At 47.7% G+C, this 135,027-nt stretch overlaps 3 protein-coding genes across 5 annotated transcripts; 2 read left to right on the forward strand and 1 right to left on the reverse strand.

Moving 5' to 3' along the window:
- Window positions 1-34,848: 34,848 nt before the first annotated feature.
- LOC144479624 (SURP and G-patch domain-containing protein 2-like) lies at window positions 34,849-64,212 on the reverse strand. Of its 3 annotated transcripts, none has more exons than XM_078198555.1 (9): window positions 56,700-64,157; window positions 55,910-56,195; window positions 52,296-52,507; window positions 49,605-49,728; window positions 45,028-45,245; window positions 43,325-43,383; window positions 40,696-40,832; window positions 39,005-39,131; window positions 34,849-36,501 (listed from the first exon to the last, which is right to left on the reverse strand). In XM_078198555.1, exons 1-8 carry the CDS (start codon window positions 58,693-58,695, stop codon window positions 39,005-39,007), a joined length of 3,159 nt encoding a protein of 1,052 aa, XP_078054681.1. In that variant the 5' UTR covers window positions 58,696-64,157; the 3' UTR covers window positions 34,849-36,501. The 3 variants fall into 3 exon arrangements, with proteins under 3 accessions (XP_078054681.1, XP_078054683.1, XP_078054682.1); XM_078198557.1 differs by lacking the exon at window positions 39,005-39,131 and adding an exon at window positions 64,164-64,212 and having other exon boundaries at window positions 34,857-36,501; window positions 56,700-58,595; XM_078198556.1 differs by lacking the exon at window positions 39,005-39,131 and having other exon boundaries at window positions 34,857-36,501.
- A 291-nt stretch (window positions 64,213-64,503) lies between these two features.
- Window positions 64,504-100,408, forward strand: sugp1 (SURP and G patch domain containing 1). Its single transcript, XM_078198589.1, has 14 exons — window positions 64,504-64,551; window positions 70,467-70,668; window positions 71,814-71,908; window positions 74,208-74,450; window positions 78,285-78,408; window positions 78,963-79,105; window positions 82,282-82,405; window positions 86,215-86,537; window positions 87,719-87,825; window positions 89,159-89,336; window positions 92,859-92,965; window positions 94,719-94,864; window positions 96,978-97,107; window positions 99,719-100,408. The coding sequence occupies exons 1-14, from the start codon at window positions 64,530-64,532 to the stop codon at window positions 99,743-99,745; spliced, it is 1,971 nt and encodes a 656-aa protein (XP_078054715.1). The 5' UTR covers window positions 64,504-64,529; the 3' UTR covers window positions 99,746-100,408.
- A 1,941-nt stretch (window positions 100,409-102,349) lies between these two features.
- On the forward strand, window positions 102,350-121,635 carry LOC144479763 (transmembrane 6 superfamily member 2-like). Its single transcript, XM_078198799.1, has 10 exons — window positions 102,350-102,447; window positions 105,728-105,831; window positions 106,228-106,325; window positions 107,842-107,945; window positions 108,184-108,266; window positions 109,211-109,335; window positions 111,338-111,439; window positions 115,611-115,703; window positions 119,335-119,454; window positions 121,426-121,635. Exons 1-10 carry the CDS (start codon window positions 102,356-102,358, stop codon window positions 121,633-121,635), a joined length of 1,131 nt encoding a protein of 376 aa, XP_078054925.1. The 5' UTR covers window positions 102,350-102,355.
- The last annotated feature ends 13,392 nt before the right edge of the window (window positions 121,636-135,027 follow it).

The following is a 135,027-nucleotide window of genomic DNA, read 5'->3' on the forward strand; positions in this document are numbered from 1 at the left end:
TGCGGCACTCCCTCAGCACTGACCCTCTGACAGTGCGGCACTCCCTCAGCACTGACCCTCTGACAGTGCGGCACTCCCTCAGCACTGACCCTCTGACAGTGCGGCACTCCCTCAGCACTGACCCTCTGACAGTGCGGCACTCCCTCAGTACTGACCCTCTGACAGTGCGGCACTCCCTCAGCACTGACCCTCTGACAGTGCGGCACTCCCTCAGTGCTGAGATGACTTGGAGTCTAGACGAAGACTGGATTTGTATTTTTCTTAATCCATTCATGGGACGTGGGCGTCGCTGGCCAGCATTTATTGCCGAACACTAGTTGCCCTTGAGAAGGTGATGGTGAGCTGCCTTCTTGAGACACTGCAGTCCATGTGCTGTGGATTGACCCATAATGCTGTTCGGGAGGGAATTCCTTTAAGTTTAAGTTTATTTATTAGTCACAAGTAGGCTTACATAAACACTGCAATGAAGTCACTGTAAAAATCCCCTAGTCACCACAGTCCGACGCATGTTCGGGTTACACTGAGGGCCAATTTAGCATGGCCAATGCACCTAACCAGCACGTCTTTCAGACTGTGGGAGGAAACGGAGCACCCGGAGGAAACCCACGCAGACACAGGGAGAACGTGCAGACTCCACACAGAGTCACCCAAGCCAGGAATTGAACCCAGGTCCCTGGTGCTATGAAGCAGCAATGCTAACCACTGTGCCACCATAACAGGATTTTGGCCTGGTGACGGTGAAGGAACGTTGATAGGTTTCCAAGTAAAGATGGTGAGTGACTTGAAGGGAAACTTGCAGGTGGTGGTGTTCCCCATGTTTCTACTGCCCTTGTCTTCCTAGATGGAAGTGGGTGTGTGTTTGAAAGGTGCTGTCTAAGGATCTGTGGTGAATTTCTGCAGTGCATCTTGCAGGTAGTGCATTCTGAAGGAATGGAGCACAGAACCTCCTGATTCTGCACAGACACACTGCTGATACTCAGAGGAAATGAAACAACTATTGCTCTTGCAACTCCATGGTTTCAACAAGAGAATCACTCATTCTTCTCTCATTGGGTTGAAGACACCCCACCATGCAATCTAGAAGTCCAGTTAAGAGAACAGGCAGCTCGAAGGGACATCCTGGTCAGACAGCTCCTGAGCCTGGTCAAGGTAGCCATCAGCAGGTCCAGCCGTGGACAGCCAATGGGGTGGTTCAGCCTGACTGGCTGCCTCTTGTCCACATGGATTAGGAGACAGAATAGCATCATACCAATAGACCAAAAGACTCTCACCAACTGCCACATCACAAACATTTCAAAATGGCTACCAACATTTCAAGTTTTTAGCTGTCCAGATCACCAACAACCTGTCCTAGTCCCCCCATGCCAACACTATAGTTAAGAAAGCCCACTAACTCCTCTACTTTCTCAGAAGACTAAGGAAATTTGGCATGTCAGCTACGACTCTCACCAACTTTTACAAATGCACCATAGAAAGCATTCTTTCTGAGTGTATCACAGCTTGATATGGTTCCTGCTCTGCCCAAGACTGCAAGAAACTACAAAATGTCGTGAATGTAGCCCAATCCATCGCGCAAACCAGCCTCCCATCCATTGACTCTGTCTACACTTCCCACTGCCTCGGCAAAGCAGCCAGCATAATTAAGGATCCCACGCACCCCGGACATTCTCTCTTCCACCTTCTTCCTTCGGGAAAAAGATACAAAAGTCTGAGGTCACGTACCAGCCGACTCAAGAACAGCTTCTTCCCTGCTGCTGTCAGACTTTTGAATAGACCTACCTCGCATTAAGTTGATTGTTCTCTACACCCTAGTTTTGACTGTAGCACTACATTCTGCACTCTCTCCTTTCCTTCTCTATGAACAGTATGCTTTATCTGTACAGCATGCAAGAAACAATACTTTTCACTGTATACTAATACATGTGACAATAATAAATCAAATAATAATAGAATCATAGAATCTACAGTGCAGAAGGAGGCCATTTGGCCCATCAAGCCTGCACCGGCAATAATCCTACCCAGGTCCTATCCCTGTAATCCCACATATTTACCCTCCTAGTCCTCTTGACACTGAGGGGCAATTTAGCATGGCCAATCAACCTAACCCTCATATTTTCGGACTGTGGAAGGAAACTGGAGCACTCGGAGGAAACCCACATATACACGGGGAGAACATGCAAACTCCACACCGACAGTGACCCAAGACCAGAGTCGAACCCGGATCCTGTGAGGCAGCAGTGCTAACTGCAGCATAGGGACCATAAGACGTAAGAGCAGAAGTAGGCCATTCAGCCCATCAAGTCTGCTCCGCCATTCATGACAGATCTGATATAATCCTCAACTCCACTTTCTGCCTTATCCCCATAACCCTCGATTCCCTTACTGATTAAAAATCTGTCTATCTCAGCCTTGAACATACTGAGTGACCCAGCCTCTACAGCCTTCTGCGGTAAAGAATTCCACAGACTCCCTGAGAGAAGAAATTCCTCCTCATTTCTGTCTTAAATCGATGACCTCCTTACTCTGCGATTATGCCCTCTGGTCCAAGACTGTCTCAGAAGGGGAAACAACCTCTCAGCATCTACCCTATCAAGCCCCCGAAAATCAGATATGTCTTAATAAGGTCACCTCTCATTCTTCTAAACTCCAATGAGTACAGGCCCAACCTACTCAACCTCTCCTCATAAGAACATCCCTCCCTACCTGGGATCGGCCCAGTGAACCTTCTCTGGGCTGCCTCCAATGCCAGTATATCTTTCCATAGATAAAGGCCAACATCAGCTGGTCCTGATCTTTCAGACATGCTCAGAACCACAGAAACATAGAAGGGTTACAGCACAGAAGAAGGCCATTTGGCCCACTTGCCTATGCCAGCCCGAGGACACCCAGGTGCCCTCTTTAATCCCACCTTCCTGCACCTAGGGTGCTTATTATCTCTTTCAATTGATAAAGAGCAGCAATTGGTTGAATACAAAGCGATCAAAGTTACAATCTTTTCTGTCCAGGGCAGTTGCCAAGGTTGAGAAACGGGAACAAACAGAGAAAAATCTGACAAAGAGTCACCCAGACTGGATTTTCCACCATTTTCTGTTTTTGAGACAGATATGTCTCTTGGGCCTGTGCGCTCACTGACATACACTGGCTCCCAGTCCAACAACACCTCAATTATAACATTCCCATTCTTCTTTTCAAACCACTCCATGACCTAGTCCCTTTTCCACCTGTGCTGCCACTTTGAAGGATCTGTGGACCTGTACTCCCAGCTCTCTCTGTGTGTCTGCGCTCCTGATGGTTCTGCCATTTATTTTATAGCTCCCACCTGAATTGGATCGACCAAAATGCATCACCTCGCATTCGTCTGGATTAAATTCCATCTGCCATTTCTCCGCCCAATTTTCTAGCCTAACTCTATCCTGCTGTATTCTCTGACAATCTTCATCACTATCCGCAACTCCACCAATCTTAGTATCATCCACAAACTTACTAATCAGACCAGCTACGTTTTCTTCCAAGTTATTTATATATATTACGAACAGCAGAGGTCCCAGCACTGATCCCTGCGGAATGGCACTAGTTACTTTTTACAATGTCACTGCTGCATTAAGAATGCAGGTTCGTGTTGGGTCCAGAAATATGGCATCAAGTGTACAATTTAAAAAATATTCTTAATTACCAGAAATTAGAACCAACATTATTCCCGAAGTTTGGAATTTGACCCGTTGTCAGAAAGCAGCTGTCCAGACAGATGTTTCCTGGTTCTAACAGGTTATTACAGAATAATCCTGTACGAGACAAACATTCCAAAGTGGGAAGTTTCAGTTTGAAGCGCAAAGTAAATATTATCCCTAAGCGGAGCTCCCAGAGTAGTGTCTGAGGTTATTGCAATAAAATGAAAGGTGTTTTTAGAATGTCTGTAGATATTCATCTGAATATTGTTCCAGTGTTATTTACCATACCGTAGGGCGGCACAGTGGTTAGCGCTGCTGCCTCACAGCGCCAGGGACCCGGGATCAATTCCTGCCTTGGATCACTGTCGGTGTGGAGTTTGCACGTTCTCCCCGTGTCTGCGTGGGTTTCCTCCGGGTGTTTCCGGTTTCTTCCCACACTCCAATGATGTTCAGGTTAGGTGGATTTGCCATGGGAAATGCATGGGATCATGGGGATAGGGTGAGGGAGAGGACCTGGGTAAGATGCTCTCTTGGGGAGTTGGTGCAATGGGCTGAATGGCCTCTTTCTGGACTGTCGGGATTCTATGGAAGACATATTAAACATTTACTGGGGGAGGATTGGGTTATAGGTTTGACAAATTCGGAGAAAACAGATTAGAACGGTTGGTTTAGTTTGTTAAACATTTGTGGTGTTGAATCTTAGACTGTTCAGTTAGGGCAGGTTAACAGCAATGTGGCTGGAAATCTGTGCCATTCAGTCAGAAGAGTAAGAGTTAATCATTGTAGTTTAAACAAATATTCTCCGGGTGTGAGCTCACTAACGAAACTGTCATCAATTACTGCCACTGACCAGCCCTGCGGAGCTGGGAGAGAAACAATGCAGAATGAATGGGGCAGAAGATTCACTGCCACACCCCAACAGAGATTAACCCATTCACTGCCCCACCCCACAGAGATTAACCCATTCACTGCCCCACCCCAACAGAGATTAACCCATTCACTGCCCCACCCCAACAGAGATTAACCCATTCACTGCCCCACCCCAACAGAGATTAACCCATTCACTGCCCCACCCCACAGAGATTAACCCATTCACTGCTCCACCCCAACAGAGATTAACCCATTCACTGCCCCACCCCAACAGAGATTAACCCATTCACTGCCCCACCCCAACAGAGATTAACCCATTCACTGCCCCACCCCAACAGAGATTAACCCATTCACTGCCCCACCCCAACAGAGATTAACCCATTCACTGCCCCTCCCCACAGAGATTAACCCATTCACTGCCCCGCCCCACAGAGATTAACCCATTCACTGCCCCACCCCAACAGAGATTAACCCATTCACTGCCCCACCCCAACAGAGATTAACCCATTCACTGCCCCTCCCCACAGAGATTAACCCATTCACTGCCCCGCCCCACAGAGATTAACCCATTCACTGCCTCACCCCAACAGAGATTAACCCATTCACTGCTCCTCCCCATCAGAGATTAACCCATTCACTGCCCCACCCCTACAGTGCTTAACCCATTCACTGCCCCCAACAGAGATTAACTCATTCACTGCCCCACCCATCAGAGATTAACCCATTCACTGCCCCCTACAGACATTAACCCATTCACTGCTCCACCCCACCAGGGCAGGTCATGTTTGACTAATTGGGTGGAGTTCTTTGAGAACATTACATGCGTAGTGGACAATGGGGAACCAGTGGATGTGGTGTATCTGGATTTCCAGAAGGCATTTGACAAGATGCCACACCAAAGACTGCTACATAAGATAAAGGTGCACGGTGTTACGGGTAATGTATTAACATGGATAGAGGATTGGTTAATTAACAGAAAGCAAAGAGTGGGGGTAAATGGGTGTTTTACTGGTTGGCGATCAGTGACTAGTGGTGTGCCTCAGGGATCAGTGTTGGGACCGCAATTGTTTATGATTTACATAGATGATTTGGAGTTGGGGACCAAGTGCAGTGTGTCAAAATTCGCAGATGACACTAAGATGGGTGGAAGAGCAAAGTGTGCAGACGCTCAAAGTCTGCAAAGGGATATAGATAATCTAAGTGAGTGGGCGAGGGTCTGGCAGATGGAGTACAATATTGGTAAATGTGTGATCATCCATTTTGGTAGGAATAACAGCAAAATGGATTATTATTTAAATGATAAAAAATTGCAGCATGCTGCTGTGCAGAGGGACCTGGATGTCCTTGTGCAGGAATCTCAAGGAGTTGGTTTGCAGGTGCAGCAGGTAATTAAGAAGGCAAATGGAATTTTCTCCTTCATTGCTAGAGGGATGGAGTTTAAAAACAGCGAGATTATGTTGCAGCTGTATAAGGTGCTGGTGAGGCCACACCTGGAGTACTGTGTACAGTTTTGGTCTCCTTACTTGAGAAAGGATATACTGGCACTGGAGGGGGTGCAGAGGAGATTCACTAGGTTGATTCCGGAGTTGAGAGGATTGGCTTATGAGGAGAGGCTGAGTAGACTGGGGCTATACTCATTGGAATTCAGAAGAATGAGGGGAGATCTTATAGAAACATATAAGATTATGAAGGGAATAGATAAGATAGAAGCAGGGAAGTTGTTTCCACTGGCGGGTGAAACTAGAACTAGGGGGTATGGCCTCAAAATAAGGGGAAGCAGATTTAGGACTGAGTTGAGGAGGAACTTCTTCACACAAAGGGTTGTGAATCTGTGGAATTCCCTGCCCAGTGAAGCAGTTAAGGCTACCTCATTGAATGTTTTTAAGGCAAGGATAGATACATTTTTGAACAGTGAAGGAATTAAGGGTTATGGTGAGCGGGCGGGTAAGTGGAGCTGAGTCCACAAAAAGATCAGCCATGATCTTATTGAATGGCGGAGTAGGTTCGAGGGGCCAGATGGCCTACTCCTGCTCCTAGTTCTTATATCGCTTTGTTCTCACCACAACAGAGATTAACCCATTCACTGCCCCTCCCCCACAGAGATTAACCCATTCACCGCCTCACTGAAGCAGATATCAACCCATTCAGTGACCCTCTTGAGCAGAGATTAACCCGTTCACTGCCCCGTACCATCAGGGATGAATTCATCGACTGCCCATGTCAGCAGAATTTAACTCATTCATGACCACATCCTGGTACATATTATGCTGCTTACTGGCAAGTTCCAGTTTTTAATCCCCAGAACCTAGCAATCAAACAACAGTTTTATACTCTCCGCTGATGTTTAGCCTTTTGAATATATACTGAGCTGCTTTGTTCAACAGTTGCTTCACATTCTGTATTTCTATCGGATAATCTAAATACATTTTCAAACACATCTGTCACTGACTCCCTGACACTGACCTCCAGCCCATGTATCCCCTGTTCCTTTCTCACCCTGAGCATTGCTGGTGTTCGGAACATAGTATCAGAGGAAGGTCAGTTAGGGGAAGGCCCCTCAAGCTTGTTCCTGCATTCAGCAAGATCCTGGACGATCTGTACCTCAACCCCATTTACCTGCCTTTGCCATGCATCCCTCATCCAACAAAAACCTATCAGCCCCTGAGCTGAAATTCCACCTATTCCGGCATCCACAGCTTTTTCGGGATATGTCCCACATTTCCTGTTCTAATTTTAAAATTCGCCCCCCACCCCCTCAGCCCCCCCCCCCACACCCCCATCCACCCCTACCCCCCATCCCCCCCATGCCCCACCCCACCCAACCACCTCCTACCCCACACCCCCCAAGCCCTCCAAGACCTAAGACCAGTTTGTCCAGGGTGATTCCAGGGTAAGTATGAGGAGAGATTGACGAGGTTGGGATTGTTTTTGCTGGAGTTCAGACAAATGAGGGGGGATCTCATAGAGACTTATAAAATTCTAACAGGACTAGACAGGTTAGCTGCAGGGAGGATGTTCCTGATGGTGGGGGAGTCCAGAACCAGGGGTCACAGTCTGAGGATTCAGGGTAGACCACTTAGGACGGAGGTGAGGAGACATTTCTTCACCCAAAGAGTGATGAGCCTATGGAATTCATTACCACAGGATGTAGTTGATGCCAAAACATTGAATGTATTCAAGAGGCGGCTGGATATAGCACTTGGGGCGAATGGGATCAAAGGTTATGGGGAGAAAGCAGGAATAAATGGGTGCTTTTCTGGTTGGCAGATGGTGACTAGTGGCGTGCCGCAGGGATCGGTACTGGGGCCTCAACTGTTTACTATTTACATAGATGATTTGGAGGAGGGGACTGAGTGTAGGGTAACAAAGTTTGCTGACGACATGAAGATAAGTGGGAAAGTGAATTGCGTGGAGGACGCGGAAAGTCTGCAGAGAGATTTGAATAGGCTGAGTGAGTGGGCGAGGATCTGGCAGATGGAGTATAACGTTGGCAAATGCGAGGTTATTCACTTTGGAAGAAATAATAGCAAATTGGATTATTATTTAAATGGAAAAAAATTACAACATGCTACTGTGCAAAGGGACCTGGGGGTTCTTGTGCATGAGTCGCAAAAACTCAGTCTGCAAGTACAACAGGTGGTCAAGAAGGCAAATGGGATGTTGGCATTTATCGCGAGGGGGATAGAATATAAAAGCAGAAAAGTTTTGCTGCATCTGTACAAGGCATTGGTGAGGCCGCAGCTGGAATACTGTGTGCAGTTTTGGTCCCCTTACTTGCAAAAGGATATATTGACCTTGGAGGGAGTGCAGAGAAGGTTCACCAGGTTGATACCGGAGATGAGGGATGTAGATTATGAGGAGAGATTGAGAAGATTAGGTTTGTACTCGTTGGAGTTTAGAAGGCTGAGGGATGATTTTATAGAGGCATATAAGATAATGAAGGGGCTGGATAGGGTAGAAGTGGAGAGATTCTTTCCACTTAGAAAGGAAACCAGAACTCGAGGGCACAGCCTCAAAATAAAGGGGGGTCAGTTTAGGACAGAGTTGAGCAGGAACTTCTTCTCTCAGAGGGTGGTGAATCTCTGGAATTCTCTGCCCACTGAAGTGGTGGAGGCTACCTCGTTGAATATGTTTAAATCACGGATAGATGGATTCCTGATCGGTAAGGGAATTAAGGGTTATGGGGAGCAGGCGGGTAAGTGGAACTGATTCACTTCAGATCAGCCATGATCTTATTGAATGATGGGGCAGGCTCGAGGGGCTAGATGGCCTACTCCTGCTCCTATTTCTTATGTTCTTTTGTTCTTATGTTCTTATGATTAGGCTATTGAGTTGGACGATCAGCCATGATCGTGATGAATGGCGGAGCAGGTTCGAAGGGCCAAATGGCCTCTTCCTGCTCCTATCTTCTATGTTTCTATGTCCCTCCCCTTCTCTCTCAGAGGACAGGAAACCAATTACCGGGGTCAGGGGTTGAGAAAAAGGGGATGAATGGGTAGAGGTCAGTAACCGGAATGTTCTCAGGGAAAGGGAAGAAGAGTGGCTGTAGCCACAGGGGTAAGTTGGAGAGGCTGGGAGTCAGCAGAGGGGATTGAGGGGAGATTTGGTCGAGAGTTGTACAAGATGATGTCAGGTCCAGGTAAGGTGGAGAAAGAAAAGCTTTTTCCATTGGCTGATGACATAAGGACTGGAGACACAGGGTTAAGATTTTGAGTAATAGATATGGGAATGGGGGGAGGGAGAGGGGAATGTGAGGAAGAACCTTTTCCTGCAGTGAGTGGTACTGGCCTGGAACTCGCTGTATGGGAGGGTGACTGGGGCAAGGGTGGTCCATGATTCTTAAGGAAATTGAAAAGACAATTTAAGGGGAAAATATCCCCTTTGCTGCGGCTTTCAAAATGCTCAGGGATAGAGCAAGAGAATGGGGTTAACTGGATTGATCTAGGGAAGCTGGAATGGACTCAATGGGCTGAATGGCCTCCTTATGTGCTCCAAGTGATTCTGTGACCCTGATTCAGAGCATTTTGAAAGCCGCAGTTGTGATTGGCTGTGGGATATAGTGTGTGTAGCTGTGTTCTGTCTCCACAAGCCCTCAGCGGTTAAACCAGCCGGCTCCTTACAGCAACCGCCAGAGCTTGTTGTCAGAATGATAAATTTAAGGATTTTTAAAAAAACTTACTTTATTGTGGAATCCATATTGAGAGTGAGTTCTCCACCTGACTCCACATTAACCCAGTGGGTCAGTGCAGTGCTCACCCTGCCCCTCTGCTGTTGCCTCTCCCCTGAACCCCTTCATACCGATTGGACAAGCTCCAATTGGAAAGGACATGCGGAGAGGTGATGCAGTTACAGTTTCTGAGATTCTGAAGTCAGTGGGTAACATTGACCATTTCCAGCTCTCTCAGCATGTCCAGGACTGAAATACCACAGGGCGCAGCCTGTGATCGAAGGGGCAAATTCAAAACTAATTTACAAATGGGCAAAAATTAATATTGATTCATGAACTACATAATTTGGATACAGTATCTGTAACTTGAGACAAGGCAGGTGGCCACTGTGGTGAGCTTGGGAGGAACAGATGACTCTGAACATATGGTTCCCAAAACTCTTCATCATTGATTTGATTTGATTTGATTTATTATTGTCACATGTATTTACAGGGAAAAGTATTGTTTCTTGCGCGCTATACAGACAAAACATACCGTTCATAGAGAAGGAAACAAGAGAGTGCAGAATGCAGTGTTACAGTCATAGCTAGGGTGTAGAGAAAGATCAACTTAATGCAAGGAAGTCCATTCAAAAGTCTGACGGCAGCAGGGAAGAAGCTGTTCTTGAGTTGGTTGGGTACGTGACCTCAGACCTTTGTATCTTTCTCCCGAAGGAAGAAGGTGGAAGAGAGAATGTCCGGGGTGCGTGGGGTCCTTAATTATGCTGGCTGCTTTACCGAGGCAGCGGGAAGTGTAGACAGAGTCAATGGATGGGAGGCTGGTTTGCGTGATGGATTGGGCTACATTCACGACCTTTTGTAGTTCCTTGTGGTCTTGGGCAGAGCAGGAGCCCATACCAAGCTGTGAAACAACCAGAAAGAATGCTTTCTATGGTGCATCTGTAAAAATTGGTGAGAGTCGTAGCTGACATTTCCTTAAGTCTTCTGAGAAAGTAGAGGCGTTGATGGGCTTTCTTAACTATAGTGTCGGCGTGGGGGGACCAGGAGAGGTTGTTGGTGATCTGGACACCTAAAAACATGAAGCTCTCGACCATTTCTACTTCATCCCCGTTGATGTAGACAGGGGCATGTTCTCCTTAACACTTCCTGAAGTTGATGACAATCTCCTTAGTTTTGTTGACATTGAGGGAGAGATTATTGTTGCCGCACCAGTTCACCAGATTCTCTATCTCTATCATTGGGGCATTTTCACATAGAAACTAGAAGCAGGAGGAGGCCATTCGGCCCTTCGACCCTGCTCCGCCATTCATTTTGATCATGGCGGATCATCAAATTCAATGTCCTGATCCCCCTTCCTCCAATATCCCTTGACCCCTTTAGCCCCAAGAGCTATATCTAATTTCTTCTTTGGACGTTGGCCAAAATCAGACAGCGTTTTGGCCTCAATTACTTTCTGTGGGAGTGAATTCCACACATTCCCCACCCTCTGGGTGAAGAAATTTCTCCTCACCTCAGTTCTAAAAGGTTTATCCCTTATCCTCAAACTCTGACCCCTAGTTCTGGATTCCCCCCACCGTTGGGAACATTCTTTCTGAATCTACCCTGTCTAACCCTGTCAGAATTTTATAGGTTTCTATGAGATCCCCTCTCATTCTTCTGAACTCCAGTGAATACACCATCTGGTGTCTGTGTCTGTTGTAGATTCACTGATCAGGATAGATCACTACGATTAATCAATAACTTCATTATCATTGGATCAGGCAAATACCAGGATGATTTCCATCAGTGGCTACATTTCAAAAGCACCAGAATGTTGTCACACCCCAGGTTTGTGAAAGGTGATGGTTAAATATAATCTTTCCTCCCCCTCAATCTGTAATTTATTCAAATTAAAGTTACACAATTTACTCCATCTTATTCCCTCTTGTCAGTGCTGAGTGGCGAATTGTGTTAGTAACTTGTCAGGAATGCAGCTTATAGACAGATGCAAAGCGTTAACACACAGGATTGAAATGCTTCTTAACTTTAGCCAGAACCCTGTAGCAGAATGACAGCTTGGCTCAGTGAGTGAAACTCCAGGAGTTACAGGCCCGCTTGGGAGATCTCAATCCATAATTGATGTGTGGACTTTGGTGCGGTGCTGAGGGACTGCTGCATGGTCAAATGTGTCACTCAACAGTTGAAACTGAGCTACCGTCTGCCCATTATGGACCCTGGAGCTCAATGTGAAATTCTCCTGGTGTCAAAGAACAAAGGAAATTACAGCACAGGAACAGGCCCTTCGGCCCTCCAAGCCTGCACTGACCATGCTGCCCCGACTGAACCAAAACCCCCCTACTCTTCCTGGGACCATATCGCTCTATTCCCATCCTATTCATGTATTTGTCAAGACACCCCTTAAAACTCACTACCATATCCGCTTCCACTACCTCCCCCGGCAGCGAGTTCCAGGCACCCACCACCCTCTGTGTAAAAAATCTGCCTCGTACATCTCCTTTAAACCTTGCCCCTCGCACCTTAAACCTATAAGGTGTCCTGGGACTAGCATTCTTCCAGCACAGCAAGTGGTCTACTTCTGTACTATAATTACTCCATGAATCAGAAACAAAAAACCCCGAATCGTCACCCCAATTGAACATAGAACATAGAACATTACAGCGCAGTACAGGCCCTTCGGCCCTCGATGTTGCGCCGACCAGTGGAACCAATCTAAAGCCCCTCTAATCTACACTATTCCAATATCATCCATATGTTTATCCAATAACCATTTGAATGCTCTTAATGTTGACGAGTCCACCACTGCTGCAGGCAGGGCATTCCACGCCCTTACTACTCTCTGAGTAAAGAACCTACCTCTAACATCTGTCCTATATCTCTCACCCCTCAATTTAAAGCTATGTCCCCTCGTGCTAGCCATCATCATCCGAGGAAAAAGGCTCTCACTATCCACCCTATCTAATCCTCTGATCATCTTGTATGCCTCTATTAAGTCACCTCTTAACCTTCTTCTCTCTAACGAAAACAACCTCAAGCCCCTCAGCCTTTCCTCATACGATTTTCCCACCATACCAGGCAACATCCTGGTAAATCTCCTCTGCACCCTTTCCAACACTTCCACATCTTTCCTATAATGCGGCGACCAGAACTGTACGCAATACTCCAAATGCGGCCGCACCAGAGGTTTGTACAGTTGCAGCATGACCTCCTGGCTCCGAAACGCAATCCCTCTCCCAATAAAAGCTAACACACCGTACGTCTTCTTAACAACCCTATCAACCTGGGTGCCAACTTTCAGGGATCTATGCACATATTGGATCTATCCCACAATTGAGGGATTCTTTAATGTTTCCATTTGCTTTCAAAGATGTGTGGGTTGGGTTGATTGGCCATGCTAAAGTGCCCCTTAGTATCAGGGGGTTAGCAGGGTAAATACATGGAATTACAGGGATAGGGCCTGGGTGAGAGTGTTGTCAGTGCAGACTCAATGGGCTGAATGGCCTCCTTCTGCACTGTAGGGATTTGATGACTCGGGTGACTATATTTAAATAATTCATCAGCTGCCAACATAAATGCAAATTTTAAATAAAACGTCCAGCTGTGAAATGTGCTTTATTAGCGAGGGAAAATTATGCAAAGTATTAAACAATTCTATGAATAACCTGAGGCCTGATGCCAGAAAAACTGTGGGATATCAAAGTGTTTATTGCCAGCTCAATGTGGCTGCAGTACCAGCCGCCTCCTGCAGATAGTGCCATCGAGCAGTACCCATTACTGTTACAACAGCCCCATCTTCTGGGGAACTGGATGCATCTGTGAAGAAAATTAGTCTTAATATTTCTTGTTTTAAAATAAAAAGAAAAGTAAAGTTTATTTATTAGTCACAAGTAAGGCTTACATTAACACTGCAATGAAGTTACTATGAAATTACCCTAGTCGCCACACTCCGGCGCCTGTTCAGGTCAATAAACCTAAACCAGCACGTCTTTCAGACTGTGGGAGGAAACCGGAGCACCCGGAGGAAACCCACGCAGACACGAGGAGAATGTGCAAACTCCGCACAGACAGTGACCCAAGCCAGGAATCGAACCCGGGTCCCTGGCACTGTGAAGCAGCAGTGCTAACCACTGTGCTACTTTTGTAATATCATTATCATTTACTAGGAAACAAGCCTGAATGGGTGAGTTTGGGTGTGACTAATTTCGTCAGAGATGGTATACTGTAAGGGTCTAAATGTCGACAAAGGGGCCATGATGTGGAGATGCCGGCGTTGGACTGGGGTGGGCACAATAAGAAGTCTCACAACACCAGGTTAAAGTCCAACGAGTTTATTTGATATCATGAGCTTTCGGAGCGCTGCTCCTTCATCAGGTGAGTCAATAAAGGAGATGTAAAAGTAAGTAGTTTAAAGTGGATATGAGCAGAACTGAGATGGAGTGTCAGAGAAGCAGCAGCAATGGACATTTGTATTAAGAAAAGGGGAGTGACTTGGAACTAATGATTGTATTTCAAAAGGAACTTATACAATTGGTGAAGTGTTGCTGCTTCTGTACAAAGCACTAGTGAGACCGCACTGAGAATACTGTGGACAGTTTTAGTCTCCTTACTTGAGGAGAGATGGAGTTGCATCGGAGGCGGTTCAGAGGAGGTTCCATAGATTGATTCCAGAGATGAGGGGTTTGTCTTACGAAGAGAGATTGGGCAGTTTAGGCCGATACTCCCTGGAGTTTAGAAGAATGAGCGGAGACCTAATTGAGGTGTACGGAATGAGAAGGGGGATTGACAAAGTAGACGTGGAGAGGATGTTTCCTCTTGTGGGACAATCTCGAACAAGAGGTCAATGTTTTAGGATAAGGGGGGGCAGATTTAAAACCGAGATGAGGAGAAATTACTTCCCTCAAAGTGGCACCAGTCTGTGGCATTCACTCCCTCAGAGCGCGGTGGAAGCCGGGACTTTGAGTAAATTTAGGGAAGAGGTGGACAGATTTTTAATGACTAATGGGGTTGAAGGGCGATGGTGAACGGGCAGGAAAGTGGAGTTGAGGCTGAGATGAGATCAGCTGTGATTGTATTAAATGGCGGAGCAGCTCGAGGGGCTGAATGGCCTCCTCCTGCTCCTAGCTCTTATGATAAAATTAGTACAATAAAGTTTAATGCAGAAAAAGGAATGAGCGAGTTTTTTACACAGAGGGTGGTGGGGGCGCCTGGAATTCACTGCCGGGGGAGGTAGTGGAAGCAGATACGATAGTGAGATTTAAGGGGCGTCTGGACAAATACATGAATAGGAAGGGAATAGAGGGATATGGTCCCCGGAAGGGTAGGGGGTTTTAGTTCAGTCGGGCAGCATGGTCGGTGCAGGTTTGGTGGGCCGAAGGGCCTGTTCCTGTGCTGTAATTTTCTTTGTTCTTTCTGCTTTTTAAAAGTGTGAAATTATTCATTTTCTTGGATAGAATATGGAAACGTTTTACAAAATAAAGCTTACAACTCTAAAGCAGGTGCAGGAGCAGGGGGTATAAGTGCACAAGTCATTGCAGGAGGTCGGACAGGTTGAGAAAGTGGTTAGTAAGTTAGGATCCTGGGCTTTATAAACAGAGTGACTGAATACAGAAGGAAAGGGGATTTGATGAACCGTTATCAAACGCTGCTTTAGCTTTAGTGAGCATTGTGGCCTTTTCTGGACACCACATTTTAGGAAGCATCTGATGACATTGGAAAGAGTGCAGGAAATATTTCTGAGAATGTTGCGGGGATAAGTGGCTTCAGTTACATGGAGAGATTGGAGAAACTGGGCGTGTTCTCCTTACAGAAGATTGAGAGGAGATTTGATAAAGATATTCAAAATCAGAAGCGGCCGAGTCACAAGAGACTGAGAGAAACTGTTCCCACTGGTTAAAGGGTGCAGATGTGGAGATGCCAGCGTTGGACTGGGGTGAACACAGTAAGAAGTTTAACAACACCAGGTTAAAGTCCAACAGGTTCATTTGGTAGCTTTTGCTGGTTTGTGTGATGGATTGGGCTACATTCACAACCCTTTGTAGTTCCTTGCAGTCTTGGGCAGAGCAGGAGCCGTACCAAGCAGTGATACAACCAGAAGGAATGCTTTCTATGGTGCATCTGTAAAAGTTGGTGAGAGTCGTAGCTGACATGCCGAATTTCCTTAGTCTTCTGAGAAAGTAGAGGCGTTGGTGGACTTTCTTAACTATAGTGTCAGCATGGGGGGGGACCAGGACAGGTTGTTGGTGATCTGGACACCTAAAAACTTGAAGCTCTCGACCATTCCTACTTCGTCCCCGTTGATGTAGACAGGGGCATGTTCTCCTTTACGCTTCCTGAAGTCGATGACAATCTCCTTCGTTTTGTTGACATTGAGGGAGAGATTATTGTTGCCGCACCAGTTCACCAGATTCTCTATCTCATTCCTGTACTCTGTCTCATCATTGTTTGAGATCTGACCCACTACGGTGATGTCGTCAGCAAACTTGAAAATTGAGTTGGAGTGGAATTTGGTCACACAGTAGGAGAGGTTGAATAAACTAGGATTGTTTTCACTGGAAAGACGGAGGCTGAGGGGAGACCTGATAGAGGTCTACAAAATGATCAGAGGCACAGACAGGGTGGATAGTCAGAGGCTTTTTCCCCAGGGTGGAAGTGTTAATTACAAGGGGGGTCACAGGTTCAAGGTTAGAGGGGGAACGTTTAAGGGAGATGTGGCGGGGGAGGTTTTTCACGCAGAGAGTGGTGGGTGCCTGGAACCCGCTGCCAGAGGAGGTGGTGGAAGCAGGCACATTAGCAACATTTAAGAGGCATCTGGGTGGGTCCATGAATAGGGAGGGAATAGAGGGATACGGACCGTATTAGGGCAGAAGGTTTTTGTTTAGTTTAGTTAGGGCATCATGATCGGCACAGGTTTAGAGGGCCGAAGGGCCTGTTCCTGTGCTGTACTTTTCTTTGTTCTTTGTTCACGGGCCTTGCCCCTCCCTATCTCTATAATCTCCTCCAGCCCTACAATCCTCAGATCTCTGCACTCCTCTGATTCTGGTCTCCGACATATCCCGATTTTAATCACTCCACCATTGGTGGCCGTGCTTTCAGCTGCCAGGGCTCTGAACTCCAGAATTCCTCTCCATCTCTCTCCCCTCTTTCAAGACGCTCCTTAAAATCTACCTTTTTGACTAAGCTTTTAGCTGCCGGCCTTAATATCTTCTTCTGTGGCTCAATGTCAAATTTAATTTGATAATGCCTCGATGAAACACTTTGGGATGTTACCTGATTACAAACCAGTGTTGTTGCCAATATACCTGAAGGTCCCTTTGTCTCAATGTTGCACAGAACAAACCCCTGGCTTCGCTACACGTCAGAGACACAAACTCTGAGCCACAGCTTCCATGTTCTGTACCAAGCACACATTCTCCCAGTCCACAGACAATCTCAACAACATCAGAAAACTATTAATTACAGCTTGTAAAATTGATCGTTTTGTTAAATGTTTATGTTTGAAGTTCAAGAACCGCAGAGTGAGGCTGGGAGACAGACAGCAGACAGTTACTGCAACTGCAGAGTGAGGCTGGGAGACAGACAGCAGACAGTTACTGCAACTGCAGAGTGAGGCTGGGAGACAGACAGCAGACAGTTACTGGAACAGCAGAGTGAGGCTGGCAGACAGACAGCAGACAGTTACTGTACCGCAGACTGAGGCTGGCAGACAGACAGCAGACAGTTACTGCAACAGCAGAGCGAGGCTGGGAGGCAGACAGCAGACAGTTACTGTACCGCAGACTGAGGCTGGGGACGCAGACAGCAGACAGTTACTGGAACAGCAGAGTGAGGCTGGCAGACAGACAGCAGACAGTTACTGTACCGCAGAGTGAGGCTGGGAGACAGGCAGCAGACAGTTACTGTAACAGCAGACTGAGGCTGGGAGACAGACAGCAGACAGTTACTGTAACAGCAGACTGAGGCTGGGGACGCAGACAGCAGACAGTTACTGTACCGCAGAGTGAGGCTGGGGACGCAGACAGCAGACAGTTACTGTATGATGCGCGACAATTAAGCACGTGGAACCAAGGCTTCGATATTGAAGGCTTTTATTGTGTAACAATGGAACTACTAACACGAATACACCAGTTCAGACTGAAGGGGTCCTGCCGGAGCAGGGGGTCTTATACCTCGCCACCGGAGGCGGGACCCCACTGGAATGTGCCATGATAACACTTATAACAGGTAAACACCCTAACCCAACAACATTGTACAACCCCCACAGTAACAACACCCTAGCCCAACAGTAACATAATAACAACCCCCAGTGGTGAACCAACGATGGTTCACCACATTCACCCCTCCTTTAAGAACAAAAGGTGGCGGGGTGCAAGAAAAAAACAGGTCATATAAACAGAATTCACAAGTCCAGACGGTCTGGAGGACCGCACCGACGCTGTGATCTCCTCAACACCGGTTGCGAAACCGGAGCAGGTGCTTGCGGTGGCGTTCTTTCCAAAACAACGTCCGGCTGTCCCCTCAAGGACTCCCGGGCCGGCTGGCCCTGGTGAGGCGATGGTGCAGGGGATCCTGGAACCTTTGGTGGTGGTGGTGGTGGTGATGATGGTGGCGCCGATCTCCGAGTCTCAGGCAAGCTGTACATGGGAGTAAAAGTGTTATGCACTGGTCCCGGTGCTGACCGCGCCACGTCTGGGGAAGCAATGAGGAGTAGTGGATTCGTGACTGGGGGAATAGGAGCGACAGGAGTTGCTACGTCCCCTGCGGGCGCCAGGTCTCTAATGGAGACAGTGTCCTCTCGCCCGTCAGGATATGCCACATAGGCATACTGAGGGTTGGCGTGGAGGAGTTGGACCGGTTCGACCAAGGGGTCGGACCTGCGAGCCCTCACATGTCGCCGCAGAAGGACGGGTCCTGGGTACGTCAACCAGGCTGGCAATGAGGTTCCCGAGGACGACTTCCGAGGGAATGAGAACATCCTCTCGTGGGGAGTAGCATTGGTTGCCGTATACAGGAGGGAGCGGATAGAATGGAGCGCATTTGGAAGGACCTCCTGCCAACGGGAGACTGGAAGGCCCCTGGATTTCAGTGCCAGTAGGACAGCCTTCCAGACTGTAGCATTCTCCCTTTCCACCTGTCCGTTACCCCTAGGGTTGTAGCTCGTGGTTCTACTAGAGGCAATCCCGAATGAGAGCAGGAATTGCCTCAAGTCGTTGCTCATGAACGACGAGCCCCTGTCGCTATGAATGTAGCAGGGGTACCCGAACAGGGTAAAAAGCTCACTGAATGCCTTGATGACGGTGGCAGTCGACGTGTCCGCACAGGGGACAACAAACGGAAACCGGGAATACTCGTCTATTATGTTGGGGAAATAGACATTCCGGTCCGTTGAGGGAAGGGGGCCCTTAAAATCCACACTCAGCCTCTCAAAAGGGCGAGTGGCCTTGACCAATTGTGCCCGGTCTGGTCGATAAAAGTGTGGTTTGCATTCTGCGCAAATCCGACAGCTTCTCGTCACTGACCTGACATCCTCCACCGAGTAGGGCAGGTTGCGGGCTTTGACGAAGTGGTAGAGTCTGGTGACTCCAGGATGACACAGATCATTGTGGAGAGCCTTCAAGCGGTCCTCCTGCATGATGGCGCATGTTCCGCGCGAGAGGGCATCCGAGGGCTCATTGAGCTTCCCTGGACGATACATAATATCGTAATTATAGGTGGAGAGCTCAATTCTCCACCGCAAGATCTTATCGTTCTTGATCTTGCCCCTCTGCGTGTTGCTGAACATAAACGCCACGGATCATTGATCCGTGATCAGGGTGAACCGCTTCCCTGCCAAGTAATGGCGCCAGTGTCTGACTGCCTCCACAATGGCCTAAGCCTCCTTCTCCACCGCTGAGTGCCGAATTTCGGGGCCTTGAAGGGTGCGGGAAAAGAACGCGACGGGCCTGCCTGCCTGGTTTAGTGTGGCGGCTAGGGCGAAATCAGATGCATCACTCTCCACCTGGAAAGGGATGGATTCATCCACCGCGTGCATCGTGGCTTTCGAGATGTCACTTTTCAAAACCTTGAAGGCCAATTGGGCCTCCGGCGTAAGTGGGAAGGTCGTGGACTTAATGAGCGGACGAGCTTTGTCCGCGTAGTTGGGGACCCACTGTGCATAATACGAAAAGAACCCGAGGCATCTCCTCAGTGCTTTCGTGCTAGCGGGCAAGGGAAGTTCAGTGAGTGGGCGCATACGGTCTGGATCAGGGCCAATGACCCCGTTTTCCACCACGTATCCGAGGATGGCTAACCTGCGCATACGGAATATGCACTTCTCCCTGTTATAGGTCAGATTCAGGCGAGATGCAGTGCGCAGAAAGTGTTGGAGATTCGTGTCGTGGTCCTGCTGGTCATGGCCGCAGATGGTGACGTTATCCAGGTACGGGAAGGTAGCCCGCAACCCGTTCTGGTCCACCATTCGGTCCATAGCACGCTGGAAGACCGAGACCCCATTGGTGACACCAAATGGAACCCTGAGGAATTGGTATAGACGACCATCCGCCTCAAAAGCCGTATATTGTCGGTCCTCTGGGCGGATGGGGAGTTGATGGTAGGCGGACTTAAGGTCTATGGTAGAAAACACTCGGTACTGCGCAATCTGATTGACCATATCAGAAATGCGCGGGAGAGGATACGCATCCAGCTGCGTATAACGATTAATGGTCTGACTATAGTCAATGACCATCCGAGGTTTGTTCCCGCTTTTGACTACCACGACCTGCGCTCTCCACGGACTAGCACTGGCCTGTATGATCCCTTCCTTGAGGAGCCGCTGAACCTCAGATCTAATAAAGATCCGGTCCTCAGCGCTGTAACGCCTACTTTTAGTAGCGATGGGCTTGCAGCCAGGTACCAGATTTTAAAAAAGGGATGGTGTAGTGATTTTCAGGGTGGATAGATTGCATGCGGGGCGCTTTGGGCAATTTGGAGGCTGCGGCTGATTCCCTACTGCCAGTGAAGGGAGTGGCCCACCGTACCGTAGGATCACACTCTTCATGTGGACCATAAAGTTTAGTCCGAGGAGAATTGGCGCACAAAGGTGAGGTAACACAAGGAGCCTGTATTGCTCGTAAATTGTGCCCTGTACCTCAAGAGTTACCATACATCGTCCTTGGATCGGTACAGACCGGGACCGTGATGCCATGGAAATTGTCTGCTTGGCAGGGAGAACCCGGAGTCCACACCTTTTAGCAGTTTCAGGGTGTATGAAACTTTCGGTGCTCCCACTGTCAAACAGACAATTCACAGTTCGACCACTAACCTTTATATCCATCATGGAATTTTCAAGTCTGTAGTGCCTGGTCTGGTCCAGGGAGATCGACGCCACCGTTGGCCCCTGGGCGTCACTGCATGCTGCCGATGTTGATGCTGAGGACCCCTGCTGGTCGCTCCTAGTCGTCGTGGACCATGATGGCCACCCCCATGAATCGCACGTGGGCGAGGGCGCCAAACGCAGCGACTCCTGGTGGTCTTCCTCCTCCTCCGTCAGCCACGATGGCGCCGTCCTGGGATCGCACGTGGTCGGACCTCGTGGGTACTGCGACGCTGAAGGAGATTGTCTCCGTTCTGGAGGGTTACAAGCTGCACTGCCGTTTTTAGGCTTGGACCTGCAGACTTTGCCGTAGTGGCCTTTTTTACCGCACTGGCTGCAGATTGCCGTTCTTGCCGGACACTGTTGCCGTGGATGCTTGGCCCCACCACAAAAATAGCATCGCTGGCCACCTGGAGCTGCCGCCATCGTCGGATCGATCTGGGAGCGCGGGTTAGCGGGGCGAGGAGGGAGCTGAGCTTGCTCCAGCCACGTTGACTGCACGTGGTCCTCGGGATACAGCGCCAAGCTCTTCGACGCCGCTTCCAGCATCACAGCCATCTCCCTTGCTTGGGTCAAGTCGAGTTTCCCCTTTTCCAGCAATTTAAGCCTGATGTACGAGGACCCTACCCCTGCTACGAACGCGTCTCGGGCGAGGTCGTACATATATTGTTCGGCTGATACGTCTTTACAATCGCAACCCCTGGCAAGCTGCAGGAGCTCATTGGCGTAGTCCTCCATGGTTTCGCCCGACTGCCGACGTCGTGTAGCGAGGAGGTAATGAGCATGTATCTCGTTGGGTGGCTTCGTGTATCGTTTTTTTAGGAGCTCGACGGCACCTGGGTAAGTGGGAGCTGCACGAATGGCGAGATAAATCGTGTCGCTTACCCTTGCGTGGAGGACCTGGAGTTTATCACTGTCTGTAGTGATAGCTACCGAGGCTGCCAGGTAGTCCTCGAAACACTTCCACCAATGGTCGAATGTGTTAGCGGCACCGACCGCACGTGGGTCCAGTGTCAGACGATCCGGTTTTAAGATCTGTTCCATACTCTTTTTTTTTGTACAGCTGTGAGTTTTCTGTTACACAATAAAATTGAGGCGCGACAATTAAGCACGTGGAACCAAGGCTTCGATATTGAAGGCTTTTATTGTGTAACAATGGAACTACTAACACGAATACACCCGTTCAGACTGAAGGGGTCCTGCCGGAGCAGGGGGTCTTATACCTCGCCACCGGAGGCGGGACCCCACTGGAATGTGCCATGATAACACTTATAACAGGTAAACACCCTAACCCAACAACATTGTACAACCCCCACAGTAACAACACCCTAGCCCAACAGTAACATAATAACAACCCCCAGTGGTAACCAACGATGGTTCACCACACTGTAACAGCAGAGTGAGGCTGGGAGACAGACAGCAGACAGTTACTGTACCACAGAGTGAGGCTGGGGACGCAGACAGCAGACAGTTACTGTACCGCAGACTGAGGCTGGGGACGCAGACAGCAGACAGTTACTGCAACAGCAGACTGAGGCTGGGGACGCAGACAGCAGACAGTTACTGTACCGCAGACTGAGGCTGGCAGACAGACAGCAGACAGTTACTGTAACAGCAGACTGAGGCTGGGGACGCAGACAGCAGACAGTTACTGTAACAGCAGACTGAGGCTGGGGACGCAGACAGCAGACAGTTACTGTACCGCAGACTGAGGCTGGCAGACAGACAGCAGACAGTTACTGTACCGCAGACTGAGGCTGGCAGACAGACAGCAGACAGTTACTGCAACAGCAGAGCGAGGCTGGGGTGCAGACAGCAGACAGTTACTGGAACAGCAGACTGAGGCTGGGAGGCAGACAGCAGACAGTTACTGTAACAGCAGAGTGAGGCTGGGGACGCAGACAGCAGACAGTTACTGTACCGCAGACTGAGGCTGGCAGACAGACAGCAGACAGTTACTGTAACAGCAGAGTGAGGCTGGGGACGCAGACAGCAGACAGTTACTGTACCGCAGAGTGAGGCTGGGGACGCAGACAGCAGACAGTTACTGTACCGCAGAGTGAGGCTGGCAGACAGACAGCAGACAGTTGCTGTAACAGCAGAGTGAGGCTGGGGATGCAGACAGCAGACAGTTACTGTACCGCAGAGTGAGGCTGGGGACGCAGACAGCAGACAGTTACTGTACCGCAGACTGAGGCTGGCAGACAGACAGCAGACAGTTACGGCAACAGCAGACTGAGGCTGGGGACGCAGACAGCAGACAGTTACTGTACCGCAGAGTGAGGCTGGCAGACAGACAGCAGACAGTTACTGTAACAGCAGACTGAGGCTGGCAGACAGACAGCAGACAGTTACTGTACCGCAGAGTGAGGCTGGGGACGCAGACAGCAGACAGTTACTGTACCGCAGACTGAGGCTGGCAGACAGACAGCAGACAGTTGCTGTAACAGCAGACTGAGGCTGGGGATGCAGACAGCAGACAGTTACTGTACCGCAGACTGAGGCTGGCAGACAGACAGCAGACAGTTACTGTACCGCAGAGTGAGGCTGGGGACGCAGACAGCAGACAGTTACTGTACCGCAGACTGAGGCTGGCAGACAGACAGCAGACAGTTGCTGTAACAGCAGACTGAGGCTGGGGATGCAGACAGCAGACAGTTACTGTACCGCAGACTGAGGCTGGGGCCGCAGACAGCAGACAGTGAGTAAATGCACCATCTGTGTTGCTGCCGCTGTTGCTCTCTGAAGCTGTCTCACTCTCGATGAAACGAGTAAAGCTCCAAGTCAAAAATTTGCTTCCTCTTCCCAAGATGCAGCTGCTGCCGGGGACTGGGTTCCGGCTGCACTCAGTCTGTTCCTCAATCTCACCCACATCTCCAATCCTCTTTTGCTATTTCAATGTTCACCTGGCTAATCTGGGCGGCACGATGGCACAGTGGTTAGCACGGCTGCTTCACAGCGGCACGGGTCCCCAAGGGACCCGGGTTCAATTCCCGGCTTGGGTCACTGTCTGTGTGGAGTTTGCACGTTCTCCCCGTGTCTGCGTGGGTTTCCTCCGGGTGCTCCGGTTTCCTCCCACACTCCAAAGATATGCGGGTTAGGTTGATTGGCCGTGCTAAATTGCCCCTTAGTGCCCCGGGTGCATAGATTAGAGGGATTAGTGGGGTAAATGTGTGGGGTTACAGGGTTAGGGCCTGGGTGGGATTGTGGTCAGTGCAGACTCAATGGGCTGAATGGCCTCCTTCTGAACTGTAGGGTTTCTATGATTCATATTTCACTGTGTTAGGGACAGTAATGGGTCCCTTTGGATCAGAGAGGGGAAGGGCAGTCACATGTTTGCGAGTGAATATGCGTGTGCAGTGTGAGAAGATAGCAGGATCCCCCCCACACACACACACACACACACACACACACACATGGGCTCAGCACAGACTTGTGTGGAATGACACTGGGGTGGTGGGGGTGGATTGGTTTTTGGAGGGGAAGGGGAAGGGGGAGGGGGATTTTTCCAACCAATTCCTTTCCCAGGCCTTAAACATTCTCAAATATTCAGCAGATCCGCCCCCACCCCCCGCCCCCGCCCCCCCCCACCACCCCCCTCCCCCCCAGGCTCCTGTGTCCTACACACATCTGGGAATAAGTGAGACCAAAATTATTTAGTTGCATCAAGTGGAAGATTGAGAGAGCCGCAGAGACTCAGTGCGTCCTGTCTAACAGTACGTCCAGCCAGTGAGGAGGTAGATCTCTCCATCTCCTGAGGAAGGGCAGGCAGATTATTGAAGCCACTCAAACACCAAAAAAAACCCCCCTCACATAGCAGGCAGCAGCCTGTGTGATATCCGTTGATATTCCAGGATATCAGCGTCACTGGAGCCTGTGGCAGAGAAAAAATTAGCTCATAACTCCGAGTCTGACTTTCCGTGCTGTCACTTAGTTTTGAATTTGGTAACTGGACAATCTCTTAGACGCTGCACTCATGCACATTACAGCACACGGACAAACCTGCATTTCGGGCAAGAGATTCCCAACTGGTTAATAAAGTTCATTCTTTCTGGTATTTGGCATCATGTTTTAAATTAATATGTTTTATCGGAACACAGGACTGAGGAACAGGAGTTGCTTATTCAGCCCTTCGAACCTGCCCCCTATTCAATACGGTTATGGTCTTAGAACATAGAACATAGAAAGCCACAGCACAAACAGGCCCTTCGGCCCACAAGTTGCGCCGATCATATCCCTACCTCTAGGCCTATCTATAGCCCTCAATCCCATTAAATCCCATGTACTCATCCAGAAGTCTCTTAAAAGACCCCAACGAGTTTGCCTCCACCACCACCGACGTCAGCCGATTCCACTCACCCACCACCCTCTGAGTGAAAAACTTACCCCTGACATCTCCTCTGTACCTACCCCCCAGCACCTTAAACCTGTGTCCTCTCGTAGCAACCATTTCAGCCCTTGGAAATAGCCTCTGAGAGTCTACCCTATCCAGACCTCTCAACATCTTGTAAACCTCTATCAGGTCACCTCTCATCCTTCGTCTCTCCAGGGAGAAGAGACCAAGCTCCCTCAACCTATCCTCATAAGGCATGCCCCCCAATCCAGGCAACATCCTTGTAAATCTCCTCTGCACCCTTTCAATGGCTTCAACATCTTTCCTGTAATGAGGTGACCAGAACTGCGCGCAGTACTCCAAGTGGGGTCTAACCAGGGTCCTATAAAGCTGCAGCATTATCTCCCGACTCCTAAACTCAATCCCTCGATTAATGAAGGCTAGTACGCCGTACGCCTTCTTGACCGCATCCTCCACCTGCGAGGCCGATTTAAGAGTCCTATGGACCCGGACCCCAAGGTCCTTCTGATCCTCTACACTGCTAAGAATGGTACCCTTCATATTATACTGCTGCTTCATCCCATTGGATCTGCCAAAATGGATCACTACACACTTATCCGGGTTGAAGTCCATCTGCCACTTCTCCGCCCAGTCTTGCATTCTATCTATGTCTCGCTGCAACTTCTGACATCCCTCCAAACTATCCACAACACCACCTACCTTGGTGTCGTCAGCAAACTTACCAACCCATCCCTCCACTTCCTCATCCAGGTCATTTATGAAAATGACAAACAGCAAGGGTCCCAGAACAGATCCCTGGGGCACTCCACTGGTCACTGACCTCCATGCAGAGAAAGACCCCTCCACAGCCACTCTCTGCCTTCTGCAGGCAAGCCAGTTCTGGATCCACAAGGCAACAGCCCCTTGGATCCCATGCCCTCTCACTTTCTCAAGAAGTCTTGCATGGGGGACCTTATCGAACGCCTTGCTGAAGTCCATATAGACCACATCCACCGCTCTTCCTTCGTCAATGTGTTTGGTCACATTTTCAAAGAACTCAACCAGGCTCGTAAGGCACGACCTGCCCTTGACAAAGCCGTGCTGACTACTTTTGATCATACTAAACTTCTCTAGATGATCATAAATCCTGTCTCTCAGGATCCTCTCCATCAACTTACCAACCACTGAGGTTAGACTCACCGGTCGGTAATTTCCCGGGCTGTCCCTGTTCCCTTTCTTGAATATAGGGACCACATCTGCAATCCTCCAATCCTCCGGAACCTCTCCCGTCTCCATCGACGATGCAAAGATCATCGCCAAAGGCTCCGCAATCTCCTCCCTCGCCTCCCACAGTAACCTGGGGTACATCCCATCCGGTCCCGGCGACTTACCAACCTTGATGCCATTCAATAGTTCCAACACATCCTCTTTCTTTATGTCCACATGCTCGATCCTTTCTGTCCACCGCAAACCAGCAGTACAACCACCCAGATCCCTTTCCACCGTGAATACTGAGGTAAAGTATTCATTAAGCACCTCCGCCATTTCTAACGGTTCCGCACAAACTTTTCCCCCTTCACCTTTTAAGGGTCCTATGCCTTCACATCTCATCCTTTTACTCTTGACATATTTGTAGAAAGCCTTGGGATTCTCCTTAATCTTACCCGCCAAGGTCTTCTCATGACCCCTTCTCGCTCTCCTAATTTCCTTCTTAAGCTCCTTCCTACATCCCGTATACTCCTCTAAATCCTTAACACCTCCTAGCTCTCTGAACCTTCTGTACGCCTCTCTTTTCTTATTCACCAGGTTCATCACAACCTTTGTGCACCACGGTTCCCGTACCCTACCAACACCCCCCTGTCTCATCGGAACGTTGTCTTGTTGTGGTCTCCATTTCACTTTGCTATCTGTGCAGGTAAGCTGTCTGTACAGGTCACATATATCTCTCTACATCTCCCACGAATAACATATCCTTCTATCCCTTTCTCTCTTGTGTGATTATCCAGCTTCTCCTGCTGTTTACCTCAACCATTCCAAGTGACAGTGAGTTCCACATTCTCCCCAATACCTGATGTGACACCACTGTGCCTTTAAGAAAGGTATTTTAAGCATGTTCTCTGCAGTTATAAACAGCCCTGTTTATTTCCATTGTGGCATCGAGATGTCTGAAAAGATGTCCTTTTTGTATTACTAAAATCATGTGATGAGCCTTTTGTTTATTTTAATCTGGGCCTAATGCAATGTCCTGGAGTTTTACAACCCTTTTGAATTGTCTGGTTTGTGATGGATTGAAAGGTCAAAGTCAGGTGGTTCCTTCATGGGAAAATCCAGAGTTACTTTCAGTTTGGTTCGTTAGAAATTGTTTGGAATCCAGACTGAGAACAGTGTTTGTGTCTCTCTCTCCCTGGAATAGGAGGTTTGACTCTTGGTGGCTGGCTAGCTGGTAACTAGAGGCAAGGATTGTCTCTGGAAGAGTGCTGAAAGTCCCAGAGTCAGAAGGCCTCAGTGTTTTCAACTCAACATCTAAAGGAGTAAACCAAAGAACCACAAAGGAGTAAGCCAGAGAAAGCATTCTTTCTGGGTGTATCACAGCTTGGTCTGGGCTCCTGCTCTGCCCAAGACCGCAAGAAACTACAAAGGGTCGTGAATGTAGCCCAATCCATCACGCAAAGCAGCCTCCCATCCATTGACTCTGTCTACACTTCCTGCTGCCTCGGCAAAACAGCCAGCATAATTAAGGACTCCACGCACCCCGGACATTCTCTTTTCCACCTTCTTCAGTCGGGAAAAGGATGCAAAAGTTTGAGGTCGCGTACCAACCGACTCAAGAACAGCTTCTTCCCTGCTGCCGTCAGACTTTTGAATGGACTTGCCTTGCATTGAGTTGATCTTTCACTACACCCTAGCTATGACTGTAACAGTACATTCTGCACTCTCTCGTTTCCTTCTCTATGAACGGTATGTTTTGTCTATATAGCGCGCAAGAAACAATACTTTTCACTGTTTGTTAATACATGTGACAATAATAAATCAAATCAAATCAAATCAAAAGGGGGGTTGGAAAGCTGCAAGATCCAGCATCATGAGAGCATATCTAATTTCTGTGCTAAACCTAGGACAGGGGATGTGCTTGTAGCGGTTTGTTTGGTTGGAACAGTACATTAAGATTTATACAATATCATGGTTGTTTTCTTCTTGTTTGTAATTGGTAAAAGTTATTGCTAATTGTCTTATTATATGTTAACTGTATTCTTAAATAAACTTTGTTTGATAAAAGCTCCCTAGTGGGTCATTGAATCATACCTGGAGTGAAAAATCTCATGCCTACCCATGCCAAAGTTCAAAACCTATGGTCTAGGCTGACTGCAGAAAACACCTTGGAGTTTCTGAATTCCTTATTATATTTATTGGTGACTATCTTGTACTTACGGCCCTAGCTCTGGTATCACTGCCATGCACTGACCCTGAACTAGACTTCCTTACCTGCTCTTCCAGACTCTCATTCGATACCTCCCACTGGAGTTCCCAGTTTCTTCTCTTCCTCGTTCCCATAACCCACAGAGTGGACAACAGATGTCCCTTTGACTGTGTCTATTGAATGTACAACAGCTGGGTAGCAGATACTGTTAGGGACCAGATCAGAAACTCCAAGGTATGTTATGGAGTTAGCTTAGACCCCAACTTTTCTTGACTTTGGCATTATGGCAAGCAGAAGGTGTTTTGCTCCAGGTATGATTCAAGTGAGCCACGACGAAGTTTTTATTAAAACCAACTTTATTTAAGAACATGGTTAGAATGTAACAAAAAGAATTAACATAACTTTTACCAATTAAAATACTTAAACATGTCAAAGTATAATTCTTAACAGCTAGCTATCTCTATTGTTCCAATTTAAAGCAATATCCTCATAGACATACGTCCTGCTTCAGAATTAGTTAACACAAAATATAGATATACTCACATGAATGCTTTTTAAACCCTCTGGAGAGATACAGAAAGACACCTGCCTTCTGTCTCCCATACAGCAATTTCCAGAGAAGGATATATCTTCAAACAGTAGAACTTCAGAGAAAGAAACCTAGTTTCTGGCAGATTCCAATCTCCTGGCTTGAGAGAGATGCAGAGCTATTTTTGCTCTTTTCATTCCCAAACAAACTCCAGAGAGAAATCTGTTTCCAAGCAGCAGAACCCCAGAGAAAGTGAAAGAGTTACTGCTCTGTCCATACTCAGTCACCAACTGTGAGCTTATTTTCTTTCCGTAACCCTAGGCCCTCCCAGTCAAATGACCTTACCTGTCAATCAATCAAATCGAGGCGCACTCTGAAAAACCCCAGAGGAAAACACTAAAATAACAACGCTGCATTAGTCCGGATCAAAATAAACATTTCAGCAATTAAGATCAATTATGCTGCTGCAGTTACAGCAGGAGATGCCAGATCCAAACAAAATGGCACCAATCATAAAACAAACTGCTAAAGAAAAATGCTGCACAAAAAACATGACCCAAGTACATTTCTTAAAGGCACAGTATTGTCACAATACCATCTGCTGACCACACAGACTTGCACCGAGTCCCAAGTCTCTTCTTCAGTGTATAGAGAAATAGCCACACAGTGTTAGCAAGATCCAAGATAAACCCATAAACCCCTAATCCCCCTTCACAGGGGGACCCATCCTCGAACTACAACAATTTCCCTCACATTACAGATGGTTTTCGTTCTCTTCTTTTACCATTTCGACGTTTATCTGGCTAATCTTCCATAATCCACCGCCTGTAAACTTCACTCATCCACAACTAACACTCTTTGCTGTTTTATTCAACATGGACTGGGCTTCTGACTCTGTGACCTTTCTTTAGCTTGTAACTCTAAACAAATATTCAACGTACAATCATCATTTTTGGGGAAAATAAATAATGGTGAGCGGTTATTTAATGCAAATTAAACATCTGGGTTGGGTTGTAATTATTTACCAGCTCACAACCTTGTTCCCAAAGTGTTCCCAAATTGTTGTGCTGTAGTGAGTTCTTCCAACTACATATATAGGAGCAGGTGTAGCGATTGTTCATTTAAGGGCAACACAGCGGAGTAAGGGTTGCCTGGTTGGCCGGTTGGGACTAACGAGTGTGGAATCACCCCATCCTCCACCCCCATCCTCCAGGGTGAGAGAGGCTCCAAGTCAGAGACATTTTGGGAGCTAGGTACAGCCATGAGGCTGCTGTACAGTTCTTATTAATAAATACCTTTTGTGTTCACCAATGAAGTCTGTGAAAGTCCATTTTTATATCTGGCGACAAGGATAAATTACCCTGATATTGCCTCTGGCCCAACACCTGTGAGTATCCTGATTTAATCAAAGTCTGAAAAAAAAATACTCACCAGAATGCCTCCCTTTGCATGAATAGATCCATTTGACATCTCAATAAAGAACTGGACACAATACGCTGAGTGCCTTGGATATTATTTCCAAGCAAACGAGATAGTGGAGGAAGTGAAACACAAAGCAATTCTCCTATGTTTGTGTAACTCAGAGCCATGACCTTATTTACAATCCAACTGGAGCCGACTCCAAACGATTGAGTGAGCTCATGGATTTAGTGAAGGCTTAATTGCAACCGTAACTATCGGTCATACTTCAGAGATTCAGATTTAATTCAATGGTGAGAGCCCCAGGGAAATCAATCATGAATTACATGGCTAAACTGAAGCAATTGTCAGAGTATTGTGATTTTGGAGTCACCTTAAAGACATGTTATGGGATAGATACTGTTGACCATCGAAAGGTGTAGAAGAACTGCAAAGCGCACTAACTGGTGCCTTTCACCACTTAGGGCAGAAACTTGCAGCCAGCTGTAATGCCAAAACCACCAAAACCGCCACAAAGCAGGAAACAATTTCAGCCACCCACAAAACAAAAAGGTACAGAATAGAAAAGGTCGAATGTCTCTGGAACCTTCTTCCTCAAAAGGCACGGGAAGCAGAGTCTTCAAATATGTTTACGGCAGAGCTAGATAGATTCTTGATGAACAAGAGTGTGAAAGGTTATCAGGGGTCAGCAGGAAAGTGGGGTTGAGATTGCAGTCAGATCAGCCATGACCTTATTGAATGGTGGAACAAGCTCAATGGGCTGAGTGGCCTACTATAATGATGCACTTTCACAGACTTTATTAGTCAACACAAAAGGTATTTATTAATAAGAATTGTATAGCAACCACATGGCTGTAGCTAACTCTCAAAATATCTCTGTCTAGGTGCCTTTCCCCCCCATGGGGTGATTTCACACTGAGTCTCGATTTCTCACCCTGGCCAAGTAACACTTATTCTGCTGTGTTTCCCTTAAAGGGACAATCACCACATCCCTCCCCCTTTAACTCCTTGACACAATCTTCAATAACAATTCACTGAGTCTTAAATATTAATTAAACATGATGTGCAGGAGTTGGACAATTATAAATGGAGTCTTTGAGGGGGTTTTCTGTTTCTTGTCGAGCGGTGTATTTCTGTAGTCTGAGATGCTTCCACAGGATTGATAGTAACAGGAACTGCAGTAACGGGCACCTCTTCTGGCATTGGTGATTCATCACTATTTGCTTCCTGGAGTCATCAGTTACATAGAAAACCAGGTCAACCAGATACTTCGGTGCTTACGGGTTCGAAAATGTGCCTTGATGGTGACAATGCTGGAGGGTTTCTCTACTCCTCAAGTGGTCTATATGTCCAGGAATGATCCATCCCTCCATGTCTACTAGATGGACAGAATTAATGCCCATTGTTGAATTCTTGCCAAGGTGATCGGCTAGACAGCCTTGCCCTCTTTGAAGAGATCCAAGAGTGATTTGTGGTCAGAAATGATGGTAAAGTGTCCACCGGGTAAGTACTGGTGGAATCTCTTGATGCCAAAGATTATTGCAAGTCCTTATTTCTCAATTTGTGAGTAACCTTCTTCGACCTCTAGATTTTTGACACAAACCCTAAAAGTCTTTCAGAGCCATTGTCCATCTCGTGGGACTACACCGTATCAACACCATCTGGAGAGGCACCACAGGGTCAACATCAGTACTTCACATAGGTCAAATTGTACTAACAGATTTGAGGAATGCAGCAATTGTCTCACTCTGTTGAAAACTTTTTCCTGGGAAGACTCCAGGTTGCAGGTAGAGTGTGGGTGCCTGCACCCCCCTCCATTTGTTTTAAATGGGCGCCACCTTAATTTTAAACTGCGCCCTCCCCCCACCTTTTAGATTCTCCCACAAGAGGAAACATCCTCTCCACGTCCACCCTGTCAATACCTCACCAAATCTTATATGTTTCAATCAACTTGCCTTACTCTTCTAAACCCCAGTGGATACAAGCTTAGCCTGTCCAACGTTCCCTCAAAAGACAACATACCCATTCCTGGTATTAGTCCAGTAAACCTTCTCCAAACTTTTTCCAATGCATTTAGATCTTTCCTTATACAAGGAGACCAATACTGTACAGAATACTATGGATGCAGTGTCTGGAATAAAAACACTAAGATGCTGCCACTAGCAATAGTAGATCGGGCAATTCTGGTGTCTGGTGCATCCCTGGGGTGCCGAAGCTGGATGGATGCACTCCTATTTCATCATCTACCCTGACCAACCAAACAGTCTTGGTAATCAACGCTTAGGTCATTAATATTCATACTTGCTGGAATAACAAGGAAACAAAAGTGTTCATTGAGAATGAAAAAAAATACGCCATGATGATATTTCTTTCCAGTTTTCACACAGCAATCTTCAGAATAATCTAGAATACCTGAGAAGTCCAAAACAATCGCGGAGGGTTGAGAATTTCACTGTCGGAAGCTGCATCTTCAGCTGTCTTGTCCTAAACCTCTCTGCCTCCTCCTTTCAGATAATTTTCAAAAACCTATGTTTGATCAAACGTTTAGTCACTGCTGTATTATTTCCTTCTGTACCCTTTTCTGTCAATTTTTGTCCAGTTAGACTTTGTCAAGCACTTGTTACGTTTTGCTGCAGTGCTTCCCAAACCATTCCTGGTGTGACATTTTAATGCCTCAGACTTTGTGTGACAAGAATGATCCCTGGAATTAAGAGCTTGTCGTATGAGGAATGGTTGAGGACTCTGGGTCTGTACTCGTTGGAGTTTAGAAGGATGAGGGGGGGGGGATCTAATTGAAACTTACAGGATACTGCGAGGCCTGGATAGAGTGGACGTGGAGAGGATGTTTCCACTAGTAGGAAAAACTAGTACCAGAGGGCACAACCTCAGGCTAAAGGGACAATCCTTTAAAACAGAGATGAGGAGGAATTTCTTCAGCCAGAGAGTGGTGAATCTGTGGAACTCTTTGCCACAGAAGGCTGTGGAGGCCACGTCATTGAGTGTCTTTAAGACAGAGATAGATAGGTTCTTGATTAATAAGGGGATCAGGGGTTATGGGGAAAAGCAGGAGAATGTGGATGAGAAAAATATCAGGCATGATTGAATGGCAGAGCAGACTCGATGGGCCGAGTGGCCTAATTCTGCTTCTGTGTCTTATGGTGACCTGAGTGAAAGTTTGTGGGGAATGAGATGTTGAAGGCATGGGAAGGGTGGGGTGGTTGGCCTTCAGTTACTGACTGTAACCTCAGTCACCAAAATAAAACAGCAGCGTGACCTTCAATATTTAATTATTAATGTTCACACATTAAGCTTTCAACTCTCAGTCTGTTCAGCTCTACATTATGAAGTACTCTCACTTTCTGCGCACAAACATGACTTCCTGACTCAATCTCCTCACTCCAAACTCCTAATTGCAAAGTGACCCACATTCTCCACTTTGATTTTGGTTAGCACTGCTGCCTCACAGCGCCAGGGATCCGAGATCAATTCTGGCCTTGGGTCACTGTCTGTGTGGAGTTTGCACATTCTCCCCCGTGTCTGCGTGGGTTTCCTCCGGGTGCGCCTGTTTCCTCCCACACTCCAAAGATGTGCAGGTTAGGTTGATTGGTCATGCTAAATTGCCCCTCAGTGTCAGGGGATGAGCAGGGTTAAAACATGGGGTTTTGGGGATAGGTTGCATTCAATGGGCTGAATAGCCTCTTTCTGCAAAGTAGGGATTCTATGATGAGAAAAGAGTTAGCTAAATCAGAACATCAAACCCCTCAGCTGCCTTCCCCCAACCCTTCAACTGGAGCTTCTTCCCTGGTCTGTGTTGAAGCTCCACTCCAGAGATGGCAAACAACTTAATCCAGTGCTTTACTGAGGGGCTGTTGCACTGTGAAGGATCGTCGAGCTCATGGTACGTCACACTGAGGTCCCATCTGCATGTTCCAGGGGTTCAGATGGATTATAAAGATCACAGTTAGAAGAGGAGCAGTGAGCACTCCCAATGGCTAGATCAACAATCTACAACATCAATAATAGAGTGACTGCTCCTTCGTCTCACTGCTGTTTGTTTTTGCACAGAACACCTGTAGAATGAATTCATGAGATTACAAAGTGCGTCAGTGAGACAGGTTGATGCACACACGCTTTATTTTATTTCAGTATATCCAGATTATAAATTCTCATCTGTAAGAAACCATCACTCTCTTTAACTCATTGACTACCAAAAGTGACAGTGTTCAGCTGGCATCTTTAGTACGGTTGTGGAGGGTAGGCGAGGCCAGTGGTGAATGGTGCCACCACGCTGTGTACTGCATGCACGGTGACCAAGTTAAGTAAAAGCAAGGGTAAAGAATTCAGCAAAATCTCACAATGTTTGACTATTGATATAAATAACATGACAAACACGGTAGCTAAGTAAGGAGAACGGCACAGAACACAGGAATCTGAACAAGCACTTTCGCTACAATACTTTTTACAACTCATAGCTCTATAAGAATTTTTCATTAGGGCCACTTGTCTCCCTACCAGGTTCTTGATGCATATTCAGTCTAGGACTCTCACCTCTTGTCCACTCCTATCTGACCAAGACCATAAAGCTACGCTCATGGTTAAACAAGAAATCCCTCTCTATCCCCACCGTACACCCTCGGTGCTTGATGCACCCTCATGTCTGTGCCAATGGGATGTGGGCGCACTTTGTGCAATGGGGCCAGTGCAATTTGAAGGTCAACGCTATCTTGGGGAATTGTTGGCATTGTGAAGGGACTATAACCTGCGGCTAGCCTCTAAATGTATGTTCTATAAATGTGTTTACAGTTTCACCACAAATCTGTCCCTGTAGTGTGAATATCAACAGTCTGTTATCCTAGGAGATCCTGCACTTGATACTGCTTCTTCTGGCTATTTAAACAACGGAATAATTTCCTTTCTGTGTGCTCCATTCTGCATTTTGCCTGCGGTGCTGCGAGAATCTGCCCACAAATAAAAATAAGTGATGTAGACTGTCACTATGTTAATACTTGGTTTGGTTGTGGCTGGTTGCAGTGTACCGACCATCAAGGAGCAAGGAAGAGTCTCCACTTGCAGTCTGAAAGCATGCTGTGCTACTACCTGGGTGTTTGGGTAGACGCCCACACTCCACCTGCAACTCACTGAAAATGCAACCGTCAACTTCCGTGTGGTCGAGACAAATACTTACCTAAGACCAGGGCGTGCGACAGCAAAATATACCTGAAACTGGATCATACAGAGCGAGAAAACACTGGGTAATGGGGACAGAGGCAGCCTAACTAGTCTATAAAAAAACAATAACATCTAAAATGGAGAATATGTTAAGACACATTGTAAAAAAAAAGAAAATAAAGCAAGTGCATTATACATTTCCTATGACGATTCATCCTCTGACATTAAAAGGGCAAAGTGTATACACCTGGGTTAGCCAACCAGATACACCAACATTTGCTTCCAGCTGAATGATTGGATAATTTGGAATATCCAATTGGAGCACTGGATGTTGTTGTGTTTGTGGCGAGGATACCACGTACAGTGAGTTACCAAGTAGAGTGAATTACTAGGTTACTAGGTACAGCAAGTTGCTTGGTATAATGGGCTCCATCATACATTCAGCCCTCTGGATAGATTCCATTTTAAATATTTTGCATTTTCAGGTCACTTCACTTCCTGTGGCCTCAAATTCTCTCAGCTTGTGCCGTGAAGACCATCCTCCATTTTCCAGCAACTCCCAGCATCATCAGCCCAACATTAACCTGAAACAAAAATAATCAAATGGGATTATTGCCTGTGAGTTTATCAATTCCACATCCCACCCCACCCCAGTTTGTTGTCCTCTTGCCCTGAAGCTGCTGACTCTCAGTGAGGTGCAGATCCCTACCTCTCCTGAAGGAGCTCTCACTAGGGTAACAGGTCCCTCTGGGAAGAATTACCTGCCCCCAGTGTCTCACTCAGTGACTAGTTGGCAGGCTACACAAACACACAGAACATTGCAGCTCAGCCTGATCCTGTGCTCACCAGACATCCACACACAAATGTACCTTCATGCAGTGAATTGCTGGGAAAGTGGTCGGGAATGGGAACTCTGTTATGGTTTTCCTCTTCTCAGTCCAAGGGACAAACACTGGGTTAGGCTAACCTCTTCACAGTAGTCACTATAACTACTAATCAATCGAATAGGGAATCCACAAGAAAGCTCTTTACCCAGAGAGTGAATGTGGAACTCACTCTCACAGAGAGTAGCTGAAGCAAACAGACATATTTAAAAGGAAAATGTGAGGGCGAAATGAATAAAAGGTTCTGTTGATAGGACTAGATGACAAGGGTTGAGAGCAGACCCATGTGGAGCATTTGATGTGATTTATTGTCACATGTGTTGGTATACAATGAAAGTATTGTCTCTGGCGCACTATACAGACAAAGAATACCATTATAGAGAAGGAAAGGAGAGGTAGCTACGGTGTAGAGAAAGATCAACTTAATGTGAGGTAGGTCCATTCAAAAGTCTGATGGCAGCAGGGAAGAAGCTGTTCTTGAGTTGGTTGGTACGTGACCTCAGACTTTTGTATCTTTTTCCCAATGGAAGAAGGTGGAAGAGAGAATGTCTGGTGTGCGTGGGGTCCTTGATTATGCTGGCTGCTTTTCCAAGACAGCAGAAAGTGTAGAATGGATTGGGCTTCGTTCACGACCCTTTGAAGTTTATTGCGGTCTTGGGCAGAGCAGGGGCCATACCAAGCTGTGATACAACCAGAAAGAATGCTTTCTATGGTGTATCTGTAAAAATTGGAGAGAGTCATAGCTGACATGGCAAATTTCCTTAGCCTCCTGATAAAGTAAGGGTGGTGGTGGCCTTTCTTAACTATAACATCGGCAGGGAGGGACCAAGATAGGTTGCTGGTGATCTGGATATCTAGAAACTCGAAGTTCTCAACCATTTTCACTTCATCCCCGTTGATGTAGACAGGGCCCGTCCTCCACTGCGTTTCCTGAGGTCGATAACTATCTCCTCAGGTCGATAACTATCTCCTCCTTATTGTTGCCACTAGATTCTCTATCTCTTTCCTGTACTCCGTCTCATCATTGTTTGAGATCCGACCCACTACAGTGGTGTCATCAGCAAACTTGAAAATCGAGTTGGTGGGGAATTTGGCCACACAGTCATAGGTGTATAAGGAGTATAGTAGGGGGCTGAGGACAAAGCCTTGTGGGGCACCGGTGTTGAGGATGATCGTGGAGGTGGTGTTGTTGCCTATCCTTACCGATTGCGGTCTGTGGGTTAGGAAGTCCAGGATTCAGTCACAGAGGGAGGAGCTGAGCCCTAGGCCATGGAGTTTGGAGATGGGTTTTGTAGGAATAATGGTGTTGAAGGCTGAGTTGTAGTTTATGAACAGGAGTCTGGCGTAAGTGTCTTTGTTATCCAGGTGTTCGGAGTGGTGTGTATAGCCAGGGAGATGCCATCTACAGTGGACCTGTTGTGGCGACAGGTGAATTGTAGTGGATCCAGCAATCTGGGAGGGCAGAATTGATTCGTGCCATGAATAACCATGAGGGATGTCAGAGCCACCGGGTGATAGTCATTAAGGCACGCTGCCTGGCTTTTCTTCAGTACAGGGATGATGGTTGTCCTCTTGAAGCAGGTAGGGACATCAGATTGGTGTAAAGAGCGGTTAAAGATGTCTGTGAATACCCCCGCCAGCTGATCTGCGCAGGATCTGAGTGCTCGTCCGAGTACCCCCTTCAGGCCAGTCGCATTCAGGAGTTGACTTCCGAGAAGGCTGATCTGCGGTGAAACCTGTTTCTTTCCATTTTTGCTGAGAGTCTGGAGTCACACGGGAGACCAAAGCAGATTTCCTCCCCAAAAGGATATTCGTGAACCAGGTGGGTTTTTATAACAATCGATGATAGTTGTCATGGTCATCATTACTGAGACTAGCTTTATATTCCAGATTTATTGAATTCAAATTCTACCAGCTGCTGTGGTGGGAATTGAACCCATGTCTGCAGAGCATTAACCTGGGTCTCTGGATTACTAATCCAGTAACATTACCACTACACCACCATCTGTGTGTGTGTGCTGTGCTATACATTTAATGAAAATGATCGCATATCAAGCACAGGGAACTTTCTGAAGAACTGTGATCAGTTTGATAAATACAAATCATTCTGAACCTCTCAAGTTCCCACGAACAAACCTCAGATGTTTTTCAGCACTTAAACAAGTTACAGGAGGTCAGCTCTGCGAGTGTATGACATATCTACCTAGGATTTAGACAGCAGCTTGGTTCTGAACGCCACCATCATCCGTTTACGGAAAGTTGCAAACTCATTATCCGTCTCTTCCATTTCTGCAACTCCTAGCCCAGACCTGTCTGTCGATGTAACACCCCTATGGAGGAGAGAGTTTTACTCTGTGAGATGTGCAGGTATATTACACGGTTTAATTAGTATATTGATACCAATGCACCAAGAAAAAAAACATTGGAGCTAATGTAGATTAAGGTTGTGTGTGATGCTGAATATATTCTTTTATGTTGCTTCCGCTGATACCATCCAGAGACAGAGCTATGCCAACCAGTACTGTACCCCAGTGTTATACAGTGACAGACCCGTCCCCACCAGTACTGTACCCCAGTGTTATACAGTGACAGACCCGTCCCCATCAGTACTGAACCCCAGTGTTATACAGTGAAAGACCCGTCTCCATCCGTACTGTACCCCAGTGTTATACAGTGACAGACCCGTCCCCACCAGTACTGTACCCCAGTGTTATACAACCAGACCTGTCCCCACTGGTACTGTATCCCAGTGTTACAGTGACAGAACCGTCCCCACCACTGCTGTACCCCAGTGTTATAGTGACAGGCCCGTCCCCACCAGTACTCCACCCCAGTGTATACAATGATTGACCCATCCCCACCAGTACTGTACCCCAGTATTATAGTGACAGACCTGTCCCCACCAGTACTGAACCCGTGTTATACAGTGACAAACCCGTCCCCACCAGTACTGTACCCAGTGTTATATAGTGACAGACCCATCCCCACCAATATGTACCTCAGTGTTATACAGTGACAGACCCATCCCCACCAGTACTGTACCCCAATGTTATAGTGACAGACCCATCCCCACCAGTACTGTACCCAGTGTTACACAGTGACAGACCCATCCCCACCAATATGTACCTCAGTGTTATACAGTGACAGACCCGTCCCCATCAGTACTGTACCCGTGTTAAACAATGACAGACCTGTCTCCACCAGTACTGTACCCCAGTGTTATACACTGACAGACCCATCCCCACCAGTACTGTACCCCAGTGTAATACAGTGACAGACCCATCCACACCTGTACTGTATCCCAGTGTTATAGTGACAGACCACCCCCACCAGCACTGTACTCCAGTGTTATACAGTGACAGACCCGTCCCCGCCAGTACTGTACCCCAGTGTTATAGTGACTGACCCATCCCCACCAGTACCGTACCCCAGTGTTACACAGTGACAGACCCATCCCCACCAGTACTGTACTCCAGTGTTATACAGTGACAAACCTGTCCCCGCCAGTACTGTACCCCAGTGTTATACAGTGACTGACCCATCCCCACCAGTACTGTACCCCAGTGTTATACAGTGACAGATATTTAACCCAGTATTGCACCCAGTGTTATACAGTTTAAATTGCAGAGTGATTTCACAGCTCCAGTGTTTGTTGTTGTTTTCCATCATGCATTACTGAAGTGCAAGATACTAGGCTCCTATTTCACAGAGAGGCACTGAATGACAACAAATACTTTGATCTCATTAACAAGAGTGCTGATTGTGCTGGGTTCCTTCGGGCTGACAGAGAGACGACGCTGCCTGCCAGGAGTTTTGACTGGGTTTGAAACTTGGACCAACCATGAAAGAGCTGTTATCCAATCCAGCCCAATCCCTCTCCGAGCTGTTTCGTACCTGTTGATAGGGTCTCTGATGCCCTGTTTCTCCAAGCCCAGCCCCTCTCCATCCTTCCAGCCCATCCTCTGCAGCATCTTGTACCCAACATTGTCCACCGCCAGCCTGTTCTTGGTGTAATTTATATCCTCACTTTTCTGAAAGAGAAACATTTAATCAGAATAAACCTTTTATATTCTCAAGAGTGGATCGATTTAACCAGTGTCGGTGGCGTAAAGAAACTATTTGACTCAAACCGGAGTCTTTCAAGAGAGATGTGAGGAAGCACTGCTACACACACAGGGAGAGAGGGGTTTGGAACCCTCTTCCACAATTGGCAGGTGATTTGGAGATCAGTTGCTATTTTTAAATCTGAGGTAGATAAATTTTTGTTAAGCAAAGGTATTAAGGGATATGGGCCAAAAGCAGATATATGGAGTTAGGCCACAGATCAGCCATGATCTCATTGAATGGAACAGGCTCGAGGGGCTGAATGGCCTACTCCTGTTCATATGTTCGTGGTTTGGTCTCCGGGCTGTGCCGAGTTAGCTGATATCTTAGTTCTTTCATGGGATGTAGACTTGGCCGGCAAGGGCAGCATTTGTTGCCCATCATTAAGTGCCCTTCAATTGAATGGCTGGCCAGGCCATTTCAGAGTGCAGTTAAGAGCTAACCAGATTGCTGTGGGTCTGAAGTTACATGCAGGCCAGAACAAGTAAAGATGGCAGATTTCCTCCCCAAAGGACTTTAGAGAACCAGGCGAGTTTTTACAATAATCAAGGCCACCATCACTAAGACTAGTTTTTATATTTTGGATTTTATGAATTGAATTTAAAGTGAAATAGTGGCTGTGGTGGGATTTGAACCCATGTCCCCAGAGTATTATGCTGGGCCTCTGGATTACTGATTCAGTGATATTATCACTACGCCACTGACCCGCCCACAATCTTTGTGGACTGGTATGTTCTCTCAGTTTTCCTCATCTGGGAGGGTCAAATCCAGTGACTCATGGGCAAGGGCAGGATCAGGCTTGGTCCTGATGCTCAAGTACGAAGGACGGTCAGTGGGTGATCTATTGGAGGATGCCTGACTCCAGAGAAAATGCACCCATAAGACCGAGCACCTTTCAAAGGAGGAAAGACTTGGATTTTTATATGGCCTTTTGACATCCTAGGATATCACAAAGCACTTCCCAGTCACTGAAGTGCTTTTTAAAGTGTAGTCACTGTTGAAACATAGGGAAAGATGGCAACAAATCAAGACACAGCAAGGTCCTACAAACAGCAATACGATGACCAGATTATCTCTTTTTTTTATTAATTCGTGGGACATGGGTGTCGCTGGCTGGCCAGCATTTATTGCCCATCCCTAGTTGCCCTTGGAGGGCAGTTGAGAGTCACCCACATTGCTGTGACTCTGGAGTCACATGTAGGCCAGACCAAGTAAGGACGGCAGAATTCTTTCCCCAAAGCACATTAGTGAACGAGATGGGTTTTTCCGACAATGATATCATGATCATCAGTAGATTCTTAATTCCAGATATTTTTTATTGAATTGAAATTCCACCAGCTGCCATGGCGGGATTCGAACCTGGGGTCCCCAGAACGTTAGCTGAGTTTCTGGATTAATAGTCTCGCGATAATACCACTAGGCCATTGTCTTCCCTTCTGTTATTGGTTATGTTGGTTGAGGGATACATATGGACCAGGATACTTAGAATTCCGAGTACAGTACTCCGAGTGTCAGCTTGGACTATGGGCTCAAGCCTCTGGCGTGGAATTGTTGACTCAGACCCGCCAATAGATCAATGGCCAGTTTTTGTGATGCTGATTGAGGATTAATATTAAAATACTACGGAGAACTCCTCTGTTCTTCTCTTTAAAAATTGGCTGTGGGATTTTTTGCAGCACGAGAGGGCAGACGAGGTCTTGGTTTAATGTCTCAGCTGAAGATCAGCACCTCCAAATGTGCAGCACTGTGATTGTCGACCTGAATTACGGGGCTCAAATCTCTGGAATGGGGCTAGAACGTGTGGTCTTCAGGGGCAAGAGCATGCTGCCTACTCAGACATGGCTGAATTTTGGAGAAAAATGGGAATTTAAAAAAAACTATTTGCCTGCATTTAACCAGCAGGAATGTAAATATCCACACTAACAGTGACGCATGGAATGGACTCCCAGAGAAAACAACTATTAATATATGAAATGATGTTGTAAAATAAAGCAGCAGATTGAATATTGGGAACAGGACTGATGATTAGAAGAGTAAGTAGCAGTTGAGATGACCCCAGTGCTGTGTTGTATGGTACGGTGGCACAGTGGTTAGCACTGCTGCCTCACAGCGCCAGGGACCCGGGTTCAATTCCCGGCTTGGGTCACTGTCTGTGTGGAGTCTGCACGTTCTCCCCGTGTCTGCGTGGGTTTCCTCCGGGTGCTCTGGTTTCCTCCCACAGTCCGAAAGACGTGCTGGTTAGGTGCATTGGCGGTGCTAAATTCTCCTTCAATGTACCCGAACAGGTGCCGGAGTGTGCTAACTAGGGGAATTTCACAGTAACTTCATTGCAGTGTAAGCCTTACTTGTGACACTAATAAATAAATTAACTTAACTTTAAACTAATAACTTTAAACTACATGATGGTTCCTAATCTTACCGTCTTTTTCTTCGGTTTGTAAGTTGGCTTGTCATAGCCGATTCTCTTCAGCTCTCGCACTGAAACAACAGCATACATTTATTAGTGATTTCGGTCTGTGATTTTATAAGCCACTGAAAAATCAACAACAGCAATGCAGCCATAATGACAAGTCGTGTTTCTGGATTATTATTTTATTTTTTGGATAATTTTTCAGAAGTTGAAGATACGAGTTATTTTTTAAAATGCTTTTAAGTTTGGGCTCAATTCAAAAGGGATAATTTTCTCAGGACAGTCGTATTAAAGGAATGCGGATTAGACTGGTTAAACATACTAATCACAAGTTGTTTGCCATAAAGATGCCACAATGACTATTAAGTTATCAGTAAACATCTCTCGCCAATGTGTTGGAAACCTTTTAATCTGTCTGTCTGTGAGAGGGGACTGGAAGATCCAATCTTTTGAGGCAGACAGAGAAAGATCCTTTAAATAAGACATCGCACAAGGAGCAGGACAGCAAAAGGTTGCAAAGGACAAGAGCAGGTTCTTAAATGTAGGACAGAATGCACAGAGGCCATACTGTCAAAAACAATGAATCCACTGCAGGGCAAGTAGCATAATGCATTCATTACTTTGATAACATTCCATGAAATGAAGTTTTGTAAACTATTTTAAGTGAATCTGGTTGTACACGTTCCTCTATACGGTCACCAAACTGTTATGAAGCTTTTTAATGATTCACACCAAGCGTCACTTTGTTTAATGCAAAACTGGAGTCTTTGGGGAGATTGAGAAAACAAACATTCAAAAGACATGAGATGTGGTCCAGATCACAGAGGTTTCATTAGTAAATCTCTGTGTTTCACACTTGCCAAGCAGATATAACTGTTGGTGAGTCAACTTCAATAAGAGTCAGGGATTGTTGCTGCTTGCAAAGGATCTGTGACAGACCTAAATGGGGAGCAAGCACATTGAAGTGCCAACACTAACATAGAAACCCTACAGTGCAGAAGGAGGCCATTCGGCCCATCGAGTCTGCACCGACCACAATCCCACCCAGGCCCTACCCCCACATATTTTACCCGCTAATCCCTCTAACCTACGCATGTCAGGGGCAATTTTAACCTGGCCAATCAACCTAACCCGCACATCTTTGGACTATTTGGTGAATAAGCGTTTGAGGGGCCTCCATTCTTTGGGGTTTTAGTTCAGTCGGACAGCATGGACGGTGCAGGCTTGGAGGGCTGAAGGGCCTGTTCCTGTGCTGTCATTTTCTTTGTTCATTCAAACCCCGAATACATTTGGATCAGCTTTAGGTGTGACGGTTTGACTTGGGTAATATTAATGTGTCTGGGCCAGAGGTGGTTGTTTCAAACTTCTACCCCAGGATTTGCCTACATAACTTAGGCTAACACTTCAGTGCAGCCATGTGGAGATGTGGAGTCTAAGACTGAGCAATTGTCAGCAACTTTCCCAGAATTTTTCATTCTTTATATGAAGGGCTGTGGGTCTGAACTGGGAACTTGCAAAAAAACTAAAGAGATCAACTGTGAGATAAAAGCCAATATGTCAGAGTAAAGCTTGATTTCATAATTTTCTAATTAATATCCACCTGTGATGGACGGAGCCTCTCTATTAAGGAAGATAGTAAGAGGCAGGTGGAGTAACCATCTGTACATCGCTAGTGAAATGGAACAGTTTAGCTTCACTTTGTCAGTGCATACCTGGTGATGAGGTTGACTTTGGGCGGAGTTTTTTGGTGGGCAGCATGCCCACTTTCAGTGTCAGCCCTCTCCGTTTTCTGGGAAGAACGGAACGTGCCGAGGATGCCGACTCCGGTGCAGGATCTGTGGCAGTAGTGGATTTCTCTGCCGTTCCAATGTACTCCTTCACCTTCTCCTTGTAATATTTGTAGTAGGAACTGGTTTCATCATAGAGAAACCTGCAGAGATGCAAAAAAAAAAGGGAATCACTGTGATTAACCATCCTCACAGATACAGATCTGTTCAGGAGCAGGTGGTGGTGAAAAGCTGCAGTCATTGTGCACTCAAATGCCCATTGTGGGAGGACAGCAATGCATCATACCTATCTGAACCTCAGGATGTGCCAAAGTGCTTTACAACCAATGAAATTGTCACCTGTTGTGATATTGGAGACTCAGCAGCCACTTTGCACACAGCAAGATCCCACAATCAACAATGAGATAATGTCCAGTTCATTTGCTTTAGCGATATTGGTTGAGGGATAAATGTTGCTCACGATACTGGGGAGAACCCCTATGCTCTTCTTCTGAAGATTGGCCATAGAACCTTTAATGGTCACATGAAGGCAAAAGGGGCCTCGGTTTAACGCTTCACCTGAAAGATGGCATCTATAACGATGGGGAGGCAATGGCTTAGTGGTATTATTGCGAGACTATTAATCCAGAAACTCAGCTGATGCTCTGGGGACCCGGGTTCGAATCCCGCCACGGCACCTGGTGGAATTTGAATTCAATGAAAAATATCTGGAATTAAGAATTTACTGATGACCATGAAACCCTTGTCGGAAAACCCACCTGGTTCACTAATGTCCTTTAGGGTAGGAAATCTGCCGTCCTTATCTGGTCTGGCCTACATGTGACTCCAGAGCCACAGCAATGTGGTTGACTCTAAAATGCCCCCTGAAATGGCTTAGCAAGCCCCTCAGCCATATCAGCGATTCAAGAAGGCAGCTCACCAGCACCTTCTCAAGGGCAATAAATGCTGGCCAGCCAGCGACGCCCATGTCCCACGAATGAATAAAAACAATAGCTTAAAAATGGATCATCTGATTTGCTTTCTTATTGTCACATGTATTAGGATACAGTGAAAAGTATTGTTTCTTGCGCACTATACAGAAAAAGCATCCCATTCAGAGAAGGAAAGGAGAGAGTGCAGAATGTAGTGTTACAGTCATAGCTAGGGTGCAGAGAAAGACCAACTTAATGCAAGGTAGGTCCATTCAAAAGTCTGACAGCAGCAGGGAAGAAGCTGTTCTTGTGTTGGTTGGTACGTGTCCTCAGATTTTGTATCTTTTTCCCGACAGAAGAAGGTGGAAGAGAGAATGTCCGGGGTGCGTGGGGCCCTTAATCATGCTGGCTGCTTTGCCAAACAGCGGGAAGTGTAGACAGAGTCAATGGATGGGAGGCTGGCTTGCTTGATAGATTGGGATATATTCACAACCTTTTGTAGTTCCTTAGACTTCCGAGAAAGTAGAGGCGTTGGCGAGCTTTCTTAACTATAGCGTCGGCATGGCGGGGGCCAGGACAGTTTGTTGGTGATCTGGACACTGAAAAATTTGAAGCTTTCAACCATTTCTACTTCATCCCCGTTGATGTAGACAGGAGCATGTTCTCCACTACGCTTCCTGAAGTCGATGATAATCTCCCTTGTTAGCAAAGTAAAGTTTATTTATTAGTCACAAATAAGGCTTGTATTAACACTGCAATGAAGTTATTGTGAAATTCCCCTAGTCGCCACACTCCACTGCCTGTTCGGGTCAATGCACCTAACCAGCATGTCTTTCAGACTGTGGGAGAAACCGGAGCATCCGGAGGAAACCCACATAGACACGGGAGAATGTGCAAACTCCACACAGTGACCCAAGCCGGGAATCGAACCCGTTCCTTGGCGCTGTGAGGCAGCAGTGCTAACCACTGTGCCACCGTGCCACAACGTGTTTTGCTGACATTGAAGGAGTGATAATTCTTTTGCCACACCAGTTCACCAATTTTCTATCTCATTCCTGTACTCTGTCTCGTCATTGCTTGAGATCTGATCCACTACGGTGGTGTCATCAGCAAACTTGAAAATCGAGTTGGAGGGGAATTTAGCCGCACAGTCATAGATGTATAAGGAATATAGTAGGGGGCTGAGAACACAACCTTGTGTGGAACCAGTGTTGACGATGATCGTGGAGAAGGTGTTGTTGCTTATCCTTACTGATTGTGGTCTGTGGGTTAGGAAATTCCAGTCGCAGAGGGGGGAGCCGAGGCCCAGGACATGGAGCTTAGAGATAGGTTTTGTAGGAATAATGTTGTTGAAGGCTGAGCTGTAGTCAATAAATAGGAGTTTGACATAGTTATCTAGATGTTCCAGGGTTGAGTGCAGGGCCAGGGAGATGGCATCTGCTGTGGACCTGTTGTGGTGGTAGACAAACTGTAGTGGATCCAGGTAGTCCGGGAGGCTGGAATTGATTCGTGCCATGGCTAACCTTTCGAAGCACTTCATAATGATGGATGTCAGAGCCACTGGACAATAGTCATTGAGGCACGTTGCCTGGCTTTTCTTTGGTACCCAGATGATGGTCGTCTTCTTGAAATGAATAGAGACCTCACATTGTTGTAAAGAGAGGTTGAAGATGTCTACGAATACCCCCGCCAGCTGGTCTGCGCAGGACCCGAGTGATCATCCGGGCCAGTCGCTTTCCGTGGGTTGTCCTTCGAGAAGGCCGCTCTAACATCTGCAATGGTGACCTCAGATACAGGCTCATCCAAGGCTTCCGGGGTGGAGGGCGTGCACACGCAGTTCTCTTGCTCAAAAAGGACGTAGAATGCATTGAGCTCATCAGGGAGGGCTGCGTTGGAGCTGGCGATTTTACATGCCTTCATCTTGTAGCCTGTTATGTCTTGCAGACCTTGCCAATCGTATCTGGGTTTCTTGTCCAGGTCAGGGTCACCTGACTTGAACGCTCAGACCTGGACTTCAGCAAGCAGTGGATATCCCTGTTCATCCATGGTTTCCGGTTGGGGAACATGCAGATTTGCTTCTTTGACACACAGTCTTCTACACACTTACTAATGAAGTCAGTTACTGTAGTGGCGTACTCGTTCAGGTTGGTCGCAGAGTTTTTAAATACGGATCGGTCCAATGACTCTAAGCAGTCCCGTAGGAGATCATCTGATTCCTCAGGCCAACATTGCATGACTTTCTTTGATGGATTCTCCCGCTTCAGTTTTTGTTTGTAAACCAGGAGCAGGAGCACAGCCTTGTGGTCTGATTTACCAAAGTGTGGGCGGGTGACAGAGCGGTAGGCATGTTTGATATTTGTGTAGTAAGAAGTTTAATAACACCAGGTTAAAGTCCAACAGGTTTATTTGGTAGCAAAAGCCACACAAGCTTTCGGAGCTCCAAGCCCCTTCTTCAGGTGAGTGGGAATTCTGTTCACAAACAGAGCTTATAAAGACACAGACTCAATTTACATGAATAATGGTTGGAATGCGAATACTTACAACTAATCAAGTCTTTAAGAAACAAAACAATGGGAGTGGAGAGAGCATCAAGACAGGCTAAAAAGATGTGTATTGTCTCCAGACAAGACAGCCAGTGAAACTCTGCAGGTCCACGCAACTGTGGGAGTTACAAATAGTGTGACATGAACCCAATATCCCGGTTGAGGCCGTCCGCGTGTGTGCGGAACTTGGCTATCAGATATTTGTGTAGCAGTGGTCTAGGATGTTTGGGCCTCTGGTGGAACAGGAGACGTGTTGGTGGTAACTTGGTAGTACGCTCTAGAGCTTGGTCTGATTGAAGTCCCCAGCCACGATGAATAAGGCCTGAGGATGTTTCATCTCAAGGCTATTTGGAGCAGTGCATATTTTGTCCAGCGCGATCTTCACGTCTGCATGGGGTGGGATGTAAACTTAGTCAGGATAACGGAGATGAACTCCCGCGAAGGTAGTAGGGTGGCATTTTAGTGTCAGGTATTCTAGGTCCGGGGAGCAGAAACGTGTTGCTACGCCTAGGCACCACTTTGCTGTTTTTGGGACCTTGCCGTGCCAATAGCTGCTACATCATTTCGTACATTACAGCAGTAATTACATTATGAGAATGGTTTGTTAGCCGTAAAGTGCTTTGGAACTTCCCACGGTTGTGAATGCAAGTCTTTTACATATATATATATAGTTTTTAAACAGAGTGCCTCTCTCTGATCTATTTTGGGGAGTCACATTACAATCATTCACTCTGATCCAAATCCAAAATGAATCTAACATTTGTAAACCATTTTTCACAACTTCAGAATGTCCCAAAGGGATTCCAGATAAAAAACAGAACAAACCCCGCTTTGAAGAATTAATTGGCCGGTCGTTTGATCTGCTGAATGATAGGAGCACACAAAATACAGTGCCCTTTGCCACCATCTCCTCTTCCCAAATAGTGTATCTGATCCAGGAAAGGGTAAACATTAACTGTGGGATCTGCAGTGCAAAGTACCCCTTACTGCGAGGAAAGAACCCTGGGACCCTGATATGCTAGCAAGCAGTCAGTCTCTGTGCTCTTACCAGAAGGTTGGATTATCCCGATTGTTTTCAATGGCAATCTCTTCCAGCTCTGGGCCACATTCAGCCACAAACTTGGCCAGTTTCTCTACAGTGGTTCTTGTCTTTGCGTCACTGAGAGGATCAACTGCAAGAAAAACAAGTTCCAGAAAGGACAAATCACTCAGAGACAGCAACCTGCTGTTGATTCTCACTGCAGCTCCTCACCTAACTCATCATGGATCCCCCCCTCGCACTCTCAGCTTTCACTAAGGAAAGCCAACCGACTCCCAGGCCTTCGCCGATTTTACCCCAAATCAGAAATAGGCAAGCAGACACAAGCGTTCTGGAACATTAATCCAAACTCTGCAAATATGGACAGAAGGCAGAGAGTGGACCAATCTCGGTCATGAAATGCCTTTCAGTTTATCACCCTGTTGGCATTCACCGTTTAAGCTAATACACAAAGAATGGCCACAGAGTAAGGTCACAGATATCATATAACTTTACAGGAACCGTACCCCAGCACCTTCTGGAGAGTGTAGAGAATGGTAAACAAAGACTACAGCCGACAGTTCTGTAAAGGTCAGCATTAGAGGACAGGGTTCTTATCTATAATTTATTTCTCAGAACAATATGATTACTAAACATGGATATTAAAGATTTATTAAGCATACAGCATATGTAGCAGTGCTTATGCCTACACTTAACAGTCGCTACTTGCAACATCCCCCTTGCTGGTTAAGTTCAGGGATTTAAAAGCTGCCACAATTCTCAGCTTAATCTCTTGGAAAATTACAAATCCAAAGACTATTGCAAACAGTCTCTTTACTGCCGCTACGTAACAATCCGCACCATTCTGTCATTGTTAAAATACAACTGCAATAATGAGAATTGAATTGACTCATTCCTAATCAATAACTTTGGTTTTCTTACTAAATGAGCTCTTTTACCGATGCAGCAGAATGATGTTTCTACTTTATCTTTGTAGATAGTTTCACTCCCACCAGGTAGCAATTATAATTTTGTTTTTATTTGGTACCAATATCCTGCCTTTACAGAAAACGTGTTCTCCCTTGTTTTGTTCTGCAATTATAATCAACTGATTAAATAGATGAATCAGTGTGCAATAATCAACCTCTTAATTAGGTGATTAAGCCTAGCCTTGCTGTCGGTCAACACGGGCTCAATAGGCCAGTGGAGTTTAAATTGATTTGTTGACCTGGCAGGGGTGAAACCATGATCAGGCAGGGAATGAGGCTAGCCCATTGCACTGGGGGGGGTGCTGAATCCTGCACTGGGGGGGGGGTGCTGAATCCTGCACTGGGGGGGTGCTGAATCCTGCACTGGGGGGGGGGTGCTGAATCCTGCAGTGGGGGGGGGTGCTGAATCCTGCACTGGGGGGGGGTGCTGAATCCTGCACTGGGGGGGGGGTGCTGAATCCTGCAGTGGGGGGGTGTGCTGAATCCTGCACTGGGGGGGGTGCTGAATCCTGCACTGGGGGGGGTGCTGAATCCTGCACTGGGGGGGGGGGTGCTGAATCCTGCACTGGGGGGGGGGTGCTGAATCCTGCACTGGGGGGGGTGCTGAATCCTGCACTGGGGGGGGTGCTGAATCCTGCACTGGGGGGGGTGCTGAATCCTGCACTGGGGGGGGGGTGCTGAATCCTGCACTGGGGGGGGTGCTGAATCCTGCACTGGGGGGGGGGGTGCTGAATCCTGCACTGGGGGGGGTGCTGAATCCTGCACTGGGGGGGGTGCTGAATCCTGCACTGGGGGGGGGGTGCTGAATCCTGCACTGGGGGGGGTGCTGAATCCTGCACTGGGGGGGGTGCTGAATCCTGCACTGGGGGGGGGGTGCTGAATCCTGCACTGGGGGGGGTGCTGAATCCTGCACTGGGGGGGGTGCTGAATCCTGCACTGGGGGGGTGCCGAAGCTGGGGTAAAGGATCAGGGTAGCCAATGAGGCTTTACCTGATGAAATTTTTCAAAGCTGTCTCAGTCTTTTAGCTCCGATGAAGCGTTAGAATGAGCCCGGGATGGGATGCAATGTCTTGTCAGCTTGGATCGGGTTTGTCCCTCATGTGGGGACCGTGATTGGACTCAATTTGAATTGGCTTTTTTGACTAGAAATAAAGTATCAAAAGATACCAAAAATAACAGGCAAAAACTAATGGCCAACAGCAATAACTTGAATTTGTACAATGCTTTTAACATTGTAAAACATCTCATGGCCGTTCAAGGGATCTATCATCAAACATTACTACAATGTAAAGACAAATCAATAGTAGTATAACACAATGTTGTGTCAGCTGTGGCTTCAGTGATTAGTATTCTCGCCTTTGATTCAGAAGGTCGTGGGTTCAAAAGATTGAGAGCACAAAGTGCAAGGCTGATATTTCAGTTCAGTACTGGGAGAGATGAGACATTAAACTGAGGCTCTGTCTCCTCTTGGGTGGAATGCAAAAGATCCCAGGGTACTATTTGGAAAAGAGGAGGGCGTTCCCTGTGGTGTCCTAACGATATTCATCACTAAAAAAAACAGATTATCTGGTCATTATCATGTTGCTCTTTGTGGGAGTTTACTCTGCACAATTAGCTGCCACCTTTCCCACATTACAACAGAGACTGTGCTTGCTAAATAAAAGTCTTTTTTTTCACAGATTCAACGAACGTCTGATTAACACTTTTCTTACAACAGTCATGTTTTCCCTACCTTCTGTAGTTGGACAAGTTTTTGAACTCTCAACTTTCATCAGGAACTCTTTTTGGAGTGCACTTGGTGTTTCATCCGTGGATGTTTTGCTCCCTGACTCTTGGGTTTTAGCATCACCGGGTTTACTTGACTGGCAGATGACTTCTCTAGAGAACTGTGCCACTTTATGCTTGTAATACCTGTATTCGTCACTTTTCGTGTTAAGCAAAAACCTTTAAAATAAACATGTTTTAACAAACGTTAGTTAACAGGTCACCCTTTTCTAGTATCCTCACTATCTCCTGGGCCAGGCATTGTCTAGAATTGAGAGCAGTTTGACATAGGAAGTGGGGAGGTATTGGAGGCTTTGACAGGTTTAAAAATGGACAAATCCTCAGGCCTGGACGAATTGCATCAGAAGCAAGGCAGGAAGTTGCAGAGGCTCTGACGCAAATTTTTAATTCCTCTCTGCCCACAGGGGAAATGCCAGAGAACTGGAGGATGGCTAATGTAGTTCCACTTTTCAAGAAGGGTGTTAAAGATAAACCAGGGAATTACAGATTGGAGAGTCTCACGTCAGTGGTAGGGAAACTATTGGAGAAAATTCTGAAAGAGAGAATTAATCCCCACTTGGAAAGGAATGGGTTTATCAGAGGGAAGTTATGCCTAACGAATTTGATAGCATTTTTCAAAAAAGTGAGTGTGTGTGTAGATGAGGGAGGTGCAGTTGATGTAGTTTATATGGAGTTTAGCAAAGATTTTGACAATGTCCCACATGGGAGACTGATTGAAAAGATTAAAGCACATGGAATTCAGAGAAACTTGACGAGATGGATCGGCAACTAGCTTAGTAATAGGACACAAAAGGTGGTGGCAGAAGGCCGCTTGAATGACTGGAGGCTGGTCTCCAGTGGCATACCACAAGCTTCAGTGTCGGTCTCTTATTATTTGTTATATAGTTAAATGATATTGATGATAATGTGGGGGGAATGATAAGCAAGTTTGCAGATGACACCAAGGTTGATAGTGAAGAAGAAGGTCGTAAGTTACAGGAAGATATAGATGGGTTGGTCAGATGGGCAGAGCAGTGGCAGATGATAAGTGTGAAGTGATAAACGTTGGAAGTAGTAACAAGACAAGGGAGTATTTAATGAATGGTTGGACACTAGAAAGCTCAAAGGAACAGATGGATCTTGGGGTACTTATTCACAGATCCCTGAAGGCAGCAGAGCAGGTGAATAGGGTAGTTAGGAGGCATATGGGACACGTGCTTTTATTAGTCATAGCATAGAGTACAAGAGGAAGTTATATTGGAGCTGTACAGAACGTTGGTTAGGCCATACAGCTGGAGTACTGTGTTCGGTTCTGGTCACCTCACTATAGAAAGGATGTGATTGCACTAGAGGAGGTGCAGAGGAGATTCACCAGGTTGTTGCCTGGGATGGTGCATTTGAGCGATAAGGAGAGACTGGATAGACTTGGATTGCTTTCTTTAGAGCAGAGCAGGCTGAGGGGGGACATGATTGAGGTGTATACGATTATGAGGGGTGTGGACAGAGTGAATAGGAAGAAGCTGTTTCCCTTGGTTGAGGGGTCAATCACGAGGGGACATAGTTTTAGGGTGAGGGACAGGAGATTCAGAGGGGATTTGAGAAAAAAAAATCACTGAGGGTGTTGAGAATTTTGAATGCACTTCCCTCGGAAGGTTGTGGAGGCCAGAAAACTTGCGTTTGGATGAGCACTTGAAATATTATAATATTCAAGGATATGGAACAAGTGCTGGAAAATGGGATTAGCGCGACTTTAGTGTAGTTATTGTTTGGTGCAGACTTGATGGGCCAAAGGACCTTTTCTGCGCTGTATGACTCGATGAGAAGGCCGGCATTAATCAATGCCACATCCAGGGCACAGCTACCATCATTAATTCAATCTTCCCCTTCTGAAACTGCTAATAATTCTCATTGTGGCAGATCTCCTGAGCACCCACAGGCCTCCAGTACTTTGCCCAAGCGGCTGTTATATTTCTCGAATGTGGGTGTCATTCAGCTATTCAGTCATGACGATGGGCTATAAGAATGTATTTTCAATGCATGATTTCTATTTGTGAGCGGTCATGGGCATTCGGCCTCTGATCTTCAGGTAAGCGTTCTCCAAGGCAGCCTTCATGACACACGACAGTGCAGAGTTGCTGAGCAGAGACTGATGGCCAAGTTCTGCACACATGAGGACGGCCTCAACCGGGATCTTGGGTTCATGTCACATTATCTGTAACCCCCCACAGCTTGCCTGGACTTGCAAAATCTCACTACTTTCCTGTCTGGAAACAATACACATCTCTTTAACCTGTGCTTAATGCTCTCTCCACTCACATTGTCTGTACCTTTAAGACTTGAATAGCTGTGAAGACTCACATTCCAATCATTATTCATGTAAATTGAGTTTGTGTCTTTGTGCCCTGTTTGTGATCAGAACTCCCACCCACCTGACGAAAGAACAGCCTGTTCCGAAAGCTAGTGGCGTTTGCTACAAATAAAACTGTTGGACTTTAACCTTGTGTTGTTAGACTTCTTACTGTGATTTCTATTTGACAGAGTAGAGTAACCTGGCTTGGAGAGACTTAAATGAGCAAGACAGTTTCTTTTAAGAGTGTTCTGATTTTTTTCATTTTAAAAGTGGGCAATGCTTTGGACAAATTAGCCCATCTAACCTAGTCAGCTTCTTTATGTGATTCCCTTGTCTCAGAGGGTTTTGAATCTTTGAAATTCGGCACCACGGGCTCCGTGGATGCTTGGTTGCATTTCGTCAATAAGAAGTCTCGCAACATCTGGTTAAAGTCCAACAGGTCTATTTGGAATCACGAGCTTTCGGGGCACTGGTCCTTCATCAGGTGAGTGGAGGTAAATTCGCAAACACGACGTATATAGGCAAAGACACAATTGCAAGATAATTACAGATTGGGATGTGAAGAATGGTTGGAATGCGAGTCTTTACAGGTACAAACAGTGTGCATGGAGAGAGGAATAATCACAGGTTATCTCTTTAATTCCAACCATTCTTCACATCCCAATCCATAATTATCTGGCAATTGTGTCTTTGCCTATATACGTCGTGTTTGCGAATCTACCTCCAGTGATGAAGGACCAGTGCCCCGAAAATTCATGATTCCAAATAAACCTGTTGGACTTTAACCTGTGAGATTTCTTGCTGTGCCCACCCCAGTCCAACACCGGCATCTCCACTCATGGCATTTCTTCAAGATTCAGATCAGTAGATCTTTGGGCACTAAGAGAATCAATGCGTACAAGAGTAGGGCAGGAAAGTGAAGTCGATGTCAAAGTTCAGCCATGATCTTACTGAATGAAGTAGATGCAAGGGACCATGTAGCTTACACCTGCTGCTATTTCCTGCATTCAATAATCAATCAAAACAAAATGCTAGAAATACCCAGCGTCTGTGGAGAAAGAGTTAACATTCAACATTTGAATTGTTCCGATAATAGGTCCCAATCTGAAATGTTAATTCTGTTTTTCTCTCCACAGCTGGTGCTTCACCTGCTGAGTATTTCCAGCATTATTTGTGGATTTCCAATGTCTGTGGTATTTTGCTTTTGTCTTACATTCTGTAGTTGTCCTTACCGATATTTGGAGTCCTCTTTCTTGAACTGGATGACTGCTTTCTCTGCTGCTTCACCCTTCTCCGCTACAAACATAGCCAGTTTATCAATAATGGTCTTGACCTCGGTGTCTTCTGGGGGGTGGATGCTCTCACCAGCTGCTGATGGTGGATCTATCTCTGCCATGCTCTTGCCACTGCCATCAGTGGGTGTTGAGCCTTTGTCCGTCTTCGATCTATTGCTGCTGTCTGGTGTCGAGGAACCTTTCTCGGTCTGCTTGCTGACTTTGGCATCTGCCAAAGGGGAAACTTAAAAAAACACAACAGTTCAAGCCATCTCTGTGGAAGGCGATGAGCTAACAGGAAACCACAATGGAATCTCAAAACAGCAAAATCAAGGCAATAGAAATTGGGAGGGAAATGTCCAAGCTTCTTGTGGTTGGAGGCAAACCTTGCTCCTTGCCAAGGCACTCAGGCTTCTGCTCCCAAGACAGCAGGTGCAAGGCCCACTCCCGGACAGGTGAAAAAGCATCGATGTAGCCAACTGCTAGAGGCACCAGGTACCAGCCGGGCTAGCAACTGGGCTAAAGACGGATGAAGCCTCAATTCATTGTCATCAATGGCTTCATTGTGTTGTCTGATCAATGAAGTTTTAATAAAGTCATACTTAACCTTCCAATTATGGCACAATCAAAATATTACCGATTGAGACTTTTAATAATAGTTGCAATATATTATAATCACAAATTTAATTCAAACAATGCATTTGTTCTAAAATATTACAAACTATCAGAGATTAATTTAAGTGCTTACTTTTTGAGGGCTTGATTGTTGCATCATTCTTTGATTGTTCCTCCGCTTTTGTTATGAACTTACTGGAACAGGAAACCTGGCTATGTAACGGGGGAAGGTAGATTTGCTCCACTCGGTTCTTCAGCTCATTTATGTATTTGTTCCCAAACAGCTGATTGCTTTCCAGATTCATGAAATAATCGTACTTTGGAGCCACTGACATCAGCCCGGTGTTCTGCAACAAATTTTTCCTTCTTTCTTCACTGACAAAAGCAAAGATTTGCCCAATGAACACCATAGATTGGCGGCAAGCTCTGATCGCCTGCTCTAGCACACTGGCATGCTTGTCAGAGGCCTGTGAGCTTTGTGACTTAGAGCTCAGCTCATGGTTACTGCTTACTGCAAGAAGTGGACCTATGCATTCCAGCAGCTTGCTCTGTATCTCTTGCAAAAGAGATTCTTCTTTATGCATAATATCATCCAACTCTAACCTACTCGTAATGACATTCTTCCTTATCAACAGAGACACAAAAGAGTTATCGATTACAGGGTACGTGAGGCCTAAATGTGCTGTTACTGTGGTATCACAGATATCCTGATGCTGCTTTGCCATCAAGCACTGGAAGGCTGTTGCTACCTTAGAATAGGTATCTGTGTTGGGATCAAAATTCTGTTCTATGGAATGGTCAGCAGCAACACTATGAAAACCAGCCCATTTTATTATCTGCTGTCCCAGTTCCATTTGACTACCTAGAGCAGATATATTCCCCAATGAATGCAAATGAGCAGAAGAGTCTGTGGAAACATTTTTGTAGGTGGTTACTGGCATGTTGGACACAGAAGACCCCACTAAACCAGCAGGGGCTGTTCCTAGGAGGCCAGGTGCTGCCCCTAGGAGACCAGGTGCTGCCCCGAGGAGGCCAGGCGCTGCCCCGAGGAGGCCAGGTGCAGTCCCCAGAAGGCCTGGAGCTCTGCCTAAAAGGCCATGTCGCCCTTGAACCTTTGGGCGCTTGAGCAAAGGCCCTCGTGCATTTTTAGGAGGCACTTTAGGGTGACCTCTTCTGGAAGCTTCGGTGTTTTTATGAATGGAACTATGCTGGTTCAAGCGAGGGTTATAATCCTCAGCTGAATGGAACTCTTCTGTGGGTGTAGTGGTCTGGTAAATGGATGAATCCATTTGAGAGCAGTCCCTTGAGGGGTCTCTCCAGGATGTGTGAGAGGGATCATTCTTACTAGCTGCCAAACGCCGAGCATTATCAATAACATTACTTAATAACTTGTATAACTCTGCATCAGGTGCCTTAACAGGACTCCTAGATCTTGAATTAGATCCTTGATCCCTAGGCTCATGACCAGGACTCCAGCATCGCCTGTGAGATTCTGAACGTCCTGCATTATCAACAGGATTTTGGGATCTATTGTATAAACTTTGACCATCTCTATCATTGGGACTTTGGGATCTCCTATAGAATTGGTAACCTCTTGAGTCATTAGCTGAACTCCGAGACTGCCAATTATTTGGGCTTGTTTGTCTTCTGTACGATCCTGACCGATCTCTAGACTCAATAGGGCTCACTGATCTTCTGTACATTCCGGATCCTCTCCTGGTAGGACTGCCATTGGAGTTTGCTTGCCTTCCAAACAACCCTCGATCCCCGCTAGGTTCGTTATACTGTGAATGACGACCATCTCTCTCGTGATGCTCTAAGAAATTCTCTCTTGCTGAAGCAGAATAGGAAGAATCGTCATAATATCTTCTGTTATCTCCGGAAGACATTTCTGCCTGACTGGACATATTCCTCCATCTCTCCGATCTGTGAGATGGAGATTCATAATCATCATAGGGTAGGCCATCGTATTGTGTATTTTCTTCATAAGATTCCCTGGGGTATCGCCTGGGTGCATAGTTGAGCATTTCTTCAATGGTAGAGGGGGAAAAAGGAAGAAAAAAAGTGTTTAGCTTTTCTTTTATTAAAATTAAAACAATGCTTTTAAAAAGTTGTAATCTATATTTCATGTAAAAGCTAATGTATTAGAGATCACTTGGGCATGCTGATAACGCCACAAAGATCGGAAAGACATGATGGGTTTTAAACCACAAAATGGACCTGACCAACTGCTGTTGGGAAATCCAACATAATCCAAGAGATGCAAGTAAGAAAAACAGGAAACATTTGTCCTATCAATGGGGACATGCATTGTCCTCCTCAAGATACTAAACAATGAGAGCCTCACATTTTTTGTCCACTAGGCTTGAGGATGTATGGTGAATGGAGGTATGAAATGCCCTGACATGAACCCATTTGCTCAAGTAGAGGAAAGCAGCTTGAAAAAAGCCAATTTTAGACAAAGGTACACTGGATCATATTGGCCAAGATATGCTGGCCATTTGTGGTCCACTCACCTAGAACCAAATTCAGCAGCACAAATTCCATAGCTAATTATTTTCTCCTTTGTTACTCACAAAAGATAGCACCGTGCAGGTTTATATGCAGAGGTGCAAGTTCATGTGGCTTCACGTTCAACACATCGATGTGGCTTAATTTATCCTTTGGCTAAAAGCTGAATGTGTAGCTGATGATAAAGAGTTACCATCCACACCAGCCCTTACAGGTAAGCCAATGATAAGAATTTCAGAATGGTTCATGATCTTGCGAAATATTCCAAAACTTGTTATCCCCAATGATGTCTCTGGTCTTCTTGAAGTTTCTGCTGACTCCACAAGAAAATTCAGATAATGCTTTCAATACGACATGGAAATATAAACAAAATGTGCACTGTGCAAGACAAGTTCAAAACATAAAATTCCAGTAGGAAATGTCCTACGTGGACTGGTACCAACGAAGGTGCATTTACTTTATGCCTTTCACCACTTCAGCAACACATTCTGGTTGGCACCAAGACAAAAAGGTGAATCGAATTTTTCACCATTTGTAAATCTCATTTTCAAAATGGCAGCTCCAAATGGATGCTAGTGAGTCTGTGTTGATAATCTCCAATGTAGCCCTTTGAAAAAATATACTGGTGGTGTGCAGGTAGAACGTTCAGTGAGAATATGTGGATAAGTGGATTTATTCTGCTCAGAGATGACTATGAGAGATGAATTGTTTTGCATATATCATTGGTAATTAAAGAAAAGACTCATTTCTATAACACCTATTTAGGACTTCAGGGCATCCCATAGCATTTTGCAGCAAGTGAAGTATTTTTGATGAGCAGTCATTATAATCTGGGTAACGTGGCATTCAATCTGTGTACAGTATCAATGGTACAAACAGACATCCATAATAACGTGAGTGTAACTACATGGAGACTTCTATTGTAACAACTGCTTACCTCCCTTATTTATGTGTAATCCCAATCGTTGCTCTCATAATTGCAAAATGTTCCTTGGTATTTTTCCAAGGAAGTCATGTGTATGCTTTGAAACATTTCTGGAGTGTCCCCTTGTAACCCCACCAGCTTTACATGGAGTCACGGATTCAGAGGCTGCCAGTTCTCTTGCTAAAGCAGCTGGGGAACCTTCTTAGATATGGAGTAGTTGGGCACAGCAGAATCAGAGCAGCCAAGTTCAGCCTCCCAATGGAAGAAAAGCAGAGGCCTGAAGAATAGTGCATAGTGCAGGAGCAGGAAAATAATAGAGGAATGATTCCTCGAAGGGGTTAAAACTTGGTACCACAAAGGAGAAGCTGTGACCATTTGATAAGTGTCACTGACCTCAAGGACAAAGGAAGTCCAATTTATAAATGTAGTCTGTTTGAATCAGAATTGAAAGAATAAAATTGTACAGTATGAAGAAAAGTGCACTATTTTGCAAAGAGGACTGACTGAAAACGACTGCTGCACCCGTAAAGATGTCTGAGAAAGAAAGTGGGGAGACACAAGAATGTGCAAAAAAATGAATGTGAAATAAAATCAAACAAAGCTGCCACATGACCACCTCCACAGCTGAAGAAAGGAAGGGAGCTTTGGCTAAAACCTCGGCTAAACAGGAGAGGAACAATACCAGTACCAGGACTGGAAGTGATGACAAAGATTTGCAAATTCAAAATGAGCATCTTAACATGCAATTTATGAAAAAGCATCATGGTCATCTCGGATGTGGGAGCATCTCGGTTCCCTGCGATCCATTAAGAGTGGGCTCCATTCCAACATCCCTCCTCACAAAGCCCCTGAAGGGTATGAGAATAGAATGTCCCATGTTTGGGTTTGGCCTCCTAAAGCCAAGCAGAGAGTCAGTGAGGTTCTCTTCCCCACCAGCCTCCCACGCCTCACTGCTCCACTTTATACTTACTCACCTGATAAGATCAAAGAGCAGTTTAGTCAAGTTCCGTGGTGAACAGATGCACCAGAAAAGTGAGCAGCAGTGAGTATTTGTACTTCGCTTTCAAGACAAATTCTATTATCACTTTTCTACTCAAGATTTAATAAGAATAAACCATACTATAGATGCATTCCAACAGCCTGGAACATTCTTAAACTAGGAATGGAAAAGGGAAGGAACAACAGCATTCAAGACATAAAACTTCAAATTTGCCCTCGTACGAGTATGATTTTTTTGGATGATCATTTAGTACATATCTTCTTTTAGTGACTGGCGACTAAAGGTAGTGTGGTCAACCAAATATCATAGAATAGTACAACACAGAAATAGGCCATTCAGCCCATTGAGTGTGTGTCAGTTCCTTTAAAGAGTAATCTCATTATTACTGAACCAGTTCCCATCACCCTGAAGCACTATCCTCGTTGCACAAATAGGAATTTCCTCATGAAACGTCTGGTACTTTTGCCAATCATCATAAAGCTTCTGCCCTCTGGTTATCAACCCTTCAGCTGTTAGAAGGTCACTTGAATAAACCATTCATAATTTTAGCACTTCTATCAAATCTCCTCTTAGCCTTTGCTGATCTAAGAAGTACCCTGACTTTGCCCAAATCTGCAATCACTTCTTCCCTTAGATGTAAAGAGGGAAAAGGCAAATCTTAGGGTTGCTTTCCATTTAAAATACGCCCATTATTTGTAGACAAAAAAATCTAGTCTAAGAGAAGCTATATTTGTTTATAAAAGAAATTGCAGCCCATCAAATCATGTAGTCCCCTTGCTTGTAGACTGTTCCCTGGAGTTATCAACATTAAAATGCCTGATGTAGTTAGAGGGATGATCAATTTGGACCAGTTCAGATGAAGGTTTGATTTTTGTTTGAAGAAAGGATAATATTTCTGAACTTGTAAGAAAATGGAACCAGCAGGTAGATACGAGGCAATTTTATCCTTTCAGATCCTTCACTGTGCACAAAATTGTGCAACAGATGGCAACACATACAGGTCTCGTCAATAATCCCCAAATCCCACGAAAGATTAAAAAACACATTCTCAGTTGAAAATGAATCATTGGCATCAACAATTTCATTAAAATGAGATATTGGGTAGATCAGCTAGAAAGTCAAATCTTCTCCCAAAGGTAGGGGAGTCTAAAACTAGAGGGAATAGGTTTAAGGTGAGAAGGGAGAGATACAAAAGTGTCCAGTGGGGCAATTTCTTCACAGAGGGTGGTGAGTATCTGGAACAAGCTGCCAGAGGTAGTAGTATAGGCGGATACAATTTTGTCTTTTAAAAAGCGTTTAGACGGTTACATGTGTAAGATAGGTATAGAGGAATATGGGCCAAATGCGGGCAATTGGGACTAGCTTAGGAGTGTAATAAAAAGGGCGGCATGGACAAGTTGGGCTGATGGGCCTGTTTCCATGCTGTAAACCTTCATGACTCTATCACTTTCCATCTGAATGCAGCAACACAAACCGGCAACCATACTTCCCCCATATTACTACATCCACTTCAAATGAAATATTTGTGGGCCTCGGATGGATTTCATTTATTGAAATTAAAGCACTAATTATAGAGATTCAATTTCTAAATCCAACCAATGTGATATATACAATTCCAGCTCCCTACTGTGAGGGACAGCTCGGTGGATAGGATATTGGTATGTAGATAGGCTGGAAAATTGGGCGGGGATCCTGGATTCAGGATTCAATCCTGGACCGGGGAGCGGCGCGGGCTTGGAGGGCCGAAGGGCCTGTTCCTGTGCTGTATTGTTCTTTGTTCTTCGTTGTTCTTTGTACTTTATAATTAACCTTAGCTATAAGCACAGAAAGGTCACTTCCTCCTCCACTACTGTTGCCATTTAAAATCAGAAACCAGTTTGGATCGCTGACCCAGTACGATGTTCCACAGGGACAAACAAGATCAGTTGGTTGTTTAGTGACATGGTTTTCTTTTTTATTACATAGCAAGTACAGCACAGAAACAAGTCATTCAGCCCAAGAGGTCCGTACCAGCATGAGCCTCTCACCCCTCTTAATCTCACCCTATTCACCACATCCTTCTATTCCTTTCCCCCACTTGTGTTTATCCAGCTTTCCCTTAAATGCAACAAGGTTATCTGCTCAACTGCTCTGTGGTAGCACATGCAAAACTGTCTAAAGAGAACCAACATCTACATGCAGACAATGAATTATATCAAGAAACAAGAGTACATTTTGTAAATATACAACAGATTTGTCAGCATGGGAGAACAAGTGAGGACTCCCATTTCTGCCTCAGCTAAAAAGCTAATCAAGCTGATACTGACATTTTTGTGTTCCCAGGACTTTCTGCTTTTATCTTAGTGATTTGTTTAATCTGATTAAGAGCTGGGTTCCCTGAAATGTCAGCAGGTTGTTGCTTTTGGAAGGCAGACGGTGTGTTCGGGTGTCAGATTCTTTACCCATTTCCCAAATGTTACCCCTCATTACCAGGTGGGATTATATAGTCCCTCCTCATACAGGGCCTTGTGTCAGGCATGGGGGACAGAGTATCACCAAAACAGTGCATCTTTGCCCTGGGATGGAGTTGTCAGCCCCCTTTCCCAAAACAGGGCCTTGCTGCTTCTCCCAGTTACCCCAGGCCAGGGGATCAACCCTACTCCCCCAGCAGGGGCCAGATGCCCTGGGTTTAGTGTTGCCAGTGCTCCAGGATTAATCTGGAGTCTCCAGAAAATTTAAGCTTAAATTCCTGGGGACTGCGACCCAATCATCGGGGGATTTAGAAAATTTATGTTTTTGTTCATTTTCTTTGAACATTTCTGATTTAGTTCCAGGGAGAGTGAAAATGGGGCAGGGTGAGCAGGGTTGCTGGAAGCGGCAGGATGAAACCTCCAGGAAGACATCTAGCCCTTGCCGGGCTGAGAGGGGCGGGCGGGCGGGGGGGGGGAAGATGTCAGGACAGTCCCCGAGACAAGGCCAAGGCGGGGGGATCGGCCCGCTCTCTCCCCCAGCCCCGGTTGCCCCTGGTTACCGCTCACGGGCCCGGCCGGGGTTCGGAGCCTGCTGGAGGGCGGAGGTTTTCCAGTCCCGCCTCTAAGCGCGGCGGGCTCAGGCCCTGATCCCCGGTCTCTCTCTCTCCGCCCCCGCTCTCCCTCCTCTTTCCCCGCTTCAGCCCCACAAACCTGGACAAAACCTCTCCTCCATTGCTGCCGTCACGTAACTTCCTGTCTCCACCGGAAGTAACCCACAACTTCGGAACAACAAAACCGTTCTTGCAAATTCTTTATTTCAGTGAATAAATAAATATTCCTCATACAGATATGTAATGAATCAATAAATCTGGAACGACAGATAAGTTTGGTGCATTTTATAAGTTCAGACACAAATTTGTAGTTTTCTTCCTGCTCTTGCGATTGAGGCGAATGGGAGCTGAAACTACAACTCCCGGCGTGCCCCGCGCCAAGGGGCAGACTTCCGGCCGGGTGCCGGTTATCCGGAAGTGACGCTTGCCCGGACAGCCGGAAGTGACGGCACTGGGACATGAAGCCATGGCCATGGAGAGTGATGCAGGTTGGTGTTGAGGTTGTTGGGGGTGAGGAAGGGGTTTAATGGGGCCAGAGAAGGGGAACTCTCCGCTAGAATGGAGAGGAAAGCCTCCATTAACCAAATGCAATTTCTATCCTGTGGTTAAAGTATCAATAGGGAAGGAAGAAGAGGGGCTATCCTCACCTGAGGGTCACTGCCCCAGCAAGAGGCCTGAGAATTCAGATTAACCCCAGTTAAAGGTGGAGAATTTTCCATCATTCACTATCCTCTTCCCATTTACCTCAAGTGTTTACTTACCCCTCTCTTTTGCCATGTTCCAAATCATTGATGGGCGGCACAGTGGTTAGCACTGCCGCCTCGCAGCGCCAGGGACCCGGCTTGGGTCACTGTCTGTGTGGAGTTTGCACATTCTCCCCGTGTCTGCGTGGGTTTCCTCCAGGTGCTCCGGTTTCCTCCCACAGTCCAAAAGATGTGCGAGTTAGGTGGATTGGCCATGCTAAATCGTCCCTTAGTATCAGAGAGACAAGCATGGGGTATAGGGATAGAGCCTGGGTGGGGGATGTGGTCGGTGCAGACTTGATGGGCTGAATGGTCTCCTTCTGCACTGAAGGATTCTATGATTAATTATTGTTTGTAGATACTCTTATCTGTCATTGGTTGACCAAAGTTTCAATTCTTGGTTAATGTGGCATTCATTTTCCTGTTGCAACCTTGTCCAGACTTCAGGAGTTGTTGTCACCTCAAGAAAATATGACCTTTTGATGTGTCAGCACTTGATACTTTTATACTTCTAAATGCAACTGCTGTCAGTTCTGCGCACTTTGAAGATCCCACCATTCCCCCCACCAACATTGTTACAGATTTGGATGTCAGAGGTGCACATGTCAGGCTTTTTAAAAATAATGTTATTATTGTTTACATGTTGGCCAGGATTATACATGCTGCTTGTTGCATTTGCTGCAGCACAGAATGATACATTGACTCTGTTGATGTTGTGTTCTGAAGAAGTTACATGCCTGAAATGTCTTTACTCTTGCAACTACTGACTAGTCGATTTGATTTGCTTTATTATTGTCACATGTATTAACATACAGTGAAAAGTATTGTTTCTTGCACGCTGAATAGACAAAACATACCGTTCATAGAGAAGGAAACGAGAGAGTGCAGAATGTAGTGTTACAGTCATAGCTAGGGTGCAGAGAAAGATCAACTTAATGGGAGGTAGGTCCATTCAAAAGTCTGATGGCAGCAGGGAAGAAGCTGTTCTTGAGTCAGTTGGTATGTGTCCTCAGATTTTTGTATCTTTCTCCCGACGGAAAAAGGTGGAAGAGCAAATGTCCAGGGTGAGTGGGGTCCTTAATTATGCTGGCTGCTTTGTCGAGGCAGTGGGAAGTGTAGACAGAGTCAATGGGTGGGAGGTTTGCGTGATGCATTGGGCTACATTCACAACCTTTTGTAGTTTCTTGCGGTCTTGGGCAGTGCAGGAGCCATACCAAGTTGTGATACAAGCAGAAATAATGCTTTCTATGGTGCATTTGTAAAGGTTAAGACATAACATAAGAACTAGGAGCAGGAGTAGGCCATCTGGCCCCTCGAGCCTGCTCCGCCATTCAATAAGATCATGGCTGATCTTTTCTTGGACTCGGCTCCACTTACCCACCTGCTCACCATAACCCTTAGTTCCTTTACTGTTCAAAAATTTATCTATCCTTGCCTTAAAAACATTCAATGAGGTAGCCTCAACTGCTTCACTGGACAGGGAATTCCACAGATTCACAACCCTTTGTGTGAAGAAGTTCCTCCTCAACTCAGTCCTAAATCTGCTTCTCCTTATTTTGAGGCTATGCCCCTGAGTTCTTGTTTCACCCGCCAGTGGAAACAACTTCCGTGCTTCTATTCTATCTATTCCCTTCATAATCTTATATGTTTCTATAAGATCTCCCCTTATTCTTCTGAATTCCAATGAATATAGCCCAGTCTGCTCAGTCTCTCCTCATAAGCCAACCCTCACAACTCCGGAATCAACCTAGTGAATCTCCTTTGCACCCCCTCCAGTGCCAGTATATCCTTTCTCAAGTAAGGAGACCAAAACTGTACACAGTACTCCAGGTGTGGCATCACCAGCACCTTGTACAGTTGCAACATAACCTGGCTGTTTTTAAACTCTATCCCTCTCGCAATAAAGGACAAAATTCCATTTGCCTTCTTAATTACCTGCTGCAGCTGCAAATCAACTCCTTGAGCTTCCTGCAGAAGGGCACCCAGGTCCCTCTGCACAGCAGCATGCTGCAATTTTTTACCATTTAAATAATAGTTCATTTTGCTGTTATTCTTACCAAAATGGATGACCTCACATTTACCAATATTGTGCTCCATCTGTCAGACCCTCGCCCACCCACTTAGACTATCCATATCCCTTTGCAAACTTTCAGCGTCCTCTGCGCACTTTGCTCTGCCACCCATCTTTGTGTCATCTGCGGATTTTGACACACTACACTTGGTCCCCAACTCATCTATGTAAATCGTAAACACTTGCGGTCCCAATACTGATCCCTGAGGCACACCACTAGTCACTGATCGCCAACCAGTTGGTGAGAGTCGCAGCTGACATGCAAAATTTCCTTAGTCTTCTGAGAAAGTAGAGGACTTTCTTAACCATAGTGTTAGCATGGAGGGACCAGGACAGGCTGTTGGTGATCTGGACACCTAAAAACTTAAAGCTTTCAACCATTCTACTTCATCCCCATTGATGTAGACAGGGGCATGTTCTCCTTTACGCTTCCTGAGGTCGATGACAATCTCCTTTGTTTTGTTGACATTGAGGAAGAGATTATTGTTGCCGCACCAGTTCACCAGATTCTCTATCTCATTCCTGTACTCTGTCTCGTCATTGTTTGAGATCCGACCCACTACGGTGGTGTCATCAGCAAACTTGAAAATCGAATTGGAGGGGAATTTGGCCGCACAGTCATAGGTGTATAAGGAGTATAGTAGGAGGCTGAGAACACAGCCTTGTGGGGCACCGGTGTTGAGGATTATCGTGGAGGAGGTGTTGTTGCCTATCCTTACTGATTGTGGTAAGGATTGTGGGCGGCACGGTAGCACAGTGGTTAGCACTGCTGCTTCACAGCTCCAGGGTACCGGGTTCGATTCCCGGCTCGGGTCACTGTCTGTGTGGAGTTTGCACATTCTCCTCGTGTCTGCGTGGGTTTCCTCCGGGTGCTCCAGTTTCCTCCCACAGTCCAAAGATGTGCGGGTTAGGTTGATTGGCCAGGTTAAAAAAAAAAAATTGCCCCTTAGAGTCCTGAGATGTGTAGGTTAGAGGGATTAGCGGGTAAAAAATATGTGGGGGTAGGGCCTGGGTGGGATTGTGGTCGGTGCAGACTCGATGGGCCGAATGGCCTCCTTCTGCACTGTAGGGTTTATATGATGATTTATATGATGATTATATTATATGATGGTCTGCGGGTCAGGAAGTTCAGAATCCAGTCGCAGAGGGAGGTGCTGAGGCCCAGCCATGGAGTTTGGAGATGAGTTTTGTGGGAATAATGGTGTTGAAGGCTGAGCTGTGGTCAATAAATAGGAGTCTGACATAGGTATCCTTGTTATCTAGATGTTCCAGGGTTGAGTGCAGGGCCAGGGAGATGGTGTCTGCTGCGGACCTGTTGCAGTGATAGGCAAACTGTAGTGGATCCAGGCAATCCGGGAGGCTGGAATTGATTCGTGCCATGACTAACCTTTTGAAGCACTTCATAATGATGGCTGTCAGAGCCATTGGCCGATAGTCATTAAAGAACGTTGCTTGGCTTTCCTTTGGTACTGGCTTGATGGTCACCTTCTTGAAGCAGATAGGGACCTCAGATTGTTGTACAGAGAGGTTGAAGATGTCTGTGAATACCCCCGCCAGCTGGTCCGCGCAGGATATGAGTGCTCATCCGGGCCAGTCGCTTTCCGTGGGTTGACCTTCAAGAAAGCTGCTCTGACATCTGCAATGGTGACCTCAGATGCAGGTTCACCTGGGGCTTCCAGGATGGAGGACATGCTCTCGCTGACCTCTTGCTCAAAACGAACGTAGAATGCATTGAGCTCATCAGGGAGGGGTGCGTTGGAGCCAGCGATGTGGGACCATGTGGGAGCAGGGCAATATTGATCTGGCCAGTTCCTGATACTCAGACCACACTTCCATGAAATAGACCTGTGGATATTTTTATGTTTGTGGAGCAGCAAGAGAGCAGCATTTAAAAGTAAGGCTTACATTAACACTGCAATGAAGTTACTGTGAAAATCCCTAGTCGCCACACTCTGGCGCCTGTTTGGATCAATCCACCTAACCAGCATGTCTTTCAGACTGTGGGAGGAAACCGGGGCACCCGGAGGAAACCCACGCAGACACGGGAAGAACGTGCAAACTCCACACAGACAGTGACCCGAGCCGGGTTTGAACCCGGGTCCCTGGTGCTGTGAGGCAGCAGTGTTAACCACTGTGCCACTATGCTATGGGGTTGGCTTTCCCTTTTAACAATGTACTACTGAGGATTACAACAGTGCAAAATATTCATCTCCAAGGAACCAATCACTTGTAGCTCTTAGAAACCTATGAAAAGTGCTTTGTAACAGTTGTACAAACTCGAAGCATTAACTCGGCAGGTCTGTCAGTAGATGCTGACAGACCTGCTGAGTATTTCCAGCATCTTCTGTTTTTGTTTGCATATGAATGTCATTGTGCATGGAGTCACTACCCTTTAAAAGCACCGTGTTGCATCCCTGGGAGTTCACTGGTAAACTGTGATGTCTTATTGTCCATGTAAAAGTGCAACCTGTTGATAGATTGTGTTTAGCCCACTGAGTGCCGAGTGTTCTTGAGTAAGAAACTGATTAACTTTGTCCTCTCTGCACCTCATTCAATTCCTATACAGCCTCGGCCAAGCTCTGTATTTATCCAAGCTGTCACACCTCTCGTGTGAATAGCCACCATTTGCTCCTGAGGTGAATTCTTCACATTTCCTCTGCTTCAACTTATCCCCCTTTCCAGTCCCTGATGATCTGATACAGAGAGACATCCATGCAGTGACCCTGAATGTTGCAACATAAACCATCGCCAGTGTTAGTAATAAGAGCAGAGAGGGCTGACTCTGCCATTCAATAAGATCGTTGCTTATCTTCTACACCAACTCCACTTTCCTTCCCTTTCTCCAAACCCTTTTCATTCTGCGCCCAAAAGTCTTATAAATCTGTCTTAAATATGCTGATCAACTGAACATTCACAGTCCTTGGACTTCACATGGAATGGGAGGAACAAAAGATTACCAATCACAATCTTTAAAGGGGCAGAAGGAGCCCATTCGGCCCATCGAGTCCGCACTGGCTCTCTGAAAGAACATACTACCTAGTCCCTGTCCCCTGCCTTATCCCTTTACCTTGCACATTCTTTCTTCTCAGATAACAATCCAATTCTCTCTTGAACACCTCGATTGAACCTGCCTCCAACACCTTCACAGGAAGATTGTTCCAGACTCCAACCACCCTCTGGGTGAAAAATATTTTCCTCACGTCACTTTTACTCCTTTGTCAATCTGTGCCCCCCTCGTTCTTGATGCACTCTTGAGTGAGAGCAACTTCTTACTAATGACCCTGTCCATATCACTCAGGGCTAGATTGATTCCATGGATGAAAGGGTTGTCCCAAGAGTAGAGATTAAGTTGAATGTGCTTTTATTCACTGGAATTTAGGAGAATGAGAGGTGATGTCATTGAAACTTTTAAAATGTTTGGAGAAAAAGTTTCTTTAATCATTAATTATTCCGGTGTTTCAATGCGTGAGATTTTTACAATTTTTTGCACAGCACTAGTTGACAAGCGGGATTATCTTTGCCATTTTTCCTTTATCTAAATGTTTCCTAGATTGATACGTTTGTGTGTTTTGATTTTTCTTTATTGTAGGGAAGGCTGGTGGGGCCACCAAGTCCAGCAGTGAGCGATCCTTCAGTCTTGAGCGTCTGGGCTCCTCAAACAGACCCAATAAATTGTACGTAAATCTAATGAAACAAGAGGAGCTGATAGCACAGAAAAAAAAGGAAATTGAAGCCAAAATGGAGAGAGCCAAAAAGGACAGCTTCACAAAACTGCAAGTGACGTCTGCTCAGTACGTGGTGCTTATTTACCTCCGACAAGTATGCCGTTCAATTCACTTTTAATTTGAGCTTATTGAGCGGAGCAATGCTACTACCACGGATGGAATACATTTCATTTTAGGCTCCAATTGATAATACATCAGGTACAGCACGGGGTTAGCTACAGAGTAAAGCTCCCTCTACACTGTCCCCCATCAAACACTCCCAGGACAGGTACAGCACAGGGTTAGATACAGAGTAAAGCTCCCTCTACACTGTCCCCATCAAACATTCCCAGGACAGGTACAACACGGGGTTAGATACAGAGTAAAGCTCCCTCTACACTGTCCCCCATCAAACACTCCCAGGACAGGTACAGCACGGGGTTAGATACAGAGTGAAGCTCCCTCCACACTGTCCCCATCAAACACTCCTGGGATAGGTACAGCACGGGGTTAGATACAGAGTGAAGCTCCCTCTACACTGTCCCCATCAAACACTCCCAGGACAGGTACAGCACGGGGTTAGATACAGAGTAAAGCTCCCTCCACACTGTCCCCATCAAACACTCCCAGGACAGGTACAGCGCGGGGTTAGATACAGAGTAAAGCTCCCTCCACACTGTCCCCATCAAACACTCCCAGGACAGGTACAGCACGGGGTTAGATACAGAGTGAAGCTCCCTTTACACTGTCCCCCATCAAACACTCCCAGGACAGGTACAGCACGGGGTTAGATACAGAGTAAAGCTCCCTCTGCACTGTCCCATTTTTGCAGTTGAGCCAAACACGTTTAATTCACCATTGCACCAGAGTTAACAATTTCAGTTGTTCCACACAGTCCATCAGCTGAGTTAGGTGTGTTATTTATTACTGTTGTCTCTTCACTGCTGAAATCTAGGCTAAGTTCACCAAGCTAATTTCACAAAGGATCCTTGAGATCAACTTGTTGACTGGGTTGTATTTAACCCGCTGCACAAGCAAGTTACCCGAATGTATTCCCCATTTGGACATAATTTTTAATCACTTTTCTGGTTGGGTTGAGTTGATTTTGGGAAGACATTGTATTTGTTGTGTGTGAAGTATATTTTCCGAGTTGAATTCTGAGACTGATGTTGAGCCTGGCTCTGTTTTTGATGGTTTGTCTAGAAATCACCCTCATTCTAATTATTCTACAGAGATAACGACCGAAAGAACACATCCAACAAGTTTGCCAATGACGGGAGTTTCCTGCAGCAGTTCCTGAAGATGCAGAAGGAGAAAGCAAGTCCAGGTAAGGAGATTGTGGGGTCCAGACGGATTTAACTTACTGTAGAGACGTCAGCTATACAGAGCAGACCTCAGAAGGATCAATGATAAGGGGTATTCCTGTTCATCTGAGTGCCCTTGTGCTGGATCAAATAGGCTTCCTGCACCTGACTGCTGCATTTATGTGTAGGTTTGGCCTCCAGTGCAGTTTCTCCCCACCTCACTTTCCATGCACTGACCTGGTCTCCTATACAATGAATCATCGATAGTCACAGGGGAGGTGCCTGAAGATTGGAGGGTGGCAAATGTTGTACCTTTGTTTAAAAAGGGCTGCAGGGAAAAGCCTGGGAACTACAGGCCAGTGAGCCTCACATCTGTGGTGGGTAAATTGTTGGAAGGTATTTTGAGAGACAGGATCTACAGGCATTTAGAGATGCAAGGACTGATTAGGGACAGTCAGCATGGCTTTGTGAGTGGAAAATCATGTCTCACAAATTTGATTCAGTTTGTTGAAGGGGTAACCAAGAAGGTAGATGAGGGCAGTGCAGTTGATGATATCTACATGGACTTTAGCAAGGCCTTTGACAAGGTACCACATGGTAGGTTGTTGCATAAGGTTAAATCTCGTGGGATCCAGGGTGAGGTAGCTAAATGGATACAAAATTGGCTTGATGACAGAAGCCAGAGGGTGGTTGTAGAAGATTGTTTTTCAAACTGGAGGCCTGTGACCAGCGGTGTGACTCAGGGATTGGTGCTGCGTCCACTGTTATTTGTCATTTATATCAATGATTTGGATGAGAATATAGGAGGCATGGTTAGTAAATTTGCAGATGACACCAAGATTGGTGGCATAGTCGACAGTGAAGAAGATTATCTCGGATTGCAACGGGATCTTGATCAATTGGGCTAGTGGGCTGATGAATGGCAGATGGAGTTTAATTTAGATAAATGCGAGGTAATGCATTTTGGTAGCTTAAACAAGGGCAGGACTTACTCAGTTAATGGTATGGGGTTGGGGAGAGTTACAGAACAAAGAGGTCTAGGGGTACATGTTCATAGCTCCTTGAAAGTGGAGTCACAGGTGGACAGAGTGGTGAAGAAGGCATTCAGCATACTTGGTTTCATTGGTCAGAACATTGAATACAGGAGTTGGGACGTCTTGCTGAAGTTGTACAAGACATTGGTAAGGCCACACTTGGAATACTGTGAACAGTTCTGGTCACCCTATTATAGAAAGGATATTATTAAACTTGAAAGAGTGCAGAAGAGATTTACTAGGATGCTACCGGGACTTGATGGATTGAGTTATAAGAGAGGCTGGATAGACTGGGACTTTTTTCTCTGGAGCTTAGAAGGCTGAGGGCTGATTTTATAGAGGTCTATAAAATAATGAGGGGCATGGATCAGCTAGATAGTCAATATCTTTTCCCAAAGGTCGGGGAGTCTAAAACGAGAGGGCATAGGTTTAAGGTGAGAGGGGAGAGATACAAAAGGGTCCATGGGGCAATTTTTTCATACAGAGGGTGGGACAAGCTGCCAGAGGTGATAGTAGAGGCGGGTGCAATTTTGTCTTTTAAGAAGCGTTTAGACAGTTACATGGGTAAGATGGGGCATAGAAGATTGAGGGGAGATTTGATAGAGGTGTATAAGATTTTGATGGGTATAGATAGAGTGAATGCAAGCAGGCTTTTTCCGCTGAGGCTAGGGGAGAAAAAAACCAGAGGGCATGGGTTAAGGGTGAAAGGAGAAAAGTTTAAAGGGAATATTAGGGGGGGCTTCTTCACGCAAAGAGTGGTGGGAGTATGGAATGAAGTGCCGGATAAAGTGGTAAATGCGGGGTCACTTTTAACATTTAAGAAAAACTTGGACGGGTTCATGGATGAGAGGGGTGTGGAGGGATATGGTCCAAGTGCAGGTCAGTGGAACTAGGCATAAAATGGTTCGGCACAGACAAGAAGGGCCAAAAGGCCTGTTTCTGAGCTGTAATTTTCTATGTGAAGTCTGCACTTGCTCCTCAGTGTCAGTGTTGAAAACCATGGAAGACCAACTGAGGGTGCATTAGTTATTGTAATATCCTATAGTTTCAGGACATGTTCAGTTAGCTGTGCATCTACTTCAGAATGTGGGTGGGACTCAAAAATTTTATTTCTGGAATTCCAATAAGTTAATCACTCTAATGTTTAACTTGAACAGGGTTGGGGTGGTTGGTCTGTATTGGGTGGGATTTCACTGCAACTTCCTGTTTTGTGCTTTTGACTGAAGCAAGTTTGTCTTTGATTGCAATGTGCGAATCACCGATACTCGATATTCTTCTTCCCCTGAAGGGGTGCCAACAAGCAACAGCAGTAACTCCACCAGCCCCTCAGGAACCCAGGTACAGAAGAGGCAGATTCTGATCGGGAAGCGACCTGGCCTGGGAGTGGCATCTTTGGGAAGCACGTTAGGTCAGTTGAAGAACTACACCCACGCCAAACAGACGCCAATCGCAGCCCGCCCGAGTGTTTTCCAGTCGCCGGATGATGAAGAGGAGGAGGATGAGGATCTTGAACAGTGGGCAGAAGTGAAAGGTAACTTGCATTGCTTAATCTGCACGAATGTGCCTTCCTGTTTAGCAGTTTCTGCTGTACTAAGACGTTTGCTGAGAGGGTATTTGTTTTACCCCATTTCTTCTGAAGGCGCTGTCTCGCCCTGGAATCCAGTCCTATGGCTCCCTGCAGCAGAAGAAAAAAGAATCAGCTGGGGTCCTACCTGATTGCTATCCAGTCTGGTTTTTCCATAGTTTATATTTTTCCACACTGGTACCCTATCATATGCAAATTGGCATTTCTACATTACAGTACTAACTGCACTTCAAAAGGATAAAGCCTGGAAACTTGGGAAAGACATTGGGGAAGTTTCATGCTGCAGTTCCATTATAGCTGAGAAAAACTTGCAGTAGAGGAGGGAACTGGGGAGGTAGGGCAAAGTTTTATTTTGTAGTTGATCAGTGATTAGATTATTTGTCATTGGCGCTGTTTATTTTTATGGTTTATTTATTAGTCACAAGTAGGCTTACATTAACACTGCAATAAAGTTACTGTGAAAATCCCCTAGTTGCCACACTCCGGCGCCTGTTCGGGCACACCGAGGGAGAATTTATCATGGCCAATGCACCTAACCTGCACGGCTTTCGCACTGTGGGAGGAAACCCACGCAGACACGGGGAGAACGTGCAGACTCCGCACAGACAATGACCCAAGCCAGGAATCGAACCCGGGTCCCCGGCGCTGTGAGGCAGCAGTGCTAACCACAGTACCGTCCCACTGGTTTCTGCACCAGTAACCAGATTGTTGTAGAAAATCAGACAGCATTCTCTTGAGGGAATGCACAAACTGCAATCGGTAAATGCAAAGGATTTATGTTTATGTAGTGTCTTTCGCAACCTCCCAAAGTGCTTTACAGTGAATGATTTTAAAGTGTAGTCACTGTTATAATGTAGCTAACACAGCAGCTAATTCGTGCAAACAATATTCCCACAAACAGCAATGTGACACCTAGATCATCTGATTCTCAGTGTTGATTGAGTGATAAATAATGGCCGGGACATCTGTGGAATTCCTCTTCTCGTCTCTGGATCTCTTACACCACCTGAGAGGACAGACAAAGCCTCAGTTTCAATATCTCATCAGGAAGTATGGCACTGGAAATGGGGCTGTAAGACCTGGAGTTCATTAGCTTAAACTGTAAGATTTTAATCGATTATAATTGTTAGAATGAGTTGGGGGTGCTAATCTAAAAGGAATCTGCTTTTTCGACTCGCTACAGACCACTCTGGGTATGAGTATGTTGCAACAAGTTTCACAAAATTTATGAAGTTAATTGCAGTAAGTACAAAATGTCTTTGTGACTTCCTAGTGACAGCTGATGCCTGGAACAAGTTACTTAAAAAATAACCAAAGAATCCAAGAGGTACACAATCTTAAACTAATATGGCAATTATAAAATTACAGTATGTTTAAAATCCATGTATGGTGATGATTAATGTGTTTAAAGTTGAGGTTGCAAGATCTATGTGACTGTTCAAAAGAAATTAAAATGACAGAACTACAATGTTGATTGCAGAACCCACGTCCAAAGTTACAAAACCACAGTAAAGTATAGGTCTGTTATATACTTTGAAGAAAAGTGACTGTTTCTCTTTAAGGCATTTTAAATTACAACGCTAAGGCAATTGAAGACATAGAACTGTAGCTTGAGATGATGGCACAGTGGTTAGCACTGCTGCTTCACAGCGCCAGGGACTCGGGTCACCATCTGTGTTGAGTTTGCACGTTCTCCCTGTGGCTGCGTGGGTTTCCTCCAGATGCTCCGGTTTCCCCTCACAATCTAAAGATGTGCAGGTTAGGTGGATTGGCCATGCTAAATTAACCCCAATGTCACGGGATTAGCAGGGTAAATATTTGGGGTTACGGGAACAGGGCCTGGATGGGATTATGGTCGGTGCAGACTCGATGGGCTGAATGGCCACCTTCTGCACTGTAGGGATTCTGTGATTCAAATAATTTTATTTTGCACAGTCCGCTTTGGAAAGGATGAATGTCGAACCACCTCCCAGAGTCCAATCTTTGCAGCATTTGCTTTGATGTGGAGTTGCCGATGTTGGACTGGGGTGGGCACAATAACTAATCTCACAACACCAGGTTAAAGTCCAACAGGTTTATTTGGTAGCATGAGCTTTCGGAGCGCTGCCCCTTCATCAGGTGAGTGCCTAATTAAGGAGCAGTGCTCCGAAAGCTCATGCTACCAAATAAACCTGTTGGACTTTAACCTGGTGTTGTGAGACTTCTTACTGCATTTGCTTTGATAATTAAACAGCAGCTGACCTCACATTTATCCTGTAATCAAGTCAGAAAATGTAACAGTGGGTTTCCTCCAACATTTTCCCCGTAGTAAAACCATAAAACATAACCTTACTTTGACCTAAGGCAATATGGCACATTTCACTTGTCAAGGATGATTGTACCTAAAGAGAGGAGGCTCTCATGCTGTGATGCTCGTGCCTTACACATTGAGTTAATTGATTAACACACGTCGGTTCCTTGATGATTGCAGATAACTAAAACTAATTATTAAAGATGGGCTTCCCTATACCTTCTGACTGTGAGAATGCTACCCACTAAACCACGATCGGCCCAAAATGATTCAGGACCATTGAAGCTCCCATTTCCACTCTGGAGAAAAGGGTCTATAAATGACAAATCTCCACAGGTTCAGAAAGTAAGGTTTAAAACTAAGAATCCTTCCCATGGTTTCGGATTTAATTATTCAAAGAAGAGGAAGGGAGTTCTCCTCTACGTCCTGGAACTTCTGTCTTTCAATCCACGTCATTAAAACCAATGATCTCATCATTATCGTATTACGCGTTGTGGGAGTTTGTGGCTTTCCTCCCTTACACAGTGACTACACTGCAGAAGTCTTCAGTTGGCGTGGGAGTGTTTTGGGACATTCTGAAGTTCTGAAAGGGACTATAATAATGTAGTGTCAAATGGGAAGTTGGGAGTGTTTTGAAATGGATTTTGTGCCAGGAGAAATCCAATATGTAGAATTATTTTGAATTGGATGTCCCAGATTAATGGCGGTGTCAGGAAAATGTACTTCTCCAGCGATTGCCAGTGGAGCTGATATCAAGGGAACGGCTTCAGTGAAAGGAGACAGCTGCCTCCACGTGCTGGCAAAGAATTCCCCTAAAGTTAGGAGCAAGTAGGTTTAATTATTTCTATCCACTTTTGCCTCCATGCCCCCTTTCCTGACATCGCAGCGGGGGATTCTTGTTGGGGATTCAGCCCCACAAACACGCTCTGGTACCTTAGTCATGTAACATATATGTGCTGGAGAGCGAGTCGTAGTCGGGTATTGAGCCTTTCGGAACATCACAGCCGAGAGTGATCCTCTCTTTACACACGCACTCCCCGGCAATGACCACCGTTAGTGATTGAGAGAGGAAACCGTAGCTGATTTCTATTTTCCACCCTAGACATTGGAGGCCATCTACCGCCTCAGGAGCTACCCTGGCTCAGATCAGCTAACCACAGCCCGCAAATCAAACCTGAGAATTTAGACCCCCATGAGTCTAGAACACAATAGGCTTTGACTCTATCTACACTAAGTCATTGGGGGAGCAGTCATTTGTGTATAGGGGTGGGTTGGAGGAGAGAGTACTTTGTCTTCTCCTCTCATTAACAAATCCAGTGCCAGCATGGAGTGTTTTACTCTGTAAATGTTCTCCATATTGGCTTCGTCCTTCATTTAACCCGTCCTTTTCCTGTATCCTGCTCTTTATCACCAACCATGCTTGTAGACCTTGTTTGCTGTTGACTATTGGGTGTGTGAGTTGAACTCAAGTACTGATAGCCTGCTTAAAGTTTCACCCCCAGAGGAGCCGGAAGTCCGGAGCGTCGCTGAGAAGTTGGCAAAATACGTAGCGGATGGGGGCCATGAGGTTGAAAAGCTCGCCATTCAGAACAACAGGGACAACCCTGCCTTCTCGTGAGTATCATTGTTCTCCTCCATTAGTCAATAATGTAGCTCATATAAAACAGGCACATGATCTGCATTGGAGCCAGTATTTACAACTCCTGTCAGTGCCAGTGTTTACAAGGTTCAGGATAAAAGCAAATTACTGCAGATGCTGGAATCTGAAACCAAAAGAGGAAGCACTGGAAAATCCCAGCAGGTCTGGCAGCATCTGTAAGGAGAGAAAAGAGCTGACGTTTCGAGTCTTTGTCTTTGACAAAGGGTCACCTGGACTCAAAATGTCAGCTCTTTTCTCTCCTTACAGATGCTGCCAGACCTGCTGAGATTTTCCAGCGCTTTCTCTTTTGGTTCCCAGATCCGGTCCCTTCAGTGCTCTCCAGACCTGTACAGTCAGGGAAATGCAAAGTGAGGAAGCTGATTTATCTGTTCCGAGGACCATGAGACAAATGAGGATGCGGGTGAATAAATCCCCTGTAAGAAGCTTGCAGTATTTTGTCGAACGCGGCGATTTCCTCACCAGGAGAAAAAACGGCAAAAATCATTTCCGCCTCTTTTTTTTTTGGCAGGTTTTTGTACGATCGCAACAGCCGAGCTTTTCTTTATTACAAAAAAAAGGTAGCTGAAATCAAACGAGAGAAACTGTCTGCTCCGTCAGTGCCCAGGTCACCCGTGCCAACCTCCACCACCCCTGCTTCGTCATTACCAAAAGGTAGGAGAATCGGAAGGGGACAGTCTCTGTCTTTAAGACTCATCTTGTGCATCAACGTTCAAAACTGCACAAAGTTCAGAGGGCGGCGCTGATGCCAACACCAAGCGGGTTGTTCTGTTGACCTTTCCCCTCTTGGACTGGATTGAAATCCAGCCAACACAGCTAGTAGCTTTTCCCCTTAATTGGAAAATGTGGTTGTTTTAGTCTCGGCTCCGTAACGGTGCCGTATGCACACTGCCATACACGTGTTGTCTGAGATTGAATCTACTGTGGAAGACCACTCTCAGGGTCTTGTTGGGGGAGTTCTCTGGGGCGTTCATGCACTGTATCTGTCTGATATAGTACTGGGCTGATGTTGGTTTCAGCCTGGTGTAATCCTGTGTAAATTTTAGTTACATCTATTGAACTATGAAAAATGTACTCGCAACTCCATGCACACAATTCACAAAACCACCCCCACCCCACCACATGTAACTCCAACCAAATCCCCCTCCCCACGACTCTTCCTGTCCCCCGCAAACACACACGCACACTGTGCTTCTTTATTTATGCACAGAAGCTAAGTTTTGTTCTATTAGTAGTTACATTAACTTCCCTCTGGAGCAGGGGAAATTATGCAGACAAAATTAGATCAAGGCTTCTTTTAGCTTTTTAGTCTGAGCTAGAATCATCAAATTGTTCTGGAGGAGGCCATTCAGCCCATTGTGCCTGTGTCTGCTCTTTGAAAGAGCTATCCAACTAATTCCACTCTTCCCTGCGCTTTCACCATAGCCCTGTAAAATTTTGCCAGCATTTTAAAAATGTTTCCTCATGTCCTCTCCAGTCCTTCTGCTAATCATTTTATGTTTACGTCCTCTGGCTTCTGCCGGTGAAAACAGTTTCTCTGATTCACTGTTATCAAAATCTATCATGATTTACTCACCTGTAGTGACCATCTTAGCTTCCTCTGGAGAACAAATTCCAGCCTCTCCAGTCTTTCAACTTAACCGAAGTCACTCATCTCTGGAAACATTCGAGTAAATCTCTGCCCCCTCCTCAAGGCCGCGACATCCTCCTAGAGTGTTTTTCTCAGGATTGGATACAATGCTCTAACTGGGGCATTAACCCATTATTACAAAAGTTTAGCATAACTCCCTTGCTTTTGTGTCCTGTAGAATCATAGACCATCACAACACAGAAGGCCCATTGACTCTCCATGCATCTCTTTGTAAAAGCAAAGATCTCCTATGCTTTTTGCACAGCTTTCTTAACTCGTCCTTCACCTTCAAAGACTTAGTTTTCTATTTCTTGGTATTTTCACTGAAGTTTCTAATTTGTTGGTACCAAGAAGACACAGTCGGAGAAATCCGGTTTTAAATTGGGACAGGAGGAGTTCATTCAGCCTTTGAGCCTGTCCCTTCATTCAGTTAGATCATTGTGGAACATAAGAACATAAGAAATAGGAGCAAGAGTAGGCCATCTAGCCCCTCGAGCCTGCCCCGCCATTCAATAAGATCATGGCTGATCTGAAGTGGATCAGTTCCACTTACCCGCCTGATCCCTATAACCCCTAATTCCCTTACCGATCAGGAATCCATCTATCCGTGATTTAAACATATTCAACGAGGTAGCCTCCACCACTTCAGTGGGCAGAGAATTCCAGAGATTCACCACCCTCTGAGAGAAGAAGTTCCTCCTCAACTCTGTCCTAAACCGACCCCCCTTTATTTTGAGGCTGTGCCCTCTAGACAGTGTGTGTGGAGTTTGCACGTTCTCCCCATGTCTGAATGGACTTCCTCCGGGTGCTCCGGTTTCCCCCAGTCCAAAGATTGACAGGTTAGGTGGATTGGCCATGCTAAATTGCTCCTTAGTGTCAGGGGGATTAGGAGGGTAAATAGGGTACGGGATGGGACCTGGGTGGGATTGTTGTCAGTGCAGGCTCGATGGGCCAAATGGCCTCCTGCACGGTAGATTCTATGATTCCAGTCTTGAATGACCGAGTTCTAATTTTAAATTAAATTCTTCCCCCTTGTTCTGGAGTTAATCTGCATCTGTCATCTCAAATCTCTATTATTTTGAAGACCTCAATTAGATCACCCTCTCAACTGTCTAAACACATTAATACACATTAAGTTTATCCACAAAACAGCAAACTAGTTGACTTACTGGTGATCAGTGTCACTGGTTAAGACACTAATAATTCTTTCTTTTGACCTGATTACATTTGTAATTACAACTTTAAAAGTTTTTCCAGGTAGTTAATCTGGCCACTTATTAGCATTCAGGCTAATGAAGATGGAAGATGGTAGACAGTCAGTGATCCACAGTTTAGAGTTAGTGGGGGTTATGGGTGGTGTATGGAAGGGATGTCAGACAGATGGTCCATCAATGGGAGGAAATTGTGAATTTTTTTGCCACTCCTTTTTGTTCTTTTTGTCCTGTTATTAGAGAGTCTGTGAAGAAAAATAAGCCAATAAGCCTAAGAGATCTATGCTGATGTTTATTTTCATCATCCGCTTCCTCCCATTTCTCTTGCTCTCACCATGTCAGCAGATCCCAGCTCTTTTTCCCACAAGGAGTTTCCTATTTTCCAGTTAAATACACCAATGCTATTTACCTCAACCACTCCTTAAAATAGCAAATTCCACTCACTGGGTAAGGAGATTTCTCCTGAATTCTTTATTGGATTTATTAGTGACTCTTTCCTGTTGCATTGTTTCTGTTGGAAGGGAGAAATTCATATTATAGGGGAGGAATTAGTAACTAGCCATAGATTGGGTGCACAGGTACAACACGGGGTTAGATACAGAATAAAGCTTTCCTTACACTGTTCCCATCAAGCGCTCCCACAGCAGGTACAGCACGGGGTTAGATACAGAGTAAAGCTCCCTCTACACTGTCCCCATCAAACACTCCCAGGACAGGTACAACACGGGGTTAGATACAGAGTAAAGCTCCCTCTACACTGTCTCAGTGAAGTAGATTTTTTGAACACTGCCTACAGAATAACCAGTTAATGCCCAAAGATTTGAGCTAAGTGCAGTTGTGTGGGACACTGTCTCCATTAAACCACTTGAGTGTTATTTAACCGATGATCTCGCTGTATCCTACTCTTACCCATCCAATCTTGTAGACCTTGTTTGCTGTTGACTATTGGGTGTGTGAGTTGAACTCAAGTACTGATAGCCTGCTTAAAGTTTCACCCCCAGACGACCCGGAGATCCGGAGCGTGATTGAGAAGCTGGCGAAGTTTGTGGCTGACGGGGGTCCAGGTGTGGAAGAGATGGCCATTCGGGACAATCGAGACAATGCAGCATTTTGGTGAGCACAATGTTATCCCTGCTGTCTGGTTTGTGCGGCTTATAGCCACTTAAGAAATGATGAGAAGCTTCCATTCACATCGCGTCTTTCAGCCAGTGACGTACTTTTGAAGAGTAACCACAGTTGGAATTGCAGCATAAGAGACTTGAGAAATAAGAGCTGGAGTAGGTCACTTGTCCATTTCAGTCTGATCCATTGTTCAATATCATGGCCAATCCTCATTCTCAGTTTCACTTTCCTGAACTATCCCATGTTGCTTACTTCCCAAAAAGATTTCGAACTCAGTCTTGAATGTGCTTACTGACAGAGCATTCTTTCTGGGGTGGAGAATTCCAAAGATACACAACCCTCTGAGTGAAGAAATGTTTTCTATTCTTGGTCCTAGTTCACCCACCCTTTAATTTGAGGTGATGTCCCCATAGTTCTAGACTATCCAGTCAGCGAAAAGCAGCTGGTCAGCATGTGGAAAGGGTCTCTCAAATCAGAGCTAATAAACATAGCAGCTAACATTTAGGATAGAAAGAGTTAATAAATCAATCTTACCCAACATGAGGATTGTGAGCAGTTGATCATATGTGACAGGATTTGAAGTGAAATTGAATCATGATCCATATGCTTCATATAAATGAAATCAATAATAACAATATTGAAATAATCTGTTGCATTAAAATAATCCATTGAACTCTTTTTTGATTTGATTTATTATTGTCACATGTATTAACATACAGTGAAAAGTATTGTTTCTTGCGCGCTATACAGGCAAAGCATACCGTTCATAGAGAAGGAAAGGAGAGAGTACAGAATATAGTGTTACAGTCATAGCTAGGGTGTAGAGAAAGATCAACTTAATGCAAGGTAGGTCCATTCAAAAGTCTGACAGCAGCAGGGAAGAAGCTGTTCTTGAGTCGGTTGGTACGTGACCTCAGACTTTTGTATCTTTTTCTCGACGGAAGAAGGTGGTAGAGAGAATGTCCGGGGTGCGTGGGATCCTTAATTATGCTGGCTGCTTTTCCGAGGCAGCGGGAAGTGTAGACAGAATCAATGGATGGGAGGCTGGTTTGCATGATGGATTGGGCTACATTCACGACCTTTTGTAGTTCCTTGCGGTCTTGGGCAGAGCAGGAGCCATACCAAGCTGTGATACAACCAGTAACAATGCTTTCTATGGTGCATCTGTAAAAGTTGGTGAGAGTCGTAGCTGACATGCCGAATTTCCTTAGTCTTCTGAGAAAGTAGAGGCATTGGTGGACTTTCTTAACTATAGTGTCGGCATGGTGGGATGAGGACAGGTTGTTGGTGATCTGGACACCTAAAAACTTGAAGCTCTCAACCCTTTCTACTTCGTCCCCGTTGATGTAGACAGGGGCATGTTTTAATTAAGCTTATAAAGCAAAAATGTGCAATTTGTCAGTACACTGACTAAATAAATCAGTAATATTAATGAAAGAATGCAGATTTGGCAACATTAATGTAACTAGCAGTAAGAAAAACAATGGTTGCCAACAGAAATATTCAAAATATATCTGTTTAATAGAACATTCAATTATACATTGTATATGAATCAAGCTGTCCAGGGTTGGACTGACGCCGAGTGTTGGGCCCACATTTGGCGTTCAACCAAGTTTTGGCATTTAGCTAGTGCTGATTTAAGCTAAATAAATCTTCTTGGATACTATGGCAACAAGAAGCAATCAATGCCAAGAGGTGGACTTCCGCTAATTGGAACAAACTAATTAAATAACATTATTAAAGGTGGCAGATTTTAACTGATTGAAAATACTATCATGATTAGATTGACACATTAAATAATAAATGGAATCACACTTAGCTAATTAATGGGCTGAAACTGTAGATAACAAAATTGTCTTGTATTTTGGCATGAAAGACGGGATCTTTTGTGAAAGCTCTGTGGTACTGAGGTCTCCCTTCGGCCAAAGTTATTGTCTTGTCGTTTTGGATGTCGTGTTTGATTTTTCTATGTTTTTAATAAATTAAAAAATAAATTCTGTTACGCTTTAAAACGGAGTCATTTTACTTTGCATTTTCAGAATTACTTGAGTTTTTCTAAAGATATCCGGCTACCGAATCGAAATTCCTCACTACACAGTATCTGCCCTGTCAAGTTCTTGAGAATTTTACATAAATCAATAAAATCTGCCACCTCCACCCCAATAAGGCCCATGGACGGCCTCCTACCCTGCTGCCAGTTGATGCCCATAAGTATACTATGATGTGGAGTTGCCAGCGTTGGACTGGGATAGGCACAGTAAGAAGTCTCACAACACCAGGTTAAAGTCCAACAGGTTTATTTGGAATTACGAGCTTTTGGAGCGCTGCTCCTTCATCAGGCGAGTGATCCGAAAGCTCGTGATTCCAGATAAACCTGTTGGACTTTAACCCGGTGTTGTGAGACTTCATAAGTATGCTGCCTGAACATTTCTGATTTTAATCACTCTACCATTGGCGGCCGTGCCTTCAGCTGCCTGGGCCCTAAGCTTTGGAATTCTGTACCTAAACCCCTGCCCTCCTTCAGGATGCAGCTACCTCATTGACCAAACCTTGGGTCACCTGTTCTGATATCGCCTTGGCATCAAATATTGTTCGGTAATCCGACCCGCAAAGAAGCTTGGAATGCTTTACTATTTCAAAGATGCTATGTAAATGCAGGTTATTGTTGTGGCCAGTCTGGGAGCCTTTAGGGATGATGTGAAGGTCAGGGTGTTGAAGAGCTTTTCTGAGGTACCAGAGTGGAAATATTCAATTACGACAACACACTCGCAAACAGAGATTGTGAGGGGACTTGATAAGAATTTAAACCATGTCTGCATGGGTTTCCCCCCACACTACAGTGATGTGCCGGTTAGGTGATTGGTCATGCTAAATTGCCCCTTAGTGTCAGGGGGACTAGCAAGGGTAAGGTAAATATGTGGGGTTACGGAGATAGGGCCTGGGTGGGATTGTGGCCGGTGCAGACTCGATGGGCCAAATGGCCTCCTTCTGGCACGGTAGGATTCTATGATTTTCTATTTTAATTGCTCGAAGTATGAGTGGTTTTGATGAGGTAAAACAATCTAGTTGGTGAATCGGTACGGTAGCACAGTGGTTAGCACTGCTGCTTCACAGCTCCAGGGTCCTGGGTTTGATTCCCGGCTCGGGTCACTGTCTGTGTGGAGTTTGCACATTCTCTTCGTGTCTGCGTGGGTTTCCTCCGGGTGCTCCGGTTTCCTCCCACAGTCCAAAGATGTGCGGGTTAGGTTGATTGGCCAGGTTAAAAATTGCCCCTTAGAGTCCTGTGATGCGTAGGTTAGTGGGATTGGCGGGTGGGGGTGGGGCCTGGGTGGGATTGTGGTCGGTGCAGACTCGATGGGCCGAATGGCCTCCTTCTGCACTGTAGGGTTTCTATGATTCTATGATTTCTATGAATCAGTAAGTCAGAGGGCGTATAGTTTGCATTGTCACTCAAGAACAGCAGGGACTTTAGGAGAATTATTTGTTGAGAAGTGTTGTTGAGATATGAGAGGCCTATCAGCAGCAATGGTGGAGGTAGAATCTGTGATAGATTTAGCTCAGGAACAGTGGGCAGAAGAGTCTCATTCTGTGCAATATTATTCTATGTAAAAGGAAGTAGAGATATATTTGGAAAATAAAACATTTAAAGGATGCAGGGAAATGGCAGGGGACTGTGTGGATAATCTGTGTGGACATGCATTAGCCGGTGGGCTGAATAACTTTCTTTCTTCTGTAATGTTAAACTTTGTGAATCTAAGCATGCAGTTTTCTAGCAGCAGATACTCTCTTTGTCTCTGTAGGTTTCTCTACAACCAGAACAGTGATGCATATCGATACTACAGGGACACAGTTGAAGTCTTCTGTAAAGTCAAGACCATGGCACAGAAGGCCGTCCAAGCCAGCTTGATGACCATGTCCTCTCCCGCCACACAGAAGCGGAAGAGTTCTCCTGAGCCTGTTTCCGGTGACTCGCCCTCGGAGCCTGCATCCTTACCAGCGTCTTCATCTTCCTCCAATTCTTCACTTAAAAAGAAAAAGAAGAGTCGGTGGGGCCCAGAGGACGACAAGATTGAACTTCCGCCTCCTGAATTGGCTTTATCGATGCAAGTTCCTGGCTTAACAAGTAAGTTCTGTGAACGAGGAAATGGTCTCGTCAATCGCATGGCACAAAGTCGGGTAAGACTGGGCCTAGGTGCAACCTGGAATGACCAGGTTAGAGTGGCCAAGGTGGCTGGACAAGGAGAAAGTGGATGTGTTTCTGGAGGGAGGTGGTGCATTTGAGGGATGCGGGGATAAAGTGGATGGTGGAGTTATTATGTGAGGAAAAGGATGGGGTTGTTTCTCCTATTTTTATATTCCTAATTCGTAACTGATCTTTTCCTATTGTTAAAAATTCTTATTCGTGGTTGTGGTGCTTCGACTCAGAGAGCGGGGAAACAACCCCTGTCCACTCAACATTGGTGCATGGGATACAAAAGGAACATGGCCTTCTGTGCTGATTGGTAGCTGTCTTCCAATTGCAGGGACTTCATCCTTTTTAAAGCTATGGGTATTGGAGCCTGAATTTGGGTTTTCCTGAATCCTGACTCTTCTCCTGAATCCTCACTCTTCTCTCTCTCTCTCTCTCTCTCCCCCCGCCCCCCCCTATCCTGTCCTAATCAATTTATACTGAGTATATTTTCTTGCACCCTACATTAGTGGTGTATCACTGTATGGTTGATGGTTAGACTGACGCAGTGTCACTAACCTCTGTGTTTGAGGTCATGGTCTCCAAACAGGGCTCAAAGTTAGCAATATTTTGAACATTGAGCAGCACTGGGAGACGGACCTGACCCAAGGAATGCTCTACACTATTGATTGCAAGTTCCTGGGTTCAGTCTTGTTGCTGCCTCCATAGCAGAGAAATATAGAAGCAAAGACACCAGGAAACTGTAATAAATAAGGCCAAAACATTGCATGGGCTATGGCTAAAAAGCAGGAAGCGTGGGCTTAATCCTTCAAAGAGCTTGTGGAGGCACAAAGGGCTAAATGGCTTCCATCTGTGCTGTCTGCTTGTGCAATCCTTTCAGTGGCTGTGCAGAAGCTGGGGTTGTCATGCTTCTGAACAACATTTCCCCAGGTGCTCCTTTCCTGAGGACAGAGAGGGGAGTGATGGAAATTGAAGCCTGGGCTAGGTGCTATGGTAGTGGAGGTCCAGAGTCAACGTGAAGGGGTACATGGGCTCCTGGGGGCTTTATTATAATTGTCACACTATTCACTCATGCTGAAGTAATGCCTCTCGTGTGTGTGTTTGTGTGATTACAGCTCAGGATCTGAAGGGGCTTGGCTATCAGAAAGGTAAGCCGATCGGATTGGTGGGAGTCAACGAGCTCAGTGATGCACAGAAGAAACAGTTGAAGGAACAGCAGGAGGTAAATTCCATGGAGATGATCTTTAATGGCAGGGTGTGCCCTGAAGTGATGCGGGACATCATCATTTCTGCAGCAGCAACAGGGCTTGGAGGCTGCCTGTGTTCTAGGGACGATTTCCCTCCTGCTTTGCTTCTGACTTGCAGCTTTGTCAGCTTTGATTAAACACTCTCTGACTCTTCTCACTTTGCTCGCTCCTCCCTCATTAGCGCTTTGAAGAACTGAAGCCTCTTCCACTTTTCAAAATGCGCCTGTTTTGTGACAACCTCCAAAACCGGCCTAAAAGTAAACCTTTTCAAAAATTCATTCATGGAACGCGGCCTTTGCTGGCAAGACCAGCATTTATTGTCCATCTCCTAAACATCCCTGAGAAGCTCCCAATTTAATGTAAGATGAGAGGAATGAACTGCACTGGGGATTGTGGACTGCAATGCTTTGAGAGTGAGAGGGTGTACGGTTGCATTTCCAGAGGGAGAATCATGAGGCCTACACAGTGAGTGAGTGAGAGAAAAAAATACAAAGAAAAGCAAAATACTGCGGATGCTGGAATCTGAAACAAAAACTGAAAATGCTGGAAAATCTCAGCAGGTCTGATAGCATCTGTGGAGAGAGAATAGAGTCAACATTCCGAGTTTAGATGACCTATCGTCATCTGACGATATTAGTTAGTGATAATTAACTAGAAAGGAAACCAGCACAGATGCTGGGGAAGGCAGACTGAGAAATTGACACTGAGGAATGGTAGCTATGGGGAGAGAGAGAGAGATGGGAGGAGAGAGAGAGAGATGGGAGGAGTGAGAGAAATGGGAAGAGAGAGAGAGGAGAACCAAGCAGCGTTATTTACAAAGGGGCAGAAACCAGTCTGGGTCACTTACAAAGATGGGTTGAGGACTGTGCAGCAATATCGCCATAACAGGGAAACAGCCCAGCAGAGTTTAGAGAGAGCTAGAGGGGAATTAGGTCGGGGTGTTTACAGAGAGCATGGGGGGAGCTGTACAGGGACATTAACAGAGAGGAAAAAATAGGCAGGGGCATAGAGAAAGAGATTACCATTGAAGAAGAGAAATGTTGACTAGGTTGTACATGAGCATTGCTGGGTCTAGATGAGGTAGTTCAGGCACAAAGAGTGAGAGGTTGGTGATGGTATTGTCGAGGAATTAAGATGCACAGGTAGAAATATTACTAGAAAGCTATGCTGCGTTTTGGAGAATGTAGGACTGAGTTGAAGCATCCAGTGAGGCGGGGGGGGGGGGAGCTGGAAGCAAGGGGAGGGAGATCTGAAGCAATCTGTGGGCATTTGGCAGGGTGACTAAAGTGCATTCTGGTTGGCTTACAGATGCAGCAAATGTATGACATGATCATGAAGCATAAGCAAGCCATGCAGGAGATGCAGATAATGTGGGAGAAAGCCATTCAGGACCACAAGCACGAGTATGACAGCGACGAGGAAATCGATGGTGATGCTGGCACCTGGGAACATCGTCTGCGGCACATGGAGATGGAGAAGACTCGAGGTAAACATGGGATCACTGCAGTGTTTTTTTCACTCATTCGTGGGACATGGGCGTCGCTGGCTGGCCAGCATTTATTGCCCATCCCTAGTTGTCCAAGGGCAGCTGAGAGGCAACCACATTGCTGTGGATCTGGAGTCACATAGAAATCATAGAAACCCTACAGTACAGAAATGGAACTCCAATCATTGGAACTCCAATTGGATTCCAATCATTATTCTGTAAATTGAGTTTGTGTCTCTGTGCCCTGTTTGTGAGCAGATCTCCCACTCCACCTGACGAAGGGGCAACTCTCCGAAAGCTAGTGGCATTTGCGACCAAATAAACCTGTTGGACTTTAACCTGGTGTTGTTAAACTTCTTACTGTGCTCACATGTAGGCCAGACCGGGTAAGGACAGCAGGTTTCCTTCCCTATAAGACATTAGTGAACCAGTTTTTTCCGACCATGGTTTCATGGTCATCAGTCAATTCTTAATTCCAAATATTTTTTTCTTGAATTCAAATTCCACCATCTGCTGTGGCGGGATTCGAACCCGGGTCCCCGGATTAGCTGAGTTTCTGGATTAATAGTCCAGTGATAATACCACTAGGCCGTTGCCTCCCCATGTGCAAAAGTCAGAGGTAAACATGGGGATGCATTAGTCTGCAATGGTTCTTGCTTAAGGATTTAACCAGTAGGGTAACTGTGGATGATGTCAAGATGTGCTCAGTCTTCTGGTGATCTGAGTTTATCCGAAAGACAGCATTTCGGATGTCCCTGATTGGATGTGAAATGCTTCGGGATGTCCTGAGGCCATCAGTACCTTCCAACTTAGTATAATTGACTCTGACAATACAGCATCGGGGTTAAAGACTGAATCGGAACTGAATCTTTCCTTATTGAGAAGCACTGGTCATGTTCTCATATCATAAGGAGGTTGACGAGGTAGATGCTGAGACCTGTTGTCCCTGTCTGGTAAGTCTCAGCAGAGGTGGTGGTGTTGTCGCTGTTCAAGTCATCCAGAGACTCGGGGTAATGTTCTGGGGACCCAGCTTGAATCCCACCATGGCAGATGGTGGAATTAAACTCAATAAAAACAAACACATCTGGAACTAAAAGTCTAATGATAACCACAAAACCAATTTCTATTATAAAAACTCATCTAGTTCACAAATGTCCTTTAGGGAAGGAAGCTTGCTGTCCTTATTGAGTCTGGCCCACATGTGATTCCACATCGCTGCCAGACTGGGACCGCAGCAGGTGGTGAGGGAACTAACATGAGGGAAAACATACTCGACCTCATCCTCACCAACCTGCCTGTCGCAGATACATCTGTCCATGACAGTATCGATAGGAGTGACCACTGCACAATCCCTGCGGAGACAAAGTCCTGTCTTCACATTGAGGATACCTTCCATCGTGTGGTGTGACACTGTCACCGTGCTAAATGAAATAGACTTCAAACTCAACTCAAGGCTGGGCATCCATGAGGCGCTGTGGGCCATCAACAGCAGCAGAATTGTCCTCAACCACAATCTGTAACCTCATGGCCCGGCACATCCCCCACTCTACCATTACCACCAAGCCAGGGGTCAACCCTGGCTCAATGAAGAGTGCAGGAGGGCATGCCAGGAGCAACACCAGGCACACCCAAAAATGAGGTGTCAACCTGGTGAAGCTGCAACACAGGACTGCTTGTGTGCCAAACAGCATGTAGTAGAGCTAAGCTGTGGAAAGGGTCGAGAGCTTCAATTTTCTAGCTGTTCAGATAACCAACAACCTGTCCCGGTCCCTCCACAACGGCGCTATAGTTAAGAAAGCCACCAACACCTTTACTTTCTCAGGAGGCTAAGGAAATTTGGCATGTCAGCTATGAACCTCACCAACTTTTACAGATGCACCATAGAAAGCATTCTTTATTTTATTATATTCATTTATGGGACATGAGTATCACTGGCTGGCCAGCATTTATTGCCCATCCTTAGTTGCCCTTAGAGAGCAGTTCAGAGTCTAAATCACATTGCTGTGGCTCTGGAGTCACATGTAGGCCAGACCGGGTAAGGGTGGCAGATTTCCTTCCCTAAAGGGACATTAGTGAACCAGATGGGTTTTTCCGACAGTTGACCATGGTTTCATGGTCATCAGCAGACTCTTAATTCCAGATTTGTTTTTAATTGAATTCAAATTGCACCATCTGCCGTGACGGCATTCGAACCCGGGTCCCCAGAACATTAGCGGAGGTTCTGGATTAATAATCTAATGATAATATCGCCAGGCCATTACCTCCCGGTTGTACCACAGCTTGGTATGGCTCTTACTCTGTCCAAGACCACAGGAAACTACAAAGGGTCGTGAACAAAGCCCAGTCTATCACGCAAACCAGCCTCCCATCCATTGACTCTGTCTACACATCCCGCTGCCTCAGAAAAGCAGCCAGCATAATCAAGGACCCAACAATCCCAGACATACTTTCTTCCATCAGGAAAAATATAGAAAAGTCTGAAGGTACCAACCGACTCAAGAACAGCTTCTTCCCTGCTGCCATCAGACTTTTGAATGGACCTACCTCTTTTAAGTTGATCTTTCTCAACACCCTCACTATGACTGTAACATTACATTCCTCTCCTTCTCTATGAATGGTATGCTTTGCCTGTATAGCGCGCAAGAAACAATACTTTCTACTGTATGCTAATACATGTGACAATAATAAATCAAATCAACTAATTCCACAATCAATGGATCAGATCTAAGCTCTGCAGTCCTGCCACATCTAGCCGTGAATGGTGATGGACAATTAAACAACTCAGTGGAGAAGGAGGCTCCACAAATATCCCCATCCTCAATGATGGAGGAGCCCAGCACATCAGTGCAAAAATAACCCTTTGCAACAATCTTTAGCCAGTAGTGCCGAGTGGATGAACCATCTTGGCTTCCTCTGGAGTTCCCCAGCATCTCAAATGTCAGTCTTCAGATAATTCGATTCACTTCTCATGATATCAAGAAACAGCTGAAGGCACTGGATGCTGCAAAGGCAATGGGCCCTGACAAAATTCCGGCAATAGTACTGAAGACTTGAGTTTCAGAACTTGCCGCTCCCCTAGCCAAGCTGTTCCAGTACAGCGACAACACTGGCATCTACCCAACACTGTGGAAACTTGCCCAGGTATGTCCTGTACACACAGAAATGGGAAGGGCCGTCAACAGTTCTATCAAGCACCACTTACTCATCAATGACCTGCTCACAGATGCTCAGTTTGGAATTCTCTATTCCAGAAGCTCTGGATGCTCAGTCATTGAATATATTCAAGACAGAGATTTTTGGTTCCTGTCGGGGGATGTGGTGACTGCACAGGAAGGTGCAGTTATGATCGAAGGTCAATCGTGATTTTATTGATGGCAGAGCAGGCCCGAGGAGCCAGTTGGCTTCTCCTTGTTTCTGTTTGTTAAAGTCCTCTGCTCCTGGTCCTGGGAAGAGCTCAGAGTTAGTAGTGTTTCACACAGCTGGTTGTCTATCTTCCATCACGGTTTGTGCTGTTTTTGATAGAATGGGCAGAACAACTGACCGAGATGGGTCGAGGGAAGCACTTCATCGGAGACTTCCTGCCCCCTGATGAACTGGACAAATTCATGGAGACATTCAAAGCTCTGAAGGTTAGTTAACTTATCCAAAGATACTCCTGAGTGAGTTATTGCTACTGTTACAGGGAAAGAGTTACTCAAAGTAGTCGGGCTTTTCTAATGATGAGGTATGTTGGTATGGATTGGACTTGTTCTTGTAGTTGGTCCAGGTGAGGGCAGCAGAGCGGCGATGTTGATTGGCTGTTTCAGGTAAGATTTGCATAGGTGCAGTCACTGCTACCAGAAGGTGGTTTGTGGAGGAGGGACAGATAAACCCCAAACACTACTTCAGTGTTTCCTTCCCTACCTCCTCTTCTAACCACCTCCTTGTGGAATGTGCCTTTGCAAGGAAGGTCTGGAGTGAGATGCAGTGGTATTTGTCGAGGTTCGTCCCGAGCAGCTCGGTGACGCAGGACTCTGTGCTCTACGGGCTGTTTCCGGGGACGCACACCGAGACAAATATCAACTGCTGCTGGAGGGTCATCAACTCGGTGAAGGATGCGCTTTGGTCCGCCTGAAACTTGCTGATCTTCCAGCTGAAAGAATTGTCCTCGACCGAGTGTTGCAGACTGGCACATTCCAAGGTCCAGGACTACGTGCTCAGGGACGCAGCTTGGGGCAGCCGCCATAAAGGCACAATGGGGAAAGGCCACCGTGTAAAGTCTTTCAACCGAGGCAGACCGAGGGCCCGGTAACTGCAGACCACCCTCGGCCTGCGTAACTGGCTGCTAATCTGAAAAACAAAAAACACATAGTAAACTCTGATGAATGTATATAGTTTAAAGATTGAAACGTAATGTCTTGTTACTAAGCATCGTGAAGTACTGTAAAAATGACTGGTTTTTTGCACTGTTTGTAATTATCGGATATGTCGTTTTGCAGTGGCTTATTTGAGAGTTTTTTTTATGAATAAAGTATATTTTTGAAAAAAAAAGTCACTGGGAGGACCACAATCAGGGGAAGTTGAGTTGAGATTCTTTTATCCTTTTACCTGTATAAGGGCAGTATGGCAGCTCGGGCAGTGGTATGCTCCTCCTGCCAGATGTGGGAAATTAGGGAGCAATCTAGTCTCCCTGACAACTTTGTCTGCAGCAAGTGTGTCCAGCTGCAGCTCCTCACAGACCGCGTTGTTTGGTTGGAGCGGCAGATAGACACACTGCGGAGCATACAGAGAGTGTGATAGACACAGGTGAGTGCCTGATGAAGGGGCAGCGCTCTGAAAGCTCATGATACCAAATAAACCTATTGGACTTTAACCTGGTGTTGTGAGACTTCTTACTGTGCCCACCCCTGTCCAACGCCGGCATCTCCATTTATTTCTTATGGTCTCGTGGAGGGAATTCCAGTGCTTCAGGACTAGATTGCTAAAGATCAGCTGCTAATTGATGTTTCCCCCATGCTGGCAGGGTAACAGCCCAAAGGTTTCCACACTGGCGGCGCACAACTTGGCCGCTTTACGTCAAGACATGTGTGGCTGAACCTAACCAAGGACTGGTGCCTATAAACAAATAGTCACCTACAAAAAACAATAGGTACATTGCTGCCGGTTGTGGAGCAATGAAAATCATTGATGCAAACACATTGAAGGAATGCAGCGATCTTGGGCTGGAGATTGCAGAGATAGTAAGAAGTGAGGGAGGCAATGGAGAGGTTTGAAGACCGAGGATAAGCATTTTAAAAGTGAGGGCTTGCTGAGCTAGGAGCTGGCGTACGTCAGCGAGAGCAGCGTACACACCCTGCCATTGTTCAGTCTGAATGCTTCAACATTTTCCCATCTGTCTCACAGGAAGGGAGAGAGCCTGATTACTCCGACTACAAGGATTTCAAAATTACAGTGGAGAACATCGGTTACCAGATGCTGATGAAAATGGGCTGGAAGGAGGGTGACGGATTGGGCTCAGAGGGACAAGGCATCAAAGCTCCCGTTCCCAGGTACTGAAAGAGTGGTGGACCAGCCAGGTTCTGATATATAACACCATAGAAATGAGGTATTTCTTAAGCAGGGGAGTTGAGGAAGAATGATAAGCAGTTTCTCATTCACCAGCTTGGCTTCCATCCTTCGTGCTGCTGGTCATGATTCCCAATTTATCCGCTATGATTCCTGTTCTCAGTTTAACGTCTGGGTTTTATTTAAGGGTCCACAATAACTGCAGGTTCAGCATGAATATGAACAAAAGCAGGATTTCTCCACTGCACATTTTGATTAATGGTTCATGCTCCGATCGCCATTCAAAGTGCAGGTTTTACATTCGGCAGCCCGACAATTTTCCGTTTTTAAACGGAATGGGTGGAAATTCCCTTGCTGCAGAGGTGTAAAATGGGAAAATCCAGGTGTCAGGTCTGAAGACCAATCCTTTGGGCGGCACAGTGGTTAGCACCGCTGCCTCACAGCGCCAGGGTCCCAGGTTCAATTCCGGCCTCGGGTGGAGTTGCACATTCTCCTCGTGTCTGCGTGGGTTTCCTCCGGGTGCTCCGGTTTCCTCCCACAATCCAAAGATGTGCGGGTTAGGTTGATTGGCCATGCTAAATTGACCCTAGTGTCAGAGGGATTAGCAGGGTAAATGTGTGGGGTTACAGGGATAGGGGCTGGGTAGGATTGTGGTCGGTGCAGATACGATGGGTCGAATGGCCTCCTCCTGTCCTGTGGGGATTCTATGTATGCCCCCTACGTGGGAACACAGGAAGTAGGAGCAGAAGTAGACAAATTCAACCCTTCGAGCTTGCTCCGCCATTCTATCAGATCATGGCTGTGGGTTTCCTCCGGGTGCTCCGGTTTCCCCTCTCAGTCCAAAGGTGTGCAGATTAGGCTGATTGGCCATGCTAAATTGCCCCTTAGTGTCCCGGGATGCGTAGATTAGAGGGATTAGTGGGTAAATATGTGAGGTTATGGGGATAGGACCTGGGTGGGATTGTGGTCGGTGCAGACGCGATGGACCGAATGGCCTCCTTCTGCACTGTAGGGATTCTATGATCTCTTCTATGATGATCCTTCCTCAAATAAGGAGACCAAAACTGGACACAATATGTGGTATATAGCAGAACCACTCTGAATTTCTGCTTGCTTTTCCTTTACCTGTCGTTTTTAATTCTGTCATTTTAGTTTTGTTTCAAATATTTTCATGTCAGCCACCCCTTGCTCATCGGGTCCTCAACCTCCTTAAGTTTAAGCACTAGATATTTTGCCCCACATAGTTGGATTTTGCCCCAATATTAACTGGGGTGCAGGTTTGGCCTGGGGGAGAGCCAGCCTGAAGAAGCTGCTGAGTTGGCTGTGCCTTGTACGTGGTTAATAAGTTTACAGGGGAGGAATGTGGCCAGTTATTTTCATAGAATCATAGAAATCATAGAAACCCTACAGTGCAGAGATGGCCCATCGAGTCTGCACCGACCACAATCCCACCCAGGCCCTACCCCCATATCCCTACATATTTTACCCGCTAGTCCCTCAAATCTATGCATCCCAGGACACAGGAGCAATTTTAGCATGGCCAATCAACCTAACCCGCACATCTTTGGACTGTGGGAGGAAACCGGAGCACCCGGAGGAAACCCACGCAAACACGAGGAGAATGTGCAAACTCCGCACAGACAGTGACCCAAGCCGGGAATCGAACACAGGTCCCTGGAGCTGTGCAGCAGCAGTGCTAACCACTGTGCTACCGTGCCGCCCTGCACCAAACCCCACAACACACCAAACCCCACAACACACATGCACACAGGCTGATTTTAATCCCCCATTTGCATTTTAGTTTTTCAATTCAGGTGTCCATCTGAACCTGGTGAGATGAATGAGATGGTGAACAGACTAGAGTGGGAAATCGCACGGTGGCGGGTTCTCCCCTTTCATTCTTTTGCCAACTATCTTAAAACTGTCCCCCTCTGGTTACCAACTCTCCTGCTAGTGGAAGCAGTCTCTGCACAGCCTCAATGCCCCAGTCATTAGTGATTTTAAATTTCTCAACTGGCTCTGCTCGAAGGGGATAAATCCTGGCCCCTCCGGCCTGTCCATGTGGCTCATCTCCCTCTTTATCTTTTCCCTGCACAGAGGGACCACAGCGGTGGACGGAGCTGGTTTTGGTATCGATCGCCCAGCAGAGCTGAGTAAGGATGATGACGAGTATGAGGCATTCCGCAAGCGAATGATGCTGGCCTACAGGTTCAGGCCCAACCCGCTGGTAGGCAGGCGATCACAACGTGAGGTGGAGAAAGGGCACAGTGTTGTCACTCAGTGTTGGGCGTGCTGTATGCAGTGTTATAATTTTATGGAATTTATTCAGATCACCGGAGAGCCCCCTCTTCTCCGTAAAGAGCTTGGGTTTGATTTCCGGCTCAGGTCACTGTCTGTGCGGAGTCTGCACGTTCTCCCCGGGTCTGCGTGGGTTTCCTCCCACAGTCTGAAAGATGTGCTGGTTAGGTGAATTGGCCACGTTAAATTCCCCTTCCGTGTAGCCGAACAGGCTGGAGTGTGGCGACTAGGGGAATGTCACAGTGTTAATGTAAATCTACTTGTGACTCATAAATAAACTTTAAACCTTTGATCACTGGATTTGGGATGTTAACTTTGAAAATAAAAGAAGCTGCATTCCTGTTAGTTGATGTAATAGGTCTGAGGTCTGATTGGCCTCCTGTTTGTATGTTCTTAATTGGATAGGACATTAAGACACTTAGCCTCCTTGTCCTGTATTACTCTTTGGGTGTGTGACTGGGAGGTGATGGTGTTCCCATTGCAATGCTGTCCTTATCTCAGAGGCTCACAGGAAGCGGTACAGTTAAAGTAAATTGGCGCAGTGAATCCCACAGTTTGTTCACAGTGTAGCCGCGGTGTGTAGGGTGAATGGGGTGACGGGGGGTGACTGAGGGTGACGGAGGGTGTATGAGGGTGACGGAGGGTGTATGAGGGTGACGGAGGGTGTATGAAGGTGACTGAGGGTGACGGAGGGTGTATGAGGGTGACGGAGGGTGTATGAAGGTGACAGAGGGTGTATGAAGGTGACTGAGGGTGACGGGGGGTGACTGAGGGTGACGGAGGGTGTATGAGGGTGACGGAGGGTGTATGAAGGTGACAGAGGGTGTATGAAGGTGACAGAGGGTGACGGAGGGTGTATGGGGTGACGGAGGGTGTATGGGGTGACGGAGGGTGTATGGGGTGACGGAAGGTGAATGGGGTGACGGGGGGGTGAATGGGGTGACGGGGGGGTGAATGGGGTGACGGGGGGGGTGAATGGGGTGACGGGGGGGTGAATGGGGTGACGGGGGGGTGAATGGAGTGACGGAGGGTGTATGAGGGTGACGGAGGGTGTATGAGGGTGACGGGGGGGTGAGTGGGGTGACGGGGGGGGTGAGTGGGGTGACGGGGGGGTGAGTGGGGTGACGGGGGGGGTGTATGAGGGTGACGGGGGGTGTATGAGGGTGACGGAGGGTGTATGAGGGTGACGGAGGGTGTATGAGGGTGACGGAGGGTGTATGAGGGTGACGGGGGGGGTGAGTGGGGTGACGGGGGGGGTGAGTGGGGTGACGGGGGGGGTGAGTGGGGTGACGAGGGGGTGGGTGGGGTGACGGGGGGGTGAGTGGGGTGACGGGGGGGTGAATGGGGTGACGGGGGGGTGAATGGGGTGACGGGGGGTGAATGGGGTGACGGGGGGGTGTATGAGGGTAACGGGGGGGTGTATGAGGGTGACGGGGGGGTGTATGAGGGTGACGGGGGGGATGTATGAGGGTGACGGAGGGTGTATGAGGGTGACGGAGGGTGTATGAGGGTGACGGAGGGTGTATGAGGGTGACGGGGGGGTGAGTGGGGTGGCGGGGGGGTGAGTGGGGTGACGGGGGGGTGAATGGGGTGACGGGGGGGTGTATGAGGGTGACGGGGGGGGTGTATGAGGGTGACGGGGGGGGGTGTATGAGGGTGACGGGGGGGGGTGTATGAGGGTGACGGGGGGGGGTGTATGAGGGTGACGGGGGGGGGTGTATGAGGGTGACGGGGGGGGGTGTATGAGGGTGACGGAGGGTGTATGAGGGTGACGGAGGGGTGAGTGGGGTGACGGGGGGGTGAGTGGGGTGACGGGGGGTGAATGGGGTGACGGGGGGGTGAATGGGGTGACGGGGGGGGTGAATGGGGTGACGGGGGGTTGAATGGAGTGACGGGGGGGTGAATGGAGTGACGGAGGGTGTATGGGGTGACGGAGGGTGTATGGGGTGACGGAGGGTGAATGGGGTGACGGGGGGGGGTGAATGGGGTGACGGAGGGTGTATGGGGTGACGGAGGGTGTATGGGGTGACGGAGGGTGTATGGGGTGACGGAGGGTGTATGGGGTGACGGAGGGTGAATGGGGTGACGGAGGGTGAATGGGGTGACGGAGGGTGTATGGGGTGACGGAGGGTGTATGGGGTGACGGAGGGTGTATGGGGTGACGGAGGGTGTATGGGGTGACGGAGGGTATTGATGGATGGATATTGGGTCACAGGGTAAGCGAGTGGAATGCTCTGTCTCGCTCTGTTACCATGGTTGCACTTGTCCAGTGTTTGAGAGTTATCCATCTGCTGCTGACTTCAGCATTTTCCAGATTGTTTATTCCCCTTATTGCCCTTGGGATTTTCTCCCTTGTTTTTGTCTTTCCGAGGGGTTAGATGGCTGGGATAGGGGGGTGGGTGGGTGGATGGGGGGGGGGGGGGTGGATGTAGACAGAGACGGTCGTGCTCCAGCTATCCTGGTGTTCCTGCTGGATTGTGTGTTCACTCTGCTGCCTGACATTTCTGGGTGAATTAACATTGAAATTTCCTCTGTTCCAGAACAACCCAAGGAGGCCCTACTACTGACTGTTACACTTCCGCACACAGACACAAGGAGACTTTACCATTCAGTCCTTGGCTGTGATGTTTACTTTGGTTCTTCAGTAATGCAGTGATCGGATGATTGTGCTTGCGAGGGATGAACTCAAGTTGGATTTCCCTGAAAAGCCATGCCGGAACTTTCTGTGCCACTGCTATTGGGTCACGTTTCTCCCAATTACCTTTCTGGACTCAAAGTAACCCTTTCCCTCCCCACGCAGGAATGAGCACTGTGCAGCGAAAAGGAAATCCCAAAATGAAGAGTTTATTTGAATGCCTTGTTTGGTTCCCAACACAGTGAAAATCGTGCTAGATCTCGCATTGGAGATTGTGGGCCAACCCTCTCCTTTCTCATCTACCCACTGCAGCGATTCTGGGGCAGAATTAGACTGCAGTGCGTCTCACACTGTCCTCGTGTATCTTGGCCTTGGGGCTGAGGGAGGAATTCTCAGTAGCTGCTTTAAACACTTGAGAAACCTGAGGGTATGTTACTAAGGCCCAGACATCCGTCAGGAGAAATCTCAGCTGTTTTGGACATCTCTGATAGTTGCTCAGTAATGTTTTAATCTCTAGACGAAGGTCATTTAAACATTTTCTTGCAAAATGTAGAAACTGCTGCATGTTTGTGCTGAATAAATTTTATTCTAAACATCACGCGAGTCATGCTTTCTGTTGTAAGGAAGCCCAGGCAAGTCTGAGCGAGTCCCCCACTCAGCTGCCAATTGGAGCAAGGTTTCAGGGGAACGTGCCTCAAAGGGTCACGGCACCACAAGGATTGCTGGAGATTTTGGTTGGAGGAGTGGGTGGGTGCTGCGTTTTCAGGGAGGGGATGGGTGCAGCATTCCTTGGGAGGGGGTGGGTGGATGCTACGTTTTGGGGAGGGAGTGGGTGCACTGTTCATATAAACAATAGAATTAGGAGCAGCAGGAGGCCACTCGGCCCCTCGAGCCTGCTCTGCCATTCAATAAGGTCAAGATTGATCTATTGTAACCTTAACCCCACATTCCCACCTACCCCTATCAGGGGTGAACCAGCTAGATGGATTCAGAACTGGCTTGGCCATGGAAGTCATGATGTGGAGATGCCGGCGTTGGACTGGGGTAAACACAGTAAGAAGTCTCACAACACCAGGTTAAAGTCCAACAGGTTTATTTGTAGCAATCGGAACTGGCTGTTCCTTCCTTCCTTTGTCAGGTGGGTGGGAGCTCTGATCACAAACAGGGCATACAAAGACACAAACTCAATTTACATGAATAATAATCCCATCTACCTGACAAAGGAACAGCCAGTTCCGAAAGCTACTGGCGTTTGCTACAAATAAACCTGTTGGACTTTAACCTGGTGTTGTCAAACTTCTTACTGTGTTTACCCCAGTCCAACGCCGGCATCTCCACATCTTTGGCCATGGAAGGCAGAGGGTACTGGTGGAAGGGTGTTTTTCTGATTAGAAGTTTGTAACTAGTGTTCCGCAGGGATCAGCGTTGGGACCTCTGCTGTTTGTGATATATATAAATCACTTGGAAGAAAATGTAGCTGGTCTGATGAGTAAGTTTGCGGATGATACAAAGATTGGCAGAGTTGCGGATAGTGATGAAGATTGGCAGAGAATACAGCAGGATAGAGATAGGCTGGAAAATTGGGCGGAAAAATGGCAGATGGAATTTAATTCAGACAAATGCGAGGTGATGCATTTTGGCAGGTCGAATTCAGGTGGGAGCTATAAAATAAATGGCAGAACCTTCAGGAGCGCAGACACACAGAGAGATCTGGGAGCACAGGTCCACGGATCCTTAAAAGTGGCAGCACAGGTGGAAAAAGATGGTGAAGAAAGCATGTGGCACGCTTGCCTTCATTGGACGCGGCGTCGAGTATAAAAATTGGCAAATTATGTTACAGTTATATAAAATGTTTGTTAGGCCACATTTGGAATACTGCGTCCAGTTCTGGTCTCCACCCTACCAGAAGGACGTGGTGGCTTTGGAGACGGTGCAGAAAAAGTTTACCAGGATGTTGCCTGGTATGGAGGGTATGAACCATGAGGAGAGATTGGGTAAACTGGGGTTGTTCTCCCTGGAAAGATGGAGGTTGAGGGGCGACCTGACAGACGTTTATAAAATTATGAGGGGTGTGGATAGGGTGATAGTTGGAAGCTTTTTCCCAGGGCAGAAATGACAATTACAAGGGGGCACAAGTTCAGGATAAGGGGGGAAAGGTTCAGTGGAGATGTGTGGGGGAAGCTTTTTACACAGAAGGTGGGGGGGGGGGGGGGAGTGGTTCTGTGTTCCCGGGGAGTGGGTGCTGTATTCCCGGGGGGGGGGGGGAGTGGGTGCTGTGTTCCCGGGGGGGGGGGGGAGAGTGGGTGCTGTGTTCCCGGGGGGGGGGGGGGAGAGTGGGTGCTGTGTTCCCGGGGGGGCGGGGGGGGGGAGTGGGTGCTGTGTTCCCGGGGGGAGTGTTCCTGCCTCCTGTGTTGTTCCGGGTTGCTGTCTCTCTCTCTCTTGGGGATTATTGGCGACCTTTGCCTCTTAAACAGCGCTGGGATCTGAGTTGGAAGCAGCCGAGCTCCAGCCCCGGGTCTCCAGCCTCTCGGCAGCCGCCAGGATGCGGGTGGGAGCCGGAGCCGCCGCGTTCCTTCTGTCGCTGAGCGCAATCCCCATCTCATTCCTCCTGAACAGGTTGTCGGCTATGGACAGGTGAGACTGAGCCCGAGTGAGGGAGCTGGGAGTCAGCCTGGGAGAGGATTGCAATCCGGCCACTGACTGCAGACAGGAGACAGAGAGAACTCTCCCTGCAAAATATACAGGAGGGGGAACTCTGTACCCCAGTCAGAGTCAGCACCTTCAGGGGAGGAGGGGACCCTGTACCCCAGTGAGAGTTAGTTCTGGAGTGGGGAGTGGGGAGTGGTGTGGGGGGTGGGGGGTGTTTGAGGGACTGTGGGGGGGAGGCAGGAAGAAGAATATTTGATTTGATTTATTATTGTCAGATGTATTAGTATACAGTGAAAAGTATTGTTTCTTGTGCGCTCTTCAGACAAAGCATACTGTTCATAGAGAAGGAAAGGAGAGAGTGCAGAATGTAATGTTACAGTCATAGCTAGGGTGTATAATAGGCAGATGAGTAAAAGGCCCCTTGTGCCATGCAGTCTGTCAAGGTTCAGAGGTCAGAGGTGGTTGAACCTGTTCATAGTTTGTTGGTGTTGCTAAGGCAGCCACAGGCTCCATAGTGAACTCACTGTTTAATATCAGTGTGACTGTAACGGATTTCAGGTGTGCAGTGTAGCAAGAATATCTTCATCAAATTCAGACAAAAGGCAAGGCAGGTTCCACAGAGCAGGATGAGCGATTGAATCATATTGTGTAGGAAGTTAGGGCAGGGGGGGTGGTGGTTAGGGTCAGGGGGTTAGGGTCGGGGGTTAGGGACGGGGGTTAGGGTCGGGGGTTAGGGTCGGGGGTTAGGGTCAGCGGGTTAGGGTCGGGGGATTAGAGTCGGGATGGTTAGGGTCGTGCCGGTCGGGGGTTAGAGTCGGGGCAGTTAGGGTCTGGGGGTTAGGGTTGGGGGTTAGGGTCGGGTTTAGGGTCAGGGAGTTAGGGTCAGGGATTAGGGTTAGGGTCGGGTTTAGGGTCAGGGCGTTAGGGTCGGGGGTTAGGGTTGGGTTTAGGGTTAGGGTCAGGGGTTAGGGTCAGGGATTAGGGTTAGGGTTGGGGGTTAGGGTCGGGGATTAGGATTAGGGTTAGGGTCAGGGAGGTTAGGGTCAGGGGGTTAGGGTTGGGGGGTTAGGGTCGGGTTTAGAGTCAGGGGGTTAGGGTTAGGGTCGGGTTTAGGGTCAGGGGGTTAGGGTCGGGTTTAGGGTCAGGGATTAGGGTTAGGGTCAGGGGGTTAGGGTTGGGGGGGTTAGGGTCGGGTTTAGGGTCAGGGGGTTAGGGTCGGGGGTTAGGGTCGGGGTTTAGGGTCAGGGGTTGGGATCAGGGGGTTAAAGCCGGGGCAGTTAGGATCGGGTGTTGGAGTCGGGGTGGTTAGGGTCGGGTGTTGGAGTCGGGGTGGTTAGGGTCGGGTGTTGGAGTCGGGGTGGTTAGGGTCGGGTGTTGAAGTCGGGGTGGTTAGGGTCGGGTGTTGGAGTCGGGGTGGTTAAGGTCGGGTGTTGGAGTCGGGGTGGTTAGGGTCGGGTTTAGGGTCAGGGGGTTAGGGTCGGGGTTTAGGGTCAGGGGGTTGGGATCAGGGGGTTAAAGCCGGGGCTGTTAGGGTTGGGTGTTGGCGTCGGGGTGGTTAGGGTTGGGTGTTGGAGTCGGGGCGGTTAGGGTCGGGCTGACAGTTTTCTGGTCACTCGTGCAGCCAGTTCTGTTGATCAGCAGACTCTGCAATGTCACACTCGATCCTTGCACTCTGATGTCAGGCTCGACTTTAAACTTTGAGCTCCGAGTTGGAGTTTCTTGTTGTTGAGCACAGGCAGATTCCTGTGGCTGTGGATTAACCCCAACCTGGAGTCAGGATGGGACTGCACCCTGGCTAACTGCCGAAAGATTTCATGGATTTTTGTCACCATCTGGAAGTCACCGTTAAGGATGTGTCCAAAACCCGAGAAAGATGGAAATGTGAATCTAAGTTGATGATTTTTGGCTGTCTTCATACCTTTTGCTAATCACTGCAGTCATTTGGATTAGAATTAAATTTTAATTGACAGCAATAAAGGCCATTCAGTTCTGTTGGTCCTTGTCAGTGTTTCTGCTCTACACAAGCCTTCTCCTAACCCCTTCTTCCCCCCACCCTATCACTGCCTCCTTTTATCTGTTCCTTTCTCCCTCACACGCTTACCTAGCTCTTCCTTGCTTGTGTCCTTCTCAATACAATTCGCCTCAACCACTCAGGTTCCACATTCTCACCACTCTCCGGGTAAAGAAATTGATTTATTCGTGAGTATCTTGTGTTTGTTGCCTCTGGTTCTAGTGTTGCCCACTACAAAGGGTCGTGAATGTAGCCCAATCCATCATGCAAACCAGCCTCCCATCCATTAACTCTGTCTACCCTTCCCGCTGCCTCGGCAAAGCAGCCAACATAATTGGGGACCCCACACACCCCGGACATTCTCTCTTCCACATTCTTCAGTTGGGAGAAAGATACAAAAGTCTGAGGTCACGCACCAACCGATTCAAGAACAGCTTCTTCCCTGCTGCCATCAGACTTTTGAATGGTCCTACCTTATATTGAGCTGATCTTTCTCTGCATCCTAGCTATGACTGTAACATCACATTCTGCACTCTCTCTCTTCCTTTTCCTCTATGTACTCTATGAACAGTATGCCTTGTCTGTACGGCGCGCAGGAAACAATACTTTCCACTGGGCGGAGTTTTATGGCCTCGCTCGTTCCGAAACTGTAAAATCCCGCCCGAGGTCAACAGACCTTCCCATGTTCCGCCCCTCGCCCGCTCCGATTCCCGTCGTGGGTGCGGCAGTAAAATTCCGGCCACTGTTTAAAGTTTATTTATTCGTCACAAGTAAGGCTTACATTAACACTGCAATGAAGTTACTGTGAAATTCCCTTAGTCGCCACATTCTGGCACCTGTTTGGGTCAATGCACCCTAACCAGCACGCCTTTCAGACTGTGGGAGGAAACCGATGCAGACACGTGGGGAACATGCAGACTCCACACCGACAGTGACCCAAGCCAGGAATTGAACCCGGGTCCCTGTCGCTGTGAGGTAGCAGTGCTAACCACTGTGTCATCGTGCTGCCCTTGTATCCCAATACATGAGACAATAATAAATCAAAAAATGGCAATATCTTCTCTGTGACTACCCTATCAAACCCTTCCATCATCTTGAAAACCTCAAGAAGGCCAGTCCTCAGCCTTCTCGACTTTTAGAAGCAGAGTCTCGGCCTGTCCAGTCTTTCCCAATGGTTCCAGTCTTTCCCAATGGTTACTGTCTCTTCCTTGGCAGCTCTTGTGATTAATTTCTTTCTCCTTTTCCCATTTAAAGTCCAGTGATGGTGTTTGCTGCTGGTGTTGGAGTTCTCCTTGGCCTGTTGTTGGTGTTGTACCTGCTCGTCATAAGGAGACCTCCCAAGGATCCCCTATTTTATGGTAAGTGACAGGGAGCTGATCGCCTGAGGAGGGGGCTGAGGGTCACCGGGTTTCTGAAGGAGTGTCACCGACTGCAGAACCGAATCTAAGTCAACTGCTTAACCCCAAAAACTGAAACAGCGAGGGGCCATGAATGATAAACGGTGGTGATATAAATTGTGATCACTGGACTAGGGGACATAGAAACATGAATAACCACCTGTGTTATCCCCATTGACTAATAGATATAGGAATTAGTCAATGTCATGCTAACCAAATCCATGTTGACATGGGGAGGGGGTGGGGGGGGGGCATTTCGGGGGGGTAACATATGAGTGGCAGGGGGGCGATGCAGAGTAACATGAAAGGGAATGATCTGATAGGGAGTATTGAGTAACTTCTTACCTTTTGTTGCAGTCTTCGCTGTGTTCTCCTTCACAAGTATCATCGATTTAATTATCTCCCTGGAACAGGAAGGCTACATCGAAGGATTCATGGGATTTTACTTGAAGGAGGTATCTGTTACTGACATTGGGGAGAAGTTTGTTGTGTTTTCTTGATCTTCTGTTGCTGTTCAGCCCATTTCTCTGGTGGCTCTCTCAGTCTCCCATTGGCCTCATGTATAATTCAGGCCTTCCCTCTACTCTGGAGATTTGAGATCTCAATCTATTTTAACATTCCAGTGCAGTGCTGCTGGAGGTGCCACCTTTTAGCTGAGTTGTTAAACCTTCTGACCTCTCATAAGGATCCCACGGCCAATATTTTGAAGAACGCAGGAATTCTGACCAATATTCATCCCACAATCAACATCACTAAAAGAGATAATTTGGGATCTTGCTGTACACAAATTGGCTGCTGTGTTTCCTACATTACAATAGTGCCAGGGACCTGGGTTCAATTCCGGCTTGGGTCAGTGTCTGTGCGGAGTCTGCACGTTCTCCCTGTGTCTGCGTGGGTTTCCTCCGGGTGCTCTGCTTTCCTCCCACAGTCCAAAAGACGTGCTGGTTAGGGTGCATTGGCCATGCTAAACTCTCCCTCAGTGTACCTGAACAGGTGCCGGAGTGTGGCAACTGGGGGATTTTCAAAGTAACTTCATTGCAGTGTTAATGTAAGCCTACTTGTGACACTAATAAATAAACTTTACAATAGTGAATTTGATGGGCCAAATGGCAATTTCCTGAGTCTCAATGACCCTATCCCATTCATGAGTTCTCTGCCTAATGACGGGTCTTTGCCTCATTATCTGCTGATGTTTGACTCGGAGCTATTGGCTGGGCCGTTTTTTGGCAGTGTTCATTTTCCATCGCTTTCCACTCTGAAAGGCAGCTCTCCAATCACCCGCAGCTTGAACAGGAATTGAACCTGCTCTGATGGTGATGTTCTGAGCCACGTGCCAGTCATCCAACCAGTTGAGCTAACTGGGCTCTGACGATAGTCTCTGCCCTTCATCAGCTGTCAAACGCGTTGAGACATCCTGAAGATGTGACGTGCATTACACAAATGCAAGTTCTTTCTTCACTCTTCCTCCTCCTGCTGTGATTTCAGCTCCTTATCACGCCACAAACCTGAGCAACCCTTCCCTGGAGACTGTCCCTTGGTGAGAAGGTTCACCCAGTTCTGTCTGAGGTGACACGGGGTTGGAGGGGGGAGGGTGAAACTGGAGAACGAGGTCCTGTCTGCAGCGGGGGTATGAGTCCACTGGTTAGTGATGGGGAATGTGAAATCCGGTTGGCCTCCCCTTCCCAAATCCAGGAATGCTAAGGTCTGTGTTTCCAATCAGCAAATCCATGCTGACCCAGGTGGGATAGGATGGGAAGCGCTGGTGCTGTTTATCATGATGAAGTGTGTGTTTGCCTCAGTGCTGAGCATATTATTTCCTCCATCCCAATTATTCATCAATTTTGATCAGCTTTTTATGTTTGTAACCTGGCTGTGTTTGGGGTTGGATGGGTGGTGGTTAGAATGGAGATGGATTGGTGGCGATCAGCATGGAGATCAATGGCTCATACCAATGCTCTGATCTTTTGATAGGGGGAACCATATCTCCGCAGCGCCTACGGTATACTGATCTGTTACTGGGATGGGACAGTCCATTATGTGCTCTACCTGATGATGATAGCAGCCATAACACTGAGGTAAGGCACCAAGCAGCAGCCCACATTGACTCATCACATCTGAAGCACTTGTGTTTAATTCTGGGCACCACATCTCTGGAAGGATGTACTGACTTTGGACAAGGTGCACCCCAGGTTGGCTAGCATCTTACCGAGGTTTAAACTGATTGCATGAACTGCGCTTGTATTGGAACGGAAACATGTCGCGGTGAGGATGGATGTCACATGTCATCACTGAACCTTGTGATTTCACCCAAAGGTGGAGTTACCGGACTGTTGGCCTTTACTGGCTGGGTTCCATTGCCATGAGTCTTGTCACCCTCTCACTTGGAACCATCGTAGGTAAGTGACTGTCAATACTTGGGATTATTCCCAGGAAACTTACACCGAACTGGGAGAGAAAGGATACAGGGGCGGGATATTGTGAATAACATCCTGAATATTGCACCGAAGGCATTTCACAGGGAGCATTATGCAGCAAAGTTTGACACGGAGCCACACTAATGTCAATGTAAAGGTCAAAGAGGTGGATTATAAAGAGATTTTAAAAGGAGGAAAGAAACATAGAGATAAATGATAATCCCCATCCCGGGAAGATACATTGTGACCATAGAAATATTCACTGATACAGTGTAGCGGGAGTTTTACTCTGTATCTAACGCCGTGCTGTACCTGTCCTGGGAGTGTTTGATGGAGACAGTGTAGCGGGAGTTTTACTCTGTATCTAACGCCGTGCTGTACCTGTCCTGGGAGTGTTTGATGGGGACAGTGTAGAGGGAGCTTTACTCTGTATCTAACGCCGTGCTGTACCTGTCCTGGGTGTGTTTGATGGGGACAGTGTAGAGGGAGCTTTACTCTGTATCTAACTCCGTGCTGTACCTGTCCTGGGAGTGTTTGATGGGGACAGTGTAGAGGGAGCTTTACTCTGTATCTAACCCCGTGCTGTACCTGTCCTGGGAGTGTTTGATGGGGACAGTGTAGAGGGAGCTTTACTCTGTATCTAACCCTGTGCTGTACCTGTCCTGGGAGTGTTTGATGTGGACAGTGTAGAGGGAGCTTTACTCTGTATCTAACCCCGTGCTGTACCTGTCCTGGGAGTGTTTTATTCAGTATGTGGATTAATGTAGTTGGATTGTCCTCCTAACTTCCCGTGAATATTATTTCAGTATAATCAGGTTATTATTTCAGCTATAAAACAAAGAGCAATGATTTACAAAGAGAACAAGCGTGACTGATTTGGGATTAGCTAATAGCTTGGACTTTCATTCTTGTATTCAATCCTGAAGGTAAGTTTGGAACTGAAATCCGTCCTGCGTTCCTGCTCAATGTTCCATATGTATTGATCCCGATTTGGGCTGGAAAGAGAATATATGGAATGCCCAGAGCATTGCCACAGACATTGGCAAATCAGGTAAGGAACTTCTGGAATAACCTGGAGATACCATAGCACTAATGGTAGTAACAGACCAAAGTTACATCGAGGGAGCTTCACTCTGTATCTAACCCTGTGCTGTACCTGTCCTGGGAGTGTTAGATGGGGACAGTGGGAGCTTTACTCTGTATCTAACCCCGTGCTGTACCTGTCCTGGGAGTGTTAGATGGGGACAGTGTAGAGGGAGCTTTACTCTGTATCTAACCCCATGCTGTACCTATCCTGGGAGTATTTGATGGGGGACAGTGTAGAGGGAGCTTTACTCTGTATCTATGTAACCCCCTGCTGATCACTATATGGGGCTACTATTTAACTGTTTGATTTACAGGATCCTGAATTGCTAGCAGTTGATGTTGAGCTGGCTAAATTTCCTGTTTACCCATAAATGCCAGTACAGGCTTGCATGGAAAGGATTTGAGTATGTTTAGCGCGGTGCCTCCAAAAATGTTATTGAGATAAACCTTATAATGAGAAAAGATTTGGAACAACAAGGTAAACGGAATAACAAAAAAATTAAATAACAAATATAATTAGCAGATATAAACAAGTAAAGAATCCCAACTGAAGATTTTCCAATTAACAGTTTCAACCTGAGAAATGTTCAGAATATCATCAAGCAGTTTGAATTTTAAACGTTGGGGCCCATCCGTTGGTGCACATCTGAAGAAAACCACATTCTGTTACCGTTCCTGTCTGATAGTACTCACTTAACCCCGACACACACACAGTCCAGACGGGTCTACGAGAGGGAAGATGATGGAGGAAGCACACGAGGCAGAGGTGCCGCGAGCTATCTGTGCAGTAACACAGATCCCGTGCGCTGAAGGCTGTCCTCCTCGGCAGTCATGAAAAACCAAACAGTTCTACCTGAGAAAGATTCACTTCGAACTGACTTTTTACTGCCTCTGAAAAGCTTCTCTTCAAAAAACGTGGCTGTCCCTCTTCTGCACAGTCCCTCCTCAGCTCTGCAGCTGCTTCACTTCCTGGCGCCTTTTTTTTTCTTCCCGCCCCCAGAGCAATCCCATTGGCCCAGTCCACATCACTCAACCAACAGCATCCTGTTCACAGCACCCGCCCGGCAAACAGGACACTGAAACCCACAAGGGACAAAGAACACTGGTAAATGTCTTCCCCACAAATTTTCCTCAGTCCCTTACATCTAACCCCGTGCTGTACCTGTCCTGGGAGTGTTTGATGGGGGACAGTGTAGAGGGAGCTTTACTCTGTATCTAACCCCGTGCTGTACCTGTCCTGGGAGTGTTTGATGGGGGACAGTGTAGAGGGAGCTTTACTCTGTATCTAACCCCGTGCTGTACCTGTCCTGGGAGTGTTTGATGGGGGACAGTGTAGAGGGAGATTTACTCTATCTGATCATGGAGGGAATACTCACAAAGGTGACATATTAGGGCCGCCCCACAAAGGTGGGGCGGCATGGTAGCACAGTGGTTAGCACTGCTGCTCCACAGCTCCAGGGATCTGGGTTCGATCCCCGGCTTGGGTCACTGTCTGTGTGGGGTTTGCACATTCTCCTCGTGTCTGCGTGGATTTCCTCCGGGTGGTCTGGTTTCCTCCCACAGTCCAAAGATGTGCGGGTTAGGTTGATTGGCCCATGCTAAAAATTGCCCCTTAGTGTCCTGAGATGCATAGGTTAGAGGGATTAGTGGGTAAATATGTAGGGATATGGGAGTAGGGCCTGGGTGGGATTGTGGTCGGTGCAGACTCGATGGGCCGAATGGCCTCTTTCTGTGCTGTAGGGTTTCTATGATTAATGAATATTGATAACTGTTATTAATTGCCAGTTGTTTTTGATTAGCTATCATTTTTTAATTCATTATATTATTTTAATTACCAAAAGACTATTACCTATTTATTGTTCTTCAATGATGAGATTGGTGGGTTTTCTATGTTCAGTGCGACGGGAATAATGAAATTAATCTGGATTGATTATTTATTGAGGGCTGTGCTGTGGCTATTTCCTCAGAGTGACCTGGGTCAGAGGAGGTGGTTACACCGGCGGCCCCTGGATATCTGCTTCATCGTGTACCTGCTGTTCGCTACCGCCTACACACTCTACAGGGGCTTTGTAAGTAACAGCCACTAACGGGCTGGGTGTAGGTGTAATTGGCTGGCTGGACGGACACTGTTTAATTCACCACTTCAGAGCCCACCCTGCTGTTAATGTTTCTAACTCTGAGATAGCTGACCATTTCAATATTCTCGGCGCAGCTTCTACAGACTGCACTGTCGAGGGGTCAGTACTGAGGGAGTGCTGCACTGTCGAGGGGTCAGTACTGAGGGAGAGCCGCACTGTCGAGGGGTCAGTACTGAGGGAGTGCCGCACTGTCAGAGGGTCAGTACTGAGGGAGTGCTGCACTGTCGAGGGGTCAGTACTGAGGGAGTGCTGCACTGTCGAGGGGTCAGTACTGAGGAAGTGCCGCATTGTCGAGGGGTCAGTACTGAGGGAGTGCCGCACTGTCAGAGGGTCAGTACTGAGGGAGTGCCGCACTGTCAGAGGGTCAGTACTGAGGGAGTGCCACACTGTCGAGGGGCCAGTGCTGAGGGAGTGCCGCACTGTCAGAGGGTCAGTACTGAGGGAGTGCCGCACTGTCAGAGGGTCAGTACTGAGGGAGTGCCGCACTGTCAGAGAGTCAGTACTGAGGGAGTGCCGCACTGTCAGAGGGTCAGCACTGAGGGAGTGCTGCACTGTCGAGGGGTCAGTACTGAGGAAGTGCCGCATTGTCGAGGGGTCAGTACTGAGGGAGTGCCGCACTGTCAGAGGGTCAGTACTGAGGGAGTGCCGCACTGTCAGAGGGTCAGTACTGAGGGAGTGCCACACTGTCGAGGGGCCAGTGCTGAGGGAGTGCCGCACTGTCAGAGGGTCAGTACTGAGGGAGTGCTGCACTGTCGAGGGGTCAGTACTGAGGGAGTGCCGCACTGTCGAGGGGTCAGTACTGATGGAGTGCTGCACTGTCGAGGGGTCAGTACTGAGGGAGTGCTGCACTGTCGAGGGGTCAGTACTGAGGGAGTGCTGCACTTTCGAGGGGTCAGTACTGAGGAAGTGCCGCATTGTCGAGGGGTCAGTACTGAGGGAGTGCCGCACTGTCAGAGGGTCAGTACTGAGGGAGTGCCGCACTGTCAGAGGGTCAGTACTGAGGGAGTGCTGCACTGTCAGAGGGTCAGTACTGCGGGAGTGCTGCACTGTCAGAGGGTCAGTACTGCGGGAGTGCTGCACTGTCAGAGGGTCAGTACTGTGGGAGTGCCGCACTGTCGAGGGGCCAGTGCTGAGGGAGTGCCGCACTGTCAGAGGATCAGTGCTGAGGGAGTGCTGCACTGTCAGAGGGTCAGTGCTGAGGGAGTGCAGCACTGTCAGAGGGTCAGTGCTGAGGGAGTGCTGCACTGTCAGAGGGTCAGTGCTGAGGGAGTGCAGCACTGTCAGAGGGTCAGTACTGAGGGAGTGCCGCACTGTCAGAGGGTCAGTACTGAGGGAGTGCCGCACTGTCAGAGGGTCAGTACTGAGGGAGTGCCGCACTGTCAGAGGGACAGTACTGAGGGAGTGCCGCACTGTCGAGGGGCCAGTGCTGAGGGAGTGCCGCACTGTCAGAGGGTCAGTATTGAGGGAGTGCCGCACTGTCAGAGGGTCAGTACTGAGGGAGTGCCGCACTGTCAGAGGGTTAGTGCTGAGGGAGTGCCGCACTGTCAGAGGGTCAGTGCTGAGGGAGTGCCGCACTGTCAGAGGGTCAGTGCTGAGGGAATGCCGCACTGTCAGAGGGACAGTACTGAGGGAGTGCCGCACTGTCGAGGGGCCAGTGCTGAGGGAGTGCCGCACTGTCAGAGGGTCAGTATTGAGGGAGTGCCGCACTGTCAGAGGGTCAGTACTGAGGGAGTGCCGCACTGTCAGAGGGTCAGTACTGAGGGAGTGCCGCACTGTCAGAGGGTCAGTACTGAGGGAGTGCCGCACTGTCTGAGCTACGACTCTATGGATGAAAAATTCAGTTGAGGACCGGTCTGCCCCCTGAGGTTGATCTTAAAGATTTCAGGATATTATTGGAAGTGGAACAGGAGCCATTCTCTGGGTGGTCTTACCCCCACACATCTCTGTCCCAATGGCAGCAAAAACAATGCAACTACCCTGAAGCTTAGAGAAGCTGCTGTAACTGTTTTCTTTAGATTTGTGTACTGTTCTTTGAGTCCCCTTTCTGGGATAACTCTGTGTGTTTGATTTATTTCCCAATGAGGTATTTATCCTGGTTCGGACAATGACTCATTTGTGCCTTGCTTGCCATTCTACCGTGAGTTATCTCAGCTCAGGCAGCCTCAGTAAGAGGGATCTTTGATTCCCGCTCATCATCCAGTGATCCAGCAAGTGGATCTCTGTGGGAAGGTGGTGTGCTCGGAATCTAATCACCAAACCCACTGCCCAGGCTGACATTTGGACAGTTATCACTTGAGAAAGATCAGCATCATCAAGATTGGGCTAAATGCGGATGGCTGGGGTGGGGGGGGGGGGGGGGGGATTTAACTTTTCTAAATCATGGGATGTGGAAGGCATTGACTGCACCAATATTTGTTGCCCATTCCTAATTGCCCTTTAACTGAATGTCTCACTTGGCCATTTCAGAGGGCAGTTAAGAGCCAACCACATTGCTGTGGGTTTGGAGTCACATGTAGGCCAGACTGGGTGATGAGGGCAGATTTCCTTCCCACATTATACAATAAATGGCAGAGTCATTTTATACAATAAATGGCAGAATCATCAGGAGTATAGAAACACAGAGGGACCTAGGTGTGCAAGTCCACAAATCCTTGAAGGTGGCAACACAGGTGGAGAAGGTGGTGAAGAAGGCATATGGTATGCTTGCCTTTATAGGACGGGGTATAGAGTATAAAAGCTGGAGTCTGATGATGCAGCTGTATAGAACGCTGGTTAGGCCACATTTGGAGTACTGCGTCCAGTTCTGGTCGCCGCACTACCAGAAGGACGTGGAGGCATTGGAGAGAGTGCAGAGAAGGTTTACCAGGATGTTGCCTGGTATGGAGGGTCTTAGCTATGAGGAGAGATTGGGTAGACTGGGGTTGTTCTCCTTGGAAAGACGGAGAATGAGGGGAGACCTAATAGAGGTGTACAAGATTATGAAGGGTATAGATAGGGTGAACAGTGGGAAGCTTTTTCCCAGGTCGGAGGTGACGATCACGAGGGGTCACGGGCTCAAGGTGAGAGGGGCGAAGTATAACTCAGATATCAGAGGGATGTTTTTTACACAGAGGGTGGTGGGGGCCTGGAATGCGCTGCCAAGTAGGGTGGTGGCGGCAGGCACGCTGACATCGTTTAAGACTTACCTGGATAGTCACATGAGCAGCCTGGGAATGGAGGGATACAAACGATTGGTCCAGTTGGACCAAGGAGCGGCACAGGCTTGGAGGGCCGAAGGGCCTGTTTCCTGTGCTGTACTGTTCTTTGTTCTTATTAGGGAACAAGATGGGTTTTTCCGACAATCGACAATGGTTTCACCAGCACCGGGACTAGATTTCAAACCCTGATTTTATTCACTGAACTTGCATTCCACCAGCTGCTGTGGTGGGATTCGAACCCGTGTCCCCAGAGCATTGCCCCTCTGATGAAGGGTCATCCAGACTCGAAACGTTGGCTCTATTCTCTCCCCTCCGATGCTGTCAGACCTGCCGAGATTTTCCAGCATTTCTTGTTTTTGTTCCCAGAGCATTAGCCTGGGCCTGTGGATTGTTGAAAATACAATACATTGTGTACAGTCTGGGGACTGTGCGGGGAAGCTCTGGTTATATCACAGCTCCATTTACTGACAGAGTGCGGGGAGAGGTGGGGAGGGGTTTAGTGTAAAACAAACTGTTGGATTTCCACCCCATCCAAAATCATGTTCCATTGAAGTCAGCAGAGAGGAATAGTGAGCAGAATGTAAAACCTGATCCCATGGGTTTCCTGCATTGTGAGTTAGGTTTAATGTTACTCTCTTGCCTCCTTGCCTTCTCTTCCCCACACACACACACACACATCCCCTCCCACCCCCTAACCATGAGCGTATGTTTGTTGGAATTGTGATTTGGATGAGTTCTTGGCACATCATAACATTCAGAGCTATGGGCCAAGTGCTGGCAAGTGGGATTAGGTGGGCAATCAGGGCCTTTCATGCATCTGTGCAGACTCGATGGGCCAAAGGGCCTCTTCTGCACTGTAGGATTCTAGGATTCTGTGATTCTGTAATGTGATCTGTCTGATTCAGATTGTCCTCGATTGTTCCTTTGATACTTGTGACACCTACGCTTATGACTGGGAGCCCTACCTGTTGGACCCGGTGATGTACGCCAAGATCCAGGCAAGTTGTTGACTGCTATGGGGTAGAGTGTACCTGGGCTGTGGGGAAAGGCCGAGTGCTGGGTAGGGTCTCTGGTACACTGAACTCTACACTATGCCAAAGCTAGGGTTTTTAAATTCCAACACTTATGTTTCAATCCCCCCATGACCTCGCCCCTTCCTATCTCTGTACGTGTCCTCCAGCCCCGCAACCTTTCAGATCTCTGTGTAACTCCGATTCCAGTCTCTCGTGCATCGCTGACTTTAATCACTTTGTGGAGATGCCGGCGTTGGACTGGGGTAAACACAGTAAGAAGTTTAACAACACCAGGTTAAAGTCCAACAGGTTTATTTGGTAGCAAAAGCCACACAAGCTTTCGAGGCTCTGAGCCCCTTCTTCAGGTGAGTGGGAATTCTGTTCACAAACAGAACTTATAAGACACAGACTCAATTTACATGAATAATGGTTGGAATGCGAATACTTACAACTAATCCAGTCTTTAAGAAACAAAACAATGGGAGTGGAGAGAGCATCAAGACAGGCTAAAAAGATGTGTATTGTCTCCAGACAAGACAGCCAGTGAAACTCTGCAGGTCCACGCAACTGTGGGAGTTACAAATAGTGTGACATAAATTCTGATTCTAGGATCGCATGATAAAGACTCAGGAGGAAAAAAGCAGAAATATTTATGTGAAATAGTGTGACATAAACCCAATATCCCGGTTGAGGCCGTCCTTGTGTGTGCGGAACCTGGCTATCAGTTTCTGCTCCGCGACTCTGCGCTGTCGTGTGTCGCGAAGGCCGCCTTGGAGAACGCTTACCCGAATATCAGAGGCCGAATGCCCGTGACCGCTGAAGTGCTCCCCAACAGGAAGAGAACAGTCTTGCCTGGTGATTGTCGAGCGGTGTTCATTCATCCGTTGTCGCAGCGTCTGCATAGTTTCCCCAATGTACCATGCCTCGGGACATCCTTTCTTGCAGCGTATCAGGTAGACAACGTTGTCTACCTGATACGCTGCAAGAAAGGATGTCCCGAGGCATGGTACATTGGGGAAACTATGCAGACGCTGCGACAACGGATGAATGAACACCGCTCGACAATCACCAGGCAAGACTGTTCTCTTCCTGTTGGGGAGCACTTCAGCGGTCACGGGCATTCGGCCTCTGATATTCGGGTAAGCGTTCTCCAAGGCGGCCTTCGCGACACACGACAGCGCAGAGTCGCGGAGCAGAAACTGATAGCCAGGTTCCGCACACACAAGGACGGCCTCAACCGGGATATTGGGTTTATGTCACACTATTTCACATAAATATTTCTGCTTTTTTCCTCCTGAGTCTTTATCATGCGATCCTAGAATCAGAATTTATGTCACACTATTTGTAACTCCCACAGTTGCGTGGACCTGCAGAGTTTCACTGGCTGTCTTGTCTGGAGACAATACACATCTTTTTAGCCTGTCTTGATGCTCTCTCCACTCCCATTGTTTTGTTTCTTAAAGACTGGATTAGTTGTAAGTATTCGCATTCCAACCATTATTCATGTAAATTGAGTCTGTGTCTTATAAGTTCTGTTTGTGAACAGAATTCCCACTCACCTGAAGAAGGGGCTCAGAGCCTCGAAAGCTTGTGTGGCTTTTGCTACCAAATAAACCTGTTGGACTTTAACCTGGTGTTGTTAAACTTCTTACTGTGTTTAATCACTTTACCATTGGCGGCCGTGCCTTTAGCTGCCTGGCCTCTGAGCTCTGCTAATCCCTCCCTAAGTTTCTCCGCCTCTCTGCCTTGCTTTCTTCTCTTAAGACACTCCTGAAAACCTATCTCTTTGACCTGTCCTGATACCTCCTTATATCGCTCAATGTTAAATTCTGTTTGATAATCACTTCTGTGAAATACTTTGGGATATTTTCCTTCTGAAACATCCTATATAAATGCAACTTATATTTCTGCTCCTGTACTCTCATTGTGCATTTCACACTTCCATCACGTGGACATTTTGTGCCACACACTCACACACACTCACACACACATACACTTTCACACACACACTCTCACACACTCACACACACACTCACACACACTCACACACACATACACTTTCACACACACACTCTCACACACACACTCACACACACACACATACACTTTCACACACTCACTCACACACACTCACACACACACACACTCACACACACTCACACACACATACACTTTCACACACTCACTCTCACACACTCTCACACACACATACACTCTCTCACACACACACTCACACACACATACACTTTCACACACACACTCTCACACACTCTCACACACACTCTCACACTCACACTCTCACACTCTCTCACACACACACTCACACACAGACACATGTACACACACTCTCACACACACACGTACACACACACACGTACACATCACACACACACACTCACACATTCTCACACAGCTCACTCACTCACTCACTCACGCACACACACACAAACACACAAACTCACTCACTCACACACCCACACACACACACAAACCCACACACTCACACACAAACTCACACACTCACACACCTACACACACACATTCTCACACACACACAAACTCACTCACTCACGCATGCACACACACACTCACATACACTCTCACATGCACACACTCTCTCACACATATACACACACATTCACACACAAACTCACGCACGCACACACATACACATTCACACACACACACACACACTCTCACACATACACACATTCACACACACAAACACACACACACACAAACACACACACACACTCTCACACACATACATAGACACACACTCACACATACACATTCACACACACATTCACACACACACACGCTCTCACACACACACACTCTCTCCCACACATGCACACACACATTCTCACACACACACTCACACACACACTCTCTCACACACATACACACACACCCACACACACACGCACTCTCACACACACTCACACACCCACACACTCTCTCACACACATATACACACACTCACTCACACACACACACTCACACACACACAAACACACTCTCTCACACACACTCACACATGCACACACACACAAACTCACTCACTCACCCACGCACGCACATTCACACACACACTCACATGCACACTCTCTCACACACACACACACACGTACACTCACACACACAAAAGCACACATACATTCTCACACACAGTCACACACTCATGCACACTTGCGCACAGTCACGCACTCATGCGCACACACTCACATACACACTCACACACACTCATACTCTCTTACACACAGTCACACACACTCACACTCTCTTGCACACAGACACACACACACACACTCTCTTAAACACAGACACACACACACTCACAGTCACGCACACACACATTCACACACACACACACTCACACACACACACACACACACACTCACGCATATACACACACACATACACACACACTCACACACACACACCCGCACACGTTCATGTCATCATTCACTCAAATGAATTCTCTCTCCCTTACACAATTCTCATTCTTCCACTCACACATTCACACCTCTCATTGATGTCCAGTTGGTCAGTTTCTGGGACTCGTGCTTGTTGTTTCTTTAAATGAGGGGTTAAAGTTCATGCTCTCTTTCAGATGCTGGTCAACATGTTCTACCTGGTGCCCTTCTTTAGCCTGGCACTGTATGGCCTGATTGTGCCCGGCTGTGACTGGATGCCTGATCTGAGTGTGGTGTTTGCAGGAGCCATAGCCCAGGTGAGTCACTGGTATTAGTGTTTCTAACTCAATAGTAGAATCATAAAATCCCTACAATGCAGAAGGAGGCCATTCAGCCCATCGAGCTGGCACCGACAACAATCCCACCCAGGCCCTATCCCCTTAATCCCACTTATTTACCCTACCAATCCCGCTGACATTCCCCTAACACTCAGGGGCAATTTAGCATGGCCAATCAACCTAACCCGCACATCTTTGGACTGTGGGAGGAAACTGGAGCACCCGGAGGAAACCCACGCTAACATGGGGAGAATGTGCAAACTCTGCACAGACAGTGACCCAAGCCGGGAATCGAACCTGGGAAGCTGAGACTGAAGTGAAGGGGCAGATTGGATGTGTTTGAGGAAGCCATGGAGAGAGAGACTCACGTCCTGAGTGTAAGAACATCAAAGGTGAAAGGTGGGAAGTGAGGGTCTGGCAGTTTATTTGAAGGCAGGCCGATTATAAAGGGAGATTCTATTGGTAAATGGCCGAACCGGACCATTCACAATCCTGCCTTCCTATTTGACTCTGAGCAGAACTTCCTATATCCACTTCCATCATCAAACCTCCCGCTTCCATTTCCATAACCTCACCCCTCTCCATCCCATTGTTAGCTCCAGACGCAACCGTTCTGATGCTCTCCCAGGCAGCCTCCACCTTGCAACTCTAACCCTAACCCACCGAGTTCCTGCTGCCCATTTCCTAATTTACACAAATCCCATTCGCCCCCAGTGTGGGCTAAACCAGCAGTGGCTCCTCATCTGGCCATGCCTCCATTTCAACATTGTCACCCTTTCCTCAAATCCCTCCGTTATTTTGCCCCTCCCGATCTCTGCAACCTTCCTCCAGCTCCACAACCTGGAGACTTCCGTCTTCCTCTAATTCTGGCCTCTTGCACGCCCCCAATTTTCACTGTCTCGTCACAGTTGGCCGTGTCTTCAATTGCCTGGTCCTAAGCATTGGAATTTCCTCCCTAACCCTCTCTTCCTCATGTTCCTCCTTTAAGGCAGTGCTTAAAATCTCTCTTTGACCAAGCTTTCGACCATCTGTCTGAATATCGTCCACGTGACTCAGTGTCAGTTTTAAGACCATAATGTACAGGAGCAGGAGGAGGCCATTCAGCCCTTCAAGCCTGATCTGCTATTTAATAAGATCATGGCTACTTCACTATGTCCGCTTTTCTGCCTTCTCTCCGTAACCCTTATTTCCCAAACTGATTAAAAATCGATCTCAGTGTTGAGGATCATAGAATCCCTACAGTGCAGAAGGAGGCTATTCAGCCCATTGAGTCTGCACCGACCACAATCCCACCCAGGCCCTATCCCCATAACCCCATGCATTTACCCTAGCTAGTCCCCCGGATACCAAGGGGCAATTTATCATGGCCAATCCACCTAACCCGCATATCTTTGGGCTGTGGGAGGAAACCGGAGCGCCCGGAGGAAACCCATGAAGACACGGAGAGACTGTGCAAACTCCACACAGACAGTGACCCAAGCCGGGAATCGAACCCAGGTCTCTGGTGCTGTGAGGCAGCAGCGCTAACCACTGTGCCACCGTGCCGCCCATGTTCAAGGTATTCAAGAGATGGCTGGATATAGCACTTTGGGCTAATAGGATCAAAAGTTATGGGAAAAAGCAGGATCAGGCTATTGAGTTGGATGATCAGCCATGATTGTGATGAATGGCGGAGCAGGCTCGAAGGGCCGAATGGCCTCCTCCTGCTCCTATCTTCTATGTTTCCATGTTTAAGGACTCTGCTTCCACATCACCCTGGGGTAAAGAACTCCAAAGGCTCATCTCTCCTTCAGAGAAGAAATTCTCCCTCATCCTCCTGTGTGGGTGCCAAGGAATATTTTTACTAAGTTCAAGCTGCTATATAAATGCAAGTTGTTGTTGTGTGGGGAGGACCTCCCATTTCTGATAATTTAATGCCTTTTTAAACTTGCTTCTTCTCCCCACCTCCAGGCTCAGTTTTCCCACGTGGGTGCGTCTTTACACCCACGTACTGCCTTCACATACCGCGTCCCCCAGGATATCGTGTCACCTTTCCTGTATGCCAACACCCTCTTTGCTGTTGGTGCCCAGCTCCTGGCACTTCGCTGCGTCGTGTGCTCCAACCTCTTTCTGAAAGGCAGGCCCGGGACGAAGGAGGAGCTGCAGAAGAAAGCAAACTGAGGTGAAAGGCCAAGCGGAGCGAGAGCCGAGGAGGAGCCCGAAATGTTCGTGCTGTTAAAATAATTAAAATGTTCTTCAATGCCGAGCGGGTAGAACTCTCACCCGCGAGTCAGAAGGTTGTGGGTTCAAACCCCACTCCAGACTCTGAAGCGCACCACCTGGGCTGATCCCTCAGTGCGGTGCTGAGTAAGTGCTGCACTGTCAGCGATGCTGCTTTTTGGATGAAACTGTAAACCAAGACCTGCCCGCTCAGGTGGATGTTATCGATCCCATGGTTGGTATTTGAAGGCAAACGAGGGAGGTAGACTCTGGCCAATATTTACCCCTCGATCAACATCACCAAAACAGCTTTAATCTTCATCACATTTTGTGGGATCTTATCTTTCATTAATCAGCTGCCGCGTTTCCTACATCACAACAGTGACCTCACACCAACAGAGTATTTCATTGGTTGTAAAGAGTCACAGAGGTTTACAGCATGGAAACAGGCCCCTCGGCCCAACTAGTCCATGCCGCCCTTTTTTTTTAAACCCCTAAGCTAATCCCAATTGCCCGCATTTGGCCCATATCCCTCTGTACCCATTTTACTCATGTAACTGTCTAAATACTTTTTAAAAGACAAAATTGTACTCGCCTCTACTACTACCTCTGGCAGCTTGGTCCAGTAAGAAGTTTAACAACACCAGGTTAAAGTCCAACAGGTTTATTTGGTAGCAAAAGCCACACAAGCTTTCGAAGCTCTGGCTTTTTCTACCAAATAAACCTGTTGGACTTTAACCTGGTGTTGTTAAACTTCTTACTGTGTTTACCCCAGTCCAACGCCGGCATCTCCACAGCTTGGTCCAGACACTCACCACCCTCTGTGTGAAAACATTGCCCCTCTGGACACTCTCTCCCTTCTCACCTTAAACCAATGCCCTCTAGTTTTAGACTCCCCTACTTTTGGGAAAAGATATTGACTATCTACGGTGGCACAGTGGTTAGCACTGCTGCTTCACAGCGCCAGGGACCTGGGTTCGATTCCCGGCTTGGGTCACTGTCTGTGTGGAGTTTGCACATTCTCCTCGTGTCTGCGTGGGTTTTCTCCAGGTGCTCTGGTTTCCTCCCACAGTCCAAAGATGTGCGGGTTAGGTTGATTGGTCATGCTAAAAAATTGCCCTTTAGAGTCCTGAGATGTGTAGGTTTGAGGGATTAGCGGGTAAATATGTAGGGATATGGGGGTAGGGTGTGGGTCGGATTGTGGTTGGTGCAGACTCGATGGGCCGAATGGCCTCCTCCTGCACTGTAGGATTTCTATGATTTTTACCTTGTCTGTGCCCCTCATTATTTTATAGACCTCTATAAGGTCACCCCTCAGCCTCCTACATTCCAGAGAAAAAAGTCCCAGTCTATCCAGCCTCTCCTTATAACTCAATCCATCAAGTCCCGGTAGCATCCTAGTAAATCTTTACTGCACTCTTTCTAGTTTAATAATATCCTTTCTATAATAGGGTGACCAGAATTGCACACAGTATTCCAAGTGTGGCCTTAACAATGTCTTGTACAACTTCAAGACATCCCAACTCCTGTATTGAAAGTGAATCGGAACATCCTGCATTTATATACGGTAATACATAATAGCAAATTCCTTCATTTAATTCCTTTATACACTCCACCCAGTTGTATGTTCTGTTTTACATTGGCATATAACCAATTTGCCAATCTATTACCACCCATTTTGCACTCTCTCCAAAGCTTAATTTCCCACCAGAGTTTTTTCTCTATTCAAACCCATACCCACCCTTTGTGAAGCACACCTGTACTGTCTTAATGTCACGAATGGACATGTCACGTGCACTTTAATGACCTCCTGTAGAATCTCATAGGCTGAGATTCTGAGCTCACAATGCATGAGCAAAGTTTGAGTGTGGCCATTCAGGGGAGAGGTTATCAACTCCAGGTTCACGCATTCCTGGAGGTGTGCAAAGGGGAGCGGAAATCTAGAACTCTCTCCCCCAAAAAGCGATTGAGACCGAGGGCAGGATTTTCCAGTTGCTCCCCAGTGAGCTTTCCAGTGGCGGAGGTGGCCTGCCATTGGCCGACGGCAGGACGTTCCGGGTTTTGCGTGGCTTGCACCCTCAGCTGCCAGGGAACACGCCACGAGGGAGCGCCATCGGTAGGACAGGAAGATTCCGCCATTGGGAAGGGCTGGAAAATTCCGGTCTGGGGGTTAATTAAAAATGTCAATGTGTGGTTGATTGATTGTTGTGGGTAAGATTAATAAGGGTTACAGATCTAAGATGGACAGATGGTATGGAGGTACAAATTAGCCATGATCTAATTGAATGGTGGAACAGGCCTGAGGGGCTGAATGGTCTCCTCCTGTTCCTCTGAAGCTTGTCTGCATCTCCTTCCATTGAGCCATACTAGTTGATGAACCTTGAGAAGGTTAAGACTGCACTGGGACAGAGAGAGAAGACCTTTCCAAAGCTTCAGACTATAGTTGAAATTGCGGTGGGATCCTGATACAGTTCAAAGTATTGAACTCCTGGAGTTAAAGCTTGCCATTGTGTCACAGTCAGGGGGGAACAAATGACAAGCAGCCGAGTGGTCAGAATGTGACAATGAGATCAGTGCCTCTGAACTGGGGACAGCGAAGGAAGGGAATCCGTGTGCAGGGCTCTTATGCTTCAGCACTGTCCATCTAAACCTGGTGGGAAATTCAAATAGTGGAGGACCTGAAGCAGCTCGGTTAAGAGAGTCTCCTGATGATCAATGTTGGAACCCACACATTCTCCAGTGGAAGCCGTACTCCAATGGGATAGAGTTACCAACTCTCCTGGATTGCTCTAGAGTCGGCAGGAATTGAAGATTAATCTCCAGGATGCAGCAGTAAGAGAAAAAAAATCATAAAAAGATTAACCTTTTATTTTTCTTTCTCTTTGAACATTTGGAGATGGGGGGAAAAGGCTGTTTCTTGACCAATTGGATGATTCTTGAGTCAGAGAGTCTTGGATTAGAATCTTAGCGCTCTTGGATTGGCGGGACACCAGGAGGATGAGGATAATTGGTTAACCGATGGTGGAGAGGGTTGTGGGGGGGAGGGGTGGTGGCTGTTAGAGGCAGGAGGTCACTTGGTGAAACCTCCAGGAATACATTTAGCCAAGTTGACAAGGCGACAGAAAGTGAGGGGGAGGATTTTCTCAAAAGAATCACTATCTGACCCCAGGGGAATCCACCCACCCACGCCCTGTGGCTCTCCTTGAGCCTGTCTGTATTTTAATTGTTGAATGGCTGAGTTTGCCCGGGAGTGTCACATTTTGCCTCTTTATTATGTACACAGGATGGTAAAAAATGTTGGTGTTTTTTTTTTGAAGAAAGCTTTTTTTAATATATTAATCAGGATGTCTCCTGCTCTGGGATTGGTCTTTGGTGATGTTTTATTTTACAAGATAATAAACTGCAAATTCTCTTTTGGTACGGAAAATACTTGTCAGTTTTATCAATTCAACATCCAACCAACAGAATGAGTTAGACCATTGTGTCACAAAGTCGTGAGTCACTGCCCTCCATCCACACTGACTGATATCACATCCACACGTGCTGAGATGTTCAGTGTCTCCGTGTCGACCACCGCTTTTCTCGCAGATCCCACAGTCGAGGAATTCTTTGGTGCGGAACCTTCTCTCTTGTTGGAAGAACACACAGACATGTTGGTCCTCCCTCAGAACTCAATCAAGACTCTCCTGTACTCATTGCATGCTTTGCTGCAATTGTATAGGGCGTTGGTGAGGCCACACCTGGAGTATTGTGTGCAGTTTTGGTGCCCTTATCTGAGGAAGGATGTCCTTGCTATAGAGGGAGTACAGCGAAGGTTTACCAGACTGATTCCTGGGATGGCAGGTCTGTCATATGAGGAGAGACTAAGTTGGTTAGAATTATATTCACTGGAGTTTAGAAGAGTGAGAGAGGATCTCATAGAAACTTTAAAAATTCTAACAGGATTAGACAGGATAGATTCAGAAAGAATGTCCCCAACTGTAGAGGAGTCCAGAACTAGGGGTCATAGTTTGAGGATAAGGGGTGAACCTTTTAGAACTGAGGTGAGGAGAAATTTCTTCACCCAGAGGGTGGTGAATGTGTGGAATTCACTACCACAGAATGTAGTTGAGGCCAAAACGTTGTGTGATTTCAAGAAGAAATTAGATATAGCTCTTGGGGCTAAAGGGACCAAGGGATATGGGGGGGGGGAAGGGGGGATCAGAATATTGAGTTGGATGATCAGCCATGATCAAAATGAATGGTGGAGCAGGCTCGAGGGGCCGAATGGCCTCCTGCTTCTAGTTTCTATGTTGGTAAGGTCTCAGCTGGAGTAATGTGTCTAACTCTGGACATCACACGTAGGAAAGATGTTGAGGCTTTGGGTAGGATGCGGAGATTTACCACAACGATGCCTGAATTAAGGGATGTCAGTTACATGGACAGAATGTTGAATGGGATCATTCTGCTTACAGCAAAGAAGCTGAAGGGAAGTTTAATTAGGTGTAGAGGTTTAATAAAATTACAAGGCACTTTGATACAGGTGGAAATGTCCCCACTGGCAGAAGAATCAGGAACCAGAGGAGCTAGATTTATGATTATTGACAAAGGAATGAGTAGTGATGGAGAATTCTGTTTTACGCAGAGAGTTGTTGCTATCTGGAAGGCGCTGCCTGAAAGGGCGGCGGAAGCAGATCCAATAATAACTTTCAAAAAGGGAGTTTGAGAAGGAAAACTTGCAGAGCAGGAAGAGCGGAACTAATTTGATATCTTGTTAAAAGAGCTGTCACGGCCATGATGGGCCGAATAGCCTCCTCCTGCGTTGCAGCATTATGTTTCTATAATTTGACCCAGTTTGTGACTGGATAAACACACTGGTTCGATTAGGAATAATGACCTCCTAACACAATAAATCACAGTCACTGCTGCTGAGTGAACTTAATATTAAAGATATTTATGATACAATTCATTCAAAAATACAAAAGTCTTCCTTAAAAAAAATCATAATAAGCAGAACCAGATTAAAGCAAAACTTTACAATGATTGGGAGTAGTTGCTGTACAAATAACCTGTAATAGAATGACCAAAGCACTGCAATAAACCATTGGACATCTCTTTATAAAGTTCTGAAGCCTTGGAATCACAGCATAACAATATCAGGGACTGAGTGTCAAAATGGGTGAACATCTCAGAATTGGGCCAAATCCAGTGATCGATGTATGATTGAGACTCGGTGCTCACTATTATTAAGAGCAATCACTCCAGCACGGGAAATTAATTTATACATGTGTGCCGGAATTCTACCACCCCGCCCGTCACGGAATCGGAGCGGGAGAGGGGCGAACAACGGAAATGTCCGTTGACCTCAGATTTCCGGCCTCACTCGAGCGAGGCTGCAGAATCCCGCAAAGTCTCATTTCTGCAGATATTAATCATTGTTCCAGATTTTTTTTAATTACTAAAGTTTTCCAACTCTCTTAATCCTGCTTTACTTTCCCTTTATTTTGCTTTCTGTATCCGATTTTTACATTGCATTAAATAATTGAACCGATATTGCTGCTTAGACTCTGGACTGTCCATTAACAACGTTCAAAAGTCTGGTTTAAGAGACACACAGTTGGTTGCCCTGTTCACTCAGGTTTGTCCCAGATCCCTGAATGCTCCCGACCCTGGAATCCCCAATCGCTCCCGTCCCTGGATCCCTGATCGCTCCCGTCCCAGGTCGCGCCATCCCGGACCTCCGATCGCTCCCGTCCCAGGATCCCCCGATCGCTCCCGTCCCCGGGATCGCCCGATCGCTCCCATCCCGGGATCTCTGTACAGGGCATTGCACTGCAGCGGCTCTCTGTCTGTATTGGATCCCAGTGTAAAATCTGTTGTCAGTTAGAATCAGTGTAATGAATAATTTGTGTCCATCAATCATTGTCTGTTGACTGTGAATCCAGCTCAATATCTCAGACCTTTAGGGATGGGCGGGAATTTATGGCCTCGCTGGACCCAAGGCCGGAAAATCCCGCCGAGATCAATGGACCTTCCCATTGTCCGCCCCTTGCCCGGTCCGATTCTGTGGCAGGCGGGGTGGTAGAATTTGGGCGAATGTATCTAGTTTAAATTCCTGTTAACTCCCGTACATTTCAAGTTGCGAATACTAAATTATCTCGCCGTTCTGATTTAAGATTTTTTCACCAAAAGACAATTTAAAAACTTTCCTTTCCACATCTCCAGGCTCAGTGGAACTTTACAGAATTAATCAGAGAATATACATAAATGGAAACAGGACCGACTGCCTGCGCTTCAAAGTCTGCCTCTTCGGGCTGAACACTTTCTTTAATCGATTAAACATGTAATTATTTCTAAAATTCTAGATTTCATTGATTACTCACATTGCGATCAGTAAAGAGTAAAAAATAACTAAAAAAACATTGAGAAAGATTGAAGAGACGTGTCACTGACAGCATGGTGAAGCGTTGGTGAAGCTATTGTAATTGTAAAGATTTGGGGAGTGGCCGTTAAGACGGAAAATGATCGCACTTTGCTATTGGTCAGGAGTTGTTCCCTCCACAGTCCACATTATTTCACCTGAATGATCACCCAAAACCCAACTTGTATTGAGTTTGATGCGGATTGGCGCCTCATGGATTGAATGTCAGAGAATGAACACTAACGCATCTGATAATTAAATATGGAGAAAACCAAAGCCCTTGTCTTTGGTCCCTGTGACAATTTCAGTTCCCTCACCCTCCAATTCCCTCTCTTCCCCCCCGGTCTCTGTCTGAGCCATTGCCATTCACAACGTCCATGCCCTATTTAACCTTAAGTTGAATCCCTGACTCCATTTAATCCCATTCCCAAGGCCACCTATTTCCACCTCCATGATATTTCTTGTCTTCACCCTGCCTCAGCTCAGCTGCTGCTGAAACCCTCGTTGATGTGGGTGGCACGGTGGCACAGTGGTTAGCACTGCTGCCTCACAGCACCAGGGAGCCAGGTTCGATTCTCGGCTTGGGTCACTGTCTGTGTGGAGTTTGCACGTTCTCCCTGTGTCTGCATGGGTTTCCTCCGGGTGCTCCGGTTTTCTCCCACACTCCAAAGATGTGCAGGTTAGGCGGATTGGCCATGCTAAATTGCCCCTTAGTGTTAGGGGGACTGGCTAGGGTAAATTCAAGGGGGTTATGGGGAAAGGACCTGGGTGGGGTTGTGGTCGGTGCAGATTCGATGGGCCGAATGGCCTCCTTCTGCACTGTATAATTCTACGATTCTATGTCTCCTATCAGATGCAACTATTCCAATTCTCTCCTGAACCACCTCCCATCTTCCGCCCCACACAAGCCTGAGCTCATCCAAATTCTGCTGCCCGTCTCCCATCAATCCTGTGCTTCCAAACCTCCACTGACTCCCAATCCAGCAATGTCCCACTGCTCTCTCTGTACTCCTTTAATTCTGACCTCTTGAGTATCCCAGAATTCCATCGCTCCACTCTTGGCAGCCATGCCTGGGCCCTAAGCTGTAGAATCCTTTCCTAAACCTCTGCTTCTCTCTCCTTTCAAAGAATCTCTTTAAAACCTCTCTCTTTGGTTCAGCTTTTGGCGATGTTTCTCTTTATGTGGTCCAGCGTCAATCTTTGCCTCATGACATCACTGTGAAGTCATGGGTATGTTTTACCAAAGGCGCCATCATAATGAGGCGGAGGAAAGATCTCAGACAATTTGATATTTTAATAATGATTGATTTTTCCCAGGTATTGGATGAGGCGGATTGATTCTTCGATTGGATCGAACGCTGTGATTAGAGTTGTGGATTTATTCTCCTTATGTTTCATTCACCCAAGAGTCAACTGTCCATTTATTGATTGTCCAACGTATAGAAAACCACTTATAGATCCTCATTCAGTGTAAAATTCTCACATAAACCGATGTAGGATTGGAGGCACCAGCTTTCTCCCGCTCAAAGTCTGTTCAGTTCAGACTCACCGTGAACGCTGTAACATTCCAGTGCTGGGAATCGGCCCACAGCTAGAGTTCCTGATTGGAGTTTGGAGTCTGCAGGACCTTTCCCGGTTTTCATGTGGTGGGCTGTGTTTGGGGGTGGGATGGGGGGCAGAAGGGGGAAAAGGCAGAAGAGGCTGAAGGATGATGAGACCCCCCCACCCGCCTCAAACATACTCTCGCTGACGGTCATAATCACTGACCATCTGCTTAATGTGGGAGAGTTTGCTCTTCAGTCGCTTGCTCTGCAATCGCTTGCTTTGATAATCAGAGGTCTGAAAACAACAGGAAAGACAACATATCAGGAAAGATCCAACTCAGCGTACAGGTAGTTACTTCTTCGTCAATATCTGTTTTTCCTCTAAAACACCAGCTTAATACTCAAGAAGACAAGGTACGTCAGTGATTGGGAATCGAGTATTTATATTTCTGGTACCTAATATCCCTATCAAACACTCCCAGGACAGGTACAGCATGGGGTTAGATACAGAGTAAAGCTCCCTCTACACTGTCCCTATCAAACACTCCCAGGACAGGTACAGCACGGGGTTAGATACAGAGTAAAGCTCCCTCTACACTGTCCCTATCTAACACTCCCAGGACAGGTACAGCACGGGGTTAGATACAGAGTAAAGCTCCCTCTACACTGTCCCAATCAAACACTCTCAGGACAGGTACAGCACGGGGTTAGATACAGAGTAAAGCTCCCTCCACACTGTCCCCATCAAACACTCCCAGGACAGGTACAGCACGGGGTTAGATACAGAGTAAAGCTCCCTCCACACTGTCCCCATCAAACACTCCCAGGACAGGTACAGCACGGGGTTAGATACAGAGTAAAGCTCCCTCGACACTGTCCCCATCAAACACTCCCAGGACAGGTACAGCACGGGGTTAGATACAGAGTAAAGCTCCCTCTACACTGTCCCCATCAAACACTCCCAGGACAGGTACAGCACGGGGTTAGATACAGAGTAAAGCCCCCTCCACACTGTCCCCATCAAACACTCCCAGAACAGGTACAGCACGGGGTTAGATACAGAGTAAAGCTCCCTCTACACTGTCCCCATCAAACAGTCCCAGGACAGGCACAGCACGGGGTTAGATACAGAGTTATGCTCCCTCTACACTGTCCCCATCAAACACTCCCAGGACAGGTACAGCACAGGGTTAGATACAGAGTAAAGCTCCCTCTACACTGTCCCCCATCAAACACTCCCAGGACAGGTACAGCACGGGGTTAGATACAGAGTAAAGCTCCCTCTCCACTGTCCCCATCAAACACTCCCAGGACAGGTACAGCACGGGGTTAGATTTCCAGGCAATCTCATTCTCTGCTTCTGGCCATCAAGTTATGTACTTCAATGATAACAGACAAACTGGTAATTTTTTAGTGAAATTGGTTTTGTGATAAATCCTGGCCAGGAGACCAGAGATCGCGCCTTCTCCGCTTTCGATAGTTGCCTGGGAACATCTATGTCCAATGACAGGGCAAATAGGGTTTCAGTTTAATGTCTCATCCAAATGTTACTGTTTTATTCTGTGCCGGACTCTCGGAATACTGCGTCAGACAGTGCCGGACTCTCGGAATACTGCGTCAGACAGTGCCGGACTCTCGGAATACTGCGTCAGACAGTGCCGGACTCTCGGAATACTGCGTCAGACAGTGCCGGACTCTCGGAATACTGCGTCAGACAGTGCCGGACTCTCGGAATACTGCGTCAGACAGTGCCGGACTCTCGGAATACTGCGTCAGACAGTGCCGGACTCTCGGAATACTGCGTCAGACAGTGCCGGACTCTCGGAATACTGCGTCAGACAGTGCCGGACTCTCGGAATACTGCGTCAGACAGTGCCGGACTCTCGGAATACTGCGTCAGACAGTGCCGGACTCTCGGAATACTGCGTCAGACAGTGCCGGACTCTCGGAATACTGCGTCAGACAGTATTGACTGAGCAATCAACAGTGAATTAAATAGGAATAAAAACAGAAAATGCTGGAAGCCTTCAGCAGGTCAGGCAGTCTCTGAGGGAGAAACAAGAGTTAATGTTTCCGGTCTGTGACCTTTTATCAGGACTCCATTCTCAACTCTGATGAAATGTCAGTATCAGAAACATTAACTCGGATTCTCTCTCCACATACACTGCCAGGCCTGCTGAGTGTTTCCAGAATTTTCTGTTTTTATTTCAGATTTCCAACATCAGCAGTGGTTTTGCACGGACAGAATGGGGTCTACGATAGACACACACTCACCTTCTTAAAGTCCTTTAATCTGTTGTATTCCTCAGCGACTCCCTGTGACAAAGCAAAATAAGCATTGAGACAGACTGGAAGGTGGATTATTATAAAACTCAATACGGCAAAGCAATCACAAATTTCAAACACAAACAAAACAACAGAAAGAAATCTGAGAAAATATTGAGCTGAGAGACTTGGGGTTGGATTTCTGAAGCAGGCGGATCAGTAACAGCACATAAAACACAGACTGGAGCACTCCTTCCACCCGTCACCTGACACTGGGAATGAAGGAGGGGGGCGGGGAGAGGGGGGGCGAGGGAGAGGGGGGGCGAGGGAGAGGGGGGGCGAGGGAGAGGGGGGCGAGGGAGAGGGGGGGCGAGGGAGAGGGGGGGCGAGGGAGAGGGGGGGCGAGGGAGAGGGGGGGCGAGGGAGAGGGGGGGCGAGGGAGAGGGGGGGCGAGGGAGAGGGGGGGCGAGGGAGAGGGGGGGCGAGGGAGAGGGGGGGCGAGGGAGAGGGGGGGCGAGGGAGAGGGGGGGCGAGGGAGAGGGGGGGCGAGGGAGAGGGGGGGGCGAGGGAGAGGGGGGGCGAGGGAGAGGGGGGGCGAGGGAGAGGGGGGGCGAGGGAGAGGGGGGCGAGGGAGAGGGGGGGCGAGGGAGAGGGGGGGCGAGGGAGAGGGGGGGCGAGGGAGAGGGGGGCGAGGGAGAGGGGGGGCGAGGGAGAGGGGGGGCGAGGGAGAGGGGGGGCGAGGAGAGGGGGGGCGAGGGAGAGGGGGGGCGAGGGAGAGGGGGGGCGAGGGAGAGGGGGGGCGAGGGAGAGGGGGGCGAGGGAGAGGGGGGGCGAGGGAGAGGGGGGGCGAGGGAGAGGGGGGGCGAGGGAGAGGGGGGGCGAGGGAGAGGGGGGGCGAGGGAGAGGGGGGGCGAGGGAGAGGGGGGGCGAGGGAGAGGGGGGGCGAGGGAGAGGGGGGCGAGGGAGAGGGGGGGCGAGGGAGAGGGGGGGCGAGGGAGAGGGGGGGCGAGGGAGAGGGGGGGCGAGGAGAGGGGGGCGAGGGAGAGGGGGGGCGAGGGAGAGGGGGGGCGAGGGAGAGGGGGGGCGAGGGAGAGGGGGGGCGAGGGAGAGGGGGGGGCGAGGGAGAGGGGGGGCGAGGGAGAGGGGGGGCGAGGGAGAGGGGGGGCGAGGGAGAGGGGGGCGAGGGAGAGGGGGGGCGAGGGAGAGGGGGGGCGAGGGAGAGGGGGGGCGAGGGAGAGGGGGGGCGAGGGAGAGGGGGGGCGAGGGAGAGGGGGGGCGAGGGAGAGGGGGGGCGAGGAGAGGGGGGGCGAGGGAGAGGGGGGGGCGAGGGAGAGGGGGGGCGAGGGAGAGGGGGGGCGAGGGAGAGGGGGGGCGAGGGAGAGGGGGGCGAGGGAGAGGGGGGGCGAGGGAGGGGGGGGCGAGGGAGAGGGGGGGCGAGGGAGAGGGGGGGCGAGGGAGAGGGGGGGCGAGGGAGAGGGGGGGCGAGGGAGAGGGGGCGAGGGAGAGGGGGGGCGAGGGAGAGGGGGGCGAGGGAGAGGGGGGGCGAGGGAGAGGGGGGGCGAGGGAGAGGGGGGGCGAGGGAGAGGGGGGCGAGGGAGAGGGGGGGCGAGGGAGAGGGGGGCGAGGGAGAGGGGGGGCGAGGGAGAGGGGGGGCGAGGGAGAGGGGGGGCGAGGGAGAGGGGGGGCGAGGGAGAGGGGGGGCGAGGGAGAGGGGGGGCGAGGGAGAGGGGGGGCGAGGGAGAGGGGGGCGAGGGAGAGGGGGGGCGAGGGAGAGGGGGGCGAGGGAGAGGGGGGCGAGGGAGAGGGGGGGCGAGGGAGAGGGGGGGCGAGGGAGAGGGGGGGCGAGGGAGAGGGGGGGCGAGGGAGAGGGGGGCGAGGGAGAGGGGGGGCGAGGGAGAGGGGGGGCGAGGGAGAGGGGGGGCGAGGGAGAGGGGGGGCGAGGGAGAGGGGGGGCGAGGGAGAGGGGGGGCGAGGGAGAGGGGGGGCGAGGGAGAGGGGGGCGAGGGAGAGGGGGGGCGAGGGAGAGGGGGGGCGAGGGAGAGGGGGGGCGAGGGAGAGGGGGGGCGAGGGAGAGGGGGGCGAGGGAGAGGGGGGCGAGGGAGAGGGGGGGCGAGGGAGAGGGGGGGCGAGGGAGAGGGGGGGCGAGGGAGAGGGGGGGCGAGGGAGAGGGGGGGCGAGGGAGAGGGGGGGCGAGGGAGAGGGGGGGCGAGGGAGAGGGGGGGCGAGGGAGAGGGGGGGCGAGGGAGAGGGGGGGCGAGGGAGAGGGGGGGCGAGGGAGAGGGGGGGCGAGGGAGAGGGGGGGCGAGGGAGAGGGGGGCGAGGGAGAGGGGGGGCGAGGGAGAGGGGGGGGCGAGGGAGAGGGGGGGGCGAGGGAGAGGGGGGGCGAGGGAGAGGGGGGGCGAGGGAGAGGGGGGGCGAGGGAGAGGGGGGGCGAGGGAGAGGGGGGGCGAGGGAGAGGGGGGCGAGGGAGAGGGGGGGGCGAGGGAGAGGGGGGGCGAGGGAGAGGGGGGCGAGGGAGAGGGGGGGCGAGGGAGAGGGGGGGCGAGGGAGAGGGGGGCGAGGGAGAGGGGGGGCGAGGGAGAGGGGGGCGAGGGAGAGGGGGGGCGAGGGAGAGGGGGGGCGAGGGAGAGGGGGGGGCGAGGGAGAGGGGGGGCGAGGGAGAGGGGGGGCGAGGGAGAGGGGGGCGAGGGAGAGGGGGGCGAGGGAGAGGGGGGGCGAGGGAGAGGGGGGGCGAGGGAGAGGGGGGGCGAGGGAGAGGGGGGGCGAGGGAGAGGGGGGGCGAGGGAGAGGGGGGGCGAGGGAGAGGGGGGGCGAGGAGAGGGGGGGCGAGGGAGAGGGGGGGCGAGGGAGAGGGGGGGCGAGGGAGAGGGGGGGCGAGGGAGAGGGGGGCGAGGGAGAGGGGGGGCGAGGGAGAGGGGGGCGAGGGAGAGGGGGGGCGAGGGAGAGGGGGGGCGAGGGAGAGGGGGGGCGAGGGAGAGGGGGGGCGAGGGAGAGGGGGGCGAGGGAGAGGGGGGCGAGGGAGAGGGGGGCGAGGGAGAGGGGGGGCGAGGGAGAGGGGGGGCGAGGGAGAGGGGGGGCGAGGGAGAGGGGGGGGCGAGGGAGAGGGGGGGGCGAGGGAGAGGGGGGGGGCGAGGGAGAGGGGGG

Source organism: Mustelus asterias, chromosome 26 (genome assembly GCF_964213995.1).
Source record: "Mustelus asterias chromosome 26, sMusAst1.hap1.1, whole genome shotgun sequence".
NCBI classification, from domain to species: Eukaryota; Metazoa; Chordata; class Chondrichthyes; order Carcharhiniformes; family Triakidae; genus Mustelus; species Mustelus asterias.

What these genes read in the sequence shown, in the direction of transcription:
- LOC144479624 (XM_078198555.1), bottom strand. Translation starts at nt 58,695, where the DNA reads ATGAAATATAGATTACAACTTTTTAAAAGCATTGTTTTAATTTTAATA. An exon ending in AACAATCAAGCCCTCAAAAA is followed by an intron (nt 56,196 to 56,699) that starts GTAAGCACTTAA and finishes TGTTTTTTTAAG; the next exon opens with TTTCCCCTTTGGCAGATGCC. An exon ending in ACAAACCGAAGAAAAAGACG is followed by an intron (nt 40,833 to 43,324) that starts GTAAGATTAGGA and finishes TTTCTCTTTCAG; the next exon opens with AAAAGTGAGGATATAAATTA.
- sugp1 (XM_078198589.1), top strand. Translation starts at nt 64,530, where the DNA reads ATGGCCATGGAGAGTGATGCAG. An exon ending in AGGGACAACCCTGCCTTCTC is followed by an intron (nt 78,409 to 78,962) that starts GTGAGTATCATT and finishes TTTTTTTGGCAG; the next exon opens with GTTTTTGTACGATCGCAACA. An exon ending in GGAGATGGAGAAGACTCGAG is followed by an intron (nt 89,337 to 92,858) that starts GTAAACATGGGA and finishes TGTTTTTGATAG; the next exon opens with AATGGGCAGAACAACTGACC.
- LOC144479763 (XM_078198799.1), top strand. Translation starts at nt 102,356, where the DNA reads ATGCGGGTGGGAGCCGGAGCCGCCGCGTTCCTTCTGTCGCTGAGCGCA. An exon ending in CTCACTTGGAACCATCGTAG is followed by an intron (nt 108,267 to 109,210) that starts GTAAGTGACTGT and finishes TCAATCCTGAAG; the next exon opens with GTAAGTTTGGAACTGAAATC. An exon ending in TTGCAGGAGCCATAGCCCAG is followed by an intron (nt 119,455 to 121,425) that starts GTGAGTCACTGG and finishes CCCCACCTCCAG; the next exon opens with GCTCAGTTTTCCCACGTGGG.